The sequence below is a fragment of the Panthera onca genome, chromosome B3 (assembly GCF_046562875.1).
Source record: "Panthera onca isolate mPanOnc1 chromosome B3, mPanOnc1 haplotype 2, whole genome shotgun sequence".
Classification (NCBI taxonomy): Eukaryota; Metazoa; Chordata; class Mammalia; order Carnivora; family Felidae; genus Panthera; species Panthera onca.
The window spans coordinates 62493866-62613386 of NC_138344.1; the positions used below are offsets into that span (position 1 = coordinate 62493866).

A 119521-nucleotide genomic window follows, 5' to 3' on the forward strand; every position below is an offset into this window, starting at 1 on the left:
CTGTATGCCCACTTTGGGTCCAGAGGGCTCATTCTGCAGTGACCAAACTGAGGGGTCCTGAGTGTTCTGAAGTGCTCCATTGGTGGGAATCATCTGCTCCATGAGATTTCTATTTCTTAGGGCCAGGATAGTCTTTTGTTCCTTTTGAGAAGAGCCAAGGGCACAGCTGCCATGAGCTGAGTTCTTGGCTCTAGACCCTCTGTATCTCCACGAACTCAGCCTGAGCATGATCCCTAATTTCCCTGGGCCTTGTGTGTACAACGGGAAAAGCACCTGTCTGTTTTACCCCTGAGGTTCAAGATCTAGTGAGATGAAGGATGTAGGAGCATGTTTCTTAAACTGTAAAGTATTCTACAAAATATAAGAAATTGTTTTCATTTTGGAACCCTCCACCACTTTCATGCAAACACACATTCTTGGCATGCAGTAGATATGGTTGACTGATGGCCTCTGCCTTCACCACTCTCCTTCCTTCTTCACCCCACAGCCTCCCAGCCACTTACCTGACTCCATCCTTATACAGCAAGCACAGGGAGTGACAAAAGGAACACCTGTGATTCAACAAGTCAAGTTTAGTTTGCTGTAATCCAAATCTCAGTCTCTCCTTCTTCCCTCCCAGGAATGTATACACACAACCCTTTCAAAGGATAAAACTGTTCCCACTGACATAGCTTCATACCCACTATGGAGTTGGGCACTGAGTAGGTGCCAGGCATTGGTGCTGAATGGACCCAACAGGTTCAGTCACATGGTGGATAGACAGAGACATCAAAGTATCATGCACTGGTCCCTAAACCCCACACCCTCACGTATGACCCCAGAACCACCCCAGACTCACAATCCTGTATTAATTTGATTCTACTTGGTCGAGGTCAGTCATGTTATGCGTGTGTGTCTTCCATGTGTCAGGCCATGGTACCCAATCCCTATAGATTCTTGTCCCTGTATAGACACCTGGCATAAAGGTGGGAGAGGGAGGCTTGATGAGAGCAGTGTGGTCCCAGAGAAGAGCAGGATGGGGTTGTAGGGGCCTCTGGGGGATTCAGCACAAGGGAATGGAAAGCCTTCCAGGGCCCTAGCTGCTTGTTTCTACCTCCTCCCATCAGGGTTGGAAGTTCGTGGGAGGCTTGGGGTCTGAGCCAGTTAGCCATTCTCCAGCAAGTGCACTCTCATTGGATGGAGCTGCTGATGTGCCCTGGTGCCTGGCTTCATCTTGCTTGGGCACACAGGTCACAATGGACAACTGCAGACTGGACCCTGTGCACACGCAATACATTCATTTTTTTTCTGACCCACAAGCCAGACTATAGTATATGACAAAAGGATCAAATACCTAACACTAGGGCTCTCTGGTACTCATATAGCTGGTGAACATGCAAGCACAAATGTTCACACATACACACACACACACACACACACACACACACACACGCACCCCTAATTCAACAGCCCCAGCCCCTTGCACCTCTTGAGTCATCTGCTTTTGTTGGCTTCTACTTATACCACCAATGTTCAGCAGATGTCAGCCTCTGAGCTATGCCCAAGGTTATTCCTTACCCTTGATCCTTCCCCTTGGTGAACAATGAGTCTGGAAGTGATTCATGAGGTTGGGGTTAGGGAAGGGAGTGATAAGGACAACCTTAGGGCCAGCTAGGTTGGAAGAAGGAGAAAAGACAGGCCTTGGAGGAAACAAAACCAATCCTGTTAAAAAATGGGCAGCAGATCTGAATAGACATCTTTCCAAAGAAGACGTACAGATGGTCAACGCATACGTGGAAAGATGCCCAATGTCACTAATCATCAGGGAAATGCAACTCAAAACCACAATGAGCTATCACCTCACACCTGTCAGAAGGGCTATTATCAAGAAGGTAAGAAATAACAAGTGTTGGCAAGAATGTGGAGAGAAGGAAACTGTCAGGTACTATTGGTGGGAATGTGAATTGGTGCAGCCAATGTGGAAAATAGTATGGAGGTTCCTCAAAAAATTAAAAATAGAATTACCACAAGATCCAAAAATTGCACTTCTGGGTATTTATCCAAAGAAAATGAAGACACTAGCTGGGAAAGATATCTGCACCCCATGTTTGTAGCAGCATTATTTACAGTAGCCAGACACGGAAGCACCCTAAGTGTCCATAGATGGATAAAGAAAATGTGCATGTATAGTGTTATATTATTCTGCCATAAAAAAGAAAGAAATGCTGCCATTTGCAACAGGTTGGATGGACCTTAAGGGCGTTATGCTAAGTGAAATAAGTCCGAGAAAGACAAATACCATACGATCTCACTGATATGTGGAATCTAAAAAAAACAAAGGCCAAAACCAAAGCCAAAACCAAAAGTCCTCAAAAACCCCAGAGCTCATAGACACAGACAACTACCTGGTGGTTGGTGGCAGTCGGGTGGAGGGGGTGAGGGTGGGGGGAAGTGCAAAGTGGGTGCAGAAGGCCAAAAGGTACAAACTGTTGTACACCTGAAACTAATATAATGCTATGTCAATTAAACTTTGATTAGAGGGGCGCCTGGGTGGCTCAGTCGGTTAAGCGTCCGACTTCTGCTCAGGTCATGGTCTCGCGGTTTGTGAGTTCGAGCCCCGCATCGGGCTCTGTGCTGACAGCTCAGAGCCTGGAGCCCACTTCGGATTCTGTGTCTCCCTCTCTCTGCCTCTCCCCAGCTCATGCTGTCTCTCAAAAATAAATAAATGTTAAAAAAAAAAAAGAAATAAAATAAACTTCGATTAAGAAAAACAAGACAAGACTTAGACTTTCTCTCCCCGATTCAGGCCACGATGCTTGAAGGACAGGAGTTTGGTGTGTAAGTTCCTCTGAAAGGAAACAAATGCAATCCCTTCAGCCCTCAGTGAAACCCCTCTGCCTGGCATGACGGAGGCATGGGAGCTGGGCCTGCAGTGGCCGCAGGGCAGGTGGGCAGGCACGTATGCAGATACACCGACACACAGCACATAGACCCACATTGTGCTCATGAGAGACACAGACCTACACACACAGATGGACGACACCCACGCAGACAGAAACAGAGGCACAGATACCAATTGAGTACACATGCACACATCCTCAGAAAAAGCACAGCCACATAGACCCACAACACACTCTCACAGAGAGCCCCTCCTGTCCCCGGTCCACAGCCAGCAGATCCTTACCTGAGAGCAGAGAGCAAGGAGAGGGAATAAGTCTGAGGCTCCGTCTAACCTCAGGTGTATTTGTATAGGGTGGGGAGGCTGGACGGGCCAGGGACACTGGGAGGATCAGAGGCAGAGGGTGTGGAGGAATGAGGGAGGATGGGCTAATCTTTATCTGGGCAAAGAGCAGGTGGAAGCAGGATGTGTGAGTGTGGGTGTGGGTGTGTAGGTGGGGGGCAGGTGGGGAGGATGGAAACTTTACCCCATCAGTCTGGTAAGGAGATGCCATAGAACCAAGGAAAGTCCCAAACCTTGGCAGCCCTTCGGCTCACAACGTTGGCCGAACTGAAGCATGCTAACACTCCCGCCCCCAGCTAGATGAAAGGGCTTGGTCGGCCGTTTCAATCAAGGAGAACAAGAACCACGTGGAATCGGAAGTATGCAAGAGGAAGCAGGAGTTAAAACAGCCACTGTTGCCAGGCCTTCCTGTAAAGGGCCTGGATGAACTGGCTGCACCTGAACTGCATTAAAGTCATTTTTTCAAAAAGTTTATTTACTTTGGGGGTGGGGAGGGGCAGAGAGAGAGAATCCTAAGCACGTTCCACAATGTCAGCGCGGACTCACAAACGGTGCGATCGTGACCTTGGCGGAAATCAAGAGTCAGGTGCCTAATCGACTGAGCCACCCAGGCACCCCTAAATTCACCTTTAAAAAAATTTTTTATTTCTTTATTTTGAAGAGAGAGAGTGAGAACGGGGGAGGGGGACAGAGAGAGAGAGAGAGAGAGAGAGAGAGAGGAGGAATCCCAAGTAGGCTCTGTGCTACCAGCTCAGAGCCTCACACAGGGCTCCATCTCAGGAACCGTGAGACCCTGACCTGAGCTGAAATCGCTCAGCCAACTGAGCCATCTGGGCGCCCCATTAAAACTCATTTTTAAAAAGTAACATGCCAAAGGGAAATGCAAACAGGTCCTCACGAAGGATTATACTTGAATGTTCACGGCAGCTTTGTAGTAGCTAAAAACTGGGGATTTCTCAAATGTCTGTCAATAGGCTGAATGGCTGAACAGACCACGGTGCCCGCAGTCAATGGAATACCACTCAGCAGTCAAAAGGGACGAACTGCTGATACACACCAAAACACGCCTGCATCTCAAAACCATTCCAGTGAGTGCAGGACGTGGGATGTGAAGGAGACACGGTGTGCAGTTCCGTCTAGAAAATTCTAAAATTTTGTAAAATTCTAGATAATGTGAACTAATGACAGCAGATCAGTGGTTGCCTGGGGACAGTGTGGTGGGAACTGGGGGGAGGTTAGGAGAAGCATTAGAAGGGACACTCGGATAGTTGGTTTTGATGGATATGTTCATTATCTTGATTGTGGTGATGGTTTCATGGAGTGTACATGGGGCACATAACAAATCGCACAGTTTGTGCAGTTTATGGTATGTTGATTTGGTCTCTGTTAAAAGCTGTAAAAACAGAAGTAACATAACCACATCAGAAAATGATTTGAGACATGGAGGGAAGGAAAAAGTGATTCTCCTTTATTTCCATGGTGGAAAGGAAAGTATTTCTGTGTCAGGTTCTTTTACACTATCAGTGATCTTGTATCAGCTCTTGGAGAAAGGTGTTATTATTTCCCCCCCCTCCCTCTTTCGTAGATTAAAAAAAAGCCGGGACTCAGAGAGGTTAAGAAACTTGCCTGAGGTCACCCAGCCAGGGTGTAGTTAGTCCTAATCAGGACCACCCCATCTAGCGCCTGGGCCTCTTCTCTTCACATTGTCTTTCCTTTCAGGAATGCTCTTCTGAAAATATCCGGCCTGCTCTGGTAACATTATGGGCAAAGGGCTTTGGTTCATGGGAAGGTGGGGTTCATGCACACAGCTGTGCGCCTTCAGGGCTCCAGGGCACAGAGGGCAGCCAGAGTTCTGGGAAGTTTACAGAGGTGTGGTGCCTGCAGCGTCCCACCCTCCAGCCCACACTTCGGGAACGGCACTACCTGCATTCACTCCTGCGCCCGGCCTCGGCCACCCTGCAAGCCTTCCTCTTCTGGGAATCCTCCTTTTCCTTCTCAGGAACCCTGGTGGCATGACTTCCCCACCTCCACCCCCAGTCTTTGGCAACAAACTGAAAGGAGAGGCCTGCATCCTCAGGGACCTCCAAAGGGACAGTGGGGCTGCAGGGCTGAGGAGGGCAGTGGGGGCCCAATGCCCTGGGCTCCAGTTTCAGTTCTCACCATCTCCGGAGTCAGGGTCTGAGCTCGGGATCCAGGTCCTACCGGCAGGTGGTAGGAGGCAAGGAGGCCTTGCTCGGGCAGAGGAGTTAGGCCTGTTTTGAAGGGGTGGACACAGAAGCTAGGACAGGCTGAGCGGTCTGGGGGACAGGAGGCCTGCCATAGGGGAGGATATGCGTAGCAGTGGTGGACAAGGCAGAGCGAATTTACAGCAGAGGATGCTGTTTGTGGCTTCTCCCCTTCCCAACCCTAAGATGTAGGTGAGCAGAGCCTCAACTGTGGGTGTGTCCCCTCTTTCCTTGGGTACTGTGCCTTAGAGATAGTGACCGCCCACCAAGTGATTGGATGAACTGTCTGGCTGAGAGAGGTGGTCTTCCTTGCCGGAAAGTCACGAGTATAGAGGAAAGGACTCTGAGGAGCAAGAAGAGACATTTCCGGGGGGAGCTTCTGGCCTTGAGGAGAGGAGAGGCCAAAGGGAGTCTCCCATAGTGGTAGAAGCTGTGGGTGGGGGGTCTTGGGGAGGGTGCTGACTGGCAATGAAGACAGGATGTCACTCTCTACGACCCTTCATGCCTGTCAGCAGAGCCAGCAAGGCACCCTGCTCCCCGGCTGCTCTGTAGGGTGGGGAGGGAGGCAGGAGAACCAGGCGTCTTTCTTTACACAGTTTGGGTGGACAGGTTTCTCACGGCAACAGGGCAAAGGTGGCTGGTCTTGGGCACGGGCTGGAGAGAGTGTGCAGGGCTGGGCATCGGCCTCAGTGATTCAGCACAGGTGCAGTGGGGAGACCCCACCCTACCACGGAGACTTCTGGGCAAGTCACTGACCCTGATCTCCAAAAAGAAGCTAATAACACCTGCCCTGGCTAATTCACAGATTTCAAGGCTCAGTGAGATCAAATGACATCACAGGTGTGAGGCCTTTGGCAGTGCTCTTTGTAAGTGCGTGGTGTTCTCATCATTGTCAGTATTAGCACCGATGAGCTATTGACTTCCTGGCTTCATCATTCCTGCCCATGCGCACACTGAGATCTTTCTGCGGGACATATCACCACTTTTGGCTTCTGGCATCACTGAGTATTTTACTGAGAGCCTCCTGAGACATTTCCCCCCAGCCCCAGCTTCTTCCAATGCCCTCCTTCCCCCTAAGGTGACCAAACTTCCAGGTTTGCCTAAGACTGAGGGGTGTTCTGGACTCAAGACTTCCGGTGCTAAAATGGAGTCAGTTCCGGGCAAGCTGGGAAAACTGGTCACTGTACTTCTCTCTCCAGCCTGTGGCTGCTTCCTCTTCCCTGTGGTGACCATGGAACATGCTTTCTTTTTTTTTTAATTTTTTTTTTAACGTTTTATTTATTTTTGAGACAGGAGGAGACAGAGTATGAACAGGGGAGGGTTAGAGAGAGGGAGACACAGAATCTGAAACAGGCTCCGGGCTCTGAGCTGTCAGCACAGAGCCCGACGTGGGGCTCGAACTCACGGACGGCGAGATCCTGACCTGAGCCGAAGTCGGCCGCTTAACCGACTGAGCCACCCAGGTGCCCCTGAACGTGCTTTCACCCAGGTTGTCCTCTCCTGCCTTGAAGCGTCCAGGTTGGGTGATGCCACCTGGAGAGGGGACATGTCAACCCTGGCCATTTCAAAAGCACCTTCCCTCTTCTCAGTGGACAGGTCACCTCTCAACAAGCCCTCTGCCTTCTGTCGGGCTTCTTTCCTTCTTTCTATTCTTCAAAACTGGGCCAGACCTCTTCCTTATGCCTAGAGGGTATGACCCCACCCACACCTCACCCCCATGAGAGGCCCCTGTGATGAGCTTCAAGTGGGGGGAGAACCTGTCTGTCCCATGCCAGCATTCCAACCTATTTGCCTGCCCAGAGGAAAGAGCCCCCTGGGTGCATGCAGGCAAGTCTGGCCTGTTCCCCACACTCAGGCCTGAGTCCTGGATGCTGTCTTGGCTCCTCCCCTCTCCACTCCATGCCCCCTCCCCCATGCTGATGCTCTAAGGCCTCCTGAAGCTCCCTTGCTCACTCTTCCCTGGACTTCCACTGCTCTGTCTGGCCCAGACCCCTCCCTCCGGGATCTGAACACAACCCCCTGCTTGTGCCACTGCGCTTGCCATCATGCATTCACGGGATGCCCTCTCACAACCACCCCCTTGCTGAGTCTTCCTCATCCCCTTGAGGCTCAGCTGGAAAATTCCTCGGTTGGCCCGTGCCCTGTGCTGCCCTGGCTTCAGGCTAACATGGCCTGGTGTTGGCAAGTGCCGGTAAGGTGGAGTCTGGATCCTCGCCTCTCGGTTCCCTCATTGCCTCGGCCAGGTCAAGTATGCAGTAGATACCCCGTTAACGTTAACGTTGTGGGCCAGCTCTTGACAGGGTGGCACTCAGCTTCTGGTTGTGGGCAGCTCTGGGCTAGGGGTTGGGGGCAGGGGTGGGTCCTGGGTCCTGGGAGAACACTGTGAGTCACCTTTGCACCCGTCATGGAGAAGAGAGCCCCAAACAAGGGAGAACCCGGGGCTTCATCTCTCACTGCTGGGCCAGGAGCTGGAAGGCATGTGATGTCCCAGCCTTGGGTGTGCCCTGGAAAGCAGAATGGAGGAGTGGGTCCCCAGATCAGCCTTTTGCCTCCTGATGCCTTAAAGGGCTTCAGCCCCACCCTGCTCTGGCATGCGTGTACTGGGGAAAGGCGAGGCCCAGACTGCCCCCGTGGCTGCAGCCTGCCCAGAGTGTGTCCTGGCCCTACTTCATGTACTCTGAGTCCTCCCCACCCAGGGCTGGGCCTGGTCTGCCCTGAGAGGCTTGCATCGCCTTGCATAGATCTCAGGTCAGGAGGAGGGAGGAAAGCAGTTTCTTGGGCCAGGAATGGCCCTGATGGAGAGTGGGTTTGCAGGAAAGGAAACCCAGGAGGCTTTAAGCCACCCTCTTGCCTCTCCCTATTTGGAGGGTCGCCTGCCTATTGTCTGGGTGCTCATGTAATCCAGCCTTGCCTGCCCTCCTCCTCAATACTCAACCACCCACCCAGAGTGGGGAAAGTGGCCCCAGTGATCTCTAAGTGTTTGGCCCCAGCCCGGAATGGTTCCCAGACACTGGGATGTGAGCCTGGAACTGGGCCTGGTGGGATCCAGAGGCAGGTAAAGCACGGGGACTACTTCTGGCAGCATTGGCGCTAGCTGGCCAGAGATGGCAGCCAGAGCCTGGGACTTCAGAGGGGACGAGGCATGAGGGAGGGGAGCAGTCAAGGTGAACTCCCTGCAGGGGGTGGGGCAGGAGCCTGGCCTTACAGGATTTGCTGGGCAGGGGTCATCATGAAGGGAGGCTCAGAGAGGATGCTGAGGGGGTGCCTCAGGATCTCCCTATCAGGTCACAAGTGGGCCTCACACTTCAGAAGTCTTCAGTGTGTTCAGATCCCAGCAGGCTGGCAGGAGGCAGCCTTTGGGGCCCCTCAAAGGATGCTGTAGTGGTAGCATCCACGAGGTGGCTATCACGGTTCCCGGAGGCAAGAAGAAAACTATGTTGAGCTTGACTCTGGGAGGCGTGTTGTTCCAGATATAGATAAGACGTGTCATTTCCTTTCATCTGCCAATGACTTGGAGGAGTAGGTACACCTCATTTTACAGATGAGGACCAGAGCGATAAGGGACTGCCCTAAAGTCATACAGTCAATGAAAGTGAAGTTAATTTGGACTCCCCCATCCCACTCTGCCCCATCTTATGTCAAGGTTGAGGAAGGGCAAGGACTGGAGTGCTTACATTTTATTAATCAGCCCTGGGCAGGGGCAGCCATTCTGGAAACAGTGAATGAGGCCCAGGAGTGGGGTCTCTGTCAGATCTGGGCTCCCAGTCTTGGTGTGTGGTCCAGAGAGTCCCTTCCTCCCTTGCAGGCCTCTCTCCTCTTTCCTCCTCAGTGACAATCCCCAGATTTGCAGCCATCTTGTCCTCAGGATGGGCTCTGGGTATGTATACCACGGACCACGAATACCACCCAAATACAGCCCACTCCAGGTGTGTGGCCATGGGCCCAGCTGGCAGGCCACCCGAGAGGGAGCCAGGGAAGAGCTGTTGACCAGGACCCATGGCTGAGGTGCCAGGACAATGGGTCCGCCTCAGCGCAGGGAAGAGGAGGGCAGAGAGCGAAGAATCTGCGGAAACAATGTTTTGGGGGCCACCTGGGGGTGAGGGGCAGGAAAGTGCACAGCTGGGTGGCAGGCGCCTTGGCTCCTAGTCTCACCTGTGACACGAAAGGCAGTGTGGCCTGGGCAGGTGGTGCTATCTCTCTGGCACTTCTCATCAATAAAATAAGGCTTCTACAACTGTATAGCTTCTCTAAGATGGCGGAGTTGGGAGTTCTCTAGTCTGGGGATTACAGAGACTTGAGGGAGAGGAGCTGGGGAGCTGGAGGGAAGAAGGGGAAGAGACCCCACACCTCATCAGGATTTGTGACTCTGCTGTCCCCTAGTGGTGGCATGGAGTAACAGAGACATGGTGTCTCCCACTTCCCCCAGACAGGGGTCCTTTCTTTACCCCTCATAGGGGCCTTTACCACTACTCAGCGCTGCGGTGTGTTTCTGGGTGGAGAGAAAGGCAGTCAAAGCACATACATAGGACACCCACAGCCACGCACAGGATAGCGCGGGTTATTCCCTCCTGTATCTGCTCTGCGAGCGCTTGGGGAGGGTCTGTAGTTTATAAGGGCACTATGCCGGGCCCCGGGGGATCTGGAGGCACTCGGTATACCATTTCTGCCCTCAGAGAGCCTCTGTCCATAACTTCAGACTCTGGAGAAAATAGGAGAATGTAGGGGCTGCTCTGAGGGACGACGTATTGTGTGAGTAACATTTGGCAAGCACACGGTCAGCAACTGTGGGGCCCTATCTGATCACTGGTTTGTCCTAGAAAATGTGCACCTGCAGCCCGATGGGCCTGGGGACCTTCACTAGGTTAGGCGGTCTCTCTCTGAAGGCCCTTCCAGAAGAGGGGGGTTGTCACCCTCCCTATGGGATGGCCGGATTGCTACCTGTGCTTCCTGTCTCCCTGCCGCTGTCCTGCCCTGACCCTGGCTGGGAACAGGGGTGAGGGGCACAGCCGACCTTGCCTCACCCCTGTAGCCTCCTGTATCTACACCCCACTACCCCGGACCTGGTTTGAGAGCCAAAGATGATGGAGAACATTAGGTCTCAGCTGCTGCGTCGCTCCATCTCAGGCTGGTGCTGTGCAGGCCTCCCAGGTCCAACAACACGGTGTGGGGTAGGTGGTGGGAAGCTTGGGGGCCAGACCACCAGGGCCTTTGGGGGCTAGGATGAAACTCAGCATCCTGTGTGAGGTAGCACACAGAGAGGGTGGGAGAAGGAGAGGGAGAGGAGAGAGAGAGAAAAAGAGAGGGAGAGGAGACTGGGTACGTCACCATTGCTGAGAGTCTGACTCAGTGGGAACATCCGGCAGGAAAGGAAGAGACTGTGGTGGCATTTCCAAGCAGGATGGGAACTCTGGGGCTGTGGAGATTGGCTGTGGGTCAGGGGTGCTGTGTGAAGGCCTGGCCAGGAAAAAGGCTAACCATGGTAGGGATGGGAGGGGGGCAGGAACGGATGGGTCAAGGGGAGTAGAGCTTGAAACTCTGGCTGCCTGGGCTGGCCTGGGGAGGAGTGAAAGGGCAGCGAGGATTTCTGCTCTGGAGACAGATCATGGGATTAGGGAAACTGAGGCCTGTTCCATCAGGAATGTGGGGGATTCAGGGACCTCTCCCTCCCATCAGGTCTTGGAGGTCAGGGCCCTGTAGCTATTGAAACAGACCATAGGTACCCCTGATACAGAGAGACACCCCTCCTCCCAGCACCCCAAGCCTCAGCTCCCAGGGGCTCTAAGAGTGGGACTGCCAGGCAAGCAGCTTCCCTCAGCCATACTGGGAAGATTTGGAGAGAGATTTTCCTGAGAAAGGCTGCCTCCTTTCTCAGGGTGGGAGAGGATGAAAGGCCAGTCCTGGAGAGCAAGGCCAGGAAGCGCCCAGAGTTGGGACCCTGAGTGGCCAGCTCTGGGCTGCGGCGGCATGGGCCCTGCGGGAAGGCCCATCTCCCCATACCGAGGGGAGACTTGGGCAGCTGAGCCTCTCTGGAGTGGCTGTACTTTAAAACACAGGGAAGACACTGTTCAACCTAAAGGAATGACTAATGGTGTTATGTCAGGTATGTAGTAGTATTTGGTGGCCGAGGGGAGGTGAGCTTCTTGGTCCCTTCAAATTCCTGAAACCAGAGCTGATGAGGACAAATAGGGAGAAGCTCATTTGAGGTGGGGGCCCTCCGACTAGGATGCCCGATGGGCTCAGCTGCATCCTGTAGGCTCTTTACTCCTGGGAGGAATGGAGGCTTCTGTTGGCTGCCCATCCCTCTGCAGGTGCGTCCAGGCTGGGTCTCCGCTGGGCATAGAGCCTCAGAGAAGGCAGGGCCTGGGGCAGCCAGGCCCCCTGCGTGGGCCAACCTGACAGAAAAAGGTTCTTGCCCTGTCTCTGGGGACGCTGGGGTGGGGCAGGGAGAGAGGTGCTGGGCAGGGCCAGTGCCCTGGTCCTTGCCCTCTGAGAGTGGATGGGTGGGGGCGGCGGCGACAGCATTCCTGGCTGTGAGCCCAGAGGAGTCTTTTGTAATCACAACATGATCTCGTGTGCTGAGCAGTGAAGCCGGCAGGGAGAGGCCAGCAGAGGCCCGGCTCCGGTGGTGGCTCGGCGGCTCCGGCTTCCCTCCGGCTCTGGCTCCCCTGGGGCTGCTCTGGAATTCTCTCAGTGCCCACTGTTGCCATGCACTCGGCTGTGAGTGGCACCTCACCTTTGGCGGGGGGCTTCTGGGGGCTGGGAGGAGGCCGGGACACCAGGCAGCCACACTCTGGGGGCAGCTGGGGACAGCTGGGCCTGGGAGGAACAGGGCTGTGCCTAGGCCTGCAGGGGGCTGGGCAGGGGCGTTTGGCTACAAGGGAGACCCTGCAGCCACACAGGGAGAGACCTGGGGATTTCGGGGCAGAGGCATGGTTTGCTTAGGGTGGCTCCTCTGCTGGGCCTGCCCATGGAGCTCGCTCTCTCCTGCCCCGACTGCCGGAAAGAAGCTCAGGCCTGGAAAGGCTGGGCTCGCGACGGTGGCTCTTTCCCACAGGCTGGGCTGCAAGCCTGGGGAGTGGGGCCCGGGGCCTGGGAGCCCAGGACAGAGCAGGGGCTTCTCTTTTTACCGTGGTTCTGGGCCTGGGAGCCAAACAGCTCCCCTCCTCGACCTCCTGAATCCCCTGGCAACTTCCCAGTCACGGCAGGTTCCGCTGCCAGAGCCATTTATAACTCTCATTCCTGCTCGGCAGGCTCTCTCGGCAGTGGAGCTCCCTGGAGAGCCTGGGGGAGGGGCAGCCCACTGCTGAGAGCCCAGGGCCCCGTATGAGGCCCTGATCTGAACCCCTGAGGAGGCAGAGAGCCGGGCAGACAAGCCTAGTAGGGTGGGGACTTGGGACCTTCCATGTGCCATCCCCCCTTGTGAGCCTAGCTCCGGAGAGCTGGGTTCCATTCGTGGTAAGAATATGGTTCTCAGGTCAATGTGAAAGTTAGCGGCCTGATAAGGGATGGGCCCGGCAGTCAGGAGCTTGGGCCCCCTGCCCTCTGCAGGGGCCTCACGGAGCTGAGTCACCCCTGAGCAGGCAGGAAGAGAAGGATGCAGAGCTGGATCGGAGGATAGTGGCCCTTCGAAAGAAGAACCAGGCCTTACTCCGCAGGTACCAGGTGAGCGGGCTGTGATGGGCCGGGAAGGGCAGCTGGGTGGGCACTCCCTGTCTGTCCTGCAGACCCCTGCGTGGCGGTCTCTCCCTGTAGGCTCTAGGCCTGGGGCCAGGGTTAGGGCCATGTGGTTCATCTCAGAAACTCTGCGAGGACCTTGGGGACTCCGTGATGCCGTGCCTCTGCCCCCTGGTGTCCCACTGGTGTCTCTCTGTGTAGGCCTGTCTGTGTGCGTCTGGGGGGCCATGGCCTGTGCTGACCCCGGGCCCTCCCGTAGGAGATCCAGGAAGACCGTCGGCAGGCGGAGCAGGGGGGCATGGCTGTGACCGCGCAGGAATTCCTCCGACCTGATGGCCTCACTGTCACTATCAGCCAGGTTCCCGGCGTAAGCCCCACCCCGGGGTGACAGCGTGGGTTGTTCACTCCTGTAGCTGCTCTGCGAGTGCTGAGGGAGGGTCTGTAGTTTACAGGGCACCATGCCAGGCCCTGGGGACCCGGCCCTGCGAAGAGGTGGAGGCCCAGCCTGCGTCAGGGGAAGACAACCGCTCCTGCTCCTCTGTTTCCTCCACTCACAGTTCTGGGGCTCACCCGTCAGTTCCCAGCCTTCTGCAGCCCAGCCCACCCAGTCCCCCTGCACCCAAAGGGCCACAGCTGAAAGGCCACTGAATAGAAACCTCCCCATACCCTTTCCCAGTCCCATAGCCCTGCACCTGTGCTGTAAACCACAGGCTGCTCCTAAAACCCAAACCCTACAGGGACAGAGAAGTGGGGCCGAAAGCCAGGAGCAGTATCGGAGGGACAAAGCCCCATTGTCTGAGTGCTTTGGATTTCCCAGCTCAGAGATGACAGGCTGCTGTGGCATCTTGGGCCCCAGAGTGGCCCCAGGGCCTGGATAACCTAATGCCACTGGCATGTGAATGCCCCATAGAATCAGCTCCTCTATGGGCATTCCAGGGAGGTCCAGGGCTGGAAGCCAGCCTTGGGGAACCTCCCAGAGGACTCAGTGCCCAGCTCTGCTCAGCCCTGCCCATGTGGCCTGAGGGCATGGCATCCCATTCCTCAGGAGAAGCGGGTGGTCAGCCGTAACTGGGTGAGATCCCTCGGACCTGAAGCAGCCGGTGCGATGCTTGAGGATGAGGAGGTGGAGTATCACACCGGTACTTTCTGCCTGGGGGACCGGGTGGAGCTGGCTGTGACCATGGAGAACAAAGCTGAGGTAAGCAGGGTGGGCGGGGGAAGCCCAGGCACCAGGCCGACGGCCTCTTCTTACCTGGCTGTGCCACACCACCCATCCTCACCTCCTCCAGGCCAAGCGGATCGTAAGTGAGAAGCCCACCAGAGCAAAGAACCGGGGGGCAGGAGGGTCACCTGGAGGGGGCTTGGGCCGGACCCCCTCCGTGCAGATGGCCGTCAGCTCAGATTCGGCACGGAAGGTACATCTTCAAGAGAGGATGGGGACATGAAAGTGGCAGTGCTCATCTGGGGGAGGCGGAGAAGCTGAGTCACATATGTCCCTCATCTATGGGGACATGCCCAGGTAGCATCAGCAAAAATTCCCACCCCTTCTTCCTTTCTCTGGCCAGTCTCCACGTTGGGCGGGCCTTGCAGTGAGAGACAGGAGAAGTCAGAGGTCAGCCCCTTACCCTAACTGGATCTCTGACGGGCCTTGGGGTGGGCCAGGAGGCTGCAGGGGACTGGCCATGTGCCAGGTGTGACCTCTAGGTGGCAGCAGCCCCTAGTACTGGCTCTTGCTGACCGCTGCCAGATGCCTCTCCACTCCGGGCCTGTCCATACCCTCCCTCCCCTATAACCCCGTGGATAGGTGCTATTATTATCCCCATTTTACAGATGAGAAAATGATACACAGAGAGGTTAAGTAACTTGCCCAAAAGACACAGCTAACAAGTGGATGGAAACCGTATCTATGGCAAACAACACGTTAGAGACGGAATGGATTTAATTTTTAGACGGGGACGTGGAAACCTGGAGAGGAAGGGGTTAGTAGTATCCAGATTTCCACTCCAAGCCCAGGCCTTCCTGCTTCTACCCCATGGTGCTGAGTGTCTTCTCCCTGCAGGGTGCTCGGGAGCCCCAGAGTCCAGGCCTGGTCCCAGGCCCGGTTCCCCACCGACCAGTGGGGGGACCCCAGGAGGTGGGCTGGGACTACGCCCAGTGGAAGCAGGAGCGGGAACAGATCGACCTGGCCCGTGTGGCCAGGCACAGAGACGCGCAGGGTGACTGGCGCCGCCCGTGGGACCTGGACAAGGCCAAGCCCACGTGGGTGGCAGGGCTGGGCAGCTTGTTGGACTGACATGCTTGTGGGGCTTAGGGCAGGATTAACTGTGGGTGCTTCTTGGAGGGCTGGTGAGACCCTCTCCAGGGTGGTTGAGAGTCTTCCTGGGCCCTCTGGTTGGGCCCTGGGCTCAGGGCGGGCACCGGGTCCCCCATCTTTCCCCCATCTGTTCTGGGGTTGGAGCTGGGGGAGGCAGTGGTTGTGTGAGGCTTGCCCTAGCTTGTGTCCATCCCACAGCAGCCTGACTCTCTGGCTCCACAGGCTACAGGACTCCAGCAAGCCTCGAGAAGAGGGCCCGGCCAGGACGGGCGGCACCAGGGGTGAGCCAATACCCACCTCACCTCCTTCCCCTCCTTGGCTTTTATCACAGCCTCCCCCCACCCCCTGCTTCCCCTCTTTTCTCTGTCTCTTGGTGTGCCACTTATTTCTGGAGCTAGGAGGAGGCACGGAAGAACATCTTCCTTCCTCTCCCTTCTATTAGAGCAGGGCACCTTCCCTCCCTCCAAACCCACAGCTCCTACCCTGGGTTCTGACCCCAGCAGTTCCAGGGAGGAGGCTCACAGGAAGTCTGCACTGGGATCCTTTTGAAGTTGGTCCCTCACGGGTGAAAGCTCCAGTCTCCCTGTCCCTGGCCTGTTGTAGGGACAGAGCTCTTAGAACTGCTGGTCCCCTTACTTCACATAGGAGGAAGCTGGGGCTGGAGAGGCTCAGCCAGCTACCTAGCCAGGAATGGCAAAGTGAGCACAGGCACCCAGCTCTCTCGATCCCCAGACCGGGGCTCTTTTGGGGAGTCAGAACACCCACAACTGGACTAGGAGAAAGACAGCTTCCTGGTCCTGGAAAAATGGTGTTGCTTCCTTGGATCCTTTATCACCCCACTCTTTCCCCATTTCCTTTGCCCCACTTAGGTCCCAGGAGCCACCGAAAGCTACAGCCCCCACCCTTGTCCCCTGATGGTAAAGGTGAGTTGGGAATAAAAGAGGAGCAGGGTTGCATGAACTGGTGAAGGAGCTGGGCTGCCATGCCCTCTTCTCTGCTTGATTCGTGGGCCATCTCTTGCAGGTGGTACTACTCGGGGTGGGCAACCCAGCAGATCCTCAGTGGTGTCTGCCACACGAAGCAAAGCCCGGGGGACAGAGAGGCTGACTGGCAGGGCCCGCAGGTAACAGGTGGCAGGGGGCAAAATCAGGGGAATCACCTGGGCTTCCTAATTTCCTGGATCTCCCTTGCCCCTGGGAGGTCAGGACCAGCACTGGTCCAGCTTCATGCTCCGGGCCTCAGGGCCGCTGCCTCCTGCCTGACGGCTGCCTGGCTGCAGGTTAATGAGGTTCCAGAAGAGGCCAGCAGCAAAGGCAGCAGCAGCGAGAGCCTGGTGCCCAGGGAGGCCGCAGTAATTACAGCAGTTGCCTTCCCCCAGGAAGTCAGGCATGCCTTTCCCAGGCGGTGCAGGCAGGGACACGTCCAGAGTCTCCATGGAACTCAGGGTGCCCCAGGCCTGGCCATAAACATCAGCTGGGCACCTGGGATGGAGCTCAAGTGGCTGGCTTTCAGAGGAAATGGCAGGATTTGGGGAACAAGGTCGGGTTGGAAGGGAAGTATTCTGGAGCCTTGTTCTGGCTCTGACACTCCTCTGAGACCCTTGGGGTCTAGGTGCTCCCTGGGAACATGGGCCCCTGGCTACAGAGCAACTGATGTGAAGGGCATGGGTAGGAGTAGACCCTGCCATGTGTCGTGTTTCTACAGGTGGGAGACGAAGGAAGGCAAGGAGGAGCTGGAGAGCCAGGAGGTGGGTGTTTGGGAATAGGATGGGACGGGCTGGGGATCTGAGCTCTGAATTCGCCAGCCAGCAGGGCCAATCTCTTGTTTCAGGGAAGCCAAAGTACCAGAAAGAGTCGGAGCGAGGAGGAACACTCACAGAAGCAGAGCGAGGTGGAGCTGAGCAGACCCACAAGTGCCCCAGCAACCAGCCCAGCCTCAGTATCCCCAGAGGGGCCAAAAAGGGAGTCAGGAGTCTCGATAGCCAGTCCAGAACCTGCCTCTCCACAAAACACTGACTTGGTTCCCCTTGACCTTTCTCTAGGAGGAGCCAGTAGCCCTGGGCCTGGGGCGAGCGTGTGTGTGCTCCCTCCAAGGCCTGGAGCCCAGGAGAACCCTGTGTCCTGGCCAGATGGTTCTGAGCAGCTCCCGGGGTTGAATGACCCCCAGGCTGAGCCGGAAGTACAGACTTGCTCCAAGCCCCAAGGAGGAGCAGGGCCCTTAGAGCCCAGAGAAGACAGGTCTGGCAAGGCTGGGGCCCAGCAGGGCCTGGCACAACGAAGCAGGCCCACCAGGGGAATGGGCCAAAGAGCAAGGGGCGCAGGAGGTGTGAGAAGCAGGACAGGAGGTCCAGGCCCCGCAGGAAGATGCTGAGCAAAGCCCCTGGGAGCAAAGGGGTCGGGCTGGGCAGAGGAGGAGGGAAGAATGCAGTCAGGACTCTTGTGCGTGGTGGGTGTCTGGTTGCTGGTGGCTTGTGGCAGTCCAGCTGAGCAGTTGGGCAAACTTTCCAGTGGGGTGACATCGTGAGGGCAAGGAGCTGGCCTTCCTTGTATCTCAGGTGCACATCCCTGTGTACGGGTGTGTTTTCACCTGCAGGTAAAGCTCCTGGTGTATTCCTATGTCACACCTGGTCTCTGAGGCTGGCAAGAAAGCGAGGCTTGGAAACACTCAGCACCTGGCTCACCTGGCCTCTATCACCCCCCAGGGCCTGGCTTCTCTTTCCAGCTGTGGCTTTGGAGGTGGAGGCAGCCTCAGTAGCTGGCAGGACCAGCCCAGGCCTGGGCCCTTTCCCATGCCTCTGCCTTGCACCCAGGTGACTCACAGCCCCAGACTCACAGGATGGCAAACGAGTGGAACATTAGCCATCAGCTGGCAGCCTCCTGCCTTCCTGGAAGAGGAGGCTGAGGCCCAGAAAGGGAGGGCACAGCAGGTGGGGACTGAGCTGGGGACAGGAGAGTGGAGCTCAGGTCTCCTCTGCAAGAGAAAGGGTTCCTGGAAAGGCCTCCTCTCTGAAATGGGGTGGAGTTGGGTGGTGAGAGAATAGCGTCTCCCCCCGCCCCCCCCCCCCACAGTAGGGTGGGAAAGCTCACCAGCAGGGACACCCTCCCTCCCCCCTACCCAGGTCAGACTTCAAGTGTACCCCAAGGGGAGGGAAGAGGGCAGCCCTGCAGCCCAGGGCCATTTCCTGCCATCTCCTACTTCCTCTTCCCCACCACCTCCCTGCACCAAGGTCATGCAATAGCAAGGACTCAGACAAGGGACAGAGAAACAGCGACTCTGGCGAAGTACAACTTCAGGACTTGTCTTTCCTACTTAGTCTCTGTTCCTGCCCCTCCCCTGAGGCCCACGGCTGGTGAATTATTCAGACTCCGCACAAGCTGTGGCTTCCTCTCAATTCAACAAACATTTCCTGAGCACCCACTACCAGCAGTGCAGCCGGTGGGCGATGGTGACTTTGCCAGCAAGAGGGAGGGAGAAACTCAGGCATCCAGCAGCCCCAGGCTGCACAACAGGAGCCATTCTTGGCTGCAAGAGCCTGACAGGAGCTGGGGATGGTGGGAGGAGCCCAAAGGGAACCATCTCACTTCTGCTCGAAAAGGCAGGTGCCCCTTCCTTTCTCACCACGTGTGTCTTTTGCCCCCCAAGCTCCTGCCTGGATCTCCCCATGTGGCCCCCTCTGTTCCCCTCCTCTTTGGCCCTGTGGTGGTGGCTGCTCCTCTCTGCTGAGGGTCCCAGGCCTCACTCACCAGCCTCTCTGGGTTCTCTAGGGAGCGTCCAGATCATGCTCAGGGTTTCTCCACTGTGGAAGGGAGGGAGGGCTGCAGGAAGCATGAGGAGGGGGTGTCTTTTCAGCAGATCAGATTGTTTAGAGCAGTGCTTCTCACATGTTAAGGCGCAGAGTATTGCAAGTCCTAATTCGGTAGGTCTGTGGGGGGCCTGGCAATGCGCATTTCTAATCGGCTCCAGGTGACAGCTGTGCTGCTGTTTCCTGGACCGCGGGTTGAGTAGGAAGGGTTTGGGCTGGGAGATATGGCGAGCTAGGGCCAAAGACAGACTCTAGACTCTAAGGACTTGTTGCTGGCTATGTCGGGGACCCGGCGAGGGCCGCCCTGGCCGGGTGCAAGCTTCCTGGCTTCAGAGTTGGGTGGGCAGCTGAGGCACCTGGGAAGGTGCCAGAGAGGCCAGTGAGTAGGTGGTGCCAACTTCCTGTAGCGGGGAGTGAGGAGACTGGTTAGCTGGTTGGGAATGGGATAAGTGAAGGGGGTGGAAGAGGTTGGTGTGGAATTTTGAAAAGGCTTGGGAATATTCTTATGCGTGTGGGAAGACCCCTCTGAGACATGAATAGGTAAGGGCGAATGATTCCAACTGAAGTTTTCCTCTTTCTCTCCAGTCATACATATATGTATTTGGAGCAGGGGCCTGGGCCTGACCCATGACTCCCAAAGGATAGAGGTGGGGAAGAGCAGATTCAAGCAGAGCCCTTGAATTCAGATGTCTCAAAATAATAATAACAGTAATCATCATTATCATCACCATCATCATCAAGAATCTGAATTCTAAGATTCACAAACTGCTCCCAATGGCCACCCCCCACCCTGCCTCCATGGTACCAACCGTATAGACAGGCCTTCGTTAGAGGGTATATGTCAAGGTATGTCTGACTATGGGATGGGGATGTAGAATTCAGGCAGAAATCTGGCTCGGCCCTTACAAACAGAACCTAAGCAGTAGAGAAAGCTGGGCAAGGGGCGCCTGGGTGGCTCGGGTGGGCGTCCGACTCTTGATTTTAGCTCAAGTCATGATCTCGCGGTTCGTGGGATCAAGCCCCAAGTTGGAGCACAGCCTGTTTGGTATTCTCTTTCTCTCTCTTTCTCTCCCTGTGCCCCTACCCTGCTCATGTGCCCTCTCTTGAAATAAATGAACTTAAAAAAAAAAAGAAAGAAACGAAAAGAAAGCTGGGCAGAAGGGCTATGGAAAAATAGGGTTTCTCTCTCTGAGGGTAACATCTAGAAGGACATTAGGAGAAAGGATGTCATGGGAGTCACTAGGGGTTAGAGAGTGCAGAGACCAGCACAGGCGGTCTTCACTCTAGGAAGACTGTAGTGCCAGAAAAGTATCACAGCTTTTCTCAACAAAGGGGGAGCCTTCTTCAGGGCTGCAGCTAAGGGGGCGAGCACCCTCCTCCCCTGGGATGGAACCAGCGGTGGAGAAGGAGGGAAGCATAGACACCCCTCCATAAACCTCAGGGTCATGGGAGCCTGGCTGCAACAATTCCTGGCTCCTTTGTCTAAAGGCCTGGCTGGGAGACTTCCTCTTAGATGCCTCTTTCCTCTCCAACCAGCTGACAAGACTTTCCTCAAAGGTGGGAAGCTCTTCATGAGACAGCACTATTGGGAACCCAGGCACAGAGCTGGAGGAACTGAGAAGGAAGGTGCCTGCAGAATAGTAGAGCAATGACAGCTTTACTTAGGGCCTCATAACACGGAGGGCAGAAGGGGCAGAATATCTCTCCATCCTGAGCCCCTGGCACCTTGGCAGAGGGGAGCAGCAGACCATATTGCAAGGGAGGTATGTTTTTTGAGGAGAGGCAGCAGGGTAGGAACAGACATGGGCTAGGTCTGTCATCAGCTAGCTGGGTAACCTTGGTCAAGTTAAACCTCTAAGGCCTTGGTTTTCTTATCTGAAAAATGGGTCCAGTAACACCTACCTTGAAGGGTTGTCAAGAAAATGAAAGAGAATGCAAAATATCCCCGGCCCACAGCAGGCACTCTATCAGCAGTAGCCTGGCACTCAGTCATTGTGTGTTAAATAAATGGATAGCTATTTGGTTTGATCTCTGTCTACTTTGTTTCCTATCCTCTCCTTTACCTTCTCTTCCAGTCTCATCTTCACTAGGATCAGAACACTTCAGGGAAACAAGGGATGGTTTGTAAAGTTTCCCCAGCCTTCCAGGACTGTGAGCTTCCTTTACTGTCCTGGAGGAGCTGACTGGAGTTCAGAGCCTCACGAGCTGGGTCACCGAGATTCCTAAGCATTGCCCCTACCTCTGCACACCGACTTCCACAGGTCAGCGCATTCCCTCTTCTGTTTCCATCAGTGGCACTCTCATGAACTCCCGCCACAGTCTTTGCTTAATATTTTCCTCAGAAACAAACTCCCTTGTGGGGTTTGCTCAGATCTCCTGGAGTTAAGGGGTTTTTTTCCCCCCCAAAGGAGCAGCACGACTGTATTTTCTTACAGTCAAGGAAGAGCCAGCTATCTAACAAGGCACAAGTTTGGAGAGTTTGACCACCAGTCAATTTCAGTCCCAACCCTGGCTTCAGGACAGGAATAACAGGAAAAGATGGCACAACCCCTCCTATCCCCCCCCCCCCCAAAAAAAAACCCCACAGGAAATGGCAAAAATCCCCACATGGCCATATCTTCTTATTCTGGGGACTAAGTTGGGAAGGGGGGTGTGGTCAAAGGAATAGGAGAAACTAAAGATACCACTTCACTCTGCCTCTTCAGCCACTTATCAGTGTCCACAGACCCAGCAAGCAGCTCTGAGTGAGGACTGCCGGTGCTTTTGCGGAAGGGCTGACGCAGGGGGGGCCACGGCCTCACTGAGGGGAGGACTCGGAAGGGCTGACTCAGGGGGGGCCATGGCCTCACTGAGTGTTGGACTCGAGGCGGGGTAGGCAGGGAGAAGAGGGGCAAGAAGCACAGACTGAGGCTGCTTTCTCTCAAGTCGGCCTGCCTACGTCACGGCCCCTCATTAAGCATCCACTTGACGCCGACGAAGTGAAATAGCACAGACCTGGCACCAGAAAGAACAAGTGTGGCACCCACTGCTCCTTTTAAGGTCTGACTCAGGAGCAGCAGGCCCCAGGGCAGGAGGTGAGGCAAACACCATCAGTGGGAGGGGGAGGGAGGACTCTTTCAGGCCTGCCTCCTTTACCAGTTCTCCAGGGCAAGTTCTCCTGGCACCTTCAAAAGATAACCAGTAATGCAGCAGGCTCTCCCCCTTTTTCTTACAAACTCTGGGGATACAGTGTTTGCTTTTCTCCCAGCAGGGCAGCTGGCTTCAACTGAGAAAAAAGGTCAAAAGTCACCTTGTAGCCATCTGTCAAAACAGAAACACCTAAACCCTAAGTTACAGAATCGGAGGCAAAGTCTGGGCCGGTGGTTTTGATTTTAGAGTCAGAATCACCTGGAAGGCTAGTTAAAACACAAAGGCGAGCTCTAGCCTCTGAATCTCTCACCCAGTTGGCCTGGGATGGGGCCTAAGACATGGCATTTCTAACAAGGTCCCGGGTGATGCTGACGCTGATGGTCTGGGCCCTGCTATGATGTTTATCACCTGCCCCTTTGCATTTCTTTCCAGGCATCACTTATGCCCAAGGGGACAGACACTCCCTAGAAAATATATTACCTCCTATGTCTATGCTGCACTTTTATTCCCAACATCTCCAAGCCCTCTCACATCTGTTACCTCCAGTTGCTCTCATGAATTCCCATTTGGTTAGGAGGAAAAAGCAGGGTCAAGGCCCTAACCAGTGCTATTATGGAGTCCACAAGGTTCCTATTTTCCAGTTCAGGGTCCCTTCCAAGAACACACTGCCTCCCCTCACCAGGTCCTCATGATGCTGTGAGCTGCCCATGCACAGAGGCCGACTGCCATGACACAATACTGCCCCAACTACCAGTAGAGAGCTGGGGGAGGGGGGGGGGGGGGGCAGGTGGCCTCTAGGTCATAAGCTGGGCAGAAACCTCAACTCATGACTCTAAACACTGAGGTTAGCAGAGAGAGGTTTGTTTGCTTGTTTATTTATTTTTGAGAGAGGTATATTTAAAAGGAATTTCTTGGTAATCAACATAATTGCCTCTCTGGACACGTTGGCTTGGGGACTTTTGAGGCTCGCTTGGCACACTGCAGGCACTAAATAAATAGTTCTTGAATTAATGGTAGTGATTTGTGGAAAATATTCTACGGGGAGTTAAAATCATACTGCTGGTTAACTGATAAACTATTTTAAAAGCAGATTATTGAAGTTAAGAAAACAGGGCAGTGACCAGAGTAGATTCTTATTGGCATGTCTGTAAATTTCTTGAGGACAAGAATTCGGTGGGAATTTTCTGGTCCCTCAGTAGTATCTTGGCCAATGTTTATAGAATGTTTATATGGAACTGGTTTGGCCCAGGTGCTCCCCACTGACCAGGTGGCTCATGTACACAGTGCATGACTTTGGGAGTCACGGCTGTTTGTACACTTAGGATGGAGAGCCTGGTAGAGCCTGGGCATGTGGTGAAAAAAAAAAAAGTCCTTGTTTTTTTATTTTTTAAACTAGCTACTGGAGGGAACAAAGAGTATAACACAGGTTTTCTGGCAGCAGAAACCCACAAGCTAGGTCAGCAATTAAAACAGATGTGACCCAAAACTGTCAATAAAGCAGGTATTTTTATAGCTCAACATTAGGCCATAGGGTCGGGACAGAGGGGGCAACGAACGGGCCACATAGTCTATGTTGTGTCTGTTGACTGCTACATGGACTACAGCTGTGTATGTCTTGTGCCTGGAAAGAACAGGCAGGCTGAGCCCATGTCCTTTAACTTGGACGTAAAGAAACTGTGGCCAGAATGGGTGGTACAGCTGTGATTTGCAGGGCTTCTCTTTAGCCTTCTACTCCCTCGAACCAGATTATGGGCTGTGGATGTGGGTATCCAAGTGGATTACGACAGTGACATCACACTGATACTAGGGCCAATTCTATCTAACGCAGTGATCAACCAGATGATCAACCAACTCTAGGCACTTCCTACTATGTGCCAGGCACCGGGCTTAGCGCTGGTCCAGTGAAATGACCAAAGCTATTGTGGTCCTGCCCTCCATTGAGAGACAAAAAAAAAAAAAAAAAGGGAAAAAGTATACAGCTGTGGCCCTTTTGTTATTGCATTGCAATTCCAGAAATACCTCCATTCTCTGCAGACAGGAAGGGGAGGACAATTATTACCCCTTTTAAATAGTTGTGGTAGCCCTAAAGCTCAGGACCTGACCTTTTGGTTCCCCTTAAAGAAACATGTAGAAACAAGTAGATGCTCTCCACCCAGCCTTTCAAAACAGGATATAAATACTCAACTGAAGAACACAGCATCTTAGAATTCCCTAGTGAAAACTGGAAAACAAGGTAGACCGAAGAGCTTCCAAAGCTGCGCTCTCATACTGTGCAGAAATCTAGAGCTGTTAGGCAGAAAAGTCTTTCTTAGGATTAAAACTTCAGAGACACATTTTTCTGCACCTCAGCATCATGGGGGAAAGAAACGATTCCAACACAAACTCAGTCTGAACAGCTTAGCAAACTCCTGATCCTTCGCCCTCCAAAACTTCACTTTCAAAAGAGGATTATCTCCTCCTTCAAACTCAGGCTGCCAGGGCATAAATGTGCACAGTAACTTCTAATAGAAGTAAACACCTAGAAATTACCCTAATGGTGGAAGCAGTTAAAGGAGAGTAACCCCCTTTTGCACAGACCTCTCCTTCCTGACGGGCACTTTTGCAGCTGATTTCTAACCTATGAAAATAAAGCTGTTCGGCCACTGCTCCCCACCAACCCAGTCCTGTTCTGGCCGAACAGTGTCCTTCTTATCAGCCAGCAGGCTCTTGCCGCACACTCCGCTGTATGTGCCCAATGCGTGAAGCTGTGTGCAACTGCAAAAGCCACATGTCACCGTCTACACAAAGGTGGGGGGGCAACTAGAAGAACCTTGGAAACTCTTTCACTTCCCTTCTGCTCTGCCTTACCAAGCCCTCTCACAAAAAGCCATTGTGTAGGCTGAAGAGGGAAATAAAAGAAGGGCGGACTTTTTCCATGCTCCCTGCAGACTACAAGGTGATGTAAAAGCACAGAAGCTACCCCCAACAGCTCTGGAGAAGTGCAGGCCTCAGGGGGCCCCACCAACACGGCTTCTCACTCCACTTTGTACTGGGCAGCATTGTCTAATAATGAGCTGAGTTCAACTGTGTGCCGTGTATTTTGCAGCATTGCTAATCCCTTTTATTTTGCTTTTCACCCACCTGTCTTTTATTGTTTGCTTTAGGGCATGAAAAAGCCTCACCTTTGAAGCAACCTACACCTTCTCTGAGCCATTTGGCTCTCTCACCTGCTCCCCTGTGGACAAAGCTCTGGCCAACCACTGCAGGTATGTCAGCACCTCTTTCCCAGTGTTGGCACTTTTCGAACTATCTAGGGGCCAGTGGTTTAAAGGTGAGAACAGTGGTGCTGTCAGGTGGCCTATCCTCACTGCAGCTCTCAGCCAGCTCAGTGTTTGTCATAATTCTTAATACGTTGGCTTACTGGTCCTTGAGCATCCTCAGCTAGGTATCTGCTCAGAATCTCTTAAGAGCAGAACTGTTTTGAACCTTTTTAAGGTTGGTAAAAGGTGGCTGAGCTAGGTATCACTGTTCATCCGACCCCATGACTGCTTCCCAAGATGCATCCCTGCCACGCTTAACCAATCAATTCAGTGAAGCCATCAGGCACAAAAGTACAGTAGGGCAATTGCTTTTTCCTCTGACACCTATTCATCAACGTCTGTCCGCCACATCTCAGACCATGTCTTCTTCCAAACTCTACTCCTTCCCCAAGGAGTACGAAAGAGAAATGGTCAACTTACACAGGCTTATGTAGAGTTCTTAGAATGTATTTTTGTTCACCTGAAAAATAAAACTTTTAAAAAATATACAGGACTTTTTGAGTACAGGTATATCTTAAATGGCTGAATTATAAATAATGTCTCTGGTCATGTTCACAGCTAGAGCTGGAGCTAATGTCCCAATTCCAGTGAAGGCTTTAGAGTCTGGAGGCCAGCAGCTGGACCTATGAGTGGTCTCTCTAGACTCTTTGATCCATCCCAAAGTGGATTAAACAGTCCAGAATGCAGGGATGGGGACAGGGGACTGGATTCCCAGATGTTCTCCGGCAAGTTCAAAGGATTCTTGGAATAAGAGATCAATTTACAAATTATTAAAATATAGGACTAAAAATTCACACAATAAATATAAATTACAGGCTATTATTGAAGTTATAAAGTGGCATTTTATGTTTCTTCCCCACCCCCAGGCCCCCCACCGAAAATTTAAAAAGGCCTCAAAGGCTTCCTAATGACCAAAGTCACATCAGCTGCTCAGAAATCTCCTCCAGCCAAGACACCTTGGGGGTGCGACCAGCCTGCTCCCAGACTATGACAGCTCAGCTGCTGTTATCCTGCCCACAACAGAACATGGCTTAAAGCAAGGCTTGTTGTCCTGTAAACTTGGATCAGAGCTAACTAGAGTGGAGGCCAAAAAACTGGAGAGACCAACTGTTTCAGGACTCAGGTGGATAAGTTTTTGTTTTTGTTTTTTAAAAAGTGCCTCATTTCCCAAAAAGGAAACACTAAGGGGTTTGATATCTTGTCACTACCCACACTCAATTGCCTAAAAGCAAGTGGCAGAAGGAAATGGAATCCAAATTGAGTATGTAGAATTCTTGCTGTCCCAGAACTATACAGATGTCATTTCTCTTGGTGTTTTTCATCTCAAAGTATAGGCTGCAAATAAGTAGGTTTATCAGGAGACGTAAAGACAAGCCAATGTAACCTTCCCACGGCTGGTCTATCAACCGGCTATCAAAGCACAATCCTGAGTTTGAAGCTCACTTTTTAGCCTTTCTGGTTCTATAATACAAGTCAAAACCAGAAAACGTGCTCAACGCTCTGGTTTCACAACAAATTTGGCCCTAATTGCAGGGCTACATTGTCACAGGCTCAGCAAAGAGGGAAGAAGGCAAGGGTGATTACTGGAACAAGACAAGATCTTGAGGAGCAGAAAATAAAATAAAAACACTTGTGAGCCACTCTACTTACAAAAGCTTGCTCTTCCTAAAAGAACTCTGTGAGGAGAAGGCCAAGGATTGAAGCACAGAGGCATTGCTCTTTCCCTTCCTTCTTCCCTGGCCCATATCCAGATACTTAGGGCCGCAACAGGAAGCCTCTTCCGTGGGGGCACTAGGGTGGGAAGAGGAGGGGATTAGTTCGTTCTCCACCCTCCCTAAACTGCTTCTACTTCTTTTAAGGTTTCCCACTGTCCTCTCAAGTCTAAGAATGATTATACTCTTTTGGGCCATAAACCTATCTTTCTGAAATAGGAGGGGGTAAAGGGGAGAGAGTGGATGATGAAAAAAAACAGTGTTTGTGCCCTTCTGGTTAGCTGCACTTTGGGGGCCAGCAAATAGCCCTTGCGTGACCCCATCGGTGGAAGCTAACCAGGGTTGTGGGAGGATACATATAGTTCTGTGTAATTATAGCTTCTAGTGCATATGTCAACAACTATATACAGGGATCTATAAATTAAATGCATCTGTGGCCACTGCAACTAGGTTGACGTACCTGAGCTCCACTACTTTTGGTGCCCTCCTCCTTGTGAGAGCTTCAGCTTATTAAAGAAGAGCCCCTACAGCTCCCTCCTTCCCCTGAGTCTTGGGGGAAAGCCCGAGTCACTCCTGCACGTAGGATACACAAGAGCTAGCGGCGAAAAAGGGTTCGGAGCTGGGATCTCCCCACCCCTCCCCCCATTCCCTTTATGGCTCAGAGCCCTGGCGCAGCACGGTCCTGGGAAGACCAAACCCCGAGCCCCCGGCGAATCGTGGTCCCTTGGCTTGAAGATCGGGATGCAGGCCCCTGGCTCCCCGGGCGAGGTGGCGATCGTTGCGGGGAGAGAGGGCGTTCACTCCCGTGGGGGTCACTCCCGCGGGCTCCCCGCCCCGTCCTGCTGCAAAGTCCTGCCTCCGGGCGTGGGGAGGGGAGAATGGTTCCCGGCCGCCCCTGGCGCGGAGGGGCTCAACGACTCCCGGGCGCCGCCGCCGCTTCCTCCTCGTCCTCCTCCGGTCCCCGCGGCCGCTCCAGCGGCCCGGCCGGGGGACTGTCTGCAGAGGGCTCCGGAGGCATGGGCCGCGCCGCCTGCAGCGGGGGCGCGTCGCGCGGTGCCTCGCGGCGGGACGACCCTGTGGCATTGGGCCCGGCCGCCGCCCCCGAAGTCCCGGACGGGCCGGTGGCGTTGGAGCCGCCGGGGGGCGGGCCGGCGGCTCCCCCCGAGGTCCCGGAGCCCACCGGCTGCCAGATGAGGCTGTAGTAGACGGCGAGCACGATGGCGGCCAGCGACACGGAGAGCACGTAGGCAAACACGGTGGCGAGCCGGACCCACTTCTTGTTGGTCTTGGCCGCCATCTTCGCCTTCTTGTCCCCGGTGTAGGTGGCCGGCTTGCCCCGCTCGGCCGGGGCCGCGTCGCGCTCCTTCATGGGGGGGCCCCGGCCTTTGCCCCGGTGCTCCACGGCCCCGGCTGGAGGGGGCCTGGCGGCCTGCGAGGACTGGACAAGGGGCGGCCCGGCGCCCCCGGCTCTCGGCAGCTCCGCGCTCCTCCGCCGCTCCTCACGCCGCTCGCCCGCAGCCCTCCACCGCGTCGCTGCAGCCGCCGCCGGGGCCTGGACCAGTCACTGCCGCCAGCGCCGCCGCCGCCGCCGGCCCGTCAGCTGCTTCCCTGCCGCCGCCACAGCCACAGCCGCCACAGCCGCCCGGCTCCGCGTCCCCATCCGCCGCCGCCGCCTGCTCGGCCGCCGGCCGCCGGGTCTCCAGTGGCCGCGCGGACGGCGCGCTCCGCTCCAGCCCGGCTCCCCCACCTCGCGCGCCGGCAACAGGGGGCGGGGGGAGCGCTGCTGGGGGCTGCCTCTTAAAAGGGCGACGCCGGGGTCCGGAAGTGCCGCGAGGGGAGGCGGGCTTGTGTTGGGCGCCGCAAGCCCCTCCGGGACGCCCCGTTAGGAGAGAGTTAAAGGAGGCTGGTTCTTAAAAGGGCAACGTCGCTGCAGCCCCGCGCGAACTGGCGCGGAGAAGATGGGAGCCCCGGGCGCTTCTTTAAAAGGGGAACGGCGCCGTTTGGGGCGGGGAGCGGAACTGGAAAGGGGGCGGGGAGGGGTGGTCAGAGCATGGAGCTGTCAAATCTGGCGCCTCTGTCCTTCGCTCCCCAGTGTCCGAAGTGACAGGTGGAACAGCAATAAAGGCTGCGGCCCCCAGGCCTCAGTATACCCCCCAAAGTCGGGGTGATACCACTCTCATGCTCATGCTCTCGGCCGGCGTCCCGCTCCACGTGCCCTCCGGGCGGGTTTCCTGAACCCTTTCACTCCTAGCGAACCTGGCCCACGTCCTGCACAGGCAGCTAAGCGTCCCTGAACACTCACTGTGGTCGCAGCTGGTCGCGCCCCTTCCCTGCTTCCCACCCCCGGCCGGGGCTGGGCTTTGGAGCGGTGCTGAAATCTTCCCGATTTCCTCTCTTATTCTCTTAGAGCCCGGAGTCAGACTGCGAGACCTTTCGAAGTTTCTGGGAACCACGTGCTGAGCGGGGCTCTCCAGACTCGCCTTAGTCCTGAAGTTTGCAACAGGTTCCAGATCCCGCTTTTTGGGGTGCCCGATTCCCAGCTTTGGGCTTGATTTGGATTCAAGAGGCTGCACTGAACCCGTGGAGTATGGCTCTCAGAGTTTTACTCCTCTCTGATCCCCTCTGGGCCTCAGAGTCTGGGCTGTTGTCCCCTTCTCGCCGCCCCCCCCCCCCCCAACGTGCCCGTTCTCTTGTGAGGTTTGTCCTCCCTACGGTCTGGTCGGTGCCAACGTCCCCTAGCCAAGCTTCGACTCTCAGTAGCCCCTTTCCCCTGTGCCTTCCCCGTCCTTCTGTCTTCCTCTCTTGCCTTCTGTTTCCCCCACTCTGGGTAAGGATTTCAGGAATTTCTGTTTCCCTCCTCCTTGAATTCTACTTCCTGTGTTCCCAGAGCTGGGTGAGCGGACTGCTTGGGTGTCTTAATGGGTATGTGAGACTGTGCCTGTGTGCTGGTGAGTGGGCAGAGGACTGTGGTGGTGGCGGAGGTCCTGTGGGTGACCTCCCCCTCCCCAGCATGTGTGAACCTGACAGCTGGCTTCTGACTCTGTGGGGCAGGACCCCCTTTGCCCTACCCATTTTCCCTCCTCCCCAACAGGACCTACCTTTGCCTTCCCAACACCTGCCTCTTTATAAGGAAGCTCCTCCCTAGCACCGGTGCCCTGCTACCTCAGCTGTACAGAAGTCAAGTGGCTACCAGAACTAAGTGTGTTGATCAGCTGCTTAAACCACAGGCCTATAACCCAGCCTCTCTCTCTCTCATTCCTGAGATCCAGGTGTGAGTCTGTCACTAGCAGTGGTCAACTGGATGCTATCTCCAGGAATAGCCTGCCTTTGTACTTTCTGAGAAATTTTAAGGATGTCAACTGTTTGGAATGTTTATTGCCTTTTGTGGGCTGATGGGGAAAAGACAACTGCTCCTTCCCTATACTGCTTCCAGGTTGGCCAGAGGCACCCCCCCCCCCCCCCGCCCCTGCAGGGTAACCTGTTAAGTTAAAAATCTCTGAATTGTCTCTGGATGTTGTCCTCTCTTCTCTTCCCTGCTTTCTGGTCTTTGTGGCAGAACTGATCAGATGAACTGTACTAAGGTGAATTATTTGGAAAGATTCAGGTAAGGCCAACCCAAAGCCTCCTTCCATCCTCTTTCTTGGATGCACTCTGCATTTCTTGTGTTGCAAAGTAAACTTTCTTCTTGCTTCTTTCCCAGTGGGCTAGGAAAATAACCTGTCACTCTTTTCTATGCTAAGGAATACATATACTCAAAGCCCTCATTCAGTTCCTCTCACCCTATTCTTCTCCAAACGAAACAGTGCCAGATTCTTTAACCTGTCATCAATAAGTCCTATTTATTATCTGGATTTACATAGTGTCTTTTACCCTAGGAACTCAAAATGCTTTCAGATATAATTGAGCCTGATCTCCCTGGTGCCTGAGTCATTAAGAAACCATTAGTGTATTCCTGTTGCAGGCAACCAAATGGCCCCCTAGTGGCCTGAAAGTGAATATGCTTCTCTAAGTGCCTCTCCCCGACCAAGGGTAAGCAGTCAGAGAAATCAGAGAATCAAGGCAGCTTGGAGACAGAATGGGCCCCAAGGTCATCTTTTGTGAATACTCCCATGGACCCTAGAGAATCCTCCACACCATCTCTATGGAGTCCTCTCCAGCGACAGCTAAAAGACTCTCCATGATGGTGTACCTATTGTCTGTTCCATAAGGCAGCCTTTTCAGCTTTGGAAAGGTCTGATCGGTTATAACAGTAGCAACATCCATGGCTTTAGTATGTGCTGGCACCATATTAAGCACTTAGGTTCCTCATCTCATTTGTCTCATACCAACCTATCAGGTAGTTACTATTTATCTCCGCTTTGGAGATGAAGAAACAGCCTCAAAAAAGTTAAGTAACTTGCCCAAGGTCACATAGCTAGATGGAATTCAAACCTGAGCCTTTCTGACTCTAAGGTCTTAGGTTCTCATCCCTGCACTACTCTGCCTCATAGGCAGAGCTTAAATTTGTCTCTGTAGTGAGGGTAACCTCAGATGGGGGCCGAGGCACTCATTCTTCCAGCTGCCAGGAGTGTTGGCTACCGATGGCTCACAGCTTCCACTGTCTCTGGGAATTGCTCTCAGGTGTCAAAGGAAACTGCCTCTCTCTCTTGGCCTCCAAGACCAACACATAAGGGCAAAGCTGCAACAAAACCCAGCCAGGGATGTTCAGGAGCCTGATAGGAAAGGAAGAGGGCTACACCTGCAAAGGAGCTACAAAAGTAGCCAACTTGTACTGGCATGAACCAGGAGAGGATGTACAGGCTGGATCCGTGGGGAGCCAAGTCTGAATGCTAAGTTTAAAAAAAAAAAAGGGGGGCGCCTGGGTGGCTCAGTCGGTTAAGCGTCCGACTTCGGCTCAGGTCATGATCTTGTGGTTCGTGAGTTCGAGCCCCATGTCGGGCTCTGTGCTGACAGCTCAGAGCCTGGAGCCTGTTTCAGATTCTGTGTCTCCCTCTCTCTCTCTGACCCTCCCCCGTTCATGTTCTGTCTCTCTCTGTCTCAAAAATAAATGTTAAAAAAATTAAAAAATAAAATAAAACAATATTAAAAAAAAAAAGACAGTTTATTGATATGGGAGGACTCTCGGATAAAATAGGATTTAAGACCCTGACATGGATCCTGGGAGATAGGAAAAAGACAATGGCTGGCTAAGGGAAAAGAAAATGCCAGAACTGCCATAGCAGAAGATGGAGGAGGCGTTCAAAAAGCTCAAAGAAGTGAGCCCGATGTAGTCGGTATTCTATGGAAGGCCAGAAACCTGCTTCAGTTCCACAGGAAGGCCCAGGGGATACTCTGGCTATCAAAGCAAAGAGGAATGCACTGGGAGAAGCTGTGTGGCTGTCCTCTGTAGGCCAGGGCTGACAGCAAGAGGCCATTACAGAATTGGCTCTTTTTTTTTTTTTTTTTTTTTTTTTTTTTTTTTTAAATGTTTATTTTATTTTTGAGACAGAGAGAGACAGAGTGCAAGTGGGGGAGGGGCAGAGAGAGAGGGAGACACAGAATCTGAAACAGGCTCCAGGCTCTGAGCGGTCAGCACAGAGCCCGACGCGGGGCTCGAACCCACGGACTGTGAGATCATGACCTGAGCCGAAGCCGGACGCTCAACCGACTGAGCCACCCAGGCGCCCCCAGAATTGGCTCTTTGATAGCGATGGGAATGATAGGACCACGCAATAGAAGCCAGAGGTTGGCACAACTACTGTGGTGAGCAGCAAGGAGGAGTGGCAGTGGAGGGTCCCAACAGTAGAGCTAGGCAGCTGATGAATAGAACATAGCACCCCTGGGCCAAGCTAGGTGGGCAGCCCGTAATGGTACCTGTACCAGTGGTTCTCAAATGTTTTGGACAAAATATCACTTTACAGTCTTGAAAACTGGCATCTCCAAAGAGCTTTTGTTTATGTGGGCTGCTTCTATTGACATTTGCCATATTAGAAATAAGACTGAGAAATTCGTCAAGTATTTATCAACTCATTAAAAAAAGAATTAGCCCAGGGGTGCCTGGGTGGCTCAGTGGGTTAAGCTAAGCATCCGACTTCAGCTCAGGTCATGATCTCACAGGTGAGTTCCAGCCCTGAATCGGGCTCTCTGCTGTCAGCACAGAGCCCGCTTTAGATCCTCTGTCGCTCTTTCTCTTTGCCCCTCCCTACTCTCTGTTTCTCAAAAATAAACATTAAAAAAATAATTAGCCCATTATATGTTAACATCAATAGTATATTTATATGAAAAATAACTACAGTGTATGAGAGAAAAAATTAGTGAAAGAGTGGCTTTTTAAATATATTTTTGTAAATCTCTTAAGTGTGGCTTTATAGAGGACAGCTGGATTCTCATATCTGCTTCTACTGGCAATATGTTGTTTTGGTTAAAATATATGAAGAAAATCTGGCCTGACCCAGATATGTAGTTAGGAAAGAGAGAAGCATTTTAATAGCCTTTTCACATAATTTGAGACTACACCAAAACTCAACAAGTAGTATTTTCTTAAATGGTAGTTGTAATTTAGAATATGAAACTATATCAATGAATTTTTTGTACTCGATCATATTAAAGTCTATTAATCTACCCTGCAGTATGAATGGCTCTGTTTCCCATGCATGGTTTTATAACATCCCGCTTCAGTCATTTGGAAAATATTGCTTCATTGGATTGTATAGACCTTTCAAACATTGATACAATTCATTATACAATAGTAAAAATTATATTTGTTAATATCAGAAAAAGTTTAAGCGTTGGACTCTATCAACTCATGATAGTGTGTACAAATTTTCTAAAATTCTAATTTTTGCTGAAAACCTCAAATTTTATCATTAGTAAGTACCGTTGGTTGTTTTCCTCAAAGTGACAGGCTTACTTGGTTTGGGTTTGAGAAAACATCTGCCAAATAACAAAGTCTAAATAATCAGAGTTTATCTGTCAGTCATTCTTTCAAGTGAAAATGGTGTTCCATGAAGAAAATGGGTTAGTTCAGCTGGTGACTCAGTTGCACTGTGGTTCATAAGAGAGACACATTACTTCTTTTCTTTTTTCTCTTTTTTTAATGTTTATTTATTTTGAAAGAGGGAGAGAGTGCAAGAGGGGAAGGAGCAGACAGAGAAGGGGAGGAGCAGAGAGAGAAGGAGAGAAAGAATCCCAAGCAGGCTGTGTGCTGTCAGCTCAGAGTCTGACACAGGGGCTTGATCTCACAAAGCAGATCACAACCTGAGTCGGACTTTAACAGACTGAACCACTCAGGTGCCCAAGAGACCCGTTACTTCTGTGTGCAGTACAGTACTTTACATTTAATCACAGACAATATTTATTTTTATTTTTAAATTATTAAAAAAATTTTTTTAATGTTTACTTTTGAGAGAGAAGCAGGCTCCAGGCTCTGAGCTGTCAGCACAGAGCCCAATGCAAGGCTCAAACTCACAAACTGTGAGACTATGACCTGAGCTGAAGTTAGATCCTTAACTACTGAGCCACTCAGGCATCCCTATTTTTAAAGTGATCTCTATACCCAACGCAGGGCTTGAACCCACAACCTAAAGATCTAGAGTTGTATGCTCCACTGACTGAGCCAGACGGTGCCCCAATGACAGAGAATATTTAAAAGACATGTATTTAAGGGTCATGATTTAATAAATTTCAGCAATTTTTATTGCTTCATTAAGGACATTCTTTTCTCTCTCTCTCTCTTCTATAGGATGGTATTTTTTTTTTCATTAAGGACATTCTTAAGTGAAACTGATTCTTTTTTCCTTCCTTTTTCCCCTCCTTCCATCCTCTTTGTCTCCTTTGTTTCTTCTTTCTCTCTTGCTGTCTTTCATAATAAAAAAGAACAAACTGTCTCAAGAATAGTTTGCTTCCATTGCCTTGGTTTATTAAGGTGCCAGAAGATTTATTTACCATTGCTTTTACACCATCAGTGCAAGTGTCTAGACAGTTAAAAAGGCAAATAACATCTTAGTATTATAATGCAAATATTTTGACCTTGTGAAGTCTCTGAAATGGTTTCAAGGACCTCCAAGGATCTGTAGACCACATACAAAATTGCTGAGCTGTACAATGAAAAGAAATCAAGAGTTAAAGGCCAGGAGATTGATGGCAGTTGTTCTAATAAAAAGTCACAATACCTCGTCCAGTTTCCAGACCTGATTCAATTTTCAGATCTAGAACCTGTTGACTGAAGGAGAGGTTAAGTCTCTAGGGGGAAGGCCTTTGTAATACTATGGCAGTAGAGAAATGATTTCACTAGTCCTTCCCCAAAGGGACCCATGGACATTTACTAGGGTAACTGTACAACGGGGAAAGTGAAATGGCCAAACATCTTAAGGTCATGCGGTGTCCGAATTATATTGATATCTGGGGACCTGGATCCTCACGGCTCCCCAGAAGAGTGGCCCTACGTAAAATTTTGCATAGGATCATGGGCTGTAGCAAATGGGCTCAGTTAGTTGGTTAGAGGCCTAGAAAGAGCAACACTGGGAGATTGGAAACAATGTCTTGGGGAGAGGCATGTTGGTGTATCTATGAAAGTGAGCACAAAGTGTGAAGATCTATATATTGCATGTTAATGCCCATCTGAGAGCATCTGCCACAGAGGAGACGCTGAATAACCAAATGGATAGAATGACTTGGCTAGTTAACGTTTGCTAGCCTCTGTCATCAACCACTCAGGTTGGCGCAATGAGCACATGGATAAAGTGGCCATGTTGGCATAGATGGCATATTGTCTATGGTTGTAGTGGTGGACCCAACAAAATTGGCTCCCACTCACCAAGGCTGATCTAGTAATTGCTGCTGCCAAATGTTCAACCTGCCAGCAACTGATGGCCAACCAACAGCTCGGTAACAAGTTGACTATTCTTCTCTGGAAAGGTTGGTGATTAACCTTTACTAGAATCAGCATATTCTGAACATGGATTTCTCTTTCCTGTTAGAGGCCTCAACCAGCACCACTCCCTGAGGACTTAAAGAGTATTTGATTTACTGACGTGGAATCTCACATAACATTGTATCAGACCAAGAGTCCCACTTTGTGGCAAAAGAGTGGACATAGGATCATGGAATCTTCTGAACCTACCACATACTTTGCCACCCGGTGGCGAGTAGAGCTGATAGAGTAAAAGAGCAGCCTTTCAAAGGTGTAGCTGAAGGCCCATTTTAAAGATGGTGGGACACCATCCTCCAGAAGGAAGCATGCACCCTATTCAGTAACTATAATATGGTGCTATTTCCCAATGGCTATGATACAGAGGTCTAGAAAACAAGGGGTGAAAGTAGGAATAACCCACTTATCATCACTCCCAGTGACCCTTTTGGGGGAAATTTGTGGTTCCTATTCCTACAGTTCCAGGCTCTCCAGGTTTAGAGAATCTGGTTCCCAGAGGTAGAACACTTCTACCAAGGGACAAATCAAGAATCCCATAAGCTTTAAGTGTGACTGCTTTCTGTCCTTCAAACAACTTGTGCCAAGAGACCAGTAGGTAAAAAAAGGAGCCACATCCTCACAGAGGGACCTGACCCTGGTCCTTTGGAGGAGATAGATTTGCTGCTACAGCGGGTCAGGGAAGAATATGTTTGGCACCGAGGTCATCCGCTACAGTATCTCTTGGTACACACTTGCCCAATTTTGATAATAAGTGGACAAATTTAGCAGCATGGTTTGAGAAGGACATGGTGACTAGGGGCTCATATTGCTTAGGAATGAGGATCTGAGTCATTTCACCAGGTAAGCCAACTGGACACATACAGGTACAAGCTGAAGGTAAAGAGAATCTAGAATGGGTAATGGTTGGGGAGTGGGGGACACTGAATATCACTTATGTCACCTAGACAAGCTGCAGTAGTAGGGGCTATAGGTCATTCCACTTACCTTCTTGTAAGTTTCCCAGGGAAAGCAATCACCAGAATCCCGGAGGAGTTATTCCAGGTAGAGTGAGCTTAGCATGTGGAGCAAATAGGTCTGAGCTGTGCAAAGTAGGTATTGCCATGGTTGCTATGATGCACTACCCAGATCCCACCTTTGGGACAGAGAAGCTTATCCCCAAGTTGCCAGAAGGGTTGGCTGGTAATGGCTGACAAATGAGTCTCTTCCTGGGCATTTCCTTAAGCCACCAAAAGAAGCCGCCTTGCCTGACTTCATGAGCCCTTCCTAGGGAAAATGTAGATGGCCAATGTAGGGGTTCAAAGGACGAGCTCTCTTGCCTCAGTTGGGGCCATCTCAACTTGCCTCTGAAGGGTTATCTCAACCCTAAAGCTCCCTGTTGGAGTGTCCCTTGTTGTGATTGCATCATTGATCAATTTCTCTCTCCCCGCCCCCATCAATCCCTAGTCCTTCATTTCTGCAGGTGTGCGGTGTTGCTTCTCAGAGCACCTCCCAATAAACTTCCTACAAGCAAATCTCTGTCTCATGATGTTTCATAAGAAACCTGACCTAAGACTATCACCTAAGATCTAACCTTTAGGACCTCAGAGAACAAGTCTAACCATTTGAAGGTGGACCTCATGGACCGCCTGTGTCTTCTGTGCTGCGTTTTTCTCTAACAGTCCTCACTGTGTGTTGTGTGCTTCCTACATCCTGGTTGCCCCTCACCAGTGTTCTCCAGCTTGTGTGTTTCCCCCATGATAAAGCAGCCAAAACTGGGTCCCTGAGTACATCAGCTGTGGTCTGACATGCATGCCAAGAATGAGAATGGACTGAGTCTCTTTTGGTCCTCAAGCCCTGGCTGGACACTGGAACCAAGGGCAAAACTCTTCAGAAATCCAAACTCCTCACCTTCCTTCCCTCCCTCATCTACCCACACCAGGTCCTGAATCAGAGGGTCTGGATGCAGCAAGTTTCACAGTGTTCCTAGAGCTTCCCAGGCAATTCTGATTAATATCAAGATGGAGAATCACTGGGCTCAATACTTGACTTCAATTTAGCAGCCCAAGCGTCTGTCCGCTTAGTTAGCAGCTTTTCATTTGACTCCTATGGACTTGGCTGTGAGCGAAAACCCTCAGTTTTATTCACACATGCTTCCGCTAAGCCGCCACTTCCCCACCCTGTCCTTGTACAGTTGGTGCTTTGGAGCCAAGCCCGGATCTCTCAGTTAAGCCCTGTTCTTTTTACCTTGTGAGGCTGAGGCTGTTGCTTGAGCAGGCTAGGATGTTTTGGGATCCTGAGTGTAGCTCCCAACAGATTCCCTGTTTTCACTGGCTTTCTGCTATTCACAAAGGCCACGGTCTTGTTCACTGTGGCTTTACCCAGGCCCTGATAAAAAGGTGGACCAGAACAGGGACAAGGATGAGCCACCCATCAGCTCTGAGGGCATTCCTTGTGTGCAGCGAACCATATGCCCACCCAGAGAAGGACATCATCTAGCTTACTTCCATCACACTTATAAAAACTGGTCCACTTCACAGATAGATAAACAGAGGCAGAGAATATAAATACTGTGTCCAAGAACATCCTGCTGGGGTAGGAGCCAATCTTTTCCTGCCGTCTATAGTGCTAGCCTCTAGGTTTGTCACCTCTCAGAGGAAAGGCAGGAGATAAAAGTGACAAGGTTGCCCTTTCTGGTTGTAAAGAGAAGATTTTTCAGAGTTGGAAGGAATCTTAGAAATAATCAAAAGTTTAACGGATCAGGGAGCTCCGGTAACTTGCCAAGATCTCACAGCAAACCTTTGCTCTGGTTGAGACTAAAATCTGGGTTTTTGAGGCTGGGCCCAGTGTTCACTCAGCTATACCTTCAGGTAACTTTGATCCAAAATGGTACTTCAAAGGGAAACGCCCATGAGACTTATTATAAGTCCCAGATGGTTCTTTCTATGCTTCCAGAAGGGCTTGGCCTGGGAAGACAGGCAATGTCTTCCTCTTGGGCTTCTGCGGAGAACTCTTAACAAACTCTCCTCTCCTCCCCAAGGGATCAGAACCTCAGCACCTGCCTCCCAGCCTTATCTGGGCCTCCATTCACATCTAGCTCTCAGCGTGCAGAGGGTGGCTGGATCTGGAGCCACAGCCGGACATTCAGCTGGACTGACAGACAGCTCCTCACTCTCACACCTGCCTCATCGGCTGTGGAGGCTGTGGTGGTTAAAGGTGGCAGGAGGTTGGCATTTGCCCACGATTTGAGTCCTCATGCCCATGACTTCATGAGTTCAGGCTGCCTGCTTGAATAGCAGACAGCCCGCTTCAAGTCTATAACCAGGCGCACCCTTAACTCTGCCTGCCCTTTGAAGATGGGTCAGCCCCTGACCCACACAAACTGCTGAGAAAAAGAAAAAAGAGCAATCCAAAAAGCAAGTCAGTGAAGATACTTGTTTTGGAAAGAACAGCATATATACTGCAGAGGAAGTGATGAGAAATTGTATTTCCCCTGCCAGTGTCTGCCAATAAATAATAATGATAAATAATGATAACAATACTATCGAGCTCATGTGCAGGCACTATATTAAGTATTGGATATACATATTATTGAATCCTTACAACCACCTTTGAAGGCATTATGATCCTTGTTTTATAGGTGAGGAAATGGAGGCACAGGAAGGTTAAGTATCACAAGATAAACCAGCTGGTAAGTGGCTGGATTCATGGAGACTGAGTGTGGCTCCCTATAACAGACTGGGAAATAGCCCCAGAGAATGCAACGACCAAGGCATCTTCATTCCCAAAGTAGCTAACCACTGGCCTAAAATGCACCATAGATCTCCAGGCTCTTGAACTTTGTTGCTTTATCCGGTAAGTCATGGCATCAGGTAAGAAACCAATCTCATCTGACTCTCTTGTTTGGCTATAACCTGAAGATCGGAGTTTAACTTCCACTACTAATCTTTGCTGATGAACAGGTTGGAGAACCACAGCACAAGGTCCCCACCCAAAAGTGCCAAGTGAGCGAGAGAATTCGACACCTGCCTGCCTCCTGGGTTCTAGGTACCAGCATCTCCTTGGGAGGCATTCTGTTGAGTGTAGTTTCTCACCACCAAAGCTCACACACGCCAAACTCCCCAGCGAATGTGTCTCCGTGAGTCACCATGACACAGACCCTCCAGTGACTTCCCTGAGTCGGCTTTCCCGGGATCCCCAGCCTTTCCCTAGGAGGCACATGCTTTCCAGTGCGCCCAGCAGGGGGCATCCTTGCCCTTCTACCTTCTGCCCTGGGGGTGAGATTGGCAGGCAGCATGGGGTGCCTACTACTCAGCTCAGCCCAGGAGCCACATTTCCCAAACTGGTTATTCGTGTGACCTCCCTGATTTTCTCCATATCCCCTCTACCGTTACTTACACGGTATTTTTCTTTGTCAATTCACATTGCAGGAAACCTAAATGTATTTTTAAAGGAAAAAAAAGTCCTCTTTGATGAAGGTTTTCCTGGCTCTCCTTGCTGCCTGGTCTTCTTGCATTCTGAGGGCCGCTAGGTAGGATGAGGGCAGGAGAGTACAGGCCCCGCTGAAGCTACAATTGGGGGTCTCAAGAACTGGGTCCAGGCACTGCCATCACCGGGAGAAGATGGGTGAGGCTTTCTTCTGTGGATTAGAGCCTCTGTGGATTCAGAGCCCAAGATTGAAAGTATCAGAATAAGGAGTACTGAAATCCCCGCCTTCCTGTGGCACCTCCAATCTCATGAAATGAGAGGAGCCTGTCTCTTGTCTCTCCCCAGGCTGAGGGAGAAGGTGGGGATTGTCTTTCCAGGCAGACAAGAGGGAGGGACTTGGGTGCAGGATGAGAGGTGGCTGCAGGTGACAGGTGTAGGGTCTTTGGGAAAGGGCAAGGATTTCCCTTGCAAAATGCATTCAAACAGACCAAGAGAGAACCTGATCCCAGGGAGGGAATGGGAACTGCAGGGGCCCTACAGGGGGCCCACTGCTGGCTGGAGGGAGGGGTGATGACAGACAGAAGGCTTGGAGGGAGGGGACAGAGGATGAATCCTGAAGGCAGTGGGGCATGGAAGCACAGGGCAGTTCCAGAACGGCTTCCACGGGCTGTCGGGCCTTGTTACAGGATCCACTCCAGTAGCCTTAGAATCACTTTTCCGGGGATTATTTTTGTGCTGGGAATCCCCTTAGCTCCAGCCCTCAGTGGCCCCCATCCTCCTGCCCTGGCCCAGACTGGCCAGCAGAGGCAGTTCTAGGGCCTGGGTGAGGGCCCCACAGTTGTTAAGGGGCGGAACAAAGGCTCACATGGGACCTGGGGCAGAAAGCCAGGCCCTCAGAGGGGAAGGAAGTCCTGGGCAGAGCTCCCTGCTCCCCCAGCTAAGCTAAGAAGGGTGATAAGGAGGAGTAGGTTAGGCAAGAGGAAGTGGGCTGGCTGAGGGAGGTTGGGACTGAGCTCCCTGGGCCCAGTCAGTGTTAGGTCCATGCACCCTCAGCAGGCAGCCAGAACTGAGGCTTCACCAAGCGGCCTCCTGCCCCCTGGTGTTCTCACCCCAGGCCCTGGGCACAGAGCAGAGGAGAGAGCTGGGCAAGAGAGCGCAGTGGAGGCGGTGACAAGGGTTGCTGTGTGTGTGTAGGGTAGTGTTTGGTTTGTGGGGGTTCTAGACCTCTGCCAGGCCCAGAGGGCCAAGAGGAGGTATGTGCGGCGGGCGAGGGGCCTGATTGCCTCACTTGTACCTCATTTTCATGGGAGGAAGCATTGAGAAAGAAGAGCTGGGTGTGCAGCAAACTTTGCTTATTCAAACCACCAAATCCCAGCTGTGCCCAGCCCCACCCTCAACACCCACCTCCAGGGTGGTCCCAGCCTCCTCAGCTGTGGGAAGAGCCTCCTATGCTTTAGAGCCCACCTCTGTGGAGGTCCCTTCCCCTGGGGAGCTACTTACACCCTCCCCTCAGGCCCAGCTTGGGCAACAGCATCCCCGGGGGGTCCCCATATTGTTCCTTCTCCAGCTCCTCACCTGCATCTGACCAGAGATTACTCCTGGGACTGAGGCCCCCAGCTCCAAAATGACAAGTTCTCAAGACCCGCCCCTCCATCCTGAACAGCACATAGAAGGAAGCCCTGAGCAGGAAGTGCTGAGGCACAGGGTGAGGGCGGGGGTTTTGTGGAGGGGAGCCTAACCTCCCTGGGCAGGAGCAGTGACCACAGCCCCCCATTGAAAGCAGCGGGGAGGAGACTGATTTAAAAGACAGATGGGCCTCTGGCCAAAGTATTCAGCTCTGCCCCCAGCCACTGCCACCCGTGGGCTAAAAGAGTATCCAGACTTCCGGACCCGCTCGATCGGGGCGGGTGCCATGTGAGCCCAGCCCGGCTGACTCTCCTCCTTCGGGCCTTTCTTCCTTCCCTCTTCCTACCCACGGGTGCCTGTCCAGCCTCTCCAAAGAGGGACGCTTAGCAGCATGTCTCTGCTCAACCCTGTCCTGCTGCCCCCCAAGGTGAAGGCTTATCTGAGCCAAGGGGAGCGCTTCATCAAATGGGACGATGTGAGTGGGGCAGGGGCCGTGGGCTGCTGGGGCACTGGGGTGGTGGGAGCCCTGTTGTCAGGGGCCTTTTTGGGGTGGGTGGGTTGGTTTATGTCTTCTGGGACCAGGCGCCTGTGTGGCTTGGCCAGGCAGCTGACACAATGGCCTGGATAAACAAACCTGGGGGTGAGGGTGTGTGGCCCTGAGTGTGTGTCCCTGGACTGCAGGGGCTAGGGCTCTGTGTCTGGATGTAAGAAGAGGATGGGCTGCCTGGGTGGTCACAGGAGGGAGTAGTTTCTTTGGGTTTGCGTCTGTCCTTCCCCAAAGCCCCCAAGACAAGCAGGATTTGTTGTTCCTGGTCTCAGTACTAGTGGGAAGAAAGTGCCCCAGAGCTGAGGCAGGGGCAGAAGCAGAGGTGAGCCAGGCCCCTATTCTTGGCACAGAGGGTGCACTCTTGCTCCTCCCCATCTGGCCCTGCCCTGGCCCAGGGGAGCCCCACTCTTCCCATAGCTGCCGTGGGGCAGCTACACAAGGCCGGGGGACCCTAAACGAGAACTGGAGGCTTCTGCTGGGAAGGAACTGATTGACTTCTGCTTCTGCTGGCTGTTTTCAGCCGGGCTCCCTGCCACCCGCCTGTCTGCAAGGAAAGGGGGAAACCACTGCTTTGCCTTGTATCTTTGTTTCCGCTGTCTGTTCCTTCCCAGACTGGGACCTGCTTCCCAGACTCTGGTCCTCCTGGCCCCTGAAAATGTGTGGCGACAGGCCAGGGACTCTCTTGGGCAGTGAGACTAATTTGGGGTCCTTTGTGAGGCTGCTGGGTGGGTCCAGTATTGGAGCCACTGTGGGCTGATCCCAGGAAGGGAACTGGAAGGCTCAGGGGTGTGTGTGGGCGGGGGGCCTTAGGGCTGGTTCATTCTTACAGGTGGGATGAAGGGGTTCTGGGTCTGTGAGTTAAGGCAGCCTGGGGCTCTACATTAGGCTGAATAATCTGGTTGCCATGACTATGGGTAGGAGGCCCTGGCTAGATGCTTTCTGCTTCTCTAGAAGTGGTGTGGGGGATGTGGCATGGTGGTGACATGTCCCAGGAGACTGTGGAATGGGGGAAGTGGCTCAGAATGAAAAGTGAAGTGGCCTCTCTCGGTTCCTCTGGGAAGTGTGTGTAACTTGACTGGGCAGAGGGCCATGGGGGGGGGCGGGGGACATGCTAGCTGGCCTTCTCTGCAAGCCAGTACCTATGTAGCAGGTTGCCCCCCTCCCTTCCCTGGGGCAGGGCACAGCATGACCCCAGGAGCCTGACCTCCATGAGCAGGAATCTCCCAAGCCTAGTCACGGGGCACATGCACCTGTGGGACAGGGCTCTGCTCAGACTGCCTTTGGCCCAGCTGGCCTATGACTTGAGTATGTCGTGTCATGTTGAATAAGCACAATGCAAAAGATGTAATCAACTCCCAACTTAATTTTGTCTCCCACGGTCCCTTTACAGTGTATTTGGTGGGAAAGGCTCTTCTCCTGCCCATGGAAGGAAACTCAGCCAGTCACAAGAGATTCCATTTACTCTTGGGGAACAGACAATCCTATGGTCACTTCTCATAACACCCAATCTTATTTCGGAAACTAGTTATAACTCAAAACTCAAATCTTACTTTGGATGACATCTTCTGCCCTCCTCCTTCTAGGAATGGTTTTAGGTGGACTGCATATGCTCTGCAAAGGCAGGATTCCCTGATCTTCCACCAAGCCCTCTGGACCATGGGTGCAGGGAGAGATGAGGGAGAGGGGACCAAAGTCCTTCATGAACAGATGCCATCATCAGTTGGCTCATGCTTTCTGAGCCTGGCAGAATGTTAGGCTTATTCTTTCTCTAGTAGACACTTTTGAAGATTCTCCTCAAAGTGAGGAGACCCTCCTTCCCTGAGCTGGTGGTCCCTTATGTAAGGGTCCCTCTGCCATCTCTATTTCAGAAGGTCGCTCAAAATTACTTCTTCAGCCCCTTGGAATCCAGTTACCACTTTCAGTTTCCTATGGTTTTGGACTCTGTCCCTCTTTCCCACAGGCCTCCTCTAAACCTCAGCACATACTCTTGTGTTCACTGCCCCAACAGACTCTGAAGTTTGGGTTTATCTAGCACAACCAGCGTCCCAATGCCTCTGACACTCGGTTTCCTGGGCAGGAGTCAGACCCCAGTCTGCTTTGCCCCACAACTGCAGGGGTGACCAAAGCTTTCTAAGTACAGTTAAAACCCCTCACTAGGTTTAAAGCGAGGGGTCGGCCCCCCCCCCCCGCAACCCTCCCTTTGGGAGGGAAGGGAATGGAGTTCACAACACAGCTTTCTCTAAAATTATCCCCCTCCCAAATTGTTTTTTTTCCCCATACTCTAACCACCCCTGACCTGAGAACCTTGTTTTGACCATTGCCTTTGAAAATTCTGCATTTGGTGTGATTTGGTGTGCAGCAACTACCATGCCTTATTGGAAACTTCAATTTTATCATCTTGTTTTATATGCATATGAAGACCATTAAAATGAAAGATAGCCTGTGTGCTCTGTGAGTGGAACAAGAATTTAGAGCCATTCACTGGCTCTTCAGCAAACACGATGCACTAAGCTCATGGTCTAGCGCATAAACTTATGGTCTAGCTTATGCTACAGCACAGGCTTGTTTCCCTGGAATCCATAAGCCCTTGGGGATTTTCTGGATGGGCTTCTAGGTGTGTGAACACACACACTATTATAGCATGTTTCTGGGAAGGCTTTTCAGAAGAGGAGAGACTTGGGATGCTCTTTGAAGGTATTTCAGGCAGGGTTGGGTTCTTAGGCTTGAAGGTGGGAATGCACTTGGTGTCTATGGGACAGTTGGATGGATTGGTGGGGAGTGGTTTGTGGAGGGGAGATGGTGAGCTCTGAAACCCCTGGCCTGGGCCAGGGAAGCTTGGCCTGAGGTCTCAGAGCAGACAGCTAACCCCTTTTGTCTTTTGTTTTTCTTTCCTTCCTTCCTTCCTTCCTTCCTTCCTTCCTTCCTTCCTTCCTCCCTCCCTCCCTCCCTCCCTCCCTCCCTCCCTTCCTTCCCTCCCCACTTCTGTCTATAGGAAACCACAATAGCCTCCCCGGTTATCCTCCGCGTGGATCCCAAGGGCTACTACTTATATTGGACATATCAGAGTAAGGTGAAGCAGCCCCTACCTACCATGGCCCTGAGCTCCTGCTGATCTGTTGAGTCAAAGCAACCTTTTGATAATGTAGGGGTGGAGGTGTGAATGCTCAGGGAATACAAAAAGATCTGGAAGGGTGGCTCTGGGGGATCTCCTGTGGGCAGAGGCTATTTGCTTTGGGAGGGAGGATGCAGTCACTCCAACCACGGCTGCCTTGGGCCAAGATGTTCCAGACTTAGCATCCCTTGGAGAGAAAGAGAGAGAAAGGAAAAAGAACTGCCACTGAAGGCGGGTTCTCTACCTGTTATTCTGGGTAAACTGGGGGCTCAGAAAGATTAAATAGGGTCTCAGTACCTGGATGGAGGGAAGGGAGTGGAACCTGGGGAGAATCCAGGATAGCATGGGCAAGACCACAGGCTATATGTCCTGAGTAACTTGAATGGCCAGGGAAGGAATGGACAGAGGAAGGGAGGAGGCTCCTATGAGTGGGGAGAACCTGATTGGTGAGAAGGGAAGGGTAGGGTCCAGGCCACCCCAGATAGTCTTGGCTTCTACAGAAGGCAATTGGTCAAGATGTGAAGGGGTGTTGGAAGTTCCCTCCTCTCTGCTCTTCATTCTTGACTGACCTTTTTGTTCTCATCCCTTCTTTGCTCCTACCGGGACACCCTCCAGGAGATAGAGTTTCTGGATATCACCAGCATCAGGGATACTCGCTTTGGGAAGTTTGCCAAGATACCCAAGGTAGGTGGGCCCAGTGGCATCCCAGTCTCAACATGGCCACAAGCTCTGTGGGGTCAACGCAGGAGTCCCTGTGGGTGTGGGAAGCCTAATCTCTGGAGCAAGGGGAAGAGTTCCCAGACTGGGTAGCAGGGCCTCATCCCAGAGCGGAGGAAGGGACATGGCTGCTCCTGAGCTTTCCAGAGCTTTGGTACCATAAACAGACATGTCGTGTGGTCAGTTCCTGCCCCTAGAGCACCCTGGACTGTTTGGGTGGTACTGCTTGTGCCCACCCCCTCCCCATCTGGTTTGCCTATATATGCCTAATGCCAGTAGGAAAAATGGAGGAAGGGATTGGTGGGAAGCTGGGTTCCATGAGACTGGGACCTGAGAATTCATCTTCAAATGAAAAGTGGCAAACAAAATACACAGGACTCCCAGGCCCTGCGGCTAGGTTAATCTCCTCCTGTGGGCTCTCCATCTCCACTCCGGCCCCTGGAGTCGGGGATGGGAAGGAGCGGAGGCCCATGACTCCTCAGATGGGGATGGGACTCCGCCCTGGGTGGTCATAGTTCAAACGCTGAGGGGGAGGGACAAGGAGAGCCACAGTGGGCAGGGATGGGGGCATACTTCTGATCCCGTGTCGCTGCTTGCTGCAGAGCCAGAAGCTCCGGGATGTCTTCAACATGGACTTTCCTGACAACAACTTCCTGCTAAAGACGCTCACTGTGGTGTCTGGCCCTGACATGGTGGACCTCACCTTCCACAACTTTGTCTCCTACAAGGAGAACGTGGGCCAGGTGCATGGTGGGGGCACACCTGGCCTGGGGTGGGCACCTGGGGTAGCCTGGGCTTCCTGCGAGACAGGCCAGGGTTGCAGGGGGTGAGGGCACCTGTGTGGTCAGGGGTCTGACTGCGGTGCCCTGGGGTCCTGCAGAACTGGGCTGAAGATGTACTGGCTCTGGTCAAGCACCCGCTGACAGCCAATGCCTCTCGCAGCACCTTCCTGGACAAAATGTAAGTGCCTGTCTGCCCGGCCTTGGTGTGTGGGGTTAAGTGTGCCAGCCCCAGGGCCTAAGTGAGATGCTTTCTGCCCCACCAGCCTGGTAAAGCTCAAGATGCAGCTCAATCCCGAAGGGAAGATTCCTGTGAAGAAGTGAGTTTCCCCAAATCTCTTCCCACACTTCGGCTCAGCTCCTCAAAGCCTTTCCTCTCCAGGTCTGACCCCTGTCTTTGCCTGGTGCCTTTCTCTGCTCCTTCAGTTTTTTCCAGATGTTTCCTGCTGACCGCAAGCGGGTGGAAGCTGCCCTCAGCTCCTGCCACCTCCCCAAAGGCAAGGTGAGTGGTTCTTCTGCCCCAGCCCACCCCCTCTCACCTGAGCTGGCTGTGACAAGAGGCCCAGTGTGGCCAGGTCTGGTCGGAGGTGGTGAAGGCAGGGATGATGGCACAGCCCGGCCAACAGCCCCAAAAGCCAGTTAACCCTAGAGCACCGGCTTCTGATACTAGGCACAGAGACAGAACCAGGGCAGTGGGGGTGAGGTGCCTGGATCCAGAACAGGTTGGTCTACACTGCCTACTCCTGGGTGGCTGTGCGGGCAGTGGGTGGTGGACTGTGTTCAGGGCAAGCAGGTGGGTGCATCCCCATTCTAGCCTTGGAATGAAAGGTGAGAGTGAAAGTTCTCACCTAGAGGAGGGAGATAAGGTCAGCAAGGATGGGGACAATCTGCAGGGGTCTGAAATATGGAGAAGGGGTTAGTTGTGCAGTGTGGGGAGAGGAACAGACCAAGCATTGAAGCTGCCAGGACACAGCCTTTAGCTTAACACAGGAGAACATTTTCCCCTTCTGGCTAAATAATTTAAAATTACAAGCTGTATGCAGGGTCACCCCATGAGGGGCCTTACATGGATTACAAAAAAACGAGCCCTCTGGGCAGATGCAGCCGGAGCCCTCTGGGCAGATGCAGCCCGAGCCCAGTGTTCCTGCCTGGGTAGGGGAGTGGATCTCAGTCCCCTGTGCCCATGGGGGGCACTGCTTGCACCCCATGGAGTTTTGTCTCCTGATAAGAAATTGTTATGTTATAAATAAATAAAACAAAGACCTCATCGATCACCTGTCCACATGGGTCCTTGGAAGACTACTCCCCCTCCAGGCACAGCTAGTGACTCCTTGATGTAGTCAGTCACAGGAACGCAAGCATAGGGTTAAAGACAGGGTGGAAATGGGCTCCTGCAGAGGGCCCTGCAGCCGGTACTGCTTGCTGCACATCCCCTCTCCTGTTCTCCTGCCTCCTGAGCTCCCACCTTGGCTAAGTCCCCCTTATTTGTCAGCTCTCCTTGTGTCCTGCTAGGACCCACTGACCTACCTTTGCTTGGAGCTGATGGGTCCAAGACCCAGGCTTAGGGAGATACGGGCTGGCTCTCTTGTTCAGACCCTCTGCTCCAAACTATGACTGATGTTGGCCTTCCTGTATGATCCTGGAAGACATGGGTTGGGTTTTTCTGGGATGAAATGCAAAGGCACAGTATCCCTGGAGACCACTAGTCTACTTTCAGTTTCTGCTTCTATAAAGATCCCTAAGCTGGACATTCACGTAAATGGAAGATACAATATGTCAGGCTTCAATCATTTAGCGTGAGGACTTCGAGGTTCTTCCATGTTGTAGCACGCATGAGTACTTCATTCCTTTTTACTGCTGAGTAATATCCCGTAGTTTGGACAGACCACATGTGGCTTATGTATGTTCGTTAGTTGATGACATTTGGGCTGTTTCTACTTTTCGGCTATTTTGAATAATGCTGTTGTGAACATTCGTGTGCGTGATTTTGCCTGGACGTATGTCTTCAATTCTCTATACCTAGAGGTAGAATAGTTGGGTCGTGTGGCAACTGTCTATTTAACATTTTGAGGAACTGCCAGATTGTTTTCCAAAGCGACTGACCATTTTACGATCGTACCGGCAATGTACGAGTGTTACAGTTTCCTCACCAACACTTGTTGTTGTCTGTCTTTTTAAAATTGTTGTCATCCTGTGGGAGTGAAGTGGTATCCCATTGTGGTTTTGATTTGCATTTCCCAAATGACTAATGAGACTGAGCATCTTTTCATGTGTTTACTGGTCATTTGCATATCTTCTTTGAAGAAATGTCTATTCAAATCTGCCTGTCTTTCCACTGGGTTGTTTGTCTCTTTGCTGGTTGAGTTGTCCCTTTACCAGACATTCGGTGTGCAAGTACTTTCTCCCATTCTGTGGACTTTCTCACTTTCTCGATGGTATGCTTTGAAGCACAAAAGTTTTTAATTAGGGTGAAGTCCAGTTTGTCTTTTTTGTTATTGTTCCTTGGGCTCTTTGGTGTCTCTACTATCGTTGAACTGTCTATTTCTCACTTCAGTTTGGTTGGTTTTTGCTTCGTGCATCTGGGGGCCCTGCTGTTCCGCGCACTGTTTATATTCAAGTTGCGTCTTTTGGAAAAGTTGTCCTCCATTTAAAAAAAAAAAAAAAAAAAAACGAAGACAGCTCACTGCTCTGGCAGCAGCATCACTTGCTGCTAACCTTGTTTCCTCCCTGCTCTGGTCATCCCTAGTTCTGATCCTGCCCCAGCCAAGGGTCTAGCCTGTGTCCAAGTTCAGAGGCAAGGCAAACCAGCTAAGCATGCTTTCTGCTCAGCAACCAGCACCTTGAGAAGCCAGTGCTTGGGGGTGTACCTGATGCTGCTCGGCCCACCCTGAGCCCTCCCTCTGACAGGCCCCCTTGCGCAGGGCTGGGCCTCATTTGTGGGTCTTAGCACTGAGAAGGTGGGACAGGAATGATCAGGTGACTATCCCCCCAGAATGATGCCATCAATCCTGAGGACTTCCCAGAATCCGTCTACAAGAGTTTCCTCATGAGCCTCTGTCCTCGGCCAGAAATAGATGAGATCTTCACTTCCTAGTGAGCTTCCTTAGCTGGGCTGGGCATGGGGAAGGGGTGGTGGCTAAAATCCCACTTGCCATGCTGGGAATTAGGTGGCTTCTCTGGAGGAGGCGGTGGTCCGTGCTCCCCGCCCCAGAGGCTATAGACCTCTCTGGCCTGCAGCCACGCCAAGGCCAAGCCCTACATGACCAAGGAGCACCTGACCAAATTCATCAACCAGAAACAGAGGGACTCCCGCCTCAACTCTTTGCTGTTTCCGCCCGCCCGGCCTGACCAAGTGCGGGGCCTCATCGACAAGTACGAGCCCAGTGCAATCAACGTGCAGAGGGGTGAGGACTAAGGGAGCCCCTCATCCCTGTGGGCCTGACCTGCTCTGGCTGCTGGGCTGCAGCCCTGACAGCTTTCCCTTGCCCCCCAGGCCAGCTGTCACCTGAGGGCATGGTGTGGTTTCTCTGTGGGCCGGAGAACAGTGTGCTGGCCCAGGACAAGCTGATACTCTACCAAGACATGACACAGCCACTCAACCATTACTTCATCAACTCCTCACACAACACCTACCTGACAGGTGACCAGGGTGACCTCACTGTGACTTCTCCTTTTACGGGGGCTGCTCCTGTTCCCTGAATCCATCCCTCGCAGGGATCGCCCACAGGCTGCAAAAGGACAGACTGTGTTGGAGAGGGCTCGGACGAGCTGGACCGGCCTCTGGTGAAGCCCCCGCCTCTCCCTTTTGCTCTGGTGCAGCTGGCCAGTTCTCTGGCCTTTCCTCGGCAGAGATGTACCGCCAGGTGCTGCTGGCTGGCTGTCGCTGCGTGGAGCTGGACTGCTGGAAGGGCAGGCCCCCTGACGAGGAGCCCATCATCACCCACGGCTTTACCATGACCACAGACATCTATTTCAAGGTCAGACTCAGTGTGTGGAAGCTGGAGGCAGTGGCACTAGGGAAGGGCCCTGGGCCATAAGTTCTCTGTGGGTGCAGTTGAAAGGGGGGGGGGGGTGGGAGGCCTTGACCAGTGAAGGGACTAGAGGGGACCAGAGGAGACAGGGCCAGCAGTGGCCCTCCAGTTCTGTGTGTGTCCTGAAACTGGGGAGTAGGGATGGGTTCCACTGGGGGTGGGAGGCCTGGAGCACCGACCTCCTCTCGGCTGGGCCCCCTTCTCCTCCAGGAAGCAATTGAAGCCATTGCAGAAAGTGCTTTTAAGACCTCCCCCTATCCTGTCATCCTGTCATTTGAAAACCATGTGGACTCGTACGTATCAGACCTGTTCGGCCTCATTCTCTCTCTTGTCCCCATCTCCTGCCTGTAGCTGCCCTCTCCCAACTGTCCCCCACCTCTAGCCATGCCCTCCAGCTCTCTCCTGGGTTTTATAAGTTCCTTGGGACCCCAGGCTCTCCTGTCTGTGTCTCTGCCTCCCTGACCTCCTGTGCCCCTGATGACCCAGGTCAGGGGCCCAAAAAGATGGACAAGAAGGGGGTAGAGCTGCTGAAACCTACCCACTTCTGCTCCTTGCAGACCCCGCCAACAGGCCAAGATGGCTGAGTATTGCCGGACGATGTTTGGGGACATGCTACTCACAGAGCCCCTGGAAAAGTTCCCAGTGAGTGGAATTTGCTGTGGGGCATCTGGGCCTGGGGGCTGGGGGCCCAGGGCAAGGTCAAGGCCAGGTTAAGGAGGCAGATGTTCCCAGAAGATGTTGGGGTTTATTTGGGAAGATTGTGGGACCAGAATCTTATCATCTACCATGTGTCAGGCACCGTGTTGGGCTTTGGGGCTATGTTAGTGACAAAGACACAGTTCCAGCCCTCAGGTTACTTACCTTTTGGTGGGGAGACAGACAAGTAACCAGGTCGTCACAACCAGGGGCTGCTATGGAAGTACTTGGGGATCAGGGAAGTCTTCCTGGAGGAAGGGATGGCTAAGCTGAAATCTGAGGGGGAAACTGGATTATTTTGGTGAGGGTGGGGAAAGAGTATTCTAGCAGCTGGGCAAGAAGAGTGTTGTCTGAGGAACTGCGTACGTTGGGTCAGGCAGGAGCACAGCACACAACAGGATACGATGGGATGAGAGGCTGGAGAAGCAGGCGGGCCAGATGGAGCACAGGTCGGGTACAGAGTTGCTGAGACTGCACCCTGAAGGGGAGGAGTTGGTACTGACCCTCTCCCCTCTCCCTTCTCCCTCAGCTGAAACCAGGCATCCCCCTGCCCAGCCCTGAGGATCTCCGAGGCAAGATCCTCATCAAGAACAAAAAGAACCAGTTTTCTGGCCCAGCATCCCCCAGCAAGGAGCCGGGTGGGGAGGCTGAGGGCGACTGCCCACCCAGTGCCTCTGTGGGTGAGGGCACAGGTGAGGCGGCCTGGGAGAGGGGGTGTGGGAGGGGGAGCATCTGGAGGGGGAGAGAGGGGCTGGGCCTGGAGGGGATGTATGGGGTCCCCAGGCCCCAGTGCTCACGGAGCTGCGTGTGGCAGCGTGGGCTGGTGAAGAAGGAACAGAGCCGGAGGAGGAAGAGGTGGAAGAGGAGGAGGAGTCGGGAAGCCTGAATGAGGAAGAGATCAAGAAGATGCAGTCGGACGAGGTGTGTAGAGGACAGCCCCGAGCCCCTTCTGCTGTGTCCTCTGCGGAGCCCTCCAGGTGCGGGCAGGGGGCCACCTCCCTGGGTTCTGTACCTGCCCTCCCCTTCTCCACCCTCCCCTCTCTTCCCTAGGGCACAGCGGGCCTGGAGGTGACAGCTTATGAGGAGATGTCCAGCCTAGTGAATTACATTCAACCCACCAAGTTCATCTCCTTTGAGTTCTCTGCCCGTAAGTAAGCATGAAGCGGGAAGAAGGTGGTAAGCTGGAGACGAGGCCAGATTCAGGAGAAGGCCCTTAAGAAGTGCATCCTGACAGCAGAGCAGCTTGATGGGTAGGGAGAAGAGGAAGAAGGACCCCCCCCCCCACTTCCTTGGACTTGGGGACCCTGTCTATAAATAGCCAGCAGAGGAGTCAGGCAAAGGGCTTGTTTACGTGGCAGTGGCTCCCAGTTTGCCGGCACTGTAGTGAGAAACTTGGCACCTACCAGAATGCTCTGGAGTGTGTCCGTGACAGGCAGGCCACTTATGACAGGCCATCTTAGCCCTGTTGGCCTGAGGCTCCTGCAGCCTTCTGCAGGTGCTGTGGCTCTCAGGGATGAACGGAGCCTCGGGCTGGCCCAAGCCCAGGAGCCCTGTCCCCTCCCCCACCTCCTATCTCCCCACCCCAGGCAGGAGAACTCCCAGGAAGGGCCAAAGGCAGAGGCAAGGGACAGTGCACATCTGCCCCTTGCACCCTTCCCTTCCTGTGCACACCTATGCTGTTCAACTTCTCCTGACACAGGCATAATGCATTCCCCTCATCCTCTGGGCGTGCCCCCCATGTAAACACCTCTTTCTGCACACACTTGTGCAGTGTGTACCTCTGCAACATTGACTCCTCATTCCTGGACCCGCACCCTGCAAACTCACCTGTGCTCAGCCATGGCGTGTCCGATCCTTGATGTATATCCTCCCTCCCCTGCCCCCAGCCCTCATGTTCAGATATAACTTGCATGCTCACTGTCTGCATATCACAGCATGTTCCTGTACCATCCAGGGCACACACCCCTCACTCTGCAGGACTGTGGCACACACCCCATCCCTGTGCACGTCTCCCACATATACCCTTTGCCCCCAGCACACCGTTACCCACATGGATCTGCACATCAGCTTGGCCCCCTAAGCCCTTGGGCCTCAGTAGAAATGCTGCGTTGAAGGGATCTCTGTGCTGGAGGGAGCTAGCCTAAAGGGAGGGGAGGAAGGAGGGAGGAGGACAGCCTGACATGGGCCCCCTGCCCTTTCTCTCCGACACAGAGAAGAACCGAAGTTATGTCATCTCCTCCTTCACAGAGCTCAAGGCTTATGACCTGCTCTCCAAGGCCTCGGTGCAGTTTGTGGAGTATCCTTGAGGCCTCAATAGCCAGGGTCCCTGGTGGGGGTGCAGGGTTGGGGACAGGGCTTCAGAAGGAGCTGTTGGGTCCTCCTGGTGTGGGCAGCCTTCGGCCGGGCTCCTAAACTCTGAGGCAGCTACAACAAGCGCCAGATGAGCCGCATTTACCCTAAGGGCACCCGCATGGACTCCTCCAACTACATGCCCCAGATGTTCTGGAATGCTGGTTGCCAGATGGTTGCCCTCAACTTCCAGACGATGGGTGAGGGTACTCCTAGGCCCCTGAGAACCTTCCCCTGCCCCCTGCCTCTCCCACCTTCACCCCATCCCTGTGGGGAGGGGGCGGTCTTTAGAACAGCTCGGTGTCTTTAGAACATCAGTGTCCTGATGTTTGTTCAGGCTGTGGGAGCACATGCAGGTGTGTGAGCGGTCAGGGATCTAAATGCATTAGCTCATGCCTATATGATTGCACGTGTACGGGTATGTATGTGAAGGTGCCAGGGTGCTGGCGTGGGTTCTGGCTGCTCTGCCTGAATGGGCCCATCGAAACACCTGCTTCGCTGGCCTCAACTTCCACAGCGAGCTGTGGTCTGGTCGTGGCTTTGTTCCTGCTGACTCCAGGTTGTGGAGCTTTCCTGAGAGATGAGACACCCCAAGGGAACAGGCTAGGTCATGAGAGACCCTCATTCTCACAGTCAGCCCAAGCGCCCCATTCACAAGATAGGAGAGGCTGAGAAATGTAGGACACAGAGACTGGGTGCAGACCGAGGGCCGGGCCTTCCTCACTGAGTGCCCCTGTCCCCCCAGACCTGCCCATGCAGCAGAACATGGCGCTGTTTGAGTTCAATGGGCAGAGTGGCTACCTCCTCAAGCATGAGTTCATGCGCCGGCCAGACAAGCAGTTCAACCCCTTCTCAGTGGACCGCATCGATGTGGTGGTAGCCACCACCCTCTCCATTACGGCAAGGCCCTGAGGTGGACAAGTGGCCGGGAGGGCTGGGGACTTGAGGAGAAAGACACAGAGAGCTCTACTCCTCCCCTCCCAACCCCCCTCCCCTGATATCCTGAAAACTTCAGCCCAAGCCAGTTCGTGCAGTAGCAAGTTGCCTTGGAAACTGCCTCCTCCTCAGCACTGGAAGCTGCCTCTTGGTCCCCATGGAAACCAAGGGGAAGGGCTGAGGCTGGGATGGGGGAGGGGAGAAGAGTAGGCAGAGTGGGTCCACAGGAGCCCCAGGCCCTGGGGGAGGGCGCTGTTCCTTCCTTGCCCAGGAGGGAGGTGGGGAGGCCCACACTTCTTCCCTGAATGCTGGAAGCACCTGGTCGCCAAGAGCTTAGCTGTAACCCTTGAGCCACACAGCCCCAGCTGAATGGGGCTCTTCACAGTATGCAAGAATGGATGCTTTAGCCACAGGAGCTGGAGGCCCCAGGTGCTAGGGAAGGGCCTGGGTGGGGGAGCTGACGCCGGCCTCCCATGGGCCCCCACCCCTAGGTGATCTCTGGCCAGTTCCTGTCAGAACGCAGTGTGCGCACCTATGTCGAAGTGGAGCTGTTTGGCCTTCCTGGGGACCCCAAGAGGCGCTATCGCACCAAGCTGTCACCCAGTGCCAACTCTATCAATCCTGTCTGGAAGGAGGAGCCCTTTGTCTTTGAGAAGGTGTGGACCTAGGGCAGGGGCTGGGGTCTGTCCCTACTTCTTGGCCTCTACTTATAGAAAAGAGGAACTAAATAAAGGGACTTCCTTCATCCTCTCCCCTCCCCTCCCCCCATGGCTTCCTGATTTTTAAGAGTCCCAAATCCGCGTTTACAGAAATTTGTGAGCAGGTGCGTGCGTGCGTGCGTGCGTGCGTGTGTGTGTGTGTGTGTGTATGTGTGTATGTTCATGTTAGGATGAGAGGCAGAAATGTGAACTCCCAGTCGAGGGTACAGAATGCCACGGAATGGTGAGGGTCTTTTGCTCTGCTCCCATTGGATGCTCATTGGCAAGGCTGTCAAGGGTTGCCTGCACCAGGACCCCCGAGCCCTGGGCTGCATACCCAGCCCTTCTCCCCTGCGTGGACCAGCCATGGCATGAGCTGAGAGGATGCCTACGTGTGTGGCCTAGAGTGTGCCAAATCTGGTAACACCTGCCGTGTTCTCACACTGACACTAAGACTTCTGAAGCTAGGGAGGTGGGTAGGTTGGCCACCTCCTAGCTTGTCCTGTCCCGAACTCTCCTTAGATCTTGATGCCTGAGCTGGCCTCCCTCAGGGTGGCTGTAATGGAGGAAGGCAACAGATTTCTTGGACACCGCATCATCCCCATTAATGCCCTGAATTCTGGTAAGGATGGAGTCCTTCTTTGCTGTTGTCAGCCAGTCTGAGACGAAGGCCCGTATTAGGAGCCTGTCCAGAGGGTGGGGCTGCTTCAGGGAGGTGGCCCTGAGACCTTACCTAACCCTCTCAAGTTATCAGCCCTAAGGAATGTGGCAAGAATAGGAAACTGACAGAGGTGGGGCCTCTGCCCACCTATCAGAATGTCTGTAATATTCTGGAACTACTGGGGCAATTTCCCAAGTAGCTGATACTTACCGGGCACTTAAAATGAGTTAGGGCTTATGACACGTTCTCACTTAATGCTAACAATAACCACATGGGTAGACCCTAGTTACCCCATTTCACAGCTGAGGAAAATCTCAGAGATTTAAACTAATCTGCCCAAGGTCACACAACCAGGAAGGTACAGAATCAGACTCAGGCTCTGGCCTCTCTGACTCTAAAGCCAGGAGTCTTGAGTACCTAGCTGCTCCTGTGCAGTGCTGGGCAGCAATGAGCATGGCTTACTGCCCACCCTGCCATGCCCAACAGGCTACCACCATCTGTGCCTGCACAGCGAGAGCAACATGGCCCTTACCATGCCTGCGCTTTTTGTCTTCCTGGAGATGAAGGACTATGTACCTGACACTTGGGCAGGTAGGAGGCCCTTAGTATGTTGGGAGCCGGGATTTACTCACTCCCCCTCCCCCTCCTCAAGCCAGCCTCCAGAGTGGGGCAGGACAGGGCATCCTGGGGTAGGTGAGGATGGGGGAGGCTTCCAGGTACATCTCCATACCAGGCCAGTGATGCCCCTCTGCACCCAGATCTCACCGTGGCTCTTGCCAATCCCATCAAGTTCTTCAGTGCCCACGATAAGAAGTCTGTGAAGCTCAAGGAAGCCATAGGAGTTCTGCCTGAGGTCTGTGCTGCCTGGTTCAGGAGCTTTGCCCTCTGGGAGGGAAGATGAGGGAGGAGGCAGAGTCCTAGGTTGAAAGACCAAGAGATGTTGGTGCTATGTTCCGAATCTGCTCTCCCTACACAGAAACCCTTCCCACCCGGGAGTCCAGTCGCCGGCCACGTCAATGGGGCACTGGCCCCACTGAGCAACGGGTCTGCAGGTAAGCACTGCAGGGTCCTCCCACAGACTCGAAGGGCCTCGACCTCTCCAGCGGTACCCACAGCATCCCCCAAAAATAGACTTTCACCTGGGATGGGAACAACTGTGTGAGAAGTCGCAGCGCCAGGAAAGTGCGCTACAGGGGGCCCATAATGCCACCCCCCCCCACCCCCCAGGGAGGGGAGAGTAGGCTACAGAACTAATCCCCGTCCCCGCACCTCTCAGCCCACGCTGTGGCTCTTGCAGCAGCCGGGGCCAGGGCCAGGGAGGAGGCCGTGAAAGAAGCTGCGGGTAAGGCCTGCTGAGTCCGAGTGATCTTGGGAACGAGTCTGGGAAGAGTCCTAGACTCCTGGGGGGTGGGTGGGGGGATCTGGGAGGCGGCGCACCTCACCCCGGCCCCCGCAGAGCCACGGACCGCCAGCCCGGAGGAGCTGCGGGAGCTGAAGGGCGTCGTGAAGCTGCAGCGGCGGCACGAGAAGGAGCTGCGGGACCTGGAGCGGCGCGGCGCGCGGCGCTGGGAGGAGCTGCTGCAGAGGGGCGCGGCGCAGCTGGCCGAGCTGGGGCCACCGGGCCCGGGGGGCTGCGGGGGCCGCAGGCTCGGCGCGAGCAAGGGCTCCCGCAAGAAGAGGTAAGGGCGGCGGCGGCGGGCCCTGTCCTCCGAGGCGGGCTCAGGGCCTGTCCCCACACGTGGCCTCCACAGGACCCCGCTCTGCGAGGAGGCCGCCGGGGCCGCGCCGAGCGAGGGCCGCGAGGGCCCCGAGGGCGCGGACGCGCGCGCGCAGGAGCTGAAGGACCGCCTGGAGCTGGAGCTGCTGCAGCAGGGCGAGGAGCGGTACGAGTGCATCCTGAAGCGCAAGGAGCAGCACGTGGCCGAGGTGCCCGGGCGGGGGAGGGGAGGGAGCCACAACCCAACCAACACCACCCCGTCCCCACCGCCTCACAGCAAAGGGCTCCTCTAGCCAAGCTCATCCTTGCACAACCGCCCCCCCCCCCACCCCCCGCACCTCCCGCAGCAAATCGCCAAGATGATGGAGCTGGCCAGAGAGAAGCAGGCTGCGGAATTGAAGACCCTCAAGGAGACCTTGGAGACGTATGATTGCCTCCCGCCCATGCCTGACTCTTATCTCCCAGGAGGGCTCAGGCCCCTCAGAACATCTTCCTGATGCTTGTCTTTCTGCAGTGATACCAAAGAGATGAAGAAAAAGCTGGAGGCCAAGAGGATAGAGCGGATCCAGGCCATGGTCAAAGTCACCTCGGACAAGATGGCTCAAGAAAGGTGAGCCCTGGAGGGAGGCCCAGGCCTCAGACTCCAGGGCCGGTCTGAGAAGGGACCACTCCAGGTGGGAGGGGGCCTGTCTACAAGTGGATCCTGACTTACTTTCCAGAGATGTGCCTGTCCCCTGGGTTTCGAAAGTTAATCCCATTTCTGTCACCTCTGATCAGAGTGTCCTCCTTAGGCAAAACACAGAAGCCATCAGAAAGGAGAATCAAAATTCTCAGAAAGGAGAATTTAAGGGAAAACCAATCATACAAAGAGGGAGGTGCAACCTTGGGACAGTAGCTCCCCCCCCCCCCCCCCCCCCACACACACACCTTGTAGGACAGTGCACTTCAGTGAGGAAGCCCTTTCCTCAGACAGTCCCTGGAGCTCCCAGTGGCCCCTCAAGTCCTCCTTAGGTCCCCATGATTACCCCCTCTGGCTGGTTCTGCTCTTAGGGTGGAGTTCTCATTTTGTCTACACCCTGAGGAGACTTGGTCTCATTCAACTCTTCCTAGGGGCCCCCTGCCCTCTCTGAAACTCTGATCACCCCAACAGGCTGAAGAGAGAGATTAACAACTCTCACATTCAGGAGGTGGTGCAAACCATCAAGCAGGTGTGTAAGAGCTGTGTCCTTCATACACACACACATGCGCACGCGCGCGCGTGCGCGCGCGCACACACACACACACACACACACACACACACACACACTACATAGGAGGGAAGGGGTGGTCCCAGGCCTTTACTTTGCCTTTAAGAGATGCACAGTCCAGAGCAGGCCCTGCAGCTAGGGATGGGAGGAGGCAATGAAGAGGAAGAGGAGTCCCCAGGCTATGTGGTTCTGGCCTTTGTGGGAGGGTGGGGTACCAGCCTAAGGGGATCTGTCTGTGGCCAATCACCCTGGATGGAAATGTTAAGGGGCTAGATGGCCAGGGGAGGATGGGATGTGAGGGGGGCTTCCTGAGGCTCCGAGAAGTCAGAAAAGGAAGGAAAACCCTGCTGAGAATGGACCTAACCGCCCCCCCCCCCCCAGGACCATTAACAACACTAACACAGCTCGCTTTTACTGAGACCTGACCTCATACCAGGCTCTCAACCAGGTACTTGACTTGAACCGTCTCATACACTCCTGCACAATCCAGCAAGACACACTATTCATTTTACAAATTTGAAAGAACTGTTTGAAGGGTAACAAATTTGTCCCCAGTCTTACAGCTGGTTAACTGGGACTGTAGCTGGATTCCAAGCCAGGTTGCCTGTCTGTGCTATCCTGATTCCCTGCCTCTCACTCCCACCCAGATGACAGAGAACCTGGAGAAGCACCAGGAGAAGCTGGAAGAGAAGCAGGCAGCTTGCCTGGAGCAGATCCGGGAGATGGAAAAGCAGGTGACAGGGACCACTACACTGGCCACCAGCAGAGTTGGCCTGCCCCGGGGAGCTGCCAGTCAGGGGATGGGGTGAGGGGAAGGGGACTCAGCCTTCACTGGTGGACCACAGGCCCCGATTCCCACGGGGTCCTGGGGCCCTTTAAGAGGAGGTAGTTCTATACATCTCTTTGCCTGGTTGGTACCCCCTTCCCTGAGAGGTTCCCTGATGGTCTCCACTACCCTCCACCTCCCACCCCAGTCTCCTGGGAGCTCTGAACAGACTGGGCATCTCCTTGTCTGACTGTCCAGAGAGTGGGCGGTTGGCCCCTTCTGAGACAGGTGGTGGTCTTTGCTGTCCCCACAGTTCCAGCAGGAGGCACTGGCAGAGTACGAGGCCAGGATGAAGGGCTTGGAGGCCGAGGTGAAGGAGTCAGTGAGGACCTGCCTCAGGGACTGCTTCCCCTCTGAGGCCAAGGACAAGCCTGAGAGATCCTTTGGGGCCTTCAAGGAGCTGTGTGAGCAGGACCCACTCACAGCAAAGGCAGATGCCCAGGAGAGTCGCCTCTGATGCCCCCATCCCACTGGGACATTCTGTAAGGACATTCGTTCTTTTCTGGGATGTGGCTCCATCCCCCTGGGAGGAAAGGCCCCCGCATTCTAAGGCTGTTGGAAGCTGGGGCTCCCTTGGACTCTGGAACCCCCTCCTCCAGCTAAGCTGGAGGAGGAGGAGGAGGCAGGAACCTGGTACCATCAGGGCAGGGGCCTGTCTGGGTTTAGAGGCCCTCTCCAGTCGGACTTCTTGCTCTTCATCCCTCACTTCTTCCTCTGAATGAGTGTCACAGATTCGTTGAGGACACAAGAATATGGACTGGGAGGCAGGAAATGGGGTCCTGGCCGCACTCCACCTTTCCTAGTGAGCAACCATTGGTGCCCCACTCCGGACTCACTGTTCTCACCTGGAGGGTTAGGTCTGGCCACCTGGAACCTCCACTCTAGCACCTCTAGTTCAAGCAGGACCAAACTCCAAACCCTGCTGTTGTGAGGCCCCATCTCAGACCTGTCCTGAGTTGGCCTCCTTGTCAGCTCCCTGATGTGGAGCCTGGCACTACCTCCAAGCTCCCTGGGGACAGCTGCTTCCGGGATCCCAGGCTGAGGTCCCTTCCCTGGCCTCCTGCCTGTGGGGGACGGGAGGCTGACATGGAAAAGCTGCCTCAGATGTCTGGTCTCTGAGACACTGGGCCTCTGGCTCGCAGGGAGGGGCCCAGGAAGGCCTTTGGAACACTCTTCTAGGCCTGGGGGCGGGGGGTGGTTACTTCCTAGTATGCACCCCCACGCAGGCTGCCTGACAAGGTCAGTATCATTTTCTCTCCTGCCTTTATGAAATTTATTTATTTTTTCCCCTTCTTACTGCTACTGAAAAGAACCCTGTCCCAATATTTCCTGCCTAAGCCTGGTCTCTGCTCTACAGCTAAGAAATGGGAGGCAGGGGTAGTATGCTCCTGAAATGAAACAGCCTGGGGAATAAAATAAAAAAACCCTTTGGGAGCTGAACCCCAGGATGAAGTCCCTTCCAGAGCCCAGTGGAAAGGAATGGCCCTGCCTCTGGGCACGAAGGGGATTCACTTCCCCTTCTGGCAGGTCTGATGCCACAACCACTGGAAAATGAGGTCACTCCTTTTCTCCACCCGCCCCCAGATGTGGGCTTTCCTTGTCTCCACCCTCAGGGCTTGCAGCAGAAGAGCCTACTGCAAAGGTGCCCCCCACCCTCTTGGGGAGCTGTGAACCTCCAGGCCACCTGGGCCCCTTTAGGCAGACTTAGAGTGATCACATTCTTAGGCCCCCGTGGTAGTTATGGTTGAACCCAACACTTGCTCGACAGGGGCTTGTGGGCAGCTGTTCGCCGCATCTGTGGCATGGTCCCAAATCCCAAATGGGAATAGGCACTGGCCTGGGAGAAGCCAGGTGGGGATTGATTCTGGGAAGAGGTTGTTTTCTTATCAGAGAGTTATAACAAATGCCATTAGCTCTGAGCACCTGTGCCTTCGAAAAATAAACAGAACCACCGCCACCACCCTACATACCTCTGGGTGCTGGACCTCTGGGATCTCAGCCTTCCCGGGTTGCAGGTTGAGACTAGGGGTCCTGCTCATTCACAGCAGTAAGGCCTGTCATTGACACGTCCAGCCTGCATACACACTGGATACAGCCAAGGGTGGGACACTTGTACCCTAGAGCAGTGTGCTGTCTTTAGTTCTCCTGCTGGGCACTCCACTGCCCCATCTCCCTGCTAGCCCAGGGGTAGAACCGTGTAGGGATGAGGATCCAGGCTAGACGAGCTCACTGACCCAGGCACGTGGGCATAAGCCAGAGCCAGTGCCAAATAGAGTCAACTGGACAGTCCCCTGTTTTTGCCTGAGACTGCTGAAGGGAAGGAGAAGCTGCCTTCCCCGAGCCTCTCAGCCAGACCAGGCAGTTTCCCGGCCCCAGTGTGGAGCTGGGAAGCCCAGGAATAGGGAAGGAAATGCAATCCTGCCTCTTGGAGAGGCCTCTGCATAGCAGGTTGGGGGCCAGCCCCAGATACCCACCTCCCTGCTTTCTGTCCTCTGGAAAAAGGGCAAGGTGCCCCCCTGGGAAAATGTCATAGTCTTTGGGCCCTGGAGATGAGTTAATCTCTGGCTGTAGGGGATGTGCAGAGGAGAGGTTGATGCCTTCCCTCAGGGCCCTGAGCTGGTGAATTCCTGCTGTGTATCTGTGGGGCTGGGGCAAGGTTCCCCATCCATTCATCATGCCTCAGTTTCACCTTTTACATGAAGAGAAGGGTCCCCGCCCCTTCCCAGTCCCATTGCTGACTCAGATACTAGAGTCCCCTGCTGACTCACCCCACCCCCTACACCCCCCACCCCCTCCCCGGCTCTCTGGATCTCCCAGGCGTGTGCCACCTGGCCCAACCCTGCTGAGCTGGTGCAACATGACAGGGTGAGGGGGCTGGTGACACTTGAGGGAGAAAGAAAGGGGTCTGGGAGGGGCGCTGGCTGCAGACAGAATGACAGACTGCAGACCTGAGCCTAGCGCCTCTGGGAGGAAGCTCTTTTGCCAGCCTGGGGCCTGCCTGGGGGAAGAGGCTCAGCAGGTGGAGGGGAGGAGAGTGTGGAGTGCCTGCCTGCTCCCTGCCTCAGCTCCATCTCTTGTCAGCCTTCAGCTCCCTAAGCGACAGCTTCTAATTCTGGCTGTTGGGGCCTCTGCTCTGCAGCACCGTCTCAGCTCTTTTTCCCCCCCGCCAGTTTTGCTATTTCTTTTCTGCTCAGAACCTACTGAGCCTACGGAAAAGTCAGAGCTAGGGCTCCAGGGCCTGAGACCCGCCACAGGCCTGGCTGGCTTGGTGATGACAGATGGGGCAAATGCACTGGCTGCTCCTTCTAAAGAGTGGCCAGCATGGCGCTGTCTGCCAAGCCAGGGTGGAGGCCCTGACAGGAACCTCTGACTCCTGTGCTTCCCTGGAACTGTCTCCATCCATCCCAGGAACAGAGGCGGAAGCCCCAATGAGGAGGGAGTCCATGGTTCTTTAGGGCAGAGCAGTGACCCATTCCATGTTCCCACTGCTTCTCTCCTCTACCTGGGGTGTGTCGCTGCCTGGCTTGTCAGGCGGGCCTGCCACATGCAGATTCCAGGGTTACCTCCTTCCCCGACTCTGGAAACAGGAGGGAAGAAAGCAATTTCCCTCATGCTGCAAAAAGGGGAATTGAGTCATGAAGGGAAGGAAAGCCTTTCTTCTGCTGAGGAGTGGGAGAGCTTTCCTGCACCCCCACTGGGGTTGGAGAGTCTATACTCACCCTGAGGCGACACCCCAGGAGGGGCCCCCATGTCTGGGGTGGGCGAGTTTGGATTTTCTACACTCTGAATAACCATGTAGCTCTTTCCCTGACACTCTCTAGTTTGATCTTGCCAGAAGTAGGCAGGGCTAGTATTGTCGGCTTCATTTTGCAGATGAGACAATGCAGGCCTGGAGCCACACTGCTAATAAATGCCTTCAAGCTGTGACTTAACTCCAATGTCAAATGCTGTGCCCTTTTTGTGACACCAGGAGAGAAAATGGGCAGAGCAGAGGGATTAAAAAATGAGAGAAGATAAAGGGAGTGGGAGCTTGACAGTGTGTACAGGTATATATCACATGCACACACACCACCACCGCCACCGCCCAGAACAGAGGGGTGTGGGAGTCCCAGCCCCATAGCTGGGCTCAGGATGCCAGTGGGCATCCCTGAAGCCTGGGAGCTGGAGAAAGGCAAGAAGCCTGGAGTGCAGGGCCCGATGTGCACTTTGCCACTCACCCATCTGAGCCCACTGTCTTCTTTCTGGAAGGGCAAATCCTCTCCTTGCCCAGAACCTTTCCACAGGCGGCTCCTGCTGCAAAGCATACTATCAATGCTCTGCCCAGGCTCAGGACACCTTTATGATTCCCTTAATTTCCTGTCTTCTATAGGAAGGTTCTCAGTAAAGCAGCCCTCAATACTGTCCCCTACAGGTGTTTTTCTTGCTTCCTGGCCTGGCCTCAGTAACCCTGTCTGGAATGTCTTCCTCATTTCCTAGCAGCCAGATCCCCCACAGGCTTGAAGACCACCTCAGAAGTCCTGTCTTCAGACTTCCTCCAGAGCCTTCTCCTCCCCACAACTCCACCTTTTCCTCTGAGCACTGTCTCAGTTTTGTATTTAACCTATGTATTGAGCCCTTGGTGATAGCCTCTACTTTTTTGTCCCGGTCTTGTCTTCCCTGCTTGGGAGGGAAGGTCTCTTCTACCCAGAACTGAACTTCTGTGTTTCCCCGCAACTGCGAACACAATACTTGGCTCATGAAAAGTCTCAGTAAATTCTGAAGCTGGTACCTGATTCTCTTCCCCCTATTCATCCCCCCTACACACACACCTACCCTCTCAGCCAAACCCCCCACTCCCACCCCACAGCGTCTCTGAGGAGCCCAGACTCCCCTCAACCAAGGCCTCAGCACCTCGGCCCTTCATCTCAGGAGCGAGTGGGGTTGCCGTGGTTTTTCCACACCTCCCTGACTCGAGCTCTCTTCTTCCCTTTCAAACGGGTCAGCTAGTAGTCAAAACCAGAGCCCTGTGGTCTGGGGGTGGTTTTGTGCTCAGGAGGGAGGCAAGGACCGTAGGGGAGCCTTGCGTGTTTGTCCCTCGCATTTTCCGGGGTGGCGGCGCCAGGGAACTCTTCACGAGGCTGCAGCACTCCAGGCTCCGGCTCGGGCCGCGCGTCTCGGCTCCTCCCTCCTGTGCCTGTCAGCCGCCGGGAGCTGGCAATCGGGCGCGTGGTCGGGGTTGGAGACGTCGGAGATTGGAGAGCACACTCTCCCCTCCACCCCCGCTCAGAGTGAGCGTGTGCGGGAAGAACAATTGTGTGTGAGTGCGTGATTCGCTACACTTCGAGTGGCAGTTCTCAGCCAGAATGAGCGCCCCCCCCACCCCGTGCGCAGCGCAGATACCCCCTCCCCCGCCCCGCAATTACTTCCAGTTCGCCTTTCGCCGCCAACTCCCAGCTCGCTTATGGTCCAGTTCTGCCCTCTTGGGGTCCCATTTCCTTCCACCCGGACCGCTGGGGGCAGCGAGAAGCCCTCCGTCTTCCCCGACGGGTCCGAGGTCCCAAGTTTCTAAGGAGCCAGGAGCACCGACTCTGGGGTGGGGGGGGGGGGGGGCGGAGGGCGGGGAGACGAGGAAAGACGACTGTGACTTTGGGATTGGCCTGGCCTGCTGCATGTGGCCCCCAGCAGCAGCCGCCACCCCCGCCCCACAACTGCCGCCGCAGCCCCAGGGGAGCGCGGAGGAGGAGCCGCTCCCCGACTTCGTGGCCCACAAAGGGGTGGGGGTCAGGGGCGGTCTCCCCCGCCGCGTGCGTTCCTGCCCTGAAGGCTCAGCCCTCTTCCAGGGCAGCCATTGCCATGGAGACCCCCGAGGCTATAAAGCCAGGTGTGCAGGCTTGCGGCGGCTCCCGCGCCGCTGAGCCCCCCAAGTAAGGAGCAAGCGCCCCGGCGCGGCCCGGCCCCCGCGAGCGGGGAGGAGGCGGAGGAGCAGCGCCAGCAGCTTGAGGAGCGGCGCGCCCCGCCAGGGCTGGAGGCAGGCGCGCTCGGCGGGCGCCACCGTCTCAGCAGGGGAGCGGGGGCTGCCTCGGGTGCGGGTGAGTGGCGCGGCTCCAAGCCACGAGGGACGGAGGGGCACCGGACACGCGGAAAACAGCGGGACAGACAGAAAGGGGCCGAGCTTTCGCTCTCGTAGTCTTGTAGCGGGCCAGGAGCGGAGCTCAGAGTAGCGAGCAACCTACACTTCCAGGCGGGAAGCTCAGGGAAGGAGCAGCGAGACGCCAGGCGTGCGGCTCAGGAGCGGCGGGGCAGCGGAAGCCGCGGGAGCAAAAGACTGGGAACATCAGGACCCTCGGCTGCAGCCGCCCACGCGCGGAGGGAGCCAAACCAGAGCACCAGGGGGGCCCAGAGCCCGGCGGGGCGCGGGAACAGGGGCGCCCCCGTGCGGAGCTGCTGGGCCGCCTGGGAGCGGCGGCCGGGGTCATGCTCAAGCCCAAGGACCTGTGCCCCCGAGCGGGTACGCGCACCTTCCTGGAGGCCATGCAGGCGGGCAAAGTGCACCTGGCCCGCTTTGTGCTGGATGCGCTGGACCGCAGCATCATCGACTGCCGCGCAGAGCAGGGCCGCACGCCGCTCATGGTGGCGGTGGGCCTGCCGGACCCCGCGCTGCGCGCGCGCTTCGTGCGGCTACTGCTGGAGCAGGGTGCAGCAGTGAACCTGCGGGACGAGCGCGGCCGCACGGCACTCAGCCTGGCTTGCGAGCGCGGCCACCTGGACGCCGTGCAGCTGTTGGTGCAGTTCAGCGGCGACCCGGAGGCGGCCGACTCGGCGGGCAATAGCCCAGTGATGTGGGCGGCGGCGTGCGGCCATGGGGCGGTGCTCGAGTTCTTGGTGCGCTCTTTCCGCCGCCTCGGCCTGCGCCTCGACCGCACCAACCGAGCGGGTCTCACCGCGCTGCAACTGGCCGCCGCCCGCGGCCACGGGACCTGCGTGCAAGCCCTCACCGGGCCCTGGGGCCGCGCAGCCGCCGCCGCCGCGGCCCGGGGCTCCAACTCCGACAGCCCCCCTGGCCGTCCGGCTCCCGCGCCCAGCCCCGAGCGTCGACGACCCAGTCCTCGCCGCTTACCTCGGCCTCTCCTGGCGCGCTTTGCGCGAGCGGCCGGCGGCCACGGTCACGGTGGCGAGGCAGGGTCAGGGGGCAAGGGCTCTGGCCGGCACCGAGCACAGGGCAGCGACAGGCCCGAGCTGGGCCGGAGCATGAGCCTGGCGCTGGGTGCTGTAACCGAGGAGGAGGCGGCTCGTCTGCGGGCAGGAGCCCTGATGGCCCGACCACAGTCGCCCCAGTCTTCGGGGACCGGGAGGTGGCGTTCGCAGGAGGTGCTGGAGGGAGTGCCTCCGACCTTAGTGCAAGCCCCCATTGGCCTTAGCCCCCACCCGGAGGGCGGCCCCGGCTCTGGCCGTTTGGGTTTGCGCCGACGCTCCACAGCTCCAGACATCCCCAGCCTGGTCGGGGAGGCACCAGGGCCCGAGAGCGGCGCAGAGTTAGAGGCCAACGCTCTGCCCCATTCGGGGCCTGGGCCTCAGCCTTGGCAGGCAGGCACAGAGGCCATGGTGCTGCACTCTCAGCGGTAAACAGCGTCGAGGTTGAGCCCTGCACCCCCTGCTCTTAATGTCTCGCCTCCACTGGGATTTCTCTCTTCCAGGTCCTTCATTTAACTGGCAGTTTCCCGGCCTGTGATCCAGAACCTGTCCCCCACTGCCAAGGCAAAACCTTTACCAACCCTCTCTCTGAAAAGAGCCCCTATTTTGTTTCTTTTTTGTGCTTGTTGGTATTCCCTGCCTAGGTCTCTCGCCTTCCCTACAGCCTACCTTTCCTGTCCTGGAAGAGGAAGAGTAGAAGACTGGTTCCACATGCTACAGCCTTCCAGCCAGGAAGATGGACCCCCTACTCTGAGCCCTAAGGCTCAGTTCTGAGTCTTGTGGGACTCCAGCCCGGACACTTCCTCCTGGCCAGTCTCCCACACCCTAGTAGCCAGGCAGCAGAAGAGTTGACTTGTAGAACAAAGGCCTAGCCTCCCCCCTCTGCATAGTGATAAGACAGTAATTCGCGTGACCTAAGTCTCCCTTCCTCTTAAGTGTTGGAGAAGGAGAGCAAGGAGACTGGCCTCTGAGCCCTTCTGGACAGGAGGGCTGATTGTGAAGGAGTCTGAAGGTTACGTTTTTCTGGGGAGAAACTTCTGCCTCCAGACAATGAGAGCATATTTGGGGGTGGCAGAGGCCTTGGTATTGAATGCTGGTTGTCTTCTGAAACAGCTCCTGGGTGATTCCAGCTCCCCGTGCCTCTGGCCGACCCAGGATTCAACTTCATTGATGATGGGGGGTCATTGCCCCACACTAACCCCTACCCAGCCCAGCTCCCAGCACCTGAGCCAGCCTGTACTTCAGCTCGGGGGCATTTGAGTTTTATCTTTGAGGTCGTGTCTCTCGTGACCCAGCCTTACTTCTGCTAACTGTTAGAGGCCTGAAATGAAAGGACTTGGCACTTCCCCGCCCCCACCACCTCCCAGTTCCCCCCGTCCCGCATGTGGGTGCCATGTGGGTGCTCCCGCAGGGTGGAATGGTTGCGAAGGCTTGGCTTAATTGTATTTCTTCCAATCCTCAAAGAACTCGTGTTTTGAGTCTTTGTATATGAAGCAGAAAGCAGCGGGTCTGATCCGAGGCTTAAGAACCTGACAATGTCTCTTTAAATAGAAGCTCTGCGAGGGGGATAATTGACTGAAGTGTTTGCCACGTTGAACGGCGGCGCGAGGGAGTCGGGAAGCCCACACGAGCCGCAGGTCCGGGTTTAAATTACATCAAACTCTGGCGAGAGCTGGAAGGGGGCTGTTAAAGGGCTCCTACTTCTCGCTGGGCTGTTAATGGAGGGCAGGGCGGATGGTAGATGCTGGAGGTCGAGACCAAGGACCCCTGCCTCTGCCCCAGCGCGTGGGACGCAGGCCGGGCAAAGCTTCATTACTGGGCAGATTAGTGAGTCAGAGGCAACCGTGGAGAGGTGGTTAAAAGCCCTTTTCCGGCGTGGTCCTTCCTCTCCTCCCCTCCCCTGCCTCCTCTTTGTGCTGGCCTAAGAGGGGGATTCTAGGAGGTCGGGTGAACGCGTGCCCTAGGACCCTGCGGAAAACCCTAGCACAGGTACCTGTGCACCCAGCCCGCGGGATGGCTGCGCTTGGGGGCTTTTTTTGTGAACCCCGAAGGTTGAGCGTGCAGCGCCTCACCCGTCTGAGGTGGGGGCTTTTCAAGGCGTCGATCTAAAACGCCTTTGCAGAACGAAAGGTTTCTCACCATAACTCTAAGGGGACTGCCCAGAGAGAATGATCTCTGCTGAGAAGCTGGGTCGGGGGGGGGGGGGGGTAGTGAGTGGGCGTTGTATAGATGTCAGACACCTTCCCAATCCTTCTGCCCCTCAAAAGTCAGCCACCCCACCCCACCCCGCACTGGACGTGATCTCTGGTGCCCCCTGGTGGCAGCGCTGCGCCTACCTCGCGGCGCCCTGGCTCGGGGTTCAGACTTTTTCTGGTTTTACTTGGGATCACGGCAATGTACTTCTCCCTCCGTGTGCATTTACCCATGGACTCCCCTTACTCTTGTAGTATATTAAATCCGGATACTTGAAGCCATTTCCCAGCAGTGGAGTGAGGGACAGTAAACAAAAAACCCGGATTTGGAGTAGCAGAAGCCCAGACCCTTCTTCACTAAGGACCCCAAGATCTTCCAAATTAAGGCTCCCAAGTCCAGAGAGTTCCTGCTCTCTTCTGAAAAACAGGGGCTTCCAACCCCTTCTTTATAATTTCTGAACCTTGGTGGGGCGCCTGGGTGGCTCAGTCGGTTAAGCGGCCGACTTTGGCTCAGGTCATGATCTCACAGTTTGTGAGTTCGAGCCCCGCGTCGGGCTCTGTGCTGATGGCTTGGAGCCTGTTTCAGATTCTGTATCTCCCTTTCTCTCTGCCCCTCCCCTGCTCATGCTCTGTCTCTCTCTGTCTCAAAAATAAATAAACATTTAAAAAAAAATAATTTCTGAACCTTGGGACCTGCATTGTTTTCTTCTGATGAGATTTGCTTTCGTTTTGGGGGTGTATTGCCCTCCTCTCATTCCTTTCTCCCCAGACATCTGCCTCTCCTTAGTCCCACTGTCTGGGTGGTGGGTGAAGGATACAGAAGCACCTGAAAAGCCAGGTGGAGAGGATCTGGGGTGGGATGGGGGATAACTGGACATCCCAAGCACAAACTCTTGCCCCCCCGCCCCCCACTCCGGCCGATCCCTGCTTGTTCACTTATTCCCTTTCTGACTGTGTTTAATTTCCACGGTGTTTTTAATGGTGTAAGAATACAAGTATTTTGACTTCTTCAAAACACTGTAAGGTCTGGGGTGAACATTAGGTTGATGGTGCTGTCATCTTTCAAATGTTGCTGACCTGTGGCTTTCTGGTTGAATGTCACCCTGGGCCTTCCTTATTGAGTAAACAATCATGAGGGCTCCTCTCCACGGAGGTGCCAAGGGCTTGGTGGTTGAAAGCATTGTTTCTAAAAGACCACAGCAGATCTTTCCTGTCTGCAATGAACTGTGTGTGACTGACTTTCTGTTCTTGCAGATTACTTACTAGTCCCAGCTCTGTGCAAAACTTCTACATCTCAGCACATTTTGCTCTCCTGCACTTCCTTCTCATTGTCAGCCCCCAGGCATTGAGGCTGGGGTCCTCTCTAGCTCGCTCACGTTAGAAGAGACCTTTCTAAACAGTTTTCTTTTCCAATCCTTGTTGCTTTCATCGTTGTGAAGAGTCACACAGGCCACTGGAGCTCAGTACCCTAACATCAAACTCAGAACTAGGCTGCATGGGAGGCCAAATGACGTCCGCACACGCTTTTGGAATGACACTGGGCGGTGGAAGGACTATTACAACTCAGAAGAATAGTTAATAAATCCAGTATTATTCAGTTGCAAGAACTGGCCTCTCTTTGCCTCGCCAACTGCTCCTGATTCTGGGCTCCCTATGGAGTGACAAGAGGGTGTGCTTGCTTCCTGTGAAGGTTCTGCCTTCTGTCAGCCTCCATCCCTGCCTGTTCCACCGTGCACTGTGGCCGCCTCCTGAAGGAAGGACTCAGGTACTGCTTCCAACTGAGCTGGTGGGACCAGGACCCTGAGACCAGGGCAGTTCTCCAGGTGGGGCTGGTGTGGGGAGCAGGAGAGGGGAGCAGGAGCAGGAGTCTGTGTGACTCCTGGATGCTGGGTAAGAGGTTTCAGTGAACCCTGGGGGTGGGGGTAGGATGAACTCTCAGGAAGGAAGTGCTGGAATCAGTGTCAAAGCTAGAAGCTTAAAGATCATGCCATCTACCTCCCCTACCTGCAGGACTAGGACCAAGGTGTATTGATTTCCAGTCACTGCACTGCTGCTCCACAACCCCTCAGTTCTGAGAACAGAAACACAGACTGCTTTCTCCCTGGAAGCAGTTCCAGGCCACTTTCTATGGACAGCTGGAGGAAAGCAGCCTCTGACTTTCCTTGGAGTGGGAAGCAAAAGGGAGCAGGGAGACGCCAGTGCAGAAAGTGGCCATCAGCTCCAGTGGCTGCCCGCAGAGCCCCTGTGGTACCAGCAAGCAGAGCGCATGGCCCTGGTTTTCCTGGCTGGGTTCTTCTCCCGTGGGAAGGACAGCTCTGTCCCTTTCTCAGTTCTTTCAGTCCCAAGGGCCTTTCGCTTCCCGTTTCCCTTCTTATCCGCCCTCATGGGCCCACATGCCACCAGGGAGTTGGGTTTTCTGTTGACTGAGTGACCGCTGGGGAGCTCGTATGGGAGGGGGGCACACCAGACAGCTGCTTGAAGTGTCCAGCTTGAAGATAGCCTGGCTCCATTGTCAGAGACAACAGCCCAGAGGTTTTGAACACTCAGTTTAATTTAAAACAGGCACAAGTGCAAACAATTCACAAAAGTTTCTAGGGAAGATGCTTTTGTTTTTAAAACTCTGACCCTTAAAAAAGTCCTTGCAAGTTTTTTTTTTTGGGGGGGGGCCCAAAGCAGGCCACTAGGGAGCAGAGGAATCTAAAAATATTATCTAGATAGGGTCCTGACACCTGGAGTTCTTCCCTGGATTCCCTGACTCACAACATCCCTGAAGGTGGGGAGGGAAGGGGGACAAAGAGACAGGTGTCTGAAGAGGCACCTAGGGCAGATGGTTTGCACAAAGGGGGTGTCCATTTTCTTGACAGGATGGAGCCCCAGGGGGTGGTTCATCTCCCTCAGACCAAGATTTTTGAAAATAATGGGTCCTTGATGACCTGGTTATTGAGACAAAGCTCACAGGCAAAACAAAGTTTGTTCCTTTACCATTCCCATCTCTGGCTCTCAGACTCCACAGTACAGGAGAAACCTGGAAATCTGCGAAGCCCCTGGGATGCGTCAGCTCTCTTCACTGTTCAGGTAGAAACATGGGACTTAGGAGGTGAGAAGCCAGGCCAAGAAAGCAGGTCCCTTCCTGGTAGAATTTAGTGGCAGAAAGGATGGGAAGCCTTACTGAAGTTGGTGACCTGTGAGTGACCTGAAGGGAGCCAGGCTGTCAGGGTGACTGTCCTCCACTTCACACACACACACACACACACACACACACACACACACACACACACAATGTTCTCTCCATCCTGTAAAGTGAGATTATGTTTACCACCAACCGCATTCTTTCTCTTTTACCCAGACAAATGCCCTTCCTCCACCCCTGGCCAGAGAGCAGGCTGTTCACAGTTTGGAGCAGGCTGTGCAGGGAGAGTGGTGTCAGTGCAGGTGGGTCGGGAAACAGGTGCAGGTTGGACCGTACCTTCAGGAAGTCAGACGTAAAGGAGGAAGACGGCTTCAGGCAATAGAAACCTTCCCTGTGGCCCTCTTGAGACCCCAGGGTTTAGAGCTGGAGCTGAGAACAGCAAGTATCCTGGCGAAGACAGGCAGTCTGCCCTCTCGGTGGCCTGGGATGCTAATGTACAACTACCTTTAAAAAACCGCAGCAGCTTTTTCTGCTGTGTTGGCCACGTGGCCAGGAGTGCGGGTCTCCACGTTTCTTAGAAATATCCCTGTGCAAATAACAGAGGGTCATTCTGTAGAAGGGGGTCTCCACCATCCCAAAGGCAACTGGGGACTCTCTTGGGAGGGAGAGAGACCGAGGGGCAGGTCCGGCCTGGCCCAGTGGGCTGAGGGGCAGAAGGGTGTGGGTGGGGTTTCACATTCGATCTTTGGAGAGAATACTGAGAGAATGAGGCAGGCAGGCCCCGCCGGCAGGCTGGCTGCCCAGTGTCCCCGGGCTCAGCAGGTGGAGGTCTGCTTGCGGTAGAGCTGGATCAGGGGCACCAGGCACTCGGGCAGCCCTGTCTGCAGCAGGAAAGGGTGGTCCAGGAGCTCCTGAGCCGTGGCTCTCTCCTGGGGGTCCCGCACCAGCATCCGTTCCAGGAAGTCTCGAAGCACTGGGGAGACCTGTGGAGACAGGGCATCGGTGAGAGGAAGCCACAGCATGGGGTGGCTTCGGGGTTACTTGTCTGCCTGGCCTCACCATCATTTGAAAGTCTTGAATTCTCTCGTTTCTTACTTCCTGGTAGTAGCTCCCAGGCTCAGTACTTTCTGGATCATGGGATAGGTAAAGAAAATTGGCATCGTTCCAGGAAAAGTAGCTAGATCACCTCTAGGGGGTGCTACTGAGCAGTGGAATTAAGAAGCCTGGTGTCCTGGGAAGCTGGGCTCCAAATATAGCCCATTCCTCACCCTGCTTCTCAGGGCTCTCAGCCTTCAGGTTCTGTGGCTCTGCGGGAGAAGCATGGGATTCATATTAGTGATCCAGTCCTGGGTCTATCCCTGATCTTGGGCAAGTTGCAATTTTCTCTAGACCTCAGTTTTCTCATCTGCCCAATGGGCTAATGATAAAATGTGCTTGCCATGTCTTTAGCGAAGATAAGAAAGAGGTCAGGGATGAAGTGTTTGGAAGAAAAGAAAAAAACAAAGTGGGACCTGAAAAGGAAGATTTCTTTATTGCTCTAAGCCTTAGAGTCTAAGTCAGGGGCTTATCTTAGTTCATTCTGTGCCAATATCTTGGGATTAAGCTAAATCTTGGGCTGTTACAGAAGGCTACCTCCTCTGGGGAATTAGTCAATTGGAAATCTCCCCTATATGTTAATCTTGGGGCTGGTGGTGCAGGCTCCAAGGACCAGTTGTCTCAGAAGGTGTCTTCCTGTCTGTTCTCCCATCCAGCTGTGGTGGGGCCACAGAACTATTATTCAGGGACTGGGCTTCACCCCTCTGGGACATTTCTCGCTCTGGCCACGAGATGGCAGTGCCATTTTGCCGCCCTGTACTGACCTGCCCACCAGCAAGGAGTGTCCACTGGTAAAGGCCTGTGAATTTGGGTGGATTTGACAGAAAAGGGTTAAACACACACGCACCACCTTTAAGGGAAAACCTGTGGTTCAGATGTGGTCAGGATGTGCACCAATGAAGGACAAGGCAATTTGCTATGACAGACTCGGAACACTGTGCCTTGGTATGGCTCCCCTGCCAGGTGGGGTAGAGGGGTTCCTGCTCAACTAGCTTCTCTAGATTCCTGGAAGGCTTGCTTTCCATTTTCTCAGGCTCTTGTCATTTGCCTGCAGGCAGAAACTTGTCTGAGTGACCACAGAGGCTTGTGTACAGATGTGGCTCCACACCCAGGTGCAGGTTTTGTGCGGAGAAAGAAGAGCATTTTCTGGGAGCCTCTGGCTTCTGTGGAAGGGAGAAGCTGGGCCTGGGAGCCCAGGCTCTGCTCCTCCAAGCCTCAGAAAGAATGGGGTCAGCAAGGGCACACCCTGTGCACTGACTGACCTTGTGAGAGTTTTTCAGCCTGGGTGGGGGGCTGTCCCGGAGCCTCTTCATGGCTTGCACTGGGGAGTCGCTGAAGTAGGGTGGCTCCCCGTCCACCATCTCAATCACCATGATGCCCAGAGACCAGATATCCACCTGCAGGAAGAGAATGTCCCTGATTCCACTGACCAGAGCTGACCCTTCAGTAGCAGTGTACTGCGGGGGGATGGGAGCAGCTGGCCCCAGCTTTCTTCGGTGAGCTGGCCTCCTTCCTGGCCACCTGCCTCGTGGTCGGTTCTTTTCTGCATGAGTGCCCACTGACTGCAGGAACATAGCTGTCAGCCATTCTCTGAGAATGGCCATCACACATGAGGAAGCCCGGCCATACCCCACCTTGCCCTTGAGCTGCCGTAGGAGCATTTTCGAGAAGCAAAGTCACAAGTGAGAGCAGACCCATCTAAGAGCGGGCAGGGTGTGATGGGCAGTGGGGTAGGGTACTGACTAAGTAGGAATCTGAAAACTAGGGCTATTTTGGGGAGTGGGGGCGGGTCTTTGCAAGGGCCACAAGAGCTATTTGTTCCCAAGCTGCTTCTGGGAGGACTGGGGGATGGAAGGACCAGTTACCTCAGTCGCGTACAGAGACCTGGAGATCACTTCAGGAGCCATCCAGTAAGGGGTGCCTACCAGGGACTTCCTCTTAGGGACGTCTTTGCTGATCTGAGCACAGAATCCGAAGTCAGAGAGTTTCACCTGCGGTTGAGGTGAGAGGGGAAAAACGGGAGTGAGTGGTGGAGCAGGAGCCTAGCTGGGAATATGGAAGCAGGGGGTGGGACGCGGGTGTACCAGGGAGGGGAGGGGCCTACCCTGCCATCCAGGGTCAGGAGGATGGAGTCACTCTTGATGTCCCGGTGGATGACACCTTGGGCATGCAGGTAAGCCAGGGCCTGCAGCACGGCCTCACACACAGTGGCGATCTGCTCCTCGTTCAGCCTGGACAGGGAAGGCCACAAGCAGAAGAGAATGTTAGCTTTGGCGGGGCTGCAGGGCAGCTGGCTGCCAGATTAGGTGCCCCTGGTACCGGGCCCCACAGCTCCTAGGCAATATGTGTGGGGGTCCAGTCAGTCCAGGGCCCTGGTGGAAATGGGCCTGGACTTAGGCTGGAGACATTCTGGTGTTCCCCAACCCACTCTCCTGAACGCCATGAGTCTGTTAACCCCAACAGACGGGAGGTGCTCACAATGACGTGACAGGCACCCCAGTGTCCTTGGCCTGAGGCTGCACAATACTCCTTCCAAGACAGTGGGGGGGCAGCCGGCCCTCCCACTGCCCAGCCCTTGCAGCTGCCCACCTGACTTGGGAGACGATGTCCGTGAGGGCGCCGCCCTGCAGGAACTCCATAAGCACCCACAGCTCCTCGCCCACCAGGTAGCTCTTGTACATCTCCACCACGTTGAGGTGCTGGTAGTCTCGCATGATCACCACCTGGGGGGGGACAGGTGGGGGTGCCTGAGTGCCAGGCACAGTCCCCACTGCCCCCGCTCCCAGATGTCCATCCCGAGCGCCCCGCCACGTCCTGCCCTCTCCTCCCACCTCATTAAAGAGCAGCTCCCTGCGCTGCTGCTTCCTGAGGTCCATCATCTTGACGGCCACCTGGCGGCCTGAATGCTTCTCCCGGGCCAGGCAGACGATGCCCGTGGAGCCCTCGCCGATCTTCACATAGCTGTCCAGCAGCATCCGGGGGTCACCCTGGTCCACCACCATCCTGAGCGCAGCCTTGAACTGCTCGTGTGTCACAACACCCGTGTCCTCGCCAGCCAGGGCACCCTTGGCCACCGTGGGGTCCTGGGGCAGGTACAAGTTGCTGGTGCTGATCTGGGCTTGCCTGGTGCGTGGGGAGCCCGCGGGGGAAGACCGGCCTGGGGGTGGGCCGGCAGCTTGGGCTATGCGGAGGGACTTCTGGGGGCTGCTGGTATCCGAGGTGGTCAGAGGGCTGAAGGTCCCCATGGGCTGGTCTGAGGGCAAGGACTGGGCCTTGGCCACCAGGCTTTGGGTGGGTTCTTTCTGCAGCGGTCGAAAAGAGGAGGTGGGCTGCAGGGAGGGAAAAAGAAACAGAAAGGGGTTTGACTGTGGGAGCGTTTGCTGTGACCTTTCCAGAAGCAGGGGTTGACCTCTGGACAGGGGCAGGTCTAGAGGGTGTCAGACCAAATAGGGTAGGTGCTACAGGCAAGGATTTTCAAACGGAGCAGAAGCCAAAGCTTGGTCCTGCCTGGCAACCCAGCCCCCAGCATTCCCAGGTGAGCAGTCCAACAGCAGCTCTTTACATCCATTCTGCCACTCCTGGGAAGCTGAAGAAAGCAGAGTCCCTGGGGTGTCCTCTGCCGGGTATTTCTTCCTGGGTAATTGACAGCCAGACCCCTGGGAGGCCATCCAGAGGCTGACTTCCTTCTGTGCTGCTGGGCTGTTGCGGGGAATCTGGGTCAGAGGCATTCTTCATTCCCAGGGCGCTGCCACCCAAGGGGCCATGTGGGTGGAAGAGGCCCTGGGTGGTGGGGTGGGGGTGTGGACAGGAGGGCAGCTGTGACTGGCTCCCAGCACAGGGCAGGGAAGCCACAGCACGGGCTCTGATAACCCCACTTGTGCCAGACAGCAGGGAGTCTGCGTGTCTATGCTGTGAGAGTGTGTCCCTAACAGAGGACCATAGAGCCGTGTTACCATCTGAGTGTTCTCAGGTATGCTTCCTGGGCTAGAGATCTGGAATCAGGAGGGCAGGTCTAGCCAAACCCAAGCCCTGGGGCCAGGGGTGGGGAGGTTTCCTAGGGGCTCCACAGAGCAGCCTCTCTACCTGCTCCCAAGCATGAAACTCCTGGCTGATAACCCCCACAAGGAAGGGAAGGCAGGGGCCTATCTCTATGGCCTCTGGTGGGACAGGAGGGGAAGTGGAATTGAGTGGCAGACTGAGCCTCAGTGAGCCCAAGCCCCAGCCCTGGAAGCCTCTGAGGTTCCTTGCCTTTCAGGTCCTAAGCCCTCCTGGCAGCCCAGCAGGAAAGGGTCCCATTCTTGGGTTCTCTCCAAGGAGATGGTGATGTGCAATATGACTCTTCCCAGGCATTACATGATTTTAAAAGGGGCACCCCAGAAAGGGCCAAAGTTACCTAATGAGGGACACTTCAGGAGCTGCAGAGAACTTCTTGGAACGTCTCAGAACCCATCATGTAGCAGCTGCCTAGGTGCCCAGTGGGTCCTGGTCCAGGTCCCCAGAGCTCCACTGACCTCCAGGAAATCTCCTCAGGCCCTCAGCTTGGGCTGAGGGACCCCGAGTCTGGGCCTTCGGTCCTACCACGTTCAGCAGAGCCTTGTCAACCTCTTCAGCACCCTCTCCCCAGGCTTCGGAGCGCTCACACCACCCCACTCAGCCCCTGGTCTTGCCTAGGGGTGAGCATGTGTGCGAGGGCCCCTGCTGGCAGAGAGCCAAGTTGTGGCAGAGTGTGCTTGGGTTCAGCCTACACGGTGAAGGAGCCAGGAGAACCTCCCAGCACCCATTGTGACTACTCCATCCTGCCCACTGAGCACATCTGGGTAGTAAATAGATCTTCCCACGTCTTTGCCAGCACCTGGCCCGCACCCACCTTTCCCCACTCTGTGTGGTTGGAGCAGTGAGACCTCTGGACTGGGGGGTCACGACCTAGGTTTCATTACTACACTGCTCTGACCAGCGATGAGTCTTAGGCACCTCACCCTCTCTGAGCCCCGGTCTCCTCTATAAATGCACAGTGATCTGGGGAGCTGGATAAAATGCAGATTTCTGCCTCGGTAGGTTCCCTAGAGCAGTGACCCTGCATTTTAATGAGGCCCCTGGGCTCTGATGTAGGAGGACTGTGGGACACACTTGGGGCAGCTTTGGACAAATGGGGTCTGTGATTCCATGGACTCAGGGAGACTGTGGGAGGACTGGGATGGGAGTGGAGGGGGCAGGGCCACTGCTGAGGCTGTGAGGCCATGTCCCAGGAGCAGATGGTTCACAAGACTTCAGCCTGCACGGCTCACTACATCACAGGATCACCAATCACGAGGTAGCCCCTGAGGCCCTGCAGAAAGGCTGTCTGCTGGCCTGTGAGGTATGGTTCACAGAAAACATGCTCTCTGAGCATCTGGGTGGGGCTGGACAGAGTTTGGAGGGCCTACAAACACCTACAGCTGCTCTCTCTACCTGGATTTCTAAGGAAGGCTGTAAAATGATTCCCTTCACCTTCTGGCCTCTTGGCCTCCCACACAGGCTATCTCTGCTCTGTGGTTGAGTGGGTGCTGTCAGTCGGCCGGGGCGGGGTGGGAGGGTGGGCTGAGGGGGTGGGAGGGGAGTGGGCGTGGTAAGGACAAGCCCTGTGGAGGGGCCTAGGAGGGGATTTGCTCCCCCGCGGCTCTCAAGGCCCCTGTGGAGACACTGCTGCAGGTGCTGGCTGAACTCAGGCACCAACGGTGCAGGGGTAGGTGGGTGGATGATACAGTAGGGATCCAGCTGAGAGCCCAGCACCAGTGTGGCCTGGAACATGGGATAGGGGTTGGTGGGGACCCACCACCTGGACTCAGTCTTCACCTCAGCAGCATCTGGTCCCTTTGTTGGCCTCGCTGCCTGTCTCCACAAGAAGGGAGTTTCTACTTAATGTCACCACAAGAAAAAATCAGAGGAAACCTATTAAGCCACACCAAGAAAGAGAAAGGGGGACAAAAGATGGAATTCACTGTTGTGGGCTCTAGAGTTCCTGGTGTGATAGAGACGTCTCCTTGGGCAGGAAGCCACCAGAAGAGTCGTGCGTAGAGTTACAATGATGCCTCATTTTCCCTTCCCTGGCTATGATGACAGGGCCAGGCTCTCCAGCCGTGGGCTTAGGGGCTGTACTGTAAGTGCCTCAGAGGCAAAGGCCATGTCATAATATTTTAAAAATAATAAAGCCATTTATTGGGGGTATACCACTCTGACAAGGCCCTTAAATGCATTTCTAATTTAATTCTCACAACCTTGGGGCTTGTTTTATTATCCTATGGGTACTATTATTATCTGTATTTGTAGATAAGAAACAGGCTCAGAAAGGTTAAGTAACTTGCCCAGCGTCACTAGGTAGTAAGGAGCAAGGCCAATGTCAGCGCTGGTCAGCATAACTCCCTACCCCCATGCTGTGGTCCTACGGGAGGTACCTGGAATTTAACAGAGTACAGGGTACACAGTAGGTGTTTAACCAAGGCTTGCTGATTCTCGAGGTCTTCTGATTTGGCCTTTCTGCCTCTAAGTGGAACCACTCCTAAATCCCCCAAGTTCCTGTCTTAACTCTTTGGCCTCCAGCCCCCACTCAGGGTTGAGGTCTTTTGCTGTTTAGCCAAAGTGAGTGACTGCAGGCCAAGCTCCCTGGGGCTGGGTACAAAAGCCCTAGAGCCACAGACCCTCCTGGAGCCTCTTCCGGCTGGAGGTGACAATTGGTGGCTTGACCTCCTAGGGCACCAGTGCATGGACAGCTGCTGTGAGCTTCCTGAGCCAGCCCCTGGGATGTGCTGAGGTGCGGAAGGCTGGCTGCTGGTTTGGTCTGGTGGTTCCTGGGGCTGTAGGGGTGGAGTAGGAAGCCGGATGCAGTGGTTCTCAACTGGGGCTGATTTTATCCCCCAAGGGACATTTGGCAATGTCTGGGGGGATTTTTGGTTATCCCATCTGAGAGGTGCTACCAGCATCTAGTGGGTAGAAGCCAGAGATGCTGTTAAATATCCTATGATGCACAGGAAAGCCCCTACAGCAAAGGATCATCTGCTCCAAATGTCAATAGTGAAGGGGTTGAGAAGCTATGGCCCAGAGCAGCTCAGAGGAAGTCTCAGCCTTGCCTTTTAGAGGCCTGGCTTGAAAATATTTATTTAGAAATACATGCCCAAGGTGCCTGGAAGGAAACTACTCCCCTGGATCTGGAACTGTGGCATCTCCAAGCCGCAGATGACTACCACCTGCCTCTGGTGCAGGGGACAGCCCCACACATGCAGCAGTGGTGGCCTATGGGAGATCCTTGGTAAAGTATGTAGGATGGACGGGCCGACAGAGGCTGGGTGGACAGCCTGATCCCTGCTGTGGGGTGCTGGCAGGAGCTCAGAAACATGCATGTCAGTGCCCAGCCCAGGGCTGACACCCCCTTTTCCCAAACCCCCGAAGCCCTGCCACAGGACTCCCGAGAGGCCAGAGAGCGATCAAGTACCAGTTCTCACCTCTTGGGCAGCGTGAACTGTCCTGCTCCCACCTTGGTTTTCAAGGAAGTGTCTTCCCAGGGGATGGCCTTCCAGAGACCTCTCAGCTCACAGACATGTTCCTCATATGGATACATCAAGCCACATCTCATTTGTTCTACCCCTAAACCCGCACCCCATGTGGAAGCCCAGCCCACGTCCTTCATTCCAGTGAGCACACAAAGCCCAGAACCTTCCCTGGATGCCTTGGGCTGGCAGTGACTTGCAAAGGTTAAGGGTCCAGGCCACTCCCCAAGCTGGAACCACACTCATGTACCACCAACATAGGAGGAGCCAGGCTTGCTCTGAAAGCCCTCCAGGGAGGGGAGGTCTGACTTTTTTAGGTCTGACTCCCCACCCTCGGTGCTGCAATGTGAGCTCATTTCCACCGGCCCCTCAAGAAGGAGCTAGAGATGCCAGAAACCTTTAGGAGCAAGAGGCCTGAACCCCGAGGGCCCTCTCACCGTTTCCTTCCCTGACTCATTCGAGACACCTGGGACTCGTCCTACCCTCTCTGAGTACATCTTGTCATTCTGCCTAATGAGAAAGGCTGGTGCTGTCACTACGGACAGGACATCTAAGGGCAAGAACAGTCTCCTCTGCCTGTCAAGAAATGTCACCATTAGGGTTCCCTTCACTGTTTCCTATTTCACAGGAAAAACATGTGCATTTAAGGCTGTCACACATGCCAAAAGTCAGCTCTCCTGCTGCTCCCCGGCCCATGCACGCTCATTGCTCTAGCTTTTCACAGGGCACATGGACTCCAAATAAATCATTAGAGAATGTTCAAACGGCCACTAAAGGAAAAGGGGAGGAAGGAAAGCATTCTCACCGGAGAAGGGGTTAAACCTGAACATTCCTGATGTCTTAGGGAGAAGCAGTCTGGACAGGGAACCTCAGCAGGATCTGAGGAGAGCACTGGGGCAAGCAGGGGGCGGAGGCGGAAAGAAGCTGACAAGAGGGAGGCAGAGACCCTGCCCCTGTCCAGCACCAGAGCACCTGGCTCTGGGTGCTGGGGGCGGGGAAAGGTCTGGGTTTATGGTTAGAGATGTTTGCCTGCCAGTGTGGCCCATCTAGACACACCGCAGAGGGCAAGAATGTAAACTGGGATGTACCAAAGGCCCTTCTGAGGCCCCCACCCCACCCCAGAAAATGAGCCAGCCTGAACCGGACTCACCTGTGCTAAGGTTTGGATGACCAGGGCTTACTTGGTTCAGGGTAGAATCCTCAGCTGAGGCTGAGCTGGCTTCTTGATCACTGTGTTCCCTTGTGCCCTCCCTAGCCTGACCCCGTAAGTGGGGAAGGCCAGGCTCCTGGGCTCTGCTGACGGGGCCCATCCCAACCTACCTTGCTCTGAGAGGGAGGGCCTGGCTTGCTGCTGCTCGCAGGGGCTGTGGCAGGAGTAGACAGGAACATGCTTCGGAACAGCCTGCGCTTAAGGCTGCTCTCCTGGGTCTTAGGGCTGGGGCTGCCCTCCCCGCCTGGCCTGCCAGTCGCCAAGCCCACCAGGCAGGACTGTGGCCGGGCCTCCTCAGAACCATGTCTGGCAACCTTGGTCCCACGCCTACCAGTGGCTGCGGGGGGTGAGGCGCCGGGTGGGGAGCTCTGTAGGCAGGCACCCAACTGCAGGCAGCGCTGTGTGGCACCCTGGAACTCAGTGGGGCCTAGCGACTGTGCCTTGGTGGCCAGCCCGTTGGGTAGGACTCTTGGGCTCTGTGGCTCCGGCCACGGCATCTGCCTGCGGCCTGCTGGTGTGCCCCCGTTGCAGCTGAGGTAGAGGCCATGGGGGTCAGTGCGCTCAGACTGGGGGCTCTGTAGGTACATGTCCGGGTCAGCGGCCCAGTGTTCATCCCCCAGCAGCCCTAGGGACTGTGCCCGCCGCCGGCTGGTGGGGCTGCGGCCACGCAGGGTGTTGGAGCTGATGACCGACAACTTCTGGATGTCGTTGAGCAGCCCTGATATGTAGCCGTCCATGGGCACCGAGCTGCCCCGCACCACTGTCTGTAGGGGAGGGAAAAGAGTGTGGGTGAGCAGCCAGTTCATGGCAGGGAGGGGTGGTTCTGGACCAGATCAGACAGCCTTCCCAGGGGCCTTCGGGAGAAACACCTGAGGATCTCGCTTGCTGTGTCATCTAGCTGTTACTTAATTTTTCAGTTACTCACCAGGGTCCACAGCAGGTTGGGCCTGTGTGGGGGCAGAAATACAGGGAGAAGGCCTATTGTCATGGGGCTCACAGTCCAGCAGGGCAGACAGGGAGTCAGCACGCCAAGTGGTGTGGGCATCTGAGCTTCAGGAGCCGAGGGGGCACAGAGGTAGGGTCCAGACCCTGCCTGGGGTCTGCTGTCATTCTCTAGCTCTATCTGTGGCCTTGTGGGAGACACACAGAGCTTCTTGAGGAGGCAGTGGCCAGTCTAGGGCTCTCCTCCACATTAACTGGCTTTGTGGCCTCCAAACCCTGGCAGGGCCCCTGACCCCAGCCCCTACCAAGCTCTTGCACTTCTTGACCCACACAACTAAATCCCCCTGGTCTGGGAGCCCCAGCCCCAGAGGGGCTGCGGGTCCAAATATTGCCTGGGATACACTTAATACTGAAAGATTATTCTTTGTTATCTGAAATTCAAATTTTGCTGGGCATCCTGTATTTTTCTTTGCTAAATCGGGCAACCCTACCAACCTGCATGCAGAGAGGGACGCCCCAGGCTCCCCCTCCCTGGAAATTCAATCCTCACCCAGGGTGAGGCTGATTAGCAGGGAACGCAAACAGATAGCTAATCGATAGCTGGTAATTAGGTGGTTCCTCCAGGTGCCTTTGTGGTTTTGCCAGGCACGGGCTTCTGTGGACTGGGAGAGGCCAGACTCTGCAGGACCATCCCTGCCACCGCCTCCCTTACCTTCATGGGCTGGAGCTGCACCCGAGTAATTCGAGAAGGGTCCACCACAGGCTTGGGTCGCCGAAGTGTGTCCAGGATGTTCTGCCATTGTGGTGGGAGGCCCACAAACTTGCCTTCTTTGGGATCAAAGGAGGTGTGGACACGGTGCTGGAAGTTCTGTGGGGCTGAGATCTCAGGGCGTTTCTTCTTTTTCTTTCGGAACATGGTGCCTGTGTGGGTAGGGTCAGGCTGAGCTCCAGCGAGGGGCTTCATGGGAGCCTGGTCCAGGGAAGCATAGGTGGGTGCTACCCCCACCCCCACCCCTCTCTCAGTGCTCCCTCCCCCAGCCCAGGGCTTCCCTCACCTCTCAGCCCTACTTCCTCAGGGAAATGGCCAGCTCCCAGCAAAGCAGTCCCAGAAACAACAAAAGTGCCAGAAATAAGCCAACACAGACTACAAACAAGGGAAAGAGGTGTCTGTCTCTCTGCCTGTCTGTGCCAAGTCTCCTGCCGAGCAGGCAGACTCTGGGGGTGTGTTTTTCTAAGATCCAAAGCCCATTACAAATATCATTCCACTGTCAAATAATTTAAAGAGGGGAAAGAGGGAAGAAAGCAGGTAAATGCATTTTATGAAACATGTACGTACAACCTTGACTCTTAAACCAGGTAAGAATAGTACAAGAAAAAGAAAAGCTGAACCAATTTCACCTGTGAATAAAAAGGAAAATCCTAAACAAAACTAGTAAGTCGAATCTGACAGCACGTTAAAGTTTTTTGTTTTTTCTTTCAGATCACATTCAACTCCTGTTTGTCCCAGGATGGTTCAACCACAGAATCCCTGTTTATGTGATAAATAACATTCATAAAAAAGCCAACGTGTTATCCAGTCTGGGACCACGTATCATAGGATCAGGGACCCCAAAAGGGCCCTCTTGGTCACCAAGTGCTTGGCCCTCATTCCAGAAAGGTCCTGAGTCAAGGGCACAGCTGGTGTGGGTGAGGACAACTGTACTAGGGGTAGGTCTCCCCAGGGAAGAAAGCACTCCCCCCCTCCCCCTGGTTTGGACCTTTCCCCTTGAGTCTCAGGACTCTGTGCAAAACATCACTTGTAGCCAAACCTCCATTCTTCTCCTTGCTAATCTGGGCTTTGCCTAAGGCTCTGTGAGCAATGTCAACAGCTACCAGGGACATGGGCACTCAGACTTGAGATGGGGAGCCTGGAAACCCAGGGTATAGTGATGACCCCAGCCTGCCTTCAGGGAGACTGGGAAGGATGGCTCATTTGAATACTTTTGTACCTGAAGTGGCTCAAAACAGCTCAATGTGGGGTTTTGGGGTTGTTTTTGTTTTAATTTTTTCTTTATTGGGGCCAAGTACACTGAATGGGCTCTAATGTCACCTGGAAAGTCCACTTCTAAGTTTCAAGAAACAGACATGTTTGTTTCTTGAAATGAATGCTTGGATCACTCATCTATCCAGAGATTTGGTGTTGTGCTTCTGACCATTTTCTCTCTTCCCCTAGCTCTCTTTTTTGGTATTGTTTGGTTTTGTTTTTGTTAGCAGTAAACATAAGTTCTTGTATATAAAACAAACAACCCCTCCCCCCAAAGATTTGGGATACAGAGCCGTGGCATTCTCTTTTGGCTCCTGTTCCGGAAATAGCACTTTCCTAGTCACTTTAGCAGGCTCTGGAGGAGGTCACGGATCTGGGAGGCAGCTGGCACCCACTCGGAAAGGCAAGGAGGCTTGAATAGCCACAGCTTTCCCACGAGGAACTCACCACATGTGAGTTAATCTATGTCACACCTCTTGGAGTGTCAGCAACTTATGGGATCTTAATGTTGGGAGCTTACCTAATACTCCCTCTAGACAAAGCCACATGTGCGGGACCCCCAAGGACCAAGGCCTTTGGAATGAAATAGACCTGTTGAGTTGCAGGTGAATTGTAGGGAGTCTCCCACTAATTTGAGGAGGCTTTGAGCAAGCTATCCAAATGATTTGTGTCCCAGGGCTCTTCGTTTACAAAACAGGGTTAATAAAGGCTGCCTCATGGGGGGGGGGGGGGGGGGGCTTCGGGAGGCTTAAGTGACCAGACATCCCAGTGAACAGGGGCTACTTCTTTTGCCATGTTACCTCTCTGTGAATCTCTGTCTCTGAACTCAGGGCCCTGAAGATACTGGGATATGAGCAGATACAAATCCGGAAAAGATGTCCAATATCTTTCTTCACAGATTCATTGGTCAAAGGACCACACCTAATTTTGAGGGTCTGGGCACCTCATCACCTCTCCATTATATAGACACTTTGAGGTTTGGTAAAACATCCTCTTGCCCCTCAGCCTTTGGCCCCCAGAGTCTTTATTCAACAGTTCTGTCCTTACAGCCTCACAGACAGACCCTTTGTCCCTAGATTAGCTTCACTGATGGTTCCACCTTCCTGTCTCACTATGTGAACTTAAATGCAGATGTAGGGATGCACCCTAGGACTGAAGAAGAGCCAGCTAATACTTTTATCCCCAGAACATCCCTCTCCCCAGTTCCGCAGCCCCACCTGAGTGCATTCTGTAGGAATGCACAAGGACAGCATCTTTAGCAAATAGTAAATGGCTCTAGTATCCCCCTCCTGGGTCCCCTCCTGGGAACAAATTTTTCCCAGGGGCAGCAGGAAAGGCTGGAGGAAAAAGGACACCACAGAGTCCTAGGACCCAGAGTTGTGGTGGTGGCTGTGGGGAGCAGCTGGAAGCAATGAACTGAACTCGGGATTTAGAGGAGGGGGAAGAGAGTCAGAAATCAGAGCCAGGGGCACCTGGGTGGCTCAGTCGGTTACGCATCCAACTTCAGCTCAGGTCATGATCTCACAGTTCATGAGTTTGAGCCCTACATCAGGCTCACTGCTGTCAGCACAGAGCCCTCTTCAGATCCTCTGTCCCCCCACCCCACCTCTGTTTGCCCCTCCCCTCTCTTTGTCTCAAAAATAAAATAAACAGTTAAAAAAAGAAAGAAAGAAAATGGCTGTTGTAATCAGGCCATCATGTCCAAATAAAATAAAATAATCAAAGCCAATCACTGAGCTAGTGGGAAACCCCCACCTAAAGAGAGGCTGTTAAGACTCATCCCAAGTGTGGTGAGACTAACACTATCTGGGACAACATGATTTGTTTACATAGAAAATCGAGAAAGGACTACATACAAACTGTTGGAATTAGGTGAATTTAAGGTCAATATAAAAAAATCAGTTGTATTTCTTCATACCAACAACAAACAAATAGAAAATAAAATTTTAAATGTGTACATGGGGTCAGCTCCATGTACATATAAAAAAAAAATTTTTAATGTTTATTTTTGAGAGATAGTGCAAGCAGGGGAGGGGCACAGAGAGAGGGGGACAGAGCATCTGAAGCGGGCTCGGCACTGACAGCAGAGCCAACAGTGAGCCCAAGTCAGATGCTTAACTGACTGAGCTATCCAGGTGCCCTGGAAATAAAATTTTAAAGATTCTGGGGTACAATGGGAAATAGATATTTGATTTTAGTTTCCTGTTCCTGGCACACAACTCCCCAAACCCTTGGAATCCCAAATGGAAAGAATCTTTCAGCCCTGCCTCACCTCTGGGGAAGGAGAGGGGCTGGAGATTGAGTTACTCATCAATGGCCAATGATTTGATCAAGCATACCTGTGCAGTGAGGCCTCCATAAAAACCCTTAAATGACAGGAAGCAGGGAGCTTCCGTGTTGGCGCACCCGTCAAGGTTCTGGGAGGGTGAAGCACCAAGAGGGCGTGGAAGAAGCTCGGTCCTGCCCCATACCTGGCCCCATGTATCTCTTTCCTTTGGCTGTGCCTGGGTTGTATCTTTTTTAAGTTAAAAAAAATTTTTTTTAATGTTTATTTGTTTTTAAGAGAGAGAGAGAGAGAGAGTGCAAGCAGGGGAGGGGCAGAGGGGAAACACAGAATCCAAAGCAGGCTCCAGGCTCTGAGCTGTCAGCAGAGACCCCGACATGGGGCTCGAACACGTGACAGGGAGATCATGATCTGAGGTGAAGTCAGATACCTAACTGACTGAGCCACCCAGGCGCCCAAGGGTTTTATCTTTTATAAGAATGAGTAATAGTAAGTAAAGTGCCTCCCTGAGTTCCATGAGCCATTTTAGTAAATTATAGAACCTGAGAAGGGGCTCATGGGAACACTCAACTATAGCCAGTTGGTCAAGCCTGACCTGTGGCCCAAGACTCACAACTGGCATCTGCAGTGTGTGTGGGGGGAGGGGCGGGGGGGTTTGTGGGACTGAGCCTGTGGGGTCTGTGCGGACTCCAGGTAGTGTCAGAATTGAATTGAATTGTTGAATACCCAGTTGGTGTCCAAAAGTTGGAGAAATGGCCTCACGAGGGGAAAAAAAAGCCTTGTCATTTGCTATCAGAAGCGTTACCATGGAAACAATCCCTCAGATACCATTTACCATTTTACATTAAAAATGTCAAATACCTAGGAATAAGTCTAATCAAATATGTGCAAGGTCCCTACATTGAGAAGTATAAAACATTATTAAAGATATTAAAGAATGTTCACAGATTGGAAGACTCATTGATACAAAGATACCAATTATTTCTGAATTAACTTACAAATTTGTTTCAATCACAGTCAACATCCCAACATATTTCTTTTGGTCGAAATTGACAAACTGATTACAAAATGTACAAGGAAACATAAGGGGGCACCTGGGTGGCTTAGTCAGTTGAGCGTCCAACTCTTGATTTTGACTCAGGTCATGATCCCAGCATCCTGGGATTGAGCCCTGTGTCCAGCTCTGTACTGAGCATGGAGCCTGCTTAAGATTCTCTCCTTCTCTCTCTCTCTTTCACAGTCTCTCTCTCTCTCCCCCCACCACTTTCCCCCTCCCCAACTCACACAGTCTCTCTCTCTCTCTAAAAACAAACAAACAAACAAACAAACAAACAAACACAAGGAGAAAAACAGGCTTTGGGGCACCTGGGTGGCTCAGTCGTTTGGGAGTCCGACTCTTGATTTCAGCTCAGGTCATGATCTCACGGTTTGTGAGTTCGAGCTGTCAGGCTCTGTGCTGACAGTGTGGAGCCTGCTTGGGATTCTCTCTCCTTTCTCTGCCCCTCTCCTTCTCATGCTCTCTCTCTCTCAAAAGAAATAAACTCTAAAAAAAAGCCAATTAAAAAAAACAACAACAATGTACAGAGAAACAAAGAATCAGGAATACTAAAGATAATCTTGAAGAACAAGGTTGAAGGATTACCCTACTATATATCAAGGATTTATTATAATAGTACAAAAATTGATATAGTGTGGAACTGGCACAAGGATTGACAAATAGCCCAATGGAACAGAAGAGAGAATCCAGAAATAGATCCAGTCATATAAGGTCACTTAATTTATGACAAAGGTGACATTGCAATATGGTAGAGAACAGATGATCTTTTCAATAAACGTAGCTGTAGCAATTAGATATCCATATGGAAAAAAAAATTAATTCATGTCATATCCTGAAATGAATCAGATCTAGATGTGAAAGGTAAAATAATAAGCTGGAGGCGGTGATGGGGGGATGGGAGAAGGGGAAACCCACAGACAGGCCATTGCCTGCCCCAGGTCCAGTGTGGGTGACTGCATGGGTCCCAAGTTTGGTGGGCTCTCCTGGAGCCGCTGGTCTGCTGGGGCCAAAACCTTCACACCCATGGGTCCCAGAGACAAACGGAACTACCAAGGTTTCCTTTGTCCAAAGCCTAATTCTTGATGGCAAAGGTTAGGAGTAGGGGATCCTTTCCGAGATCTCCTTCTAAAGAAAACAAAACATGTTTAAAGAGTGATCATGAGAACTGAGTTTCTAAGAGACGTACTCATCCACTCAAGTGTCCAATGTTGCCAGGTCACTGGGTGTGGAAACACCTGAGACAAAGACATCCTGCATCTCTCCGCAGGGCCTGTGTCATTGGAGCACATCACCTGCCCAGACAGGGGCCTCGACTGGCCATTTCTAGATCTCCATTTACTACCCCAGTTTCCTACCTTCTGACCCAAGACCAAGGGCCCAGGGGCTGAAGGAAGGTGGTTGCTGCCTCAACCATGAGGCCGCAGTGGTAAATCAGCCCATGCCAGCCTTTAAAGTTGCCATCCCAGTATCTCCACCTCTGTGCATCCACACTCCATTCACCCAGCAGAGGGGCTTTCCTCAAAGAAGATACTCCTGAGGAGGGAGGGGGAACAAGGGAGGAGGAGGATTCTTTCTCTGAGAGCCAGCCCCTGCCTTTCCTCCTGCCTAACCCAATGGAAACCCCCTGGACCTGACACTCTGAAGGGCAACTGGGCAGAAGCAGAGCACCAGCTCAGGCTCAGGGTGGCCTTCGCTGACCCAGCGCCTCCTGTCTGACACCTCATCCCCATACAGGGGAGGGAGAGGCTGAGGGTTCTTTTCTAGGCTGGGATCCATCCTTGTGATTGAGGAATGCTTTGAACTTTCCTCTTCTTCTCCTTCTTTTTTAAACGTTTATTTATTTATTTTTAAGAGAGAGAGAGAGAGAGAGCGAGAGAGCACGCAAGCGAGTGCATGCGTGCATGAGCTGGGGAGGGGCAGAGAGAAAAGGAGACAGAGAATCCCAAGCAGGTTCCCCACTGTCAGCGCAGAGTCTGATGAGGGGCTCAAACCCATGAACGGTGAGATCATGACCTGAGCCAAAATTAAGAGTTGGATGCTTAACTAACTGAGCTACCCAGGCACCCCTGGAACTCTCCTTTTCTGAATGTCTGCAGACATCACCTGCTGGCTGGCTGGCCCCTGACTGGACCAGAGGGGGATGCCCAGCACCAGGAGCAAAGAACCCTGCCCAAACCAGTTTGAGAAGGAAGCTCTCCAGGCACAGCTCCTGCTGAGGCTGTTTCCTCCAGCCAGACTCTGGCAGATGGGAAGCCTGTCAGTTCCTGGCAGAGGCTTTCTGGAGGAAATGCTGCCACACCCAGTAAACCCGAGGGTGGAGCTGGTGGGAGAGTTCAGGGAGCCACAGGCCCAGCGTCACTGACGGGTATGGTATGACTGTTCTGTCAGAGGAGCAGGAGCCAGAAAGGAAATGTGCTAGGCTCTTTCCAAGGATCAATTCACTTAATTCTCACTACAACCGGAGGGAGGTAGGAATTACCATTATTACCCACAACTCTAGATGAGGCTACATAACTCTAGAGAGGCTACATAACTTGCCCAACGGGATAAAATCAGGAAATAACTGAGTTGGGGTCTGAACCTACATTTGGTTCCAAAGCCCCTGCTCTGTCCACCATGCCTGACCTAAGGGAGTTGGGCTGTTTTAGTCTCTTTCCTGGGGGTGTCTATGAATAGGCATGGGGTCGAGCAGCCCGAGTAAACTCATGGGAGTATGGAGAAGTGGGGCAGCCAGGGCCAGCTCCCTCCATCAAGATTGCTAGGTTTTTTTATCCTGGGCTGATCTGTGAGTCAGAAGCCAGAGGGGATTAGGGCCGTCCTGACTTGCAGGCTGACCCTTACTTCATTTGGAACCAAGTTTTGGTTTTGCCCTACAAGGGGTGGGTAAAACGCTCCAAAGAGCTCATGGTGATGGCTGGTATATCAGGGCCTGGCATACATGAGAAGAGCTACAGAAGCAGCAGGAGTGTATTCTTTCCAGCACAGGGTCTCAGCCTAAAGCTAGGCAACCTGCAGGCTCGGCTCAAGGAGTGCTGGGCAGAGCTTTGTGGCTGATGCTACTGTTCCATGACTAGAAGGGGTTTGGGTGGTGGACCCCCCAGAGCCAGGCACTGTGGCTAGGCTGGTCTAGAGTCCACAGTGGGGACAAGCAGGACAGCTGCAGTGGGTGGGTGACCCTCACAAACTGCTTCTCTAAGACATCCATCTGCCAGCGGGGAGGGCCAGGCCCACCGAGCTGTTTCGCTAGTGGTGAGGGTGTGTCCAACACAGTCACCTTCTGCAGCCAGCTTTGAGTGGGTTTTGGCTGTTTCCACACATCAAATCCCTCTCAAGGGAAGGACTTGTAGCCTACTGAAGGAATCCACAAAAATGGGCAGCAGACTTGGAAGGTGGCTTCCAGAAAGTGAGTCCAAAGGAGTTTGCAGTGACTCTGAAGGGGGCAGGATTTGGCTGGGTGTTGTCAGTCCTGAGATATTGGTAAATTCTTAGGAATAAGGCGGGTGGAGAGGCACCTGGGTGGCTTAGTCGGTTAAGTGTCCGACTTCAGCTCAGATCATGATCTCACGGCTTGTGGGTTCGAGCCCTGCATTGGGCTGACAGCTCAGAGCCTGGAGCCTGCCTCGGATTCTGTGCCTCCTCTCTTTCTCCCCCTCCCCCGCTCACGCTCTGTCTCTCTCTCTCTCTGTCTCCCTCAAAAATAATAAACATTAAAATTTTTTTTTAAAAGGAATGAGGCTGGTGGGATTCCCCTTCATGGGCAACGGGGAAATGAGAAGGCAGCTGCACTCTGGGCCCCACTCCAAGTGCTAGTGAGCCAGAGTGGAGAGACACGTGGGCTTCCGCTGAGGGAGGCTCAGTGTCTGCTTATCAGAGCTGAGTGCCGGCTCGGCGTGGCCCCAGAGCGTGGGGTTCCTAAGTTCCTTCATGTGACCTTGGCCTGCTCTCCTCCTTCTTAGGCTGTAGCATTTCTGGTGGTGACCAGGGAGTGGACTCATTCACCTCTGCCAGCTCACTACTCCAGGTACGGTGAGGAGAGAAACAGTACCTGCTGCAACTCAAGGAGCAATTTTAGGTATTTTTAGTAAATACCCACTCAGTCAGTCATCACTCAGGGAGTGCGGACTGTAAGCACCAGGCTCAGGGCTGATCATGTCACAGACAGGATCTCCTTACCACAAGCCTTTATATAAGGCAGGACTATTACTGTACCCATTATGCAGATGAGGAAACCCATGTTACGGAGATTAAGTCATTTGCCCAAGGAGAGCAGCAAAGAAGGGGAGACTTGTGTCTATCCGACCTGATGTGAACACTGCTGCAGGCAGGAGCACAACACCCTGTGTCATTCTCAGGCCCATTCATGAGGCCTTGGGAAAGGAACTATTGTAGAATCATGGCGCCGACATAGAGGTAAGCCCCCTGCATTCTACAGCACTTAGAAAGGTACCCCCACTACTGTCACCATCCAGTCACAGACTGCCCTTCAAAGGACTGTGTCACCCCCAGGGCTGGGCCCTTCCACCCAGAGATTTGTCAATGGGTTGTCCGCCCTCTTTATAACACTCTTTGGGAACTGTCATCCCACACGTCTTTCTGTGAAGAATGACAGGCCTCACTGGCCCCCTGATTGAGAAGACCATGGACAGAAGCCAGCCTTTCACTGAAGGATTCTTACTGGCCAGGAATATTTTTCTCAAAACTTACCTTCTGGAGTTCATTTAGATATAAAATTATGTTATTCATTCATTGATTCAATAAATTCATTTACTGTGCATTGACTCTGCTCCGGGTTCTAGGGACCATGGTGAATAAAACAAGATGCTCAGTCTCATGCAGTGTGGCTTGCTTTTCCGAAGAGATGTGGCTACACATCAGGCTACCCCACCCTGATCTTCACTGCGCAACAGAAGAGATGGTGATGCACGTGCTGTGGGACTTTCTCGAGGAGTCTGGCCTCCCCTCCATCCCTGGCCAACTTTCAGTCACTCGGCATTCCTGACAGGGAGGTGTCTGTACCTGCTCTTGTGCCCTGTTTGAATACATTCGGTGATGGGGGCTCTTCCTCCTTCCCGAGGCCCCTGCCCTCTGTCCTTCTGTCCCCTTGCTGCTCATCCTTTCTATGAAGCTGATCTCTATCCTCCCTCAGCCTCTAGAAGGGGTCTGGGCCTGCCATCTGCCCCTCGTCACATAATGTGAGTCAGGAGAGGTGGCATCCCAGCACCATTTCCTGGCCCCCCGAAGTTTCACTAGGGGGAAGGGGCTGGAAAGAATTCCATTTGTACTTCTGCCCAGCTGTCACCTGCAGGATGGGTGGGCCCTAGACCCAGGCTGTGCCCCTAACCACCACTGCTCGAAGCACAGTGTCCCCAGGATGCTGAGCAGTCCCCTGAGGTTTTGCTGTCCCACTGGACAGACCCAGAGAGAAGCTGAGAATGCAGGGCAGAGGGCACTATGCACACAAGCCAAAATGTCTGGACTCCCTGCTCTTGTCACCATTCCCACACTACAGGTCCCAGTGAATCCCCAGGGGAGAGATACAGGAGCTGTTCTTGAAAAGAATATGATAATAAATATCATTCAACCTCTTGTGTCAATACTCCAACTGAATGAGAGGCCGAAGAGCCAGGCTGGCCAGCCAGGAAGGTCAATATTGACTCAGGCCCGCCTCGGGGGCCAGCATCTCTGTTGCAGTCCAGCAGCGGCTCAAGCCAGAGCAGTCCTCTGACCTATGTTCAGTGTACTTAGAATCCACAGCACTGGGCTTTCCTGGGCATGGGGTTATCTCCAAGGGAAGAGTGAAGAATGGCCTTCCGGGGAGGGCTGCAGGCCAGGCATCTCTATCAGTATTCCAGCTTCTCAGCAGCCTCCACATGCAGGGGCCTGAGCCCTCATCACAGAGTCCTTGGGGCCTAGCCAGAAGAACCTCTAGAGTCCCCTAGTCACAGGATTAAGGCCCCTAATCACACAAAAAGACTTATGTTTTACAGCCCTTAACTTTCTATGTCTCTGTCTTGTTCTCTTCATTTTACACTCACATTACTGTGAGATGGCTCACACCTGCTTTACTGGGTGCATCTTAAAGATGGAAGGTGGCTGGGAGAGGAAGGCAGAAAGCTTTCTGGAATATACTACACACGTGCAGGTGTAAAGTGCCTAGCACGTGTCAGACCCTGTTCTAGGTGCTTTTTATTAGTGCATTTAATGGTCATGACCTACAGGGTAGATATTATGAGCTTTGTTTTACAGGTGAAGAAACTGAGGCTCAGAGAGTAAGACTGTCCGAGATGGTAAGTGGCAGAGCTGGTATTCAAACCCCATGTCTCTGACTCCAAGCTCTTCTAACATGCTTGGTGCCCAGAAAAGTCAAATGACCTGCCCCAGATCACACAGCCGCTGAGGGCAGAGGCCCCGTCTGTCCTAGGCAGCCCTGTGTCAACAGTGTGTCCAGGGGCACCCATGGACATGTGAGTACCTGTGACATGTACAGAACATACTGCTATCTCTGTCTCCAAAGCTGGACCCTCTTCCAGAAATGGCCCCTTCCCTAGGCCACCTCACTACCTGCCCTGTATGGACCATCTACTTTTACTTTACTCTCATGGCTTGCTCTAAGCCCTTCACAAGCTCCTGACACAGAACCAGACCGTTCTCCAAATTCTGCAGGAGGGGAGGGTTCAGGTAGTTTAACATTTCCAAAGTAATACTGGAGGCTGGGAGGTGGCTCACTGCTGGGGGTGGTCTACATTTATTCTTTATCACTGTGGCTTCTCACAACTGTCTTATGAGGAAGGCACGACTGCTCTGTTTCATATAAAGTTTAGAGAGAAGTAAAACAACTTGCTTAGGGAATAAAAGGCCAAGCCAGAATTCGAACCCAGCTCTTTCTGGTTCCAAATGTGTTCTCAGCTACTGTCCTATGTGTGGCCTGAGGAGAACTTGCAGTATGATAGTATATGCTGCTCAGTTCCAAAAGACCCGAGGGCAGACATAGACCTGACCTCCCTCTCTTCCCCTACCTAGAAAAACAAGTCAGGGGAGCCAAAAAACACACCAGAATAGGGCAAGACACAGAAAACACAGCCCACACCCCGGAAGCTCTTTATGTCTTAGCCCTTGGTGTTCCTAGCAGCGTCTACATCCCAGATAGGGTGCCACTCACCCATTGTGAGAGAAGCTGGATGGATTTTAGCAGGTTGGAGATCTGGGGAATGAGCTAGCGGCTGGGATTGGCCAAACAGGACCTCTGCCTGGAGCTGCTTCCTGGCCTGCTCAGCACAGACACGGGGCCTGCTACTGCCCTTCCTGTTTGGGAGCCTCTTTCCCAAGCTCACAGTGGTGACACTGACTTGCCCCAGACAGGCATCACACCAGGTGACAGCAGAGGCTGGGTCAGGGGCAGGTGGGGCATGTGGGCTGGGCTGGTGTAAGTAGCAATGCACATTCATTAAGGACTGAGAAATGGCACCTAGAAAGGGCCACTGCCCCTGCCTGACAGTACCAAGAATGGGCCATCCCAGGGGGGACACCTGCCTGCCCACTGACCCTTCCAGCCTGTCTCTCAAGGAGGTCTTGAGAAGGCTGCCGGACACCCTACCAGGGCTGAAGGTTCCTCACTCACCTCCTGGCTGCCTTCCTCCCCTGCTCTTCCTCCTGACTCCTCACCCTTCAGTGGGCAGAGCTCTCAGGCACCGAGGAGAGGGAAGACTGAGGACCCTCCCTGGCCCGCAGTCCGAGGCCTGGGTGGAAACAGATCAGAAATTCATCGTGAAATATGTAGTACATGTCTCCACGGATGTTGCGACTGGCCAGAATTCGGAACCGCCCCAGGCCTGCCTCCCGACCGAGCCACCATCTCAGGTACAAGGGGAGGTGGCGGGCTCCCCACGCAGAGCACGGGGAGGAGGGGCAGTGGTTGCAGCACCGCGTCAGGCCCCTGTTCCCACCGCGCTCCGAGCCGGCGCGGTCACCGGCTCCACCTCCTGGGCGGGAGTGGGGTGCCCTCCGGGACGCGAATCCCCCAGCCCCGCGCCTCAGCAGCCGCGGCAGCCAGGCCGGAAGCGCCGGCGCACACGCGGAGGTCGGTCGCGCTCCCAGCTGCGCCAGCTCTCGGTCCTGGCGCTCAGGGCCCCTCCGCGCGGCGCCCTCCCCACGGCCGCTCCTGCGCGCACAGGGCGCCGGCCAGCCCTGAACTTTGGGGAATGAAAGCGCGGGGAAAGGGGGCCGTGCGGGCGGGGAGACCTGTCCGCGCGTCCCGGCCCCAGCCCGGGGAGGGGTCGCCAGCCTCTCGGGGTGGCCGGGGCACCCACCTGCGGAGCGGGAAGTCCCTGGAGAGCTCGAAGCGGCCGCGGGAGCCGGGCCCGCCCTCCGCGGGAGGGACCTCGGCGCCTAGAACGACGAAGACAGGCCGCACTTACTTGTTTGTGCAGCGCCGGCTTCACCTGGCCGCGAGTTTGATTTCAGGGTGTGGCCTCAGGTAGGACAAGGCGAACACAAAGCCCGGGAAAAGTCGGCGAAGGGTGCCGGGGCCGCGGCCAGGAGCCCCTGTCTGCCCGAGGGGCGTCCCCCTTCTCTAGCCTTTTCCTCTAATTGCTCTGCCCCGGCTCCGGCCGGTACTTCGCCTCGGGGTCCTGATCTCGGTCGGGCCCGCTGCGACCTGCCGGTGGCCCCATGGCCCCCTGGACGGCCGCGCAGAGGCCTGACCTGGATTATCCGCTGAGCGTCTCGCTGTGCAATTAGCTCATTATTTTGCATTGCAGATGCACATCTGGAGGCCGCCTTGCCGACTCCTCCCGGATATTCAGAGGTGCAGGGGGCTGAGTGCACCCACCTACACACCCTGGGGAGCCTCAGCTGGAGGCCTAAAATCTGGCATTTTGGCCTGTCAGTCCCATCTGGACAAGGCCCTGAGACTATTTTGGGGTAGTTCTCTTGAGCAGGCAGGAAAGCCAGGATTTAAATAGATTCCAATTCCCTTGTCAGAACCTGCTCAGTTCTGAGAACCTGTGGCCTCAGGATTCCCCGGTAGGGGACCTCTGGGAAAAAGAGAGCTTCCAGGAGCCCTGCCCTCCCAGAGAATGGGCCTGGTTACAGAGCCGGCCTCCCCTGGCTGTCAGCAGCAGTCCCCAGCAGTTCCCTGGCCTAGGAGCATGATGGCCATTGGGAATGGCTCACTCCTGCTTGCCCTTTACCCTGCTTCTTTTGAATTAGAGGGTATGTTTGTTGTGGGTGAGGGGCAGGGGCCGTGTGCCTGTCACTTCCCTACACAAGGGACTTGCTGTTCTAGACTTGGGCCCCCAGAGAGGGCTGTATCTGACTGAATGCTGAGGGCATTCTGGCTTGGAAATTCGGTATATCTAGACCCTAAATGGCTGCCCCCAAGCAGTGGCTGGGTGACTACCAGTGTCACAGAGTGGGACTGAGGACAGTGCTGGGATTATTGTCATTGTTGGGTGCCTCAAACTTTTGTTATTAATCGAGGTCCTATTGCCATGAATCATTTTTGTTCACTGATTTCTTTAGATATATCAGTGCAATTTATAGATAAAGCATTTACACGTAGGCTCTATTGTTTATGCATGGTTTACTATAGCCTCCTGCCAAATCGAGCTAAGGTGGCTAGTGGGAATTTGCCAGCCCCAAACACCTGCACTCTGTCTGGCTACACTACAGCCCCCCATCCCGGGGGGTGGGGGGGAGGAAGCATAATGGTGGTGCCTGCGGAGATGCTGTCCCTGTGAGCCCTGGGTTAGTGGTGCAGAAGCTGGGCAGCTAATGGCTGGTACCCCCGCTGCCCTCCTCCATGCACTCTGCTCCTCTCCTTACCTTCTGTCTTCCCTCCTCCTCTCTGTGTCTTTCCCAAGTGGATTCTTTCTCTTTCCTCTGACAGGGTAACACTGAGGCCTGACCTCATGAGCCAACCCCTGATCTCCTGTGGCCCGCCCCCTCCAGGAAGCTGCCTGCTGAGCCTAGGCTGATGGGGCCATGTGGCAGGGCAGGGGCAGCTGATACACACGTATGGCTTTCCCCACAGATTAAGTACCTAGCAATGTAGGAGCACTGGCTGACTGCTGGCTACTGGAAGCAGGGTGTGCTGGGTGGGAGGGTTCGGGGAAGTGGTTGTGGGGGATTTGAAATGAACGGTGAACCAAGCTAGAATGAACTGCGCTGCGTTGTTGAGCCTAGAATCAACACCCTAAAAGATTTTTTCCTGACTCACAAATGCGCGCGTGAATTTTCTTTTAATACAAATAACTTCTATACCCAAACCAGAGCCCCAAGCAGTTTGAACTGTTGAGCTACAATAAAGTGTGGGCATTAGACTATTATCAGAATTGAACTGGTATTTGATTTGGTTTGAATCCAAGCGTGGGTGTCGCAGAAAGGCTACTAGTCAAGTCCCATCCTCACCCTTTAGGAGTGAGTCTAGGGAACCCTGGCGCCCTTTGGGAGCAGAGATGGGGTTTGGAGCTGGAGGAGGGTGGAGACTCCCAAATATAACTGACATAGGAGGCAATGCATGCCCCATCACTGTAGGTATGCAAGAACCAAGATAACTATCCGTCAGATATGCTAGAGAAAAGGTTCCTATCCTGGATACTAGACAAGACCTCTTGGACCCATCCCAACCCCAAGTTTCTGCACTTCGAGTCACATCTACAGGTGGGTCTGCTGCACTGGGTTCAATGACCATTTGCAAATTGGGACAACTGGTATGTGCAGAATGGATCCTGAGTGGTCAATTCTGGTATGTGAGTACCCCCATCCCCACCCCATCCTCTTCTGATCCACGCCTGACTCAGCCTTGCCCAGGCAGTGGCAGGAACACTCTGGGGGACAGTGTCTCCTCCAGCGTCCATGTGCCTCCCTCTGGCCCTGTTCCCAGGTTGCAGTGCTGAGCACAGAGAAAGGGACCAGGCACACCCTTATTTGAAGAGCCCTGGTGGCTGACATAGGCCTTCTGCTTGTCCATGTGCTGCCATTCTACAAATGGGGCAGGAGCTCTGGCCAGGGACACTGAAAGCTGACATTTCACCCTGGGCGATGCTGCTGGAGCCTCGCCAGCTCTGGGGCATTGGCCAAGCAGTACTGTCTGAGAGGGCATCGGGGTGGGCACACTGGGCTGGGAGAGTGCTTCCCAGCTAGCTAGCTCTCAGCCTGTGGGGCCTGTTGTAACATCCGAGCACCTACTGCCAGGGCTGAGAGCCCAGGTTAGGGCCAGAAAGGAAAGATACGGATCTACTTGTGGTTTAGAAACAAAAACACATTATCCTTCCCCTGCACCTTTCTGCTCTGTGACTCGAGAAGCTTCCTGGGGATCAAGAATTGCTGACAAGCTCACTTATTCCTTCCAGGGCTCGTTTCTCTAGGTGAATCTGCCCTCCTCTAATAATAGAAATAAAATGCCTGCCAATTAGTGAATGCTTCCATTGGGCTAGCCCCATGCTAAGCCATTCCCACATACTATCTCACTCAAGTCTTTACAACCGCCCAGCACAGAAGTACTATACTATTATATTCTCACTTTACACACAAGGAAACAGGCTCAGAGTGGTGAAGGAACTTGCTCAAGGTCTTGTAGTGACTGAGCGTAGAACCAAAATTTCAATCCAATTGCATCTGCCCCTAGCCCATTCTCTTATCTGCACTGCCCAGAGGTCCCTAGTTCCAAGGACTGTCTGATGTGACTTGACTATGTGGGGTCAAGTGTCAGTGAACAGTTGGTGGGGGAACGTTTGCCTCCTTGTGCCAACCCTGACCACCACCCAGCAAGGGCCAGTCATGTGACACAGAGCGTATGTGGGGAATATCCCTGCACCATTTCTGATCAGAGCATGAGGACCCCCACATGGCACTGGGCGTGTGGGGCGGAGGGGGCTTCAGTTTCCCTCACTCACCTCACTCACCCTATCACTGAGTCCCCTGCTAGGAGCAAGGTGCTAGGTTTCTCCAGTCATGAACCAGCACACTGCCTGAAGTCCTTACATCAAGCCATCTGTCCTTCGCAGACCTGGACGAGGCCTGGTGCTATTAGGCTCACGTGCAGCACCGCTGGGGCAGCAGGTGCCGGCGTGCCTGCTTGCTACTTGGCTGGAGGAGCTCCTGGAGCCTGGGCTCCAGGAGGGGTGGCTGCGCACTCGCCCTGCAGTCCTCAGCCCTAGGAGAGAGGCACACTTGGGAAAAGACCCCTTCCTCTCCGTCTCTTCCAGGGTGCTCAACCCCTGTCCCTTCCTGCTTGTGGGATGGCCTGGGCCAGTGCCCCTCACCTGATGGGACTGCTCACGTGTTTCTGCTGATGGGGCCAGGAGGCAGGTGCAAATGCCCTAGGGGGGGTCTGGGAGCGTGAATGGAGGGAGCTGACATTGCCGAGCCCTTGGGGCTGCTAGGCTGGAGAGGGAGATGGCCCCTCCGAAGGGACCATGGATTCTTGCAGGATTGGAGTCCTCTGCCTCTCTAGGCTTCCAGCATGCCTCAGTCTCGGTTTCTTGATGTGTAGAACAGGGGAGACAGTGTCCGTCTGTCTTGGGAAGGTGATGGAATGATGAGGTCCAGAGCATTGGGGAACCAGAGTCCCGAGGACCTGCATCCCCCGGTCAGGGCGAAAGATTGTTGACCCACAGCCCTCGTAGCTGCTAAAGGGAGCAAGGTGGACACTTCCCTCCCCCGTTCCATGTATGTACCCAGCTGCCACAGGGAGCACGAGAGCCCAGTTTTGGTGCCAAAGGGGCTGAATCCCAGGGATCCTCCAGGAGAACTTGCTACTACATCAACCTAATAGGTCTATCTACTATATATCCAAGAGAGAAAACCCTAGCCCTAGGTGGCAGCACTGTCTGGGCCCAATTAGGTGTTTGCCCAGCTGCTGGGCAGATGTGTCCTTGTGCCATCCTGAAACTTAGCAGAGGGAAACCACCACAGCCAGAAGCCTCCAGCCTCTCTCTGCCTGCCTTTTTCTCAGATTCTGCATCTGTACTAGGTTTCCTATGCCAATGGGAGTACATAGGCCTGTCCACCCCAAACGCAAACTGACACTGGAGGCTGAACTTGCCTGGCAGTGCCCAAGGGGCCTGGTCATGTGAGCAAGCCACCAGATGCAGAGGCCACTGTCCACCCACCTCAAGGGGCTCAAGCAGGGACACAGCAGGCTGTGGCTGCCTTGCCAGTTACATGGGGGCATGAGCTACTCTGGGCAGGGCTGGAAACAGAAAGAGCCACCTAGATGCCAAGGACTCACTTTAGAGACATGATGAATTCATTTAATATCTTCTCACTATGATCACTTTGCAGCCCTTGCTCCTAATGGGCTCCAAAGTTCCATCCAAATGTCTGTTGCTGGCAGTTCAGCTCTCCGGCTGGCATTTTTGCTGCCAGAACTAACAGCTGGAAGCTGCTTGAATGGAAACCCTTCATTGTCTTTCCTCTCTCCGCTCAGCCTGTAGCAGTCATCCCTGGTCTGAGGCTGGGGCATGGCCATGACCGGCACCCATGTCCTAGATCCCAGGGCCTGACTTTCAGGAAAGTCAGGGGCGGGGGGGTGGGGGGGGGGGAGGGAGGAGAAGGCTTGTACCTGACTGGGTAAGAGCACAGGCCAGAGCCCCAGGAAGGGAAGAGTCTGAGGAAACATGATGTTGGTTGCTCAAGCCCCATCCACAACCCTCTGGGTGCAACACCTTCACTCTAAGTGCACAAAGGCCGCACATTCTGGGCTGTGTGACCTCTTGGCAGCACTGGCCATCCAGCTGCAGTGCTCTTAGAACGCTGCCTTCTGCATCCGCCCTGGGTCAGGGTTAGAAGGCGTGGCCTATCTAACTGCCGCTTGACTGGGCTGGACTGTGTTTAGAGGGGCCTGGAGGGGCCCAGGTGGCTACTGCCATCCCTTCTCAGGGTCTTTCCTTCCTTAATCTCTGGCCCACACCTTGATTACCACAGGGATGGTGGCCCATGGGAACTTTATGTGAACACTTACATGGCGGGGTCCTGGTGTGCACTGGCATGTCCTCACTAGTGGCTGCCATAACCGCCTTTGCCGGGATGATGGACTATGTGGGGGCAGCTCCTCCTGTCTGCCCATCCTTTCCTCCACAGGAGCTCTGCACGCATGCCCGCTCCTGGCCTTGCATTCTTGCCCCCAGTCCTGGCTTTGTCCCTCTCCAGGGTATGAGACCCCAACTTTCTCCACCTTTCTGGATCCCAGACACACCACCTTCCAGCAAGACCCACTATAGTGGAAAAGAGAAGTCCAGCTGTGGCCTGGTAACAGGGTGACAGATGACAGGCAACAGGCCTCTTGCTTCTGGGATCTGACCTGTGATGGTGGTCATAGGATATGCTGGTGAAAAGTAAGTAAGTACCGGAAGTAAAGGGTCTCCTGTGTTTTCCTGACTTCTGCCCCAGAATCTCTCATTCCTAGACACATTCATCATTCCTTTCTTCCTTGGCTTAAGACACTGCCAGCCTTATGGTTCAAATGTAAAATGCTTCCTGGGACAAGGAGAACTTGAGTCAATCCATTTATGAATTAGCTGGATCTGTTTATCGTAGAGTGTCCAGGAGGGGAGGCTGCGGGGGAGGGGCAAAGCCTCTCCTTGGGGGGTGCTGATGAGTGAGCATGGCTGAGCTGGGGCTGCCTGTTGAATAAGCTGCAGGAGCAGGGCAGCCCAGGTGGTGTGTGTGTGTGTGTGTGTGTGTGTGTGTGTGTGTGGCAGGACCAGTCCCCTGTTAGGGCAGGAGGCACACAGGAGCATCAGGCCCCCTCTGGCCTCCTAGTGTTTTGGGCCAGGCTGTCTCCTCAAGCCTCTGCAGCTTTTGTCTGCCCTTGCCTGCAGGGTCACCTTTGATGTTACTGCAGATAGAAAGGCAGTCTGGGCTGTGAGAGAGTCCTGGGCTGGGAAGTGGGGACCCTCAAAGCCTGAAACCAAGGCTCTGCCATCAGTTAGCTATGTAATCTCGGGACCCACTTTCCTTCTCTGGGTCTCTGCCTTCCTCTATAATATTATGGGGCTTGATCAGACATTCTTAGGGACTCCTTTTGGCTTGAATGTGCTCTAGCAATCTAAGATGGCCATCTCCTTTTGGGAGCAGTCCTTTCCTCCTCTGCACCCCAGCCCCCTGACCCCAGACTGCACTCTGGAAGCACATGAGGCTGTGGAATAAATGGCCCCCTGGCTCCCTCCACCCTCTGTGCCTTCTTGTGCAATTCCTCATTTGAAGCTAAAAGAAAGAAAATGGAGGCCGAAGGCTCCAGGCCAGGAAGCTGAACCAGAGAACCAGTCCTCCCAGTTCTAACTCTGCTGCTGCTGCTGCTGCTGCTGCTGCTGCTGCAGCCTTCAGGAGCTAGGACATGCACGCAGACAGCAGGAGGCCTTGAGTAAAGGTGACCGGCTCGTAGCTATTTGCCCTGAGGTGAAGCGGGCTAGGTCCCTGCTGCACTGGTACCAGAGATCAGAACAACTCACTAGCTGACCAGACCTTCTCTGAGCACCCAGAGGCCCCCCTCTCCACATCCTGAGCAGCCTGAGTGTGCAAGAGAACACACATCAGCCGCCATCCTGTTAGCCAGAGGCGCAGGGGCCTGAGTGCTTTGACACGGGCAAACCAGAGCCAAGCAGAAAGATGCTAGTGTTTGCTAACTGAGGGAGCACTTCTGAGGGGGGATGGTCACCACAGAAAACCCACAGATGTACAAAAAAGGTCATCGTCCTCCCTCTGTAAAGACATGGGTCTCTGCACTGACTGATGTGTTACAATGAGGTTTTATAGAAAATGCTGGCCAGCATGAGTGTCCCTTTGCTGGGGCTAATGTGGCTCCATGCAGTTATGGGGGAACCCTTTTTTGCATGCTGATTTCCCCCCAGCATATGAAAGTATGCTGTGCTTTGGTTTTACCTTGTTCTTTCAGGTGAAAGAACCCGGATTAACTTTCCTAAATCCATAGAACTTTGGCAGAAAAAGCAAAAAGTCTCTGAGTCTGAACCTTATGGTGCCTGGGCATTTCTAAGTCATTTGCCAGAGTGATCAAGAAGTCCCTTGGGGTCTCTGGTCTGGCCCCCTGCATGAAGCCCCTCTGAGTTTGTGCTTTCAGATGGGGCTCATGAGTATACAGTCCTTCAAGGAATCGGGGCCAACACGTGACAAAATTTCAGGCGCAGAGAGAAGTGGGACCAGGCCTCTTGGTTCCTTCACTGTCTAGAGCCTGTTTTAAGTCCTCGAGGCCTGAAACTAGATCTCAGATGGAGAAGGAAACTCAGGTTTCCTTGAACAACAGACTCCAGTCATTCCTTAGAGAAACTCAGTGGCAGACAATTTGCTATTTGGGAAAAACTGGAGTGGCACCGCATTTCTTTCCAGCCTTCTCCCTCTTCTTGCACTTGTGTTTCTCCTTGAGCATGCGTCCTCTGCCTGTTACTGTTCAAGCGGCTTCTTCTTTTGCTCCACTTTCTCAGCTAATCTGTCTTTGTCCATCTTTGTAAGCTCTATGTTGAGAACCATCTCCCAGCATCGGTCTAAGTTTATAAATGTTCTGGACTGGATGGGTCACGGCCGACAGCTTCAGCAATGAGTCTGGGGCCCAGGGTGGGCAAGAGGATGCTGCCACCTGTTGCTGATCATGGCTGATCTGTAGCTCAGCTGCTTTCTGGTGGGGTGGCCCCCAGACTCAGCTGCCCTTTCCACTCACGGGGAAGAGCTATAAGCTCCCCAAGGCAAAGGCCTGGTCCTTCATTTGTCAGCACTTTTCCCTGCACCCTGTCCCCACCACCCGTGGCGTTTTGTAGTCAGGCAGTCCTGTTCCCTGCCTGCAAGCCAGTGAGCCAGAACCAGGTGCCAAGCGCCATCACCAAGTGTTGCCTGGAGCCCGCATCTGGCCAAGAAAAGACAAATTCCCCTTTATCTTACATCCCCCACATCTCACCTTAGCCCCGAGAGAGCCCTGAGGCAGAGCTCAGAAGGGGACAGACAGCTTCCAGTCAGTCTGCTCACCTCGGGCAGCAGGGCCAGCTGGGCGTCAGGAAGTTGAGAGCTCTTTCTGCTTCTAAAGCTTCCATTTTCCATGCTCCCTTCCAACCTGTTGGCTAGCCTACCTCTTTGAGGGGCAGGCGGCAGAATGCCTGTTTAGGAGGTTTGCAGTACTGCCCATGTCGGGAACTGCTCCCGAATCCTGGGCCTTCCCACTTACAGTGTGGAGAAAATCCTATGGGGAGGGCTCTGCTTCGGGCCACAAGACAGTTTCCCACAAGTCCCCCCTACCTTCTGCACCCAGGAAACAGTGCGTTACAGGCATCTCTGGGACTGTTTGCATACAGAACACAGTCCTTCAGAGTCTCCACCTTCTCCCTGCCCCACCCTCCCATACAGGTGGGCAGGTTTAAGAAAGCCAGCCCCCCAGAGCCCTTCCTGAGCCTAAAACCCAGGCTGCCGTTTCCTCTTCTGCTTCCTACGCCCTTGCCTTTATCCTCTGCTCCCTCCTAGCCCAGCCAGCTGCCACTCTGCCAGCCTGCTGTTTGGCACTCCACAGCCTCTGGGTACTGGCTGCTGCTCAGCTCTGCATACATTCGAGACCCCTAGGCTTGGAGTCACCTTTTGTAAGGAGGCAATACCCCCTCAGCTGGGCCGTTTTCTTCCTACTCGAGCCAGGTATGGGGATTAATGGAATGGGAGACTCTTCTGGGTTCATCCCAACTCTAGTCCCATGTGCTCCTCTAGGACAGAGGGCATTCTTGGTCATCCTTGGGAATTGTGCTGAGTGGGCTTTGCTGTGGCTAGAGACCTCAGACCTGCCTGCACCTTCCCTGTACCTGGCACATCCCAGAGAGGTCAGCTCACCAAGAATCAGTCCGTCTTTGGGGGACTGGAAGGTCTATGGAGCCCCCACGCTCCCACCTTGCGGCCATTATCAGGGTGCATGGAGTTTTCCACCCCAATCAGGTGCTTCCAGAAGCTTTGCCCCTAAGTTCCAATGCCTTGCTGACTAGACACCCTTGCCAGCACGGTTCCCGGGCTTGCCACTCCTAGGCTGCAGAGGGGACCCCTTGCTTGGCCCAAAGGCCTTATTCTGAGCCAGATGCACTTCTGTGGGGGCCGAGTCCGGCAGCCCTAATCAGTTCCCACCAGAACCGGCTTAGGGGAAGACCGCAAGCAGGTCCCTCCAACCTCGGTGCGTGACACCAGGGAAAGAAGAAGCTGCATATGCGGTATTAGCCTTGCTTCTTGGTGGGGCCCTAGCACTTTAAACCCCAAGCACACTGGGCCTGACCCCCGGGAGCCAACCAGGTCATTAACCCTGCAGCAGAGGCAGGGAGCCTGAGGCCTGTGAGAAGCGATGGTGCTCAGCCAGGCAGCCCCCTGAACCTGACCTGACTCCAAAGTTTCAGAGTCAGCATCTCTGCCAGGTCAAGCTCTGCAGAAGGGCGTGACTGGGAGCTGGGTCCCAGCGATACTCCATAAATACTTGTGGGCCGAACAGGTGAGCAGAGTGTCCCAGGTGTGGTGGGGTGAGAGGGGCCTTCCCGAGGGCCATCCTGGTGGCACCACACTAGCTCGGCCCAGCAAGAGGGGGAGGTAAAGGCAGAAACAGCAGAAACAAGCGTCTCTTCCTATGGCCAGGAAGCCATAGGAAATCAGCTTGCGCCGGGCTGTTTCAAAATCAGTCTGGAAAGGGAGCGGCAGGTCCGCTGGGGCGCGGGGCTACCGATCCTAGCAGCCGGCAGCTGCCGCCCCTGTCCCAGGTGGTGGGCAGCCCGACACTTGGGCTCCCCAGCCCCGCCCGGGAAGCCCGAACCCACAGCGGCAGCAGGGACCTTACCGTGGCCGCTCTTCGGGGCCGCTGGGCCTCAAGCTCCTCACTGCAGGCTGGTGCTTGTCTGGAGCCCGGGAAGCGGCACTCCCTTCAGGCAAAAAAAGAGAAAAAGGAAAAGAAGAAGAAAACCTCAGCGCTTTTCTTGCCTAGCCGCTTCTCCTGAAGGCTCCTGGATGGTGTCGTCCTGCCTCTGTGGGCACACAGCCTCCTCCCTCTGGCAGCTTACTCACCGGTGTGCCCGTGAGGCTGCCAGCTGTATGGGGGAGGCGGGGGGAGGTGGCCCACGCCCCTCTGCCTGACACACCGGAGCATGCTCTGTGGGGGTCTGGCCTGGGCCACGGGTGGCCCCCAGCTGGGTCCTGAGCGCAGGGAAGCCATGTCCTGGCCGGTCCCTATGGGCTCAGCAGAGCACACCCATCGGTGCTAACTGGCGCCGTGTGGTCGAGTGACAGAATTCCTTGATAGGAGGCTGTCTCCTTAGGACCCGGGGCTGTCCCAAGAGGGGGCAGCCAGTGTGCTGTCTGACCCCCTGGCAGGTTGGCTTCCATCCTTGGGCTACCCCTCTGGACCATTCCCTACCTTGAAGTCCTCCCGTGTCTCTGTCCTGCGGACTCAGATAGGGCCTGGGTGTGTCTGAGCTGGAGGTGCTCCTCATCCTGGGTACAGCCAGGCGCTTGGTGTCCCTTTTCCGCAGCACCTGTCTCGGGGCCTGGGTGGGCCCAGCATCAGGATGAACTGCTGCCAAGTCCTGCTCTCTGTCCCCAGCAGGGGGATGACACACATGCTCTCACACACACGTGGGGCCACACCCAGCACAGAGCCACCTACCTGCCCCGGCCAGCCTAAGCCAATCCAGCCTTGCTCTCCAAATGCCACTCTGACCCTAGAAGCCACTCATGAACAGCAATATCCTGTGAGAGGTGAGTTCAAAGCCGGCCCAGGAGGACTCCAGTTAGCACGGACCAGTCTCCCCTTCTCTCCCGACACCTCCAGAGGACACAGCAGCCTGATCACCATATCTGTTATTGCACTTTGCCGGCCAGCATCTCTCTCTCGGAACCTCGGGCCCCCACAGCATCTTCCATATCCTTGGGGGGTGGCAGCAGATTCCTGATAGGTCCCATCTTCCTCACAGCCCAAGGTAGAGAGGGGAGAACTAGAAGGGGCGGGACTCAGGTGCAGCTCCAAGTTTCCAGCTCCCAAAATAATCAGATGCAAAAGGGAAGGAAGAAATCTCCGGGCCAGCAGGTGACTCAGTGCCAGTGGGCCGGCTTAGTCACCTGGATGGCTGCTCCCAGCTCCTGGCACATCAGCCAGGGAGCAGTGCCCTCCCCCATCTGCTGTCGACAACAGGGCTGTCAAAGGGAGCGTGGCCTTGGCCGAGGAGCGCCAGCTGGCCTGAGGCTGCCTGGCAGGCTGCACGGGCGGCGAGCTCCGGCCTCCTTCCCAGCCGCAGCACGCCCCTCCTCCACCACGCACCCAGGCTCACTTTGGGATTTCTCCATTAAATCCTCAGGCAGCGACCTGCTCGTTTGGGGCGCTGAGCTGCTCCAACGTTGCTTGGCAATTTTGATATCGTCGGGGGTTGCTATGGGGAGGAGGGTGATGTCATTGACACAAAAAACCCACTGAATTTACAAATCAGCTGGGGCTGGAGCTATTTATAAAAACACGTTTTTTCCTGCCTTCCTTTACTGAGGGGGAGGGAAGGGAAGGGCTGCCTGCCAGCCTCAGTGGAAGCCTCCCCCAGCCCCGCAGAAGCCAGACCCTCCCACCCAGGCTCCCCACGCCACAGAACTGGCCAACCTGGCCACAACTGGGCCGAACTCCCCTTTCGGGGTCTCAGCTGGTTTTGCTGTGAAGGGCGGGGAGAGTGGCATATAATGGGTGGGTGATGGGCAGGGTGGGTGCCAGCTCCTGGGTTGGCAGGGGCCGAAGCCAGCCACTCAGCTGGACCCTTGAGGAACAGGGTCGTGTGCATGTAGGCAGCCTGAGCTCCTCTGGGTGCCTGCAGGCCAGCACCTCTGAGTACACCAGGTGGAGCCCAGCCCTCCTGGCTTGGCCCCCTGCTCCTCTCTTACCACACTCGCTGAAACACCATCCTCTCCGTGGCTTTGGCCATCAACCTGGACACGCTTCCCCAGACCCCACGTCTGGCTGCCCTGCTGCAGGTGCCACCCCCCCCCCCCCCCCATAGCCACCTCCTGCTCTGAGCACCCAGTTGCTGACAGTCAGAAGGAGATGCTCTCCTTGGCTCTTCTCACTGCTGGCCCCTTACAGCCAAGGTGACACTAAGCTGCCTACATTATTTTTGAGAACTCTTTCATAAATCTTCCATAGTGAAGCAATGTGGTGTCTGGTTAAAAGCCCAGGTTCTGGGTTTTCACAGTCCTGAGGTCACCTCCCAGCTCTGCTGTTTATCAGCCGAGTGACCTTTGGCGTGTTATTTAATCAGCTGAACTCAATTTTCTCATCCATAGAATGGGGATGATTTCACCTGCCTCACAGGGTGTGGGAATTAAATGAACAGAGCTCCTGGCATAGGGACTGCTCATAAACATTAAATCTTTTCCTCCACCTTCGTGACTGTGTTTTTGCTGTTCACCCTTATCCACCCACCAAATGGTGGCGGGTTAAGCTTCCAAAACCATGACCCCCAGTCACCTCCTGGGCTAAGGTCTGAAGCTGAACACATAGACATGTTGATTGAACTACACTGTATTGGACCTCATGGCATGAAGCATAAAAATTTCGATTAGTCAGGTCCTCGAACTACCAGCTACGGAACCCACCCCAGCTCCATCCTGAGCGGGAAAGGAACTCTTTGATGGCTGTCAGGTAATTAACACCCAGCACTGATGAGAAGCCTGGAGAATCAAGTCCAGGGCAGAAGCCAGCGCTTGAGGCATCAGGATTGACTCTGTAGTCTCCATACTCCCCTGAACCTGGGTACAGGGTGCCCCGACTGCACGCTCCACCTAGCGCACCTCTGTACCTAGTTGGCAGGCTAGGTCACGGGCAGAGGGGAGGGAGGCTGGGCTTGGACGGTGCTTCTGTTACCACACGTGATGTGGGGAAGAAAACTAGGATGCTATTACTGAAGGAAAGGGGAATGGGTGCCAGAGGCCAAAAACCAGCTGATGTTCGAGGCAGCATCTTTGCTGTTTTTTTCTATTCATCTCCAATTCCTGAGCGTGATAATCAGGGAGCGTTGACTCTTTTACTCTTCCTGTCCATAGGCTTCTGAAAACTGATGGTCTGCGCCAACTGAGACCTGTTCCTCTACTCTGTCATGTTGCATGACTCCTTAATTTGGCGAGACTATCTGCAAACTTAGATCTGTTCCTTTCGTAGGTTGTAGAAGGGGAAGGAGGGACGTGCCAGCCATTGGAAGAAACCCTGCAAAGCTGGACTGCCTGTTGCAGGGCACAGGTGGGCGGATGCCCAGTTGTTCCTGGGCCAGTGGGTCCGCCCTGTGCCCTTCTTTATCCCGGCAGGGCCACCTCTCTGTTAGTCCCAGTGGGCCGTGAGCTGCTCCGGGGCAGGAAACCCAGCGTGGTGCTTGGCACATGGTAAATGCTTCTGTTAACTTTGTTGAATGAACGAACATCTGAAGAGGCTCTGTGCTCCAGCCATCCTTACTTAGAACGCGGTGAATGGTGGAGCTGAAAGGGACTCTAGAATCACCAGCCCTGCCCCCACTTCTACAGGTGCGAAGACTTGCAGCCCAGAGAGGCTGAGTGACTCAGCACAGCCGCAGGGGAGACGAGAGGCAGTCAGGACTGGAACTCCGCTTTCCCTCCTCACAGGCCTGGATTGTTCCCTTTGCCGCCCACACAGGCCTGTTCTAGCTCAAGCCCTGAGTGTGTGACGTATCTGTGGTTCAAAGGCAGTGGTGGTGCTGTCACCATGGGCGTTCCTGCCGTTGAATCTCCGTTCCCTGAGAGCTGTGGCCGATATGGATCTGCCAAGACGATAGCCTTATAATTTCTCAAGAAAAGTTTTTCACTTTATTCTTTTGTTCTCGAAGGTGGAGATATGCTCACAGCCTCAAAAGTAACTTGCCTCAACTGCGCTATTCTGGTTCCGTCAGCTTCAGCTGGGATGACTGCTTACATCGACAGTGTCCCACTGACCGCATGGTTTCAGCAAATCACCGCGGCTCGGAAAGGCCACGTGACAGTGAAGTCCTAACGTTTTTATGAACCAATGCGTCCTGGGTTTTCCCGAAGGATAAAACATTTCAGAAACCAAGCCTAGGGCTCTAGTGTGTGGTAAATATTCCTTTTGACAGGCAAATTTTTCTAGAAACTTAGGTTCTCCCTCACACTTCCTGCCTCCCCTTCGTGCTGTGTGTACACAGGGTGCTTTACCAAGACCTTCCTAATGGCTGTGCAGGCCTGTCTCCACCTGCCTATACTTGTCAACACCTCTACTGTAGGGCCAGGAAGGGAGGGACAAATTCTTCCCACTTCCAGCCCCTACCCGGAAAGGAAGGGCTTGCGTTAATGAGCAAGTGTTGTCACTGGAGGCCTGTGTATGTATCCTGCACTCCAGGACTGGCACTACCTTAGAGGGGCCCCTAAGCCTTGGGCCTCCAAGAGAACCAGACCAGAGGCAGAGGCCCACCTGCAAGAGATTTTCCCAAATGGTCCTGCATGGCAGGTGGGGTGCCTGGGAAGCAGAGGTTTCCAAGATACCTGCCCGTCCTCCAGGGTGTTGGTAGCAAAGGGGAGGATGACCAGGTCAAATCCTGGGGGTCCTCGGTGGGAAGGAAGCCTCAGGGCTTTGTCAGATAGGAATGCTCTGGGTCCCTTTTGTGCCCACTTCTCTGGCCCTGCTCCTCTGTCATCCTGTGTGGGTGGGAGCGGGGGCGTAGGGGAAACCCAGGATAAGGAGGTGCCCTGGGGGCTGGGCAAGGTATGTAACGGATCGCTGGCAGGGGAATTTTCTCCATGCTCCTGGGAGTGGGAATGCCTGCTGGCCTGCAGATTAGGGAATTTCTCTGGGAACTCTTCCTCAACAAAAGCAAAGGGGAGAAGCCCAGGTGGAGTTACTGTTGCTGCTGGCTAACAGCCTTGCCTGACCCTGACCCTTGGCCCAATGCTGCCTAAAAGAGAAGAGGGAATGATGAGGCCTTCCAATAGCCCGGTCTGGACTGCAGAACCTACCCGGATACCAATGGGCAGGGGAGTAGGGAGGAGGCCAAGGGACCATAATGCAGTCTGAAGGAAGACTAGGAGGATTCCCTGAGAAACTGGGTTAGCAATCCCCACACCTCCGTCCCTACAGTGCCCCTGTCTCTGGGTCAACCGGGGGAGTCAAGAAGAGAGGGAGACAGACCCAGAGAAGAGGCCTGGGTCAGCAGATGGCCTGAGAGGGCAGAAGGCAGATACCGTTTTGTATGGTCTTCCCTTCTTGCCATTATGCCCTGTCACAACCCACTAGGAGACACGAGAGAGGGAAGGACAGATCAGGATCTCAAAAGGATTAGGAATGACCCTGGCTAGGGACTCTGCTGTTGTCCTGCAGGAGTTTCCCTCAGGAGAAACAGGATGAGCCTTTCCTGGGAGCAGCCTCTATGAGAGGGGCTGGCCCACCTCTGTCAGAAACCAGCTGGGACCTCTCTTGAGACACAGGCCAAAAGAAAAGCTTTGTCGGAGTGAAATAGGCCCCCCTCCCCTCTGGCCACAGGGCCTTAGAAGTGAGTTGAGCTGGTTCCAGCGGCCAGGGCGGGGTCAGGGGATTGACCCGGAGGAGTTAACCACAATGTGAAGGCCAGCTCAGAAACCGGTCAGAGCTACGAACTGCAGAGCCCCAAGTATGGGACTCGTGTTATTCTGTCTCCAGCAGAAGATGTGACTGGCCTTTGTCATCCTAGCCCCTTCCGCTAGGAGCAGAGCCTTTGTGATGCACCACAGCTTCTGCATGAGCAAGGGCTTAGTGATAAATCTGGCACCCAGGTGACACAAAGCAGCAAAAGGACATGTGTGGAGGAGGGTTCCCATTGTCTCTATAACGTGGCCAAAAGCTCATTTTCTTGGGCACAATCTGTTGTCTGTGCCCCGTGCTAAACCCTTCCTAGCCATGTATCAGCTCATTCCACCCTCACAACATTCTAATTCATGAACCCTTCCAACCAAGATCTATTGAGTACCTGCTAGGTGCAAAGCTCTGTGCTAGGTACTGAGGGTAACACAGGGAACAAGACAAGTAGCCGTCCTCACAAAGTTTACACTCTAGGTAGGAACTATCATCCCATTTCAGAGATGAGAAAACTCAGGCCTCCTGAATTTAACTTACTTGCTCAGGTCACTAAGTGACAGGGCAGGGCTTTGAACTCAGGCAATCTGATCCAGAGTCTAGGATGCTATTTTGCTACCAAATGCTTCCTTTTTTCTTCCCAACACCACCCACGTGGTAGACACTATCGTTTGCCTCTCTGAATCCATCCCCCTTTTTACTTGCTGGAAGAAACTGAATTTATACGGATGCACACTTTTACACTTGTGGGCTCAGGGAAGGGCCCCTTCCCAGGCCCAGCCCCAGGAGTGAATCTTGATTAGTTTGAACCAATCTTTCTAATTCCCTCCTTTTGCTAGGGATTAGTTTAGGCCCCAGGTACGCCCTGTATAGATGACAATCTTATTAAGAAACAAGAAGGGAGGTTTGCTGGGAGGGTTCTTGGGCAAAGTTTCCCTGTGCTGCTCCAAGTTGTTGATCCTGGAACTGTGGTAGCTAACTGGTTCCATAAGGTGACCAGCCTGAGGACAAAAACCGACATGTTGAAGATGGCAGAAAAGCAACTTGGGTCCTCTATGAATTGCTGAGCTCCAGCGCTTGTTGTTATGGGAGATAACAGATACTCTCACCCCTTACGAAATTTTGGATTGTTTCTTTCTGACTTGTAGCTGAAAACTACCAGATATAAACTGGCTCCAATCCCTGCCATGCCAGGACCCCCAGGCCTAGGCTGGCCCTCACTTCCTCTGAATGTCTTAAAACACATATTCTCCACTCCTTTGACTCTTGGTTGTTTACTTGGAGATGTCCTTTGACTTATCCGTGTATCTCTTGGCTTTTAACCTGTAATATCCCGTTTCTGTAACTAACTTATAAACTCCCTGAAGGGAGTAGTAAGCGTCCTTCCGTCCCTTTATGCCCTTCGTGTACCTGTCATTAATACAGAACACTGGCAGAGCTTAATAAATATTTCTTGGCTAATCTTCTTTGACACATTCCAAGAGATTATTTGCTGCCCTAGAGGAGTAAATGAACACGTTTCAACAAAGAGTAAAACAGGCGTCAGCAGGTTGCAGCTGGAGGCCTGAGTGAATAAGAATGTCAGGAGTCTCCAGTCTCCAACGTGGCTTAGACTCCACAATGGATCACAGCAGCTCCAGCTGCTTCCTGTGCATGCAGCTCTGGGCTCCTGCTGGGGAGATGCAGAGGAATCTGCTGCTTGCTATGAGCCAAGCAACTTTCATCTTTAGCAACCACATCTTGGGTTTTAATTCTCACAATGGCCCTTTGGGTAGGAGCCGTCAGCACCTGTTTCTGGATGGCACGTTGACCTGGACGGATCAAGTAGCTGGCAAGCAGACCTAGGGTTTGAGCCCAGGTTTTCTAGTTTCTGCACTGAGTTTATAGGGCTCCCTATGTTCCCCCTTTTCTTTTTCGTATTAAGCAAGTGGTCATCTGGTGCTCATCGGCACAGAAGTTGGTAGCAGAGTGTAAAATAGAAATCGTTCTAAAAGCCTGAACTGTAGCAGGAGGAGCATCAGAAAGAGACTGAATGTCTTGGCCTTAAGTGGGATGAGTAGGCCCTGCTCCCTAAGCCGGGTGTTCTTTCCCCTGGTCAGAGAGAAGAGTGAGTGGCATCTGTCAGCAGCTTAAGGGAAAGAAATCTGCATCCTGCTTCCCACCACCGAGGGCACCAACACTGCCTGATGCCTCAGAGCAAACTGACCAGAGGTAGCCTTTTAAGGATTCTGTGCTTTGAACACAGCACGGAAGCAGCAGAGAGCTATAAGCTGGGGGAGACCCTGCAGACTGAAGTGACCTTGTGGACTGAAGACTGGGGACCAGGCGGACCTTCCTGATAGCTTGGTACTTGGCTGATCTTGAGACTGTCTTAAGGACAAAGATTTGGTTCCCGGAAGGTCACCTCCAACAGGAACAACTCCTTTCCCCTTATCTTTAGATTACAGACACCATGCTTCTTTCACCTACCTTTATCTTACTACAGATTTGGCTATATGCTATACTATAAATTGACTTTTAAGACAGTAAAGCTCCAACCAACTGGCTGGGATCCCAATCTACTTGAGAGGATGCCAGAGAACTTTAGATTGCTCAAGCAACATAAGAACTAAATCAATACAAGTATCTACAAGTTACGGGTACTAGAAACTTTAATTTGCAATACTCGGTAGACACTCAGGCTGTCCTTATTTTACAGAGAATACTAACTCAGAAACGGTAAGTAACTTGTTCAATGCCACACAGCCAGGATTCAAGCACAGGCATTCCGGCCCTAGAGGCAGCATTTCTAACCACCATGCTAGTGTTTTTTTTGTTTTTTTAATCTTTATTCACTTTTGAGAGAGAGACACAGAGCACGAGCGGGGGAGGGGCAGAGAGAGAGGGGAACACAGAATCCTAAGTAGGCTCTAGGCTTTGAGCTGTCAGCACAGAGCCCGATGCGGGGCTTGAACCCATGAACCATGAGACCATGACCTGAGCCGAAGTTGGACGCTCAACCAACTGAGCCACCCAAGCATCCCCGTGCTAATGTTTGATTTGGCACCATAGGCAGGGAGCCACCTCGATCCTGAGAAAGTACTAGCAGACCCCGGGCCTGTGCGATTGACCCCTTATAACGTGAGCACTGCATGGGGGTTCTAAGTGTAAAAAAAAAAAAAAGACACATACCTTGTCCCAAAGACCTTATCTGAGTGAGGAAGGCAAGGCATGCACATGTGCCTGTTCAAGGCGGCTAATAATATAATGCGGTAGGGGAACGTTCGGGTAGGAGCTACCGGGCGGCCCCTAGTGGCCTATACCTAGTGGTGGAACCTCAACCATTGGTCCACATGCTAAGATACTGGATGTGACTTTCTGGGGGAGTCCTGAGCACGTGGAGTGGCTTCCTTAACTGTTCAGTGATGGGGTACAGTTGATGTGTGGAAGGTCTCTCCCAGCACCGCTAGTCAACTTTCATCTACTCTGCCCAGCTCTTATTTCTGCCCGCCTGACCCCCTTGATTTGCTGGGACTCTTCGGCTCACTGAGCACACGCGCTCATCCTTAGCTCATTTCCTTGAATGAGCCAATCTCATTGAAACTTCATGTGTCACCTTTTCAATGTTTTATTATTTTATTCTAGCATTACCAGCTTTTTCAATTTTATTTGAAAAATGCAAAAGCAAACAAATAAATGTATGTTCCTCTTTTTGTTCACAGATTTTAATGGGTATTTGGTTTTTATGAAATGTCATCCTCGCTTTGTTAATTGCAGGACTGAAGCAATTAAATAAAAATGCATCACATGACCAGGCCAGTAAGATTAAACTACTTTGAAACTGCAGCATACACTAATTCACATAACTGTTTCAAATGAACGTGAGGCTGCATTAAACACACGTGGGAAATAAAGTACACATTCCAATGGAATGAATACACCTGTGAAAATAACATTTAATTGTGAAAGGAGTAAACAGGACAATGAAGCGTATCACAATGTAAGGTCAGCTGTCAATTACAACAGAAGGTTATAGAAACATACATAAGATGCCACACTAGAAAGTGAGATTATGATTTCATGCATATCTAGAGCCTATGATAGATTTTATTCCCTTTCACCAACGCTCCGGTTTAACTAGTTTTTGAATTCATAGCTGCTCTTTTCCAACATTTTAATTCACGGCTTACTGTTGGCAACCATGTGCTAATATCTGGGAGTATATAAAATTAATAGACACATAGTTGTTTGTTCACAAGGAGTTTGAAAACTAGCAATCTGGGCAACCACTCCTTTCCCGTGAAGAGGCCAATTTGAACTTCTGTGACAATATCTTGGGCAGCTGAAAGTCTGCCACAGGAGCATCTAAAGAACAAGATTATTGGTAGTGGTATTCTTTGATTAAAAAAAAGAGGTATATGTTTATAGAAGTTTAGCCTAAGTTCATCATGGTCTGTCTGTTCCTTTCTTAATCATATAATGTCAAGTTTGTGGAAACTCAAGTGTTTATATGAAAATCATAAAATAAATTTTGTTTTGAAAAAAGTCAAGTTTTATGTAATTCAATTCCTTGTTCACAGACATAGGAAATTATAAGGAAGATGGTAATCATGGAAATCATATATCTAATGAAAAATTACAAAACATTTGAATATATATTAATTTTTAGCACACTAAAAATAGAAGTTTAGATAGATTCTCTTCAATGATTTAAAATTATTTTCACTCTAGGGGTGCCTGGGTGGCTCTTTTGGTTGAGCACCTGACTCTAGATTTCAGCTCAGGTCGTGATCCCAGGGTCATGAGATCAAGCTCTGCGTCAGGCTCTGTGCTGAGCGTGGAGCGTGCTTAAGATTCTCTCTTCCTCTGCCTCTCTTCTCTGCTTGTGTGTGTACGCTCTCTCAAATAATAATAATAAAATATACATATATATATATATAATTATTTTTACTCTTGCATTTTAATTTCAAATTAATCCCACTTTGATATTTGGATGATAAACTTCCCAAATTTCCCATTAAAAAAAAAAAAACTAACACTTATTAGGTTTTTTATTTTTATTTTTTATTAAAAAAAATTTTTTTTTAACGTTTATTTATTTTTGAGACAGAGAGAGACAGAGCATGAACAGGAGAGGAGCAGAGAGAGAGGGAGACACAGAATCTGAAACAGGCTCCAGGCTCTGAGCTGTCAGCACAGAGCCCGACGCGGGGCTCGAACTCACGGTCTGTGAGATCATGACCTGAGCCGAAGTCAGATGCTTAACCGACCAAGCCACCCAGGCGCCCCAGGTTTTTTATTTTTTAATAGAAGAAGGAAAAGACAAAACCATGGCCCATAATTTCTTAGACAACAGACAAAAATAAAAAAGTAATTAATACATGTACATGGTCAGAAAATTCAAAATGTTTAGAAACACACAAATTGAAAAGTAAAAGCCTTCATTCTGTCTTCTCTCCACTCCTGTACACTCTCCCCAAAGGTAATCACTTTTTCCCTTCATTTTTTTTTTTTTTTTTTTTTAACCTAAGCTGAAAATGTCTGGAATTAATCTCTCAAAGCCTAATGCAGGTTTCTGCCATCTCTGTGGACTCATGCCAAATTGGAAGACTGGCTTTCAGCACCAAAGCCAAGGCACCCCTACAGTCTACAAAAATGGTCTGACATCACCTCTGCATTGGTTCCAGGATTCACATTTTCCTGGGGTCTGTCATATTGATCATCCTTTCGGGACTAA

The 119521-nt window shown here is 53.7% G+C and overlaps 6 protein-coding genes across 22 annotated transcripts in view; 3 read left to right on the top strand and 3 right to left on the bottom strand.

Moving 5' to 3' along the window:
• DISP2 (dispatched RND transporter family member 2) overlaps positions 1–3478 on the bottom strand; it is a 19538-nt gene extending 16060 nt beyond the window's left edge. For 2 of the 4 annotated variants that reach the window (XM_078448494.2, XM_078448492.2), the window contains exons 1-2: positions 3164–3478; positions 504–551 (exon numbers count right to left, since the gene is read on the bottom strand). The gene's annotated coding sequence lies outside the window, so the exon portion shown is untranslated. Of the gene's footprint in view, positions 1–503; positions 552–838; positions 2691–3163 lie in introns of those variants that run through there. The other 2 variants (XM_078448495.2, XM_078448493.2) reach the window with 1 other exon arrangement.
• Positions 3479–12002: 8524 nt separating this feature from the next.
• On the top strand, positions 12003–20366 carry CCDC9B (coiled-coil domain containing 9B). 3 transcript variants are annotated; one of them, XM_060618946.3, is made up of 11 exons: positions 12003–12162; positions 12994–13107; positions 13379–13486; positions 14165–14317; positions 14409–14534; positions 15179–15378; positions 15656–15714; positions 16303–16356; positions 16457–16556; positions 17138–17180; positions 17264–20366. In XM_060618946.3, exons 1-11 carry the CDS (start codon positions 12151–12153, stop codon positions 17801–17803), a joined length of 1509 nt encoding a protein of 502 aa, XP_060474929.3. In that variant the 5' UTR covers positions 12003–12150; the 3' UTR covers positions 17804–20366. The 3 variants fall into 3 exon arrangements, with proteins under 3 accessions (XP_060474929.3, XP_060474933.3, XP_060474930.3); XM_060618950.3 differs by lacking the exon at positions 12003–12162 and having other exon boundaries at positions 12994–13100; positions 13321–13486; XM_060618947.3 differs by lacking the exon at positions 12003–12162 and having other exon boundaries at positions 13002–13107; positions 13321–13486.
• Positions 20367–26089: 5723 nt separating this feature from the next.
• Positions 26090–29822, bottom strand: INAFM2 (InaF motif containing 2). The gene is made up of 2 exons (XM_060618952.3): positions 27314–29822; positions 26090–26404 (listed from the first exon to the last, which is right to left on the bottom strand). Exon 1 carries the CDS (start codon positions 28742–28744, stop codon positions 28286–28288), a length of 459 nt encoding a protein of 152 aa, XP_060474935.1. The 5' UTR covers positions 28745–29822; the 3' UTR covers positions 26090–26404; positions 27314–28285.
• Positions 29823–42374: 12552 nt separating this feature from the next.
• On the top strand, positions 42375–63420 carry PLCB2 (phospholipase C beta 2). 5 transcript variants are annotated; one of them, XM_060618954.3, is made up of 32 exons: positions 42378–42788; positions 45853–45930; positions 46588–46656; positions 47292–47432; positions 47570–47649; positions 47735–47788; positions 47895–47970; positions 50461–50561; positions 50706–50872; positions 50962–51108; positions 51288–51445; positions 51710–51792; positions 52057–52141; positions 52725–52887; positions 53010–53116; positions 53246–53342; positions 54407–54491; positions 54620–54744; positions 55290–55444; positions 55972–56136; positions 56701–56800; positions 57326–57430; positions 57598–57692; positions 57816–57891; positions 58116–58181; positions 58296–58518; positions 58591–58765; positions 58904–58980; positions 59071–59166; positions 59707–59764; positions 60451–60537; positions 60883–63420. In XM_060618954.3, the coding sequence occupies exons 1-32, from the start codon at positions 42705–42707 to the stop codon at positions 61084–61086; spliced, it is 3582 nt and encodes a 1193-aa protein (XP_060474937.1). In that variant the 5' UTR covers positions 42378–42704; the 3' UTR covers positions 61087–63420. The 5 variants fall into 5 exon arrangements, with proteins under 5 accessions (XP_078304617.1, XP_060474937.1, XP_060474939.1 ...); XM_060618956.3 differs by having other exon boundaries at positions 58137–58181; XM_060618957.3 differs by having other exon boundaries at positions 58140–58181.
• A 2587-nt stretch (positions 63421–66007) lies between these two features.
• Positions 66008–70451, top strand: ANKRD63 (ankyrin repeat domain 63). Its single transcript, XM_060618976.3, has one exon. It carries the CDS (start codon positions 67083–67085, stop codon positions 68229–68231), a length of 1149 nt encoding a protein of 382 aa, XP_060474959.1. The 5' UTR covers positions 66008–67082; the 3' UTR covers positions 68232–70451.
• A 2071-nt stretch (positions 70452–72522) lies between these two features.
• PAK6 (p21 (RAC1) activated kinase 6) lies at positions 72523–109627 on the bottom strand. 8 transcript variants are annotated; one of them, XM_060618971.3, is made up of 14 exons: positions 108871–109627; positions 108049–108130; positions 97559–97637; positions 96871–96988; positions 89561–89738; positions 85225–85286; positions 84601–84809; positions 83057–83710; positions 77048–77545; positions 76806–76939; positions 76321–76447; positions 76082–76207; positions 75479–75613; positions 72523–74104 (listed from the first exon to the last, which is right to left on the bottom strand). In XM_060618971.3, exons 7-14 carry the CDS (start codon positions 84802–84804, stop codon positions 73937–73939), a joined length of 2046 nt encoding a protein of 681 aa, XP_060474954.1. In that variant the 5' UTR covers positions 84805–84809; positions 85225–85286; positions 89561–89738; positions 96871–96988; positions 97559–97637; positions 108049–108130; positions 108871–109627; the 3' UTR covers positions 72523–73936. The 8 variants fall into 8 exon arrangements, with proteins under 8 accessions (XP_060474954.1, XP_060474956.1, XP_060474948.1 ...); XM_060618973.3 differs by lacking the exon at positions 89561–89738; XM_060618965.3 differs by lacking the exons at positions 85225–85286; positions 89561–89738 and adding an exon at positions 85287–85416 and having other exon boundaries at positions 108871–109626.
• Positions 109628–119521: the final 9894 nt, after the last annotated feature.

What these genes read in the sequence shown, in the direction of transcription:
- CCDC9B (XM_060618946.3), top strand. An exon ending in CAGGACGGGCGGCACCAGGG is followed by an intron (nt 15,715 to 16,302) that starts GTGAGCCAATAC and finishes TGCCCCACTTAG; the next exon opens with GTCCCAGGAGCCACCGAAAG. An exon ending in CTTGTCCCCTGATGGTAAAG is followed by an intron (nt 16,357 to 16,456) that starts GTGAGTTGGGAA and finishes CATCTCTTGCAG; the next exon opens with GTGGTACTACTCGGGGTGGG.
- INAFM2 (XM_060618952.3), bottom strand. Translation starts at nt 28,744, where the DNA reads ATGAAGGAGCGCGACGCGGCCCCGGCCGAGCGGGGCAAGCCGGCCACC.
- PAK6 (XM_060618973.3), bottom strand. Translation starts at nt 84,804, where the DNA reads ATGTTCCGAAAGAAAAAGAAGAAACGCCCTGAGATCTCAGCCCCACAG. An exon ending in TGCAGCTCCAGCCCATGAAG is followed by an intron (nt 83,711 to 84,600) that starts GTAAGGGAGGCG and finishes CCTCCCCTACAG; the next exon opens with ACAGTGGTGCGGGGCAGCTC. An exon ending in GCCCTCCCTCTCAGAGCAAG is followed by an intron (nt 77,546 to 83,056) that starts GTAGGTTGGGAT and finishes CCCTCCCTGCAG; the next exon opens with CCCACCTCCTCTTTTCGACC.
- ANKRD63 (XM_060618976.3), top strand. Translation starts at nt 67,083, where the DNA reads ATGCTCAAGCCCAAGGACCTGTGCCCCCGAGCGGGTACGCGCACCTTC.
- PLCB2 (XM_060618954.3), top strand. Translation starts at nt 42,705, where the DNA reads ATGTCTCTGCTCAACCCTGTCCTGCTGCCCCCCAAGGTGAAGGCTTAT. An exon ending in GATGAGATCTTCACTTCCTA is followed by an intron (nt 50,562 to 50,705) that starts GTGAGCTTCCTT and finishes TCTGGCCTGCAG; the next exon opens with CCACGCCAAGGCCAAGCCCT. An exon ending in GGCCGTGAAAGAAGCTGCGG is followed by an intron (nt 58,182 to 58,295) that starts GTAAGGCCTGCT and finishes CGGCCCCCGCAG; the next exon opens with AGCCACGGACCGCCAGCCCG.